This window comes from Hemicordylus capensis, chromosome 3 (genome assembly GCF_027244095.1).
Source record: "Hemicordylus capensis ecotype Gifberg chromosome 3, rHemCap1.1.pri, whole genome shotgun sequence".
NCBI classification, from domain to species: Eukaryota; Metazoa; Chordata; class Lepidosauria; order Squamata; family Cordylidae; genus Hemicordylus; species Hemicordylus capensis.
Genome location: NC_069659.1, coordinates 97,154,278 through 97,269,115, shown reverse-complemented (window position 1 = coordinate 97,269,115; position 114,838 = coordinate 97,154,278). Strand labels below are relative to the sequence as shown.

General features: G+C 44.1%; 1 protein-coding gene and 1 long non-coding RNA gene across 2 annotated transcripts; one reads left to right on the top strand and one right to left on the bottom strand.

Moving 5' to 3' along the window:
- Positions 1-11,109: 11,109 nt before the first annotated feature.
- On the bottom strand, positions 11,110-109,718 carry TRAPPC10 (trafficking protein particle complex subunit 10). The gene is made up of 23 exons (XM_053309625.1): positions 109,490-109,718; positions 75,945-76,026; positions 75,020-75,155; positions 74,466-74,662; positions 72,129-72,324; positions 70,939-71,050; positions 70,476-70,723; positions 54,929-55,075; positions 46,646-46,760; positions 43,023-43,099; positions 41,673-41,764; positions 40,983-41,123; positions 31,290-31,402; positions 29,748-30,262; positions 25,269-25,410; positions 24,461-24,619; positions 21,978-22,207; positions 20,974-21,074; positions 20,494-20,620; positions 19,455-19,625; positions 18,105-18,282; positions 15,613-15,807; positions 11,110-12,708 (listed from the first exon to the last, which is right to left on the bottom strand). The coding sequence occupies exons 1-23, from the start codon at positions 109,590-109,592 to the stop codon at positions 12,470-12,472; spliced, it is 3,816 nt and encodes a 1,271-aa protein (XP_053165600.1). The 5' UTR covers positions 109,593-109,718; the 3' UTR covers positions 11,110-12,469.
- Positions 109,152-110,908, top strand: LOC128350845 (uncharacterized). The gene is made up of 2 exons (XR_008319470.1): positions 109,152-109,945; positions 110,139-110,908. It is a non-coding gene; the product is annotated as an uncharacterized LOC128350845 (long non-coding RNA).
- The last annotated feature ends 3,930 nt before the right edge of the window (positions 110,909-114,838 follow it).

The window sequence follows — 114,838 nt, the reverse complement described above, 5'->3', positions numbered from 1 at the left end:
TGCACACGTACTCAGGAGTAAGCTCTGTTTGAGGCCCTGACGCTTACCCCCGCGTATGTGTAAGATCAGTATGTGCCAACACATGCTTACTTTTAGCTTAAGGTCATGGCAATAAACACAATACAAACTACAAAGTCAATTGACTGGACCGAACTTACTCCTCAGAAGCATGAAGGGTCGACCTTCGTTGACAAATACTTCTATAGACCTAGGAAGGGAGAGAGGTTGTTGCGAAGTTAGGAAACAACGCGCTAAGCTGCGATGGAGCACATGCCCTTCTTTGGCTCTGTCCTGGTTAAGCGTTAGGGGCAGTAGTACTGATGCCAGGTCACAAGACTCACATTTCAGTAGAACAAGACAAAATATATACTCAAACAAAAACAAAAAAGCACCCTCCTCTGTCCTGGGCAGTCAGTATACATCTTTCCATTGCATCGGCCATCGTTATTTTCACTCACTCAGATGATGCACCGCCACATGCACTTTAAGTCAGGTCATTTCCTATTAGCAAATCAAAACAGTTTGAGGCTGCATCTATTCTGTATGTGTAGTATCCCACAGAATGATGTGATAGTTCAGACCTGCACAATATAAGGGATGGGGACAGATCTGGCCCACGGGGACTTTTTTTGCTGGCCCACAAGTAGGACTATCCAAAAGCAGCACCCCAGAAAGGAGAGATCAATCTTTGGGTCATTTCCCTCTGCTCCAAGCGGGGATGGGCATCATCTGTCCTCTGAAACTGCCTTACAGCACTGTCCTAAGCTGACTGGAACTTGGGGGAGAGAGGAAAGGAAGGAGCCAGTGGCTCCCAGGCGCTGGACAGCTCCTCTTCTTTGAGCATGTCCACCCAATTAATGCTCTGCCCTGTGTAAGGAGTTTTGCGTTAAATGGAGCATGGCGTGTGGCTTTACCATCCCTATGAATTCCTGCAACTGCCCAGTGCACTTTAGATTTGACTGAAAGTATACACATCCCTTAAAAGATTTTCAACCATTTTGGGTAATTTTACTGGGGATTTTCCCTAACTCTCAGATTTCCATATCAGCCCGAAACTACATTCAGCCACATACACAGTAAACAAAAATAGTCAGAAACTTTCCACTTTTCAAGAAAATAGATGTTAGAATTAGTCTAGCAATAGTCTAGACTGAAAACATACCCCATGGGCTGATGCAATTATGACATCATATACTCGGCCCTTCAGCTGTGGCTCAAGAGATAAAAACACAAGAACAGCCCTGCTGGATCAGGCCCAAGGCCCATCTAGTCCAGCATCCTGTTTCACACAGTGGCCCACTAGAAGCCTCTGGAAGCCTACAGGCAGGAGTTGAGGGCATGCCCTCTCTCCTGCTGTTACTCCCCTGTAACTGGTACTCAGAGGCATCCTGCCTTTGAGGCTGGAGGTGGCCTATAGCTCTCCAACTAGTAGCTGTTGATAGACCTCTCCTCCATGAAGTTATCCAAACCCCTCTTAAAGCCATCCAAGTTGTTGGCCATCACCACATCTTGTGGAAGAGAATTCCACAAGTTAATTATGTGTTATATGAAAAAGTACCTCCGTTTGTTGGTCCTAAATTTCCTGGCAATCAATTTCATGGGCTGATCTGATTCTAGTGTTATGTGAGAGGGAGAAGAATTTCTCTCTATCCACTTTCTCCACACCATGCATGATTTTATAGATCTCTATCATGTCTCCCCACAGTTGTCTTTTTTCTAAACTAAATAGCCTCAGGTATTTTAGCCTTTCCTCATAAGGAAGGTGCTCTAGGCCCCTGATCATTGTGATTGCCCTCTTCTGTATGTTTTCTATTTCTATAATGTCCTTAAGATATGATGACCAGAACTATACACAGTAGTACTACAAATGTGGCTCTCACCCACATACCTCTCTGTCTCCCCGAGCTCCTCCAGGTCAGCCACCTTGACTTCAAGGGAACAAACTTGTTCCCTGAAAGTCAGGTCCTCTTTGCACTGAGCACACACCTATGACTTCTGCCCCTCGGACAGATAGCCATACATGCAATACTTGGTGCAATATACTGAGAAGCGACCCCTCCCTTGCTGGCATTCTACCTTCATAACTAGTTTCATTGGCTATTTAGAATATCTGGAGCTTGTTTACTTCCCAGCTAGGTCTTAGCTGCAGTTACAAGCTAATTAAAGGCTTTAAGCTCTTTCCTCTAAGAAAATTACAAAAGTGAGGTAGTACTCACCTTCTCCTCATGCTAGGTGTCTCCTTTTGTGATAAGCGCAGACCGCTTGTGTGTGTCTCTGCTAAAACTGCATGCCAGACTCTTTTGATAACTGTTTGAAAATCCCGTTTCTTAAACCTCTGGCCTGAGTCTCTATCTGATAGAGGCATCCCACTCCCAGGCTGACAGCTCTTCTGCTGTCAGGGAGAACGAAGGTCTCAGGAAAGAGGGACATCAGTCTGAGGAAGAGGGGAAACTCCCATAGAAGGGACCCCTTAGGTGATGCACCCATATCCTCTTGAACAGAGAATACTCCTCCCAGGGATTGGGGGGCCTCCTAGTAGTGGGTGATTCGATCATTAGGGGCATAGAGAGATGGGTTTGTGAGCTGCATTGTAGACTGCACGGCAACTTGCCTGCCTGGTGTGAAAGTTGCAGGCGTCACACAGCACCTAGATAGGCTGTTAGGCAGTGCTGGGGAGGAGACAGCTCTCATGGTGCACATCGGTGCCAACCCTGTTGGGAAATTCAGTCAGGAGGTCCTGGAAGCCCAGTTTAGAGGCTGCTAGGTAGCAGATTGAAATGCAGGACCCCCAGGGTAGCATTCTCAGAAGTGCTACCTGTTTCACATGCAGAGATAGCTGAGGGGTCTCAATGCGTGGATGAGACAGTGGTGCCAGGAGGAGGGGTTTAGATTTGTTAGGCACTGGGACACATTTTTGGGCGAGCAAAGCCTGTACAAAAAGGATGGCCTCCACCTGAACCACGATGGAACCAGGCTGCTGGCTCTTAAAATAATAATAACAACAGTCTCAGAGCAGCTTTTAAAATTGCACCTGGGGGATTGCAAGCAAGAAATGGGAGGTATCTGACTAGGCAAGCAAAATCCCTTAAGGTGCAAGGGTGCAAACTTTTCAGATAAACCAGAAGGGGACAGAGTAGAGTAGAGCAGTAGATGGAAACACATGACAGCTGCTCAAAAATGTCACACAGGGAGATAGCACACACCAACTCCAAGCAAGAAATTCCATGTACAGATGTTTATATACCAATTCCAGAAACCTCCAAGCCAAGATGGGAGTCGTGAGCCGTTGCAACAGGCGATGAGAAGGTGTGTTGGAGTTCCAGTGCATCGACCTTTTGCACCAACTATCCTGATGACCACTAGGGGCAATGGGAGTAGGGATAGTGAGTAAGGGTCTCCCTAGCTGTTCTGCCTGCCTCTATGACTCCTGATATAACTCTTCAGGTATTTCCTGTTGAGAGTCAGAATCCCTTCCTTTCCTCTTAGAGAGCAGATGGAAACATCTCCCTCCCTCCCTATTAGGGATGTGAATGAACCGGTCCGCAGGCCATGTTGGAGGCCTGCGAACCAGTTCGGAAGTGGCCCGGTCCGGCAGTACAATGCCGGGGGGGGGGTGGCTCTTTAAGGGCGGGGGGGTTGTACTTACCCCTCCGCTGCTTTTCCCCCTCCGGCGCTCCATTTTCAAGTAAAATCTTCGGGGCAGCAGCAGTCCTCCCTGCTGCCCCCTTGTTGATGGTAAACGTGGAAGTAACTTCTGTGCATGCGGCCACCGCTGACACACGCACCATGTGACGTGTGCAGCATGCGTGCGTCAGCCGCATGCATGGAAGTTCCTTCCACGTTTACCATCAACAAGGGGGCAGAGGCAGCAGGGAGGACCACTGCCGCCCCAAAGATCTTACTTGAAAATGGAGTGCCGGAGGGAGAAAAGCAGCAGGAGGGGTAAGTTCAACCCCCCCGCCCTTAAAGAGCCACCACCCCCTGGCATCGGACCACGCCTCTGCAGTCCGTGCACATCTCTACTACCTATGCATTATGTAGTTCTATAGATTAGGGTTAGGTCTTTCCTATCCAAAGTGTACTACACCAATAAATACTTAGTATTTAGTTCTACAAGTCTTCTCTTAATACTCTCTAAATTACTAATTAACTGGGGGTTAAAATTACAACTGTGCTGAGCTTCTCGGAGGAAAAGCGGGATATAAATGTGGGGGGGAAGATGGGCAAGCTAGAGTGCTTGGTTGCTAATGAAAACATAGATATAGTGGGCATAATGGCAATCTGGTAGAATGGTGAGAACCGGTGCAACACTGTTCCTGGGTACAAACTCTACAGAAAGGACAGAGAGGGGTGGTTAGGGGGTGGAGTAGCATTGTATATTCAAGAGGGGATAGAATCCAACTAGCTAGAAAACCTAGGAGGACCGAAGTCCTCCACAGAATCATTATGGGTAACAATACGAGGAATGGAAGGAAATGTGTTACTAGGGTCATGCTATTGCCTTCTGCATCAAAACTCTTGAGAGTGATCTGGAGCTGGAAAAGCAAATCAGAGAGGCGTCAAAGATAGACAGAGATGTAATAATGGGTGACTTCAATTACCCACATACAGCGAATTCACATGCTGGCATTGACAGAGGCCAAATTTCTCGACATGCTAAATGACTGTGCCTTAGAACAATTGGTCATGGAACTAACTGGAAAGAAGGCGATCTTGGACTTAATCCTGAGTGGTGCCCAGGACCTGGTGTGAGATGTCAGTTGTGGAACCATTGGGGAACAGTAACCATAATGTTAGTGGAGCATTGCCAAGGCAGTCCAACACAGATGTACTGGTCTTCAAAAGAGGACTTCTAAAAAATGAAGGAAGTGTCAAACAGCTTCTGTTTAAAAAAGAAGCTGAAAGAGAAATTCAGGAGGGTCAAATCACTAGAAGCATGGAAATTATTCAAAACTACAATAATAGAAGGAAAGGTACCACCAAGTTCAGGAGGACACCACCATGCCTAACAAATAGAGTCAGGGAAGCTATAAAAGGGAAGAAGACTTCCTTCAGAAAATGCTGCCCAAATGACGAGAACATAAAGGAACATAAACTCTGGCAGAGGAAATGCAAGGAGATAAGTGATGCAAACAGAGTTTGAGAAGCATATAGCTAGAAGTATCAAAGGGAATAACAAAAACTTCTTTAAATATATCAGAAGAAGATATATTTGTATCAGAGAACCTTGCACCCCTAGATGATGTGGGCATCAAAGATTTTTAAGGAGGATAAGGAGATTGCAGAGAAGCTGAATGAGTTCTTTGCATCTGTCTTCACAGGGGAGGTCACTGACAATATCCCTGCTCCAGAACTGAGCTTCTCAGTTTGGAGGCTGAAGAACTGGGCCAATTTGAGGTAGTGAGAGAGGATGTTCTAAAGTGTATTGGAAAACTAAAAGTGAACAAATCACCAGGGACAGATGGCATCCACCCAAGATTTCTGAAGGAACTCAAATGAGAAACTGCTGATCTCCAGCAAAATTATGTAGCTTCTCCCTTCAATAAGACTCTGTACTGTTACTAGTTGAGCTTGTTCTGCCCGGCTCTCAGAAGCTTCTCTGGTTACAGCTGCATCTCCAGGCTTAGAGATTGCACTTTTGCTATGCTCAGGAGTTGCACCGCAATGTGAGCTCCCAGTTTATGTTATACATGGGACAAGTTGGCAGTGGACTGGTCGCCCCTACATTTGGGCTGCAAGGAACACAAACGGCAAAGAGAATTAGCGTCACACACCCTCTCCCTATGTGGGGGCCCAGCTAAGCAGACTCCAGAACTAGCTATTTCGAGTTATCTAGCATCTGAGGTCATTTTGGACTTAGGATGAAAACTCCCCTCGTCGTCTCACAAGAGAGATAACACCTGATGCTAACGAAGCAGTTAAGCAAGGAAGGGAAGACAAGTGCAGCATCAGACTCCCTCACAATAGGGATGAGTCAGTGACATAACTTTGAAGAGGTGCCCATTGAAACTTTTGATAGAATTGTTGGGAGAGTCAGTCCCAACTCAGGATATTAGGAACATATTCTTTGGTGCACCTGTACACACTGATTTTTATTACAAACAGCCTTGCATACAATAGGTGATTCACATACCTTCCTACTCAGGAAGGACCATCAGACACAATGCATTCCAAAAAAGCCTGTCTCTTGACTCCCCTATTCAGCAGAGCATGACAACAGCAAAATGCCTCCAAGGCACATTTTGGGATATACGCATCCCTGACTCCATGACCCAGTGTGCTCTCCCATGTCTATGACTGGAGACACTCACCATTACATTGGAGTTACACACCAATGTAACTCGGAACATTGCAACAAGTGTGCTCCCCCCTCTATCTTCCTGGGGACCCCATCTGTGTGTGCTCTCTCAGACCTTCCTCTGGAGACTCCACTGCAACAAGAACTTCAGCAGACCATCTTGGTGTGCCCCTCTCCATTGAGGCCACGCGAGCTGAAATCACTACCTGCCTGGCCAATTCGCTGCTGTGAGGCTCAGCTCAGTGTTTGATTTAGATTGGTCGCCCTGCCGATCTATCCAACTGGCCTCTTGCTGGAACTCTCCTCATGAGGAACCCCACTAACTCCTTCAACTCTCCTGCTCCCCACTTTGCCTCCCCAGATGCTAGTCTCCAGCTGCCAGTCGGATCTTCGTGAGGACAGGTGATATAGCCTCTTGCCTGGCTCCTTGAGGGCTGAATCAAACCCTCTCTATTTCTGCCCTGTCTGAAAAGTAACTCTCTCTAGCCCACCTGGGAATTTACACATCATTTGCAACTTGAAGCTAAATGTGTCTTGCGACAGTCTGTTTTTAAAAATATGTGTATTGCTTTTACGTTAGGACCACCTAGTAACTTAGTCTTACTACTTTTATTATTTTTCTTTCAATAAACTCCATTTGTTAATTAAAACCTCTCTCCCGGGCCAGTTTTCTTCAGTTCAGACGCTTGCACAAATTAAAACTGCCTGGAACTGTCTCCCCTTTTGAGCTAAAAGGGGAGACATTCCCTTCCCCACATTTGCCCAGAATGGGGTTGTTGGCCAATCATCCCTGAGGCAGTTCCCGTCAACAGTACCAGGGGACTGGAAAGTAGCCAATGTAAGTCTGATTTTTAAAAAAAGGGGTCCGGGGGATCTGAGAAAGTACAGTCTAGTTAGCTTAACTTCTGTGCCAGGTAAACTGATGGCAAGCATACTTAAGGACAAAATTGTTTAACATATAGAACAAGCTTTGCTGAAGGAGAACCAGCATGGCTTCTGCAAGGGCAAGTCTTGCCTCACTAACCTGTTAAGAGTTCTTTGAGGGTGACGGGTGATCCATTTGACACAGTATGCTTGGACTTAGAGTCTCCCCTACTAAGGGCTCTTGGGTAAACTTAGCCATCATGGGATAAGGGGACAGGTTCATGGGTGGATCGGTAACTGGTTGGTCAGGAAACAGAGAACTATAAATGGATAGTTCTCTAAATGGAGAAAAATTAAGAAGTGAGGTCCCCCAAGGATCTGCACTGGGACTAGTGCTCTTTAACTTGTAAATGATCTAGAAGTTGGGGTAAGCAGCAAAGTGGCCAAATTTGCAGATGACAACAAACTATTTAGGGTAGTGAAATCCAAAAGAGATTGTGAGGAGCTCCCAAAGGCTCTCTCCAAACAGGGTGAGTGGGTGACAAAATGGCAAATGCCGTTCGAGCAAGTGTAAAGTGATGCATATGGGGTGGGGGAAAACCACCTCAACTTCACATATACATTGATGGGGTCTGAGTTGTCAGTTTGAGCTCCAATGTACATAAAAGGAGCTGAATCCTATATTCTGTTGTGACAAAGGGTGTGTGTGTAGCTGTGAACAGACAATCAGCTGAACTGATTGCCTGATCACAGGCATAAGCTCTACAATAAAGCAAAACAGGTCGCTTTACTTTTAAACTAACTTTTATGAACTATTGTTCATTCTCCTCATATTTCTGCCTCTTTTGGCTTTCTTGGAGGTGGGCTACTCTCAGCACTAACTTTCTTGTTCTCCATCACACAAGAAAGTGCACTGGGCATGACAAATAGCCAGACAATGACTAGGAGAAACCTACTATTCCTCCTTAGGCCATATGCAGTTCCTTCTAATCAGGCCATTCAGAATGACCAGCAAAAGGCCTATACCAAGACCCCTACCAAACCACCCATTAACAAATTCTCTGGCAGCTGCAGACAAGAGCAGACAGTAAGAAAGGCTTTAACAGGCAAGTGTCACTCTTTCTACATATCACTATAAAGCAGCAGAGCTAGTTCTTTGATGGAGTGGCATGGGCTATTGCCCAAGTCATCTCACAACTCAGGTTGTGGCATTCATCCTGTCAAGGCCGAGCAGCCCTATGGCATGTATAGAGGGGGGCGAGGAAACCCTCTCCCGATACTACTGTGTCTCACAGAAACCAAGCCAGCTTGTAAACAATGCAGCCCTCTTCCAGATTTAGCCAGGATTACATTCAGGAAACACCTCTGTCGCGCAGCAGCAATATAGGAAGATGCTGAAAGGCATCATCTCAGACTGCGCAGGAGGCGGCAATGGCAAACCCCTCCTGTATTCTACCAAAGACAACCACAGGGCTCTGTGGTTGCCATGAGTCGACACCGACTCGAGGGCACCCTTACGTTTACATTCAGGTTAGATCACTGTAAGATGCTTTCTACAGGGCTGCCTTTGAAAACCGTAACTGGTGCAAAACATGTCAGTCACATCTCTGGTATACTTCTTGGAGAAAATTATTCCTGTGGTCCACAACACGCAATGCAAGTATAGAGAAACATTATGCAGCTGCTACAAGCTAGTCCAAGGTGAATTTACACTGGCTCTTCACATCAGGTATTACTTTCAAAGCTTTGCCATGCAAACTAAAACACACACACAGGACTATCCAAGGATGGTTTCACAGCATACCAGAAAACCCAGAACATGAGTGAATTGTGCCTCCTGGTTAAGATACAAAGCTGCTGGTCTTGTGGTAGCAAGCATGACTTGTCCCCATAGCTAAGCAGGGTCTGCCCTGGTTGCATCTGAATGGGAGACTTGATGTGTGAGCACTGCAAGATATTCCCCTCAGGGGATGAAGCCGCTCTGGGAAGAGCAGAAGGTGGTTCAAGTTCCCTCCCTGGCATCTCCAAGATACGGCTGAGAGAGATTCCTGCCTGCAACCTTGGAGAAGCTGCTGCCAGTCTGTGAAGACAATACTGAGCTAGATAGACCAATGGTCTGACTCAGTATATGGCAGTTTCCTATGTTCCTAAAACAATGAGGCAGCTTCATGACTACAGTCCCACGCACCGCAGATTTAAGCTACTTAAGATGTCTTAGTACTTCTTGCAGCTCAGCCTTGAACTGTGGAAGAAGTTAACTGGAAGATGGCAGATGCTACTAATACAAGAGCTCCCTGAAATAACTGGCAATCGGCTTACAGATTTAGGACGTCATAAGTGGTGCAGTGGGAAAATGCTTGACTAACAAGCAGAAAGTTGCTGGTTCAAATCCCCGCTGGTACTGTATCGGGCAGCAGCGATATGGGAAGATGCTGAAAGGCATCATCTCATGCTGTGTGGGAGGAGGCAATGGTAAACTCCTCCCTGTATTCTACCAAAGAAAACCACAGGGCTCTGTGGATGCCAGGAGTCAACTTGATGGCACACTTTACCTTTTAACACCCAGCTATATCAAAATGAGGAGCATATACACAAAGCAAGGTTAAATGTCAGGAGAACTAAGCAATTTTTCTTTAAAATATTCAAGATTTTTATTCACTTTATCCACTAGTTTTTTCCATGACAATTTGCTAGCTTTCATGGCACCAATTTTTAAAATCAGAAATAAAATTGGGTAATGTTTTTCAATATTCTTTCCCTACTATTTTCCTTTTGTATGTTTAATTCTCTGTGAATTTTTGTTTTAACAATAGGCTCTTACAAAGCTGCAGGTAGGAAATGCTACAATGTCACATTAAGTTCAAACATCTTCATACTAGGAGTTAATTTTTCCAGTCACATATCTGTGAAATTCACAAAAACTATACTCCTTTAACCCATTTGATAGTATTTACAAGCTTGACAGATACCTATAAATAGAAATCTTAATTTTTCAGATACACATATAGCAAACCAGTCAATTATTTACATCTTTAACCAGAAACCAATCCCTTTACCCTAATATATACAAGTATTCCCTCAAGTAGTGATTAGCCTAAGCTTCTGTGGCATTTTAGTGAAGTTCATTTCAAGTTAAGCGTGCAAATTTTACACAGCTTTAAAGCCAAACTAAACCAAAACTCTTCCATGCTAGTTGTGAATAAAATCTTAGCTTTGATTTTTCACAAGCAATCAAGATGATTGTTTACTATTTTTTAAGCGTACTTTTATATTCAAATTGTTCACTAGTGTAGAAAGCAGGGCTATCTCCTGCTTATATTTTGTCACTTAGATGGAAAATTGAAATGTGTGCATATGGACATTGTGTAGCCTCATTAATTCTTATAACTGAAAGAACAAGGTAAAATCGGGTGATTTTGTTTAACAATAATGCCTGAGGTCTTGCTTCCACTGCCTCCCACCCCATTAAAGCAAGTAACTAGTAAGCAGTCACCCGATCTACAGTGATCATTCATGAGTAGGAAAATTTAATCATTAATCATTCATTCAAGAAAAAAGGATCAAAGTATGTATAAGAAAGAAAGAAAAAAGAAAGAAAAAACAGAAGTTGTTTTTTTTAAAAGCTCTTTTAACCTTAAGTTTTATGACCAAGAACATTTGGCAAATATGTTTCTCACACATCATTTTACCTTGCTCCCTCTAAAGAGGGCTCTTATGACAAGTAAAGTAATCAAGAATTAAAGGGGAACACACCACTCAAGGATACTTGTGGATTTGGATCCCTACTATCCCTTATACCCCAAGATGCTCATGCTCAAAACCTCCAGAAACTACCAAAGATTCTCATTGTTCCCATGAGACTTGTTCATCCAACAAAGGTTGCTCACCAAGAGGCCACACAGGCTGCAAGAAGAAATTGTGCAAACCAATAACTGGAGAACAGCAGCTATGATTGTAGCAGTGAATTTTAGAGAAGTTCTTATGTACAAAAATACATAGTTTGAGAGCTGGAAAAGGTTCTGCACACTAGACTTATTTACAAGCTTTGACTTACACACCAATAAAAACATTTATTTTTGACCTTGATTTCTGGTGCAATTTATACACAGACATTACATCAGTTAGGTTAGTTTAGACTTCTTAAATAATCATTTGTACAATACATTTACAACTGAAAAATAATCAGTTGGTATGGTGTGACTGCAGTTTGCTGGACCAGAAGAGGTTCAACTGTAGGACCTTCAATTTCCCCACAACCAGACTGGAAAAGCAGTCAAGTAAGGCTCTATAATCCATGCCTTTATTTGCTTTTTTTCAGATTACTCTAGAATAAGGTGCAAATATATAGATATATATGGCTCTGTAGTCCATAATAAGTTAACAGTAGTTGGGACAGGGGAAGAAACAAACTTTGGTTTTAAAAAATATGAAGTGACAAATATTTAATAAAAGCTATATAATCAGGATCAATATAATCTAGTTATTTTAAATATCAGTCTTAGGGGAAAGCTTGGTCCAGTGAACCTTCATTACTAACTTAACCACTTATGTGCCACTTAAATATTTGCATCGAGAGAGAGAGAGAGACGTGTGTGTGTGTGTGTGTGTGTGTGTGTGTGTGTGTGTGTGTAGGGAGATGGCAGTGGCTGTGGCATCCATCCCCAGTGAGTTAAAGTAATGGCTCTCTCTATGGGAAGAGTACTAGTGGACAAAAAATTTCACATATCCCAAGGCACAGAAGAAGTTAAGTAAGTCTTCAAGAAAAAAATATATACACGTTATTTAAAATCTTGTAGATAGCTATAGGATTAAGAATTGCTTACCCTATTATACAGGAATTTGGAAAGCTACTCTGGTCCAGGAAACCAGACAGTCGTGTGACTAGAAAGGCACACACTTAAATCATTAACAGCCACACTGCAAGGCTTATTGTATGTCAACCTGAAATATTCTTTGAACAGAAAACTAATTATTTTCAAAGAAACAGAAGTTCTCGAAGCTGCTTGAGTTAAAGAACCAACTGCAGTAAGCATCTTTTATTTCACCAGCAGGATGTGAGAGAGGAGAAAACCCCAAAATTCATTTTACACAAACACCCTTATGTAGCAATATAAACTAGCTGACACAAGCTTCACTGTACACTTGAACTGATACAATTGTCTGATGCTTCCATGGCCAGTAAGGGTTGAATTGCCACAGCCTTGTTAGCGTTCAAATGCTCCAGTGAAGAAAAATCAGGTTCTGATCCCTTAAAGTGCATTCATATTGAAGTCTCATGTGACATCGACCTCCAGACACACAGAGCTGTCATGTGACATTGACCTCCAGAATGTGATCATCCTTGCTGGGAATGACAAGGATCTGCATGCCAGAGCTGGAGTTGAAGACCTGTCCAGGGGAAAACGATTGTAGCCGGGGCATGGGCAAACCTTTGTGTTCTGCACTAGCTGCTGAATGTATGCTGCCCCTGCTCTTTATGCTACTGTTGTCAGCTTGATCATCCATATTCTTGTCTACCGAGAGATTATCATTTTCAATCCAGCTATCTGTTTAAACACAAAAATGCATAAAACTCATCACTGCAGGTGTACACGGGGTAATTATAACCAAGTTCACCACCCATGATACCAACTACACAAATCAGACCTTTTGGATCAGTTGTTAGAGAAGCACACAAAGCAGGCCTGAACAACACTGGCCCTCCAGCTGCTGGACTACAACTCCCACCATCCCCAGCCACAGTGGCCAGCAGTCAGGGATGATGGAGGCTGTAGTTCAACAACAGCTGGAAGGTCAAAGTTGTGCAGGCCTGACCTAAAGTATACCCAAAAGGAATGCTAAACACAGACGTGTGCACCCCCAAAAGAAGCCCAGGTAGCTTCTACCGTCAGCTTCTACTGTCACAGCCCAGCTGGGGTAGCTCCTCCCCAGGTTTCCCAGGGGCAGCTTCAAGACCTGTGTGCCCCAAAGTGGAAGCAGAAGGAAGAAAGCCCTGGCCTGGGAATGCCTGCCAAAAGCAACCAAAGAGATGACCGCAACCTTTGAGACAATTCTGCCGTTTTACATTTTGTATCTTTTTTGTTCTGCTCTAAAGTTTTGGATTGTGAACTGCCTTGAGTGCCTTGGCAGAAAGATGGCATATGAAGTATTGCAATGAATGAGGAAATCTTAATACGCAAAGGATTTGCACGTGCTTTCCGAAGTTCCCACATACGTAAGGTATGGCTAGATCACAGCTCAAGCATTTGTCAATCCTTATCAAATAAACATTGGTAATACTCATGGCAATGATTATACATAGTATCTCAGAAAAGCAGACTCCATTCTGGTCTTTATGTATGTAGCTGTTAACTACTGTGTAGTGATTACTGCTGAAAAATCTATATATTTAATTCTCTTACAGCCGACTGAGTAGGGAACTGCGTGGGGATGTGTCTGGATGCCTGCTGGAACTCTCGTGAAGTCCTGTGAGAGTTCCAACCATTCCCTTGGGAGGGAACAGCAGCCAGGGAGGCATGCGGGAGAGAGGAGGAAGAAGCAGAACTGAAGGGGAATCAGCAGAGTCAGGGGAAAAGAGGAAACCGGACCCATTGCCTTGGGAGGGAACGGCATCAAAGGTGGAGAGGCACCAGGCATCCACCCTCAAGCCGCCCGATGGGAAGTATGGTGGCGCAGGCAGGAGATAAATAATGGCGGTGGCAGTGAGAAAGCAGAGGAGAGGACCAGAAGGGGGTGCAAGGAGAGTGGGGCAGAAGGGGGTGGGGGAGTGAGGAGCGGGCGGGCAAAAAATAATGGCGGGGGGAGTGAGCAGACCGGGGCAGAAGGGGGCAGGGGAGAAAGGAGCGGGCAAAAAAAAAAAAAGGTGGCCGAGCAGGCGGGTGGGGGATAAATAATGGCGGCAGCAGCGAGCAGAGGAGACTAGGGCAGAAGGGGGTGAGGAGGAAGGAGCAGGCAGGTGAGAAATAATGGTGGGCGGGCGGGCCAGAGATAAATAATGGCGGCAGCGGGGGGAGCGGAGACTGGGGCAGAAGGGGGCAGGGGGAGGTGGGCAGAAGGTGGGGGAGTGTACTGCCACACAGATGCTCTGTGCGGGTTCAGATAGTACGTTATTAAATTACCCGAAAACGACTGTAAATCTTTAGTTCATTAAGATCAATTATAGTCTTTACTGGAGAGAGCCAGATGACACTGTTCTTTACAAGGGCTAGAAATGTTTTTAATAGAGGTAGTGAAAACTGCCTTTTCAATCCTTGGGCAGGGATTTTGAATATTTATTTATTTTAACACACTTTTATACTGCCCAAAATGCAAGTTAATACACATCTTATTACCTAGACAGTTTTGCTTATTTTTACTCAATTAATATGTAACTTAAGATGTCTTAGAGATGGACAAGATGCATGTTTGTTTTTAAATCAGCATAATGCCTTCTCTCTCTCTCTCTCGTCTTTCAATGTGGGCTCAAGCACAGCACTTCAAGGAACCACAACATATTGCTTTTGACATCATTGTGAACGTAACTGAAAACAGTTCTTCAAGCCTGAGTTTAACTTCCTTAGTAATTAGGTTTTTCAGCCATAACTTTTGAAATTTGCATTTAAGTACACACACACCCCTCTCCCTCTAGATTCTAATTACCACCAAAATACATCTATATATGAAGTAGTTTACTCTGACTGTTCTATAGTTAAAGAATGATAAAAAGGCTTCAAAGGAATATATGAAAGTTCTAGAGCAGGGCTGCTCAACTTTGGCCCTTCTGCAGATGTTGGCCTACAACTCCCATAATCCCTGACTATTGGCCACTGTAGCTGGGGATTATGGGAGTTGTGGTCCAAAAACAACTGGGGGACTAAGTTGAGCTGGCCTGCTATATAGAGAAAGAAAGAACCAACAACCTATGGCCTCTATAGGCTAATCAAGGGCCTTTTGTTAGAATCTGAGAGGATTCTCTCATGTGTTCAGCTGACAAATTCCAGCATTTTCAGAGGCTCCCACATAAACAAGTGAATTACCCAAGATATCCATGCTTACTCGGGGTCTTTAGTGAATGGAGTTACTGTTTTGAAGTGTAAAGAGCAGGTCTGCTTAACTTAGGCCCCCTAGCTGTTTTTGGACTACAACTCCCATAATCCCCAGCCAGTGGCCAATAGCCAAGGATTATGGGAGTTGTAGGCCAACATCTGCAGGAGCAGCCCTGGTATAGAGAAACGAGAGGACGTCGCGCACGCACGACGAGCGTACATGCACTTGCGACTTCTGGCCACTTCCGGCCGACGGAGGAAATGGGGCGGCAGGGAGGAACACTCAAAACGACAGCGCGCCGGCGGGGGAAATGTGGCGGGAGGGGTGAGTACAACCTCCCCCGCCCTTAAAGTGCTACCTCCCGTCGGCACGGAAGATCTTCGTGCACATCCCTACTAAACACACACACAAACACACACACTTACCAGCATCAAGCTGCATCGAGTGAGCAGAGTGATGAGGGAGGTATTTAAATAGTCTAACATCAGGAAAAGGCAGGTATCCAGCAAAGAGTGGCATCACTTCCATATGGACTCTGTGAGTTGCTCGAGCTGCTACTGGCATAGATATTACCCCTGAGCTTTTCCCACAGACTGCCCAGTTACTGCTATTGTCCACAACTGAAACAAAGAGAAAATGCTATTAAAAAGGAAGCGCAGACTGAATCTCAAGTTCATACACTCATTTGCACTGCTGCACAACCCACAGGAAGAAGAGCCCTGTACAAAATACATACATAGGACAAACATCAGTCGTGTGACTGTGGGTTATGTTGCACAAGGAAAATCTCCATACAAGTATTTGATAGTACTGTGTTTCTTCCACAACTCACTTCCTGGTTTAGGTATTTGGGCAGGAATGCTGGTGCTCCAGTGGGCAGGCTGTGCTGGTGGCCATGCTCAGCCTCGCCTGTGCATTGTTTGGGGTGCTGAAGGGGGTGGGGCAGAGCAGCCAACTCTATCACTGGCTGGGGTGACAATGCCTCCAGGACTGGGGAGCACTGGACACTGGGGAGATGGGAACTTCCTGACCCTGAGCATTCTCATGAGAGGCAGGGCTCATGAGGGAGAACTAGGCCTCAATCAGAGTATCTGCTTGGAAGGTGGGCCTCTCCAAGTAAGGAAGAAAGCCCTGAAGAATCAAATCCCTGTGGACCAATCCAGAGTGAGGGACAGTGTTTACTGTCTATAGAGAAGGAGCCTATAGAGAAGGAGGGCAGGGGTGTGTTATGAGTTCAGTTCTTCCCTGGAGGCCTTCCAAGAGGTCTGAACAGCAATCACGATAAAGAAAGGGAGACTAACAGCCTTGGGCTGGGAATCAACTGGAAGTTCCTTATCTGGACAGCAAGTAGGAAGGATAGGGACCTTCCTAGATACACTAGCTAGATACATCAGGGAATTTATTCTTGTTTAAGTGCTTGGATTTGACTGCATGGTTCTTGTAGTTCCTGGGGAAGAGTTTACTTGAAGCAGCGATTGTTGATGCCTCTATAGTTTTCCTTATCATCCAATTATTATTATATCCTTGTTATTGTTGTTATTATGAGTGTCACTCCTTATTGGGTCTTAACCTAGTCACATGCTCCTGAAGACCTAAGACTGCTCAAGCCTTTCTTGTAGGGAGGGGTTTTCCACTTTATTCTCCCAGAATATTGCCTTGGAAGGGTGAATCTGCTCATATTAAAAAGTGGATGGTGGTAGCCTACTCAGGATTCATCACAGCTAGAGAAGGGATTTTGTATCCCACCCCGATTTTGAAAGTTACACAGGCCAATGACAACTGGGGTGGGGGTAGTATGGAGGAGAGGATGCAAAGGGCTCAGATACCCCCCTGAGGCATTTAACCTCCTCCCTCAGGGGCAGTTTGAGGAGAAGGATCTGGAGCTCCTAGATGTGAGGCAGAAACAGACACATTGTAACCTCCCTGTACTCCCCCCACCAACTGCTGAGGTCATAAAAACTGAAAGGGCAGAAGCAGACTTGGGGAGATCAACAATGAGTCTCAGGCTCAAGTACTGGCACATCCTTTCTTCTCTTTCTCTGCTCAAAAGGAGACTGGAAGTTTCTATTTTCACTTCCAAACTATCCACGATAACCTATTATGCCTAGACTCCAAAAACTATGGCTTATTCAAATGACAGTTAATTAGAACCAGGATCAAAACACAATGGGGAACTATAGTTCAAAAGTGAAATCAGAAACTTTCAATCTCCTTTCATCTGCAAAAGGTGGAAGAGGGAGCAGCATACATCTTGAGGCTCACACAGAAGCATTATTGCAAAAACCCATTACTTTTTGTTATGTTTGTTTTAGCTTAAGAGTGTCTGTTTTGCACCTTAATGGGGAAAAAGCCAGGAAAGAGCAAAAGTAGGAGTGAGACTTTGGAAAACAGAGAAGATGATGACCAGAAGCTCACACACATGCAGGATAAGAACTGCAGCATAATGCTCTGGTGATGGTGCCTGGATGTATGTGAAGGCTGATATGCACATGACAGAATTTTTTTTAGCATCCCTAATTGCTATGAAGCTATTAACATGAATATAGTTATTTAGAATATTGGAAAACCTTTCTGTAAACAAACTAGGGCTACAATTCTACACACACTTTCTTAGAACTCCGTGGGATTTGTTTCTGACTAACACCACATAGGACTGTGCAATAGGACCTTTAAATAATACAGAAAAACGTTATTTAAACGTATTTAATAATCCTCAGCAGCCACCAACTATCAGAATTTCTCCGGGGAAACCACAGCTTGAAACTGCAGGACACTAGGGAGTTAAAGAAAATGCAAATGTTTGAAGGACTAGTACCAGGACTATGAATTTAAAAAGGTCAGCAGCTACTACTAAGTAATGAAAGTGGTCTAAGGTATCTTAAGATGTCATACTATAAAACCTGCTCAGCATGCCTACCTTCATACATTAGTTTTGTCGTACAGTATCCATCAGCTTCTGTTAATGCCTCATCTTTATCCACTTCCAGGAGGTCTGAAAGGCGGGTTATCAACACTTCCAATGAGCAGAGTGAGCCTGTTTTACAATATTCTGCCCCCAATGAGGGGGAAATCTCAGCTTTCACATTATATAATGTCTGGCAGAAGCACAATGATATTCAGGGTCAGTATATACAAATAAGATGCAGCCTTTTCACATAATTCAAACTGCTCTGAAAAGAATGTCTAAGTATTTCAAACAAAGATTTGGAAGACTAGGAGAGAGTCTTCCCTACCCCCACCCATACTTTTGAAGAAAAACAGCACCTGTCTATACAAAAACTAGGAAAAAGTTGCTGAAACTTCATGCTGTTGTAGAAGTGATATTTCATGGTGTTTTAAACTGCTGAATGCATTTATCTTGTTAAACGGCTTTCTGCTATAACACCATTATACACATTACACTTAGCATGTGGTGGTTGCCTGAAACAGCCTCTTTGTGATAACTGCTCAAGCCACAGCTGTAGCATCCAGAATGGCTTAGCTCATAGGTCAACACCAGCAATGACCATCAGGAAGAGCCACATGGAGACTCCACTTGAGAATCCACATTGAAGGGTTCACCTTGTGGACTCTTTCTAGACTCCACCACAGTTGCAGTTTGGGCCACCTGCCAAATGGAGACTGTGGCAACCACAAAGCACAAGCCAGTCCTTACCATCTTCCAGTGTTGCAACAACACAATACAGAGGCTGTTGTCACACACAGTCTAACTGAGGCTAGGGAAGCCCAGCCTGGGTTAGGCTGCACATGAGAACCGCCAGGATCAGGCCCAATTTCAGCAGGGCAACACCAACTAGCCTGGCTTTTTAGTCCAGCCATTAGCCAAGGTTAAGAGAGTGAGTGCTCCCTTAACCCGAGCTTGCTGCTCGTGTGAGCTGGGCTGCTTCCAGCCCAGCCACACACAGAGACAAATCCCTAGAGTAGCTGTCTCCTGGGGGAACCCCCCCAAAACAGTGCATTCAGTGCATTCCCAGAGGCCAGGATTTGTTGTCCGGGTCTCCAGAGCTCCGTGCTGCAGTCCACAGCACAGACCCCCTGGGAGTGTGGTCTGCGCTCCCAGAAACAACTAGCACTCATCTGGGGGAGTGGGGGAGGTGAGTACAACCACCCTTTCCCCACCCCTACCTGCTGCCTCACCCAGTCATGTGAATGACCTCACAGTCTCTTCTATACTGATTTTTGTGTGTGCATTTTGGTTTGCTTCCACTCTGGCAGCTCTTGCCCCTTTCTAATCCAGCTATTCTGTATTCAGGAAATACTGACTTACAAAAAAATTTTCCAACTGGAATTCATAAGTGTACGGCTTCAGAGACAGCAAGTGATCTTCAGAAGGTGCTGAACAAAAGCTCATTGAGAACTGGCACTGCAAAGATGCGGGAAGCTCTTTTGTCCACTTCAGTTCCCATACAAAAAATACTGCTTGCTTACTGTAGATATGCTGAAAGAGGGAGTTATTAAAGCAACTGAAGCAAGACAATAAATTCTATTCTATATTTTTGTTAAATTCTAGGCAGCTATCCTAGTATTAGCTGAAGTATAGAATAACAGTTTCTTTAAACAGAGCAAATATTACAAAAGCAGGTTTAATAAAGGCTTTTCAAAAATTCAAACTTCTAGTAATCTAATTACTAGGAAGCAATTAGAAACATCAGTCAAATGAATTTACAGAAATGTAAAGACCACTAGTAACATTTAACCTTCAATTGCACTATGAAATAACTTATTCATGGGATAATTTTGTACCCCACAAAGTTACTATCATGGGGTAACTGTGTATCCTACTCCCGAGGCCCAATCAGAAAACAATAATGGTATTATTGGGGGCGGGGGGCGGGCGGGAACCCCACCAGCATTTATATCCTGTTTTTCCTCTAAGGAGCCCAGAACAGTATACATGGTCATGTTTATTCTCACAACAATCCTGTGGTAGGTTAGAATGAGAGTTAAGTGACTGGCCCAGAATCACCCCATGAGTTTTATGGCTGAAGAGGGATTTGAACTCAGGTCCCCTGGATTCTAATCAAATGCTCTACCACTACACCACACTGCCTCTCAAATGTATTATTATTATTTCAGTAAACCATCACAGGTTGAAAGATCATGTATGATGCAAATTTAGGATTAGTATTCTCGAAAGAGGAAGGTCTCCAGAAGGTTATTGCTGAAAAATTGCTAAGCCATGCTGTATTTGCCATCTAAATACATCAGAAAATGTATGAATTAACTTTTCCTGATGGCAAAGGTATTGAGCTGCAGGTCATACTTTCATGTGCCTAAGAGAAATAAATGAACTTGAGATAATTTACCTGTTCAGTAATGGAGTTCAGAGATTCAAGACTTAGTTCTGTGTCACTTCCAGAACTTTTTAGATTACTGTCAGATAAGTGAAAAGATATTTCTGACATGTTCTGCACACAAACCTGTATATATTTCCTAAAAATAAAAGACACACACACATATAAATATATTAATATAGCAATGAGCTAATATGTAGCATATTTTATCCTAACTTTTTTCCAGCTAGAAAACCATCATTTTTAACTATCTGTCTCACTGCTTAATCATGATAATTTACATTAAAACAAACAATTATACTCAGATTATAGTTTTAGTCTAGACTCCCATCTCCCAAGAAATCAACTGTGTTTGAAGCACAAGAAAGAAGGTAGAATTCAGGACAGGTCTGAGCACACATCTTCAAATCTCCTTGTACATTCATATAGTACTATGCTTTAGAAGAGATAAGACATGCCTTTATGATGAATAAGAGACGTGGAGTAGGTTACCTTTTGCCTGCCGATAATAAGGAATGTTTGGCCTTAAAGGGTATACTGAATGTAAGTGCAATAATGGTGGAGTAAATTGACCATGGACAATCAATGGTTACCTGCAAGAAAACAGGATGAAAATACTCATCTGGAATATTAAAAACTCCCCCCACCCCCACCCATTTCAAACAGCTGCAACATTTCCTAGAATGTATCCATGGAACAGGGATGGGGAGATGGAGAAGAACACAGCAAGTCAAAACCAAAGCATTTTTGATATAGAATTATTTCCTTTCTGTAGTATCAGTACAACATTCACATAAGAACTGCTTTTTAATAAGTAGCTGGGGCAAGAATGAAGCTATGGGGCCTTACAAGCCCTTTGTGGAGACTTTTCTGTTTTGGGGAAGTGATATGTTTGTTTATTTCAACAAAAAAGTAAAATGGTTTTCACCCTAACATCAATGCATTGCCCAAGTAGTGCATACATACTGTACTATCATGTAAGTAATCTCTTAGAGGGGTCAAAAAGAATGCTAAGTCATTTTAAAATGCAAATACAATTTTGTCAGTATACCATCACCTCTTCAGATGTTAGAAAACTGGGGAGGAGGCCTAGCCCCAGGCCAATGTGCTCAAAGGCATGCGCGCATGCACACACGCACACACAAAAGCTGTACTTGCAGTCAGATTATTTCTGTGATGCTGAATGTTGGAGCACTTCAGCGTTCCAATAATGGGAAGAATGTGACCATGAGTACAGCTTTTGTCAAAGCAGACAAACCTTGAAACTGTGGACAGTTCTGAGCACTCTTTCAGGGATGCTGTACTCTTGTACAATATCCCGAGTTTAATAACATCTGAAGAGGGCTTAAAGCTACAGTATGAAACACAACATCCACCATCTCAAAAGTAGCCAGCATTTTTAATAGGAAAATTAAATATTACTGACAGCATTTTATTGACCATTTTTGTATTCTCTAGCCAAAACAAGTTTTCAAGTAGCCTCCATACTTGCTTACTTTTTGATCAATTGTAGCCATATAGTTGTGAGATGACTCTTTCTCTTTGCTCTTTCTCTGAAGCTCTTTACTAACTAGATTCTCATTTTCCATCATACATACTGGGGTTGACGGTAAGTACAGAACTTCAAGCTCAAAGGCAATCACATGATAAGCAGGGGCCAACGGCAAGCTGATGCTTGTTATTTTCTCAGATGACTGGATAGTTAGTGATGCTTCGGATTCTCTTTCTATAATTGTGTGAAATATAAATTGTTAGGTTCTATAATTTAGAGTCATCTTTCCACTCAAATACGTGGTATTCTACAGAGGAAGCTTCTGAAAGCTTGTGCTTCAAAATGGAAAACATGAATATTCACTATTAAAAGCATGCAGACAACAGACTAAGTAACAAAGTAACAATGGATTGAATCCAAAGAACTCTTTCCCCAGAAGAAAACCTCCAGATCCAACCGAATGTTCTTTTAGCTGTCCTAAAATGCTCACAGTATGTACTCTTTTTGAAGAAAGAGTAATTTCAAAGTTTTGACCGCAGCATAGTCTCATAAACTAAACTGGTAAATTTCCCTGAGTTTAAAGAAAATTCAGAATGGCTTGACATGAGCCCTGTCATTAATGAAAAGTCACTTGGGGTGCACGGGGAAGAGATAATACATGAGCACTTGAAGAAGTTTCCCTTTGAGGAAATTCTTGCACCAAATACACTTTTAAAATCAGCAGATATAAGTAGTAGTTAGTCACAACATAGAATATGTTAATAAAGCAGTGCTTAAAATAACTTTGTTGAACACTTCCGAATCATCCCTACAATTAGGAAAAACTGACACAATGCAAACTAACTATGGTTGGTTTTGGATTTCACTCTGCATTGGGTATTTTAACAATGTTAAGGCTTATGGGCAAATACTTATTTCTCCGATTAAGCTGGAGATGTTGACAACTCTTCCTAGGATTGCTACACCTTAAGGCAGCTTCTAAAATTAATGTGCACATTTTTAGAGTGTGTGCAGGGGAACAAACAGAAATAGTAACACATGAGAAGCAGTTCTCAGAAAGAAAAACTACTGCCCAAGACGCCACAGGCATTGGCAAGGGAGAAGGACGGCTCCATGAATCCCTCTCCAACTAGGTTACAAACTGTCATGCTGTCTCTGTGGGAAGAACTATGCAACAGCCACAGCCTCCACAGACATTGGCAAGGGAGAAGGGCAACTCCATCAAGCCCTTTCGGTGAGGATTCTCACCAACACCAAATCAGCTATATCTAGGAAGAACATGTGGCATGAGCAGCCAGGGGCACACCAAGGTAATTTGGGCGCCTGGCCCACCCAGCCACAAGCCGCCCCACCAAAGCTCTGTTTTTTAAAAAGTCTGACCATAGCCGAGGGGTGGCTTCGGGGAGCGGAGCAGCCTTTTTCCTGAGGCGCGCCTGTGCGGTTTAGAGATTGCTGCAAGCCTGTGACGTCACATCACAACTGCGCAGGCACGCCTCACAGTTGCTTCAAGACACTGGCCCGAACAGATGGGGCCAGCGTGTCTCCTGCTCCCACCCCGCCACCACCAGGGGAGTGGGGGAGAAGGGGAAAGGGCTGCTCCCCCCCCCCCGCAGCTGCCACTCAGGTGCGGTGAGACTTTTTTTTTTTTTTTTTTAAGCGGCGCTTTGGCAAAGCAGGCGTGGGGTGGCTCAGCTGCCAGAGTCTCCCGGCCCCAGCCATCTGGAGGCTCCCCCAGACCTTGGAGGAATGGACCAGGTCCCCAAGGTCTGGGGGTTAGTGTGCCTCTGGGAGCAGCCACAGTGGCCACCAACATCTCTGATGACAATTCCAGCAAGCCCCCTTCTGTGAGGAATGGCTATCCATCACACCATACTGTAACTAAGCTTGTGAATAAACCACATATTCTTCCACAATTCTTGCTTCCACTTCATTGTCTCCCCTGTGTGAGTTTTAGATTGCGAGTTCACTATGACAGGGACCTGTCTTCTCATTACTTGTAAAGTACCATGTATAAGATGGTGGACTACCACCAACCCTCACTACACCATATCAGACTTCCACAGCTATAGCTTACACTTGTAATTGGAAGCTTACGACAATTATAGGAGCCAACATGGTGTAGTGATTAGAGTGCTGGACTAGGACCGGGGAGACCCAAGTTCAGATCTCCATTCAGCCATGATACTAGCTGGGTGACTCTGGGCCAGTCATTTCTCTCTCAGCCTAACCTACTTCACAGGGTTGTGAGGAGAAACTTACGTATGTAGTATACCGCTCTGGGCTCCTTGGAGGAAGAGCAGGATATAAATGTAAAAAATAAATAAATTATAGTAAAGTAGACATAAGATGCTACTGTAAATAGGGTGCTTTGCTTTCACACCTACAATTAAGACACAGATGATCTGGCATTTCTTTTATACTCCATTTGTAGGAATTCCACTTTCCTCAAGGGCCAACTAAACTTAATGTAGCACCAAAACTGCATACCCCTGGTGTTTGAATAGATCACAGCTTTGCTCTCTGGATGGTACAAGATTGGCATGGCATCAGCATTACTGAGTTGTAGTGCATCTCCATTCTTTATGGTGTAATGGCCTGTAGTCACTGTAAATTTTACCTTCTGAGGAATTCCAGCCAAAAGGCTGTCTGGAAGAAAGAAAGAAAAATGTGGTGGTGAAGAGAAACTTTGTTAAATGGTACTGTTCCATGAAAGCTACAATGCATTGATAGGGCCAAGAAATCATTTATAGTTTAGGCTTAACTCACAAACAAACAATTGCATTCTGACCAAAGTTCATGTTAGTCAAGTTTTTGTATTTTAATTATTCAAAATTATAGTGCCAGATACACAAATGCCAAGTTGAGAAAACTTTTCCACCATCACCGTTGCCTGCCATCCGATTGTACAAATGGTTCTCAAACGATTCAATTGCGCAACAAGTTCCCTAGCAAGCACCAAACAATCCAGTGATCTCAGGGCACAATTTAAGATCCTCTGTCATGCATTGAAGCATAGTTCAAAGAACCTCCCTAAAACTGAAGAAGGGGACAGGAGAGGCAAATCATATATTCAACTATATTTTACATCCTAGGACCTGCTCAGATATTGCAGGAAGCCATCAAAGTCAGTCTGACATTCCATTTAATTGCCTCTTACAAGCAAGCTAGTTACACAGAATTTAGTTCTCTCAGTTAGTGTTCACAAATTGCCCAACGTATTTCAAACTGAGCAAAGATAGATTGAGACATCAAAAAAGAGAAATAGGTACATACAGATTCTAATGTGTTTACCTACCAGTACATGGTTCCACTTTTAGCTGTGGCTCCTGAGAGTAGACATCATACTGCACAATTGGATAAATATGAGGAAGGGCAAACTGCATTTTGCCCACTGAAATACACAACTGCCTGAGTGTATATGTCCCAGGTTCTTTGCCCTGTGAGAAATTTAAAAAAACCCACAACAAACCTCTGTGAAGGACTTAAAAGATTTCTACCAGAAGACAATTTAACAAAACATTGGTGCTGAGAAAGCATTTCTTAATAGTTACACAGTACATAATTATGCAAATCATAAGAAATTCCTAAAAAGTTCACGAATGAGTGTATGGTTGTACGATTGCAACAACATGCCCATGGAGCTGATGCAGATTCAGATATTATTTATTATTTTATTATTATTATTATTATTTATTAAAACTTTTATACCGCCCTTCCAAAAGGCTCAGGGCGGTTTAGATTAAAACACCATTAAAATCAATTAATCATTAAAACAAAATTATAAAACATAAAACAATAATTAAATATTCAGAACTATTTAAAAACAAGTTTTAAAAAGCTGAAAAAGCCTGGTTGAAGAGGTGTGTTTTCAGGTGTTTTCTGAAAATTGCGAGAGATGGGGAGAATCATATCTCAGCTGGGAGCGCATTCCACAATCTCGGGGCAGCAGCCGAGAAGGCCAGTCTCTGTGTAGCCACCAAACGAGTTGGTGACAACTCGAGACGGACCTCCTCAAGTGACCTCAACGGCCGGTGGGGCTCATAGCGAAGAAGACGCTCTCTTAGATACCTGGGGCCTAAGCCGTTTAGGGCTTTATAAGTTATAACTAGCACTTTGTATTTTGCCCGGAAACCTATTGGCAGCCAGTGTAACTCCATCAACAAAGGAGTAATGTGGTCTCTCCGAGATGACCCAGAGACCAACCTGGCTGCCGCATTCTGAACCAACTAAAGTTTCCGGACTACGTACAAAGGCAGCCCCACATAGAGCGCATTACAGAAGTCCAGTCTGGAGGTTACCAACAAATGTACCACTGTTTTGAGGTCATTGATCTCAAGAAACGGGCGCAACTGGCGTATCAGCCGGAGCTGATAGAAAGCACCCCTGGCCACCACCTCAACCTGAGAAACCAAGGAGAGACGTTGATCCAGAAGTACTCCCAGACTGCGAACCAGTTCCTTTTGGGGAAGTGTGACCCCGTCTAGAACAGGCAGATCAACATCGTCTCTAGAGTTCCGACCCCGCACAATAAGTACCTCCGTCTTATCTGGATTCAGCTTCAGTTTATTCTCCCTCATCCAGCCCATTACTGCTTCCAGGCAGGCATTTAGGGAGGATATGCCAGCTCCTGAAGAAGTTGACATGGAGAAGTAGATCTGGGTGTCATCAGCATACTGGTAACACCCAGCTCCAAATCCCCTGATGATCTCTCCCAGCGGTTTCACGTAGATGTTAAAAAGCATTGGAGAGAGTATGGAGCCTTGAGGGACACCATACTTAAGCTCAGATTTTGAAGAGCAACAATCTCCAATCGACACCATCTGGAATCTGTCCGAGAGGTAGGAGCGGAACCACTGTAGAACAGTGCCTCCCACCCCCAACCCCCTCAGACGTTCCAGAAGGATACTATGGTCGATAGTATCGAAAGCCGCCAAGAGATCCAAGAGGACCAACAGAGTCACACTTCCTCTGTCCACTGCCAATTGGAGATCATCCATCAGGCTGACCAAGGCAGTCTCCACCCCATAGCCCACCCGAAAACCAGTTTAAAATGGATCTAGATAATCAGTTTCCTCCAAGACCGCCTGGAGCTGAGAGGCCACCACCCTTTCAATTACCTTGCCCAGCCATGGGAGATTGGAAACTGGCCTATAATTGCTCAACTCTGAGGGATCTAACACAGGCTTCTTTAGAAGAGGTCTAATAATTGCCTCCTTAAGACAAGGAGGCATCCTGCCCTCCCTCAGAGAAGCATTTATGATCTCTACCAGGCCGCTTACAACAGCCTCCTTGCTAGATAGAACAAGCCATGTTGGACAAGGATCAAGAGGACAAGTGGTAGGCCTCACTGCTCCAAGCAGCTTGTCCACATCCTCAGGAGTCACAAACTGAAATTGATCCAGTCGAATCGTATAAGAGGAGTTGTCGGACACCTCCAGTTCAGACATCAAATTAATTGTGGAGTCTCCATCTAGGTTGGCCCGAATCCGAGAGATTTTGTCTCCGAAAAATTCATTAAACACACCACAGCGGGTAACTGATGCCTCCAAATTCTGGTTCAAGGGAGAGGGAGCAGATACTAGTCCCCTCACAACCCTGAACAACTCCGCTGGATGTGAACTCGCAGAGGCAATACGGGCAGAAAAGAACCGCTTCTTTGCTGCACGTATCGCCTGAGCATAGATCTTTAAATGTGCTCCATGTCGTAATCTGTCGGACTCGAGTCGAGTTTTTCTCCACTTGCGCTCCAGTCGCCTACCTTGCTGCTTCAGCCCCTGTAGATCTTCCGTATACCAAGGGGCCAATTTTGAAGCAGGTTGGAGGGGACGCTTAGGAGCAATCGTGTCTACTGCCCTGGTGAGCAAGTTGTTCCAGTTCTCAACCAGGGCATCAACAGGATCACCAGCAGAGCCAACATTAAATCCCTCCAAGGCGTCTTGGAATCCTACCGGATCCAGTAACCTCTTCGGGCGGACCATTCTAATAGGCCCCTCGCCCCGCGGAGGTGGGAAGTGGTTGTAAGTCCAACCTTAACTAGATGGTGGTCCGTCCATGACAATGGGGAAATCGTAGGAGTCCCTACCCACAGAACACCACCCTGATCAGAATAAAAGACCAAATCAAGCGTGTGACCTGCAATATGCGTCGATCCAGAGACCGCTTGGGATAGGCCCATAGTCGTCATGGCCACTATTAACTCCTGAGCTGCCCCGGACAAATTGGTCCCAAAATGAACATTGAAGTCCCCCAGCACCAAAAGTCTGGGAGACTCCAACGCAAGTTCCGCGACCAAGTCCGTGAGCTCAGTAAGGGATTCCGCTGGGCAGCGGGGCAATCGGTACACCAGCAGAAGTCCCAATCTATCCCTGGTCCCCAAACTCAAGTACACACATTTGATATGGTCCGATACCCTAACAGGGACCCTGGTAAGGAAAATGTTATCCTTATAGACCACAGCCACTCCACCTCCCTGCCCACGTCCCCTCACCTGCTCCTCTACAGAATATCCTGGCGGGAGAAGCTGGGACCAAACTGGACCACTAGCCTCCCCCAACCAAGTCTCAGTAATACACATCAGGTCGGCCCCTTCATCCATGATCAAATCATGGATGAGTTCTGATTTATTTTGGACCGACCTGGCATTGCAGAGGAGCAAGGTAAGGTTATGTGGGATGTTGGCAGTGCTCCCCGAGGTCAAAGAGCTGGCAGGGCAGCCAGAAAGGGGGACAGCTATTAGATTTCTGACCACCCTTCCCCTGGAGCAGGCTGCTGACCTGCCAGCGTTTCTTCTTCTATTCCCCACCACCACAGGAATAGCTGCCCCACCTTCAACGAAGGCAATCCCTGGCTCCCCATCTCCAGACAAACCCACACACATTACAACTTCAACCCAACCTCAGCACAACTTAAAACTGATTGAATAGAAGCCCCACTATTGAATGCCTCCCTCTATACAAATGGTTGGACAAAGTGTCCAGCCCTCGCCCTCGTTTCTCCCCTGAAGTGGCTCCCCCAAAGGGGCAACCCCCTTTGGTATCGCCCCTTCGGTGGCGACCCCCACCAGTGGCGGGCCTGCCGCCACTGGCAGCCTTCCTACATAGGCTGAGCAGTAAGCCCAGCAGGTGGAACCAGGAAAAACTGCCCAGTCACCCTTACATAGTTTTACTCACTTAAATTCTAATTTTTCCTTATGCATAGTTCACATATACTATGAACCATGAGCTCTGACATGGTAGTCACACCCTTAGAACCAGCAGGCTGCAAATTAAAGAAAGGGAGGGAGGGCTTGATTTTGGCATATCTACCCCCACCCCACCACTGCACCATATGCCATCCTGTTCTTGAGGATCACCTGCTTTTCAGGGGGCTGCAGTGGGGAAGAGAGGTTGAACTTCTCTTTTGCAAGCTTCCTTCCACTTGCACATCATTGATCTATTCCAAAAAATTTCAATGGCACCTCAGCATCTTAAAACATCTTATGACTAGTTCTGAGCAAGTTTTACCAAAATCAAACACTTACCTTTTCTGTAGAATGTTTGACAATGAAACAGCTGGATGAGAGAAATGACAAGAACTGAAAATAATGATTTAAATGAGTAATCCTAAAGTTTTATAGACCCATGTCACAGAACCCTAACCCTGACACAGCTGGCAGCCTTTCTTCAGATAGGTGACGGTCAGATGCAAGAAGGTTGAGGGAGGAAGCAGCCAAGTTGCAAAACCATGCTAGAAAGCAATATTGATTATAATGTGCCTTCTATATTAAAAAACATACCTGGATTTTGAAAGTTATTTTATTGACCCCTGGTTCCAGTATTAAATTGCTACATTTTAACATGTGGGCACCATCCTCCAGCGTCAGTCCTGGAGGTATTTCCAGAGAAGAGGTGCTCTCCTGTCTTCGCAACAGCATATGCACATTTTTGCAGATGATGCCTGTTGTATTCAGAGAATTATCCGAAGGACTCCTTTCATACATCTCGTACAACTCCAGCATTGGCAAGCTACTTCTTGAGAGAGAGATCCCCACAACTTCATTTGGAAAGTTGATAATACCATTGGAAGTCTTGTGTTTTGTGAGCCATTCAGCTGTCTTCCGGTAGCTATTCTTTTCAATGCTGAAATGGACATTGATAGCAATTTGATCCACGTTCACTGGGATGGGCATTTGGTTTGCCAACGTCAGTTCAATGGACAGTGTTCCACCCACATGGACCACAGCATTAGGAGGATCAAAATGTAGATTCTTCAACTGTGCGAAGGAATGCATGGAGAGTACAACTTTCTCACCTGGAAATAAAAATGCAATTTATATTATACGCTGTTGGCTATATCACTTCCACCAAAGCAATGTTTCTATTCATCCAATATTTAAAATTTAGTGATATTGGAAATATATCCCTTTGTCAAGATCAGTATACTTAATTATAAGAATCTAGCTGCAGCACACTTTTGTGAATCCTAAGACTCAGAGAAGGCAACATTTAAGGACCTACCTAACAAAGTATTTGGGACCACTTAACCCACACATTACATCCAAGTCAAATTATATTCCTTTTGCCTGACTAAAGAAGCATATTGAGAGCAGGGTGCAGGTAACATGAATTAAAATCAGGGTTATGTATGTTCTGCATGGGGTGGGGTGGGGGAGTTCTATCACAAAGCAATAAAATTTTTGTGCTAAACAGTAAAATCTGTATGAGAATTAAGCACAATTTATCTTCTCTTGCATAACTTATTCTGCTATTCATATTATTTTGCACAATTTATTCTGCTGATGCCTGTCATGGAGAGGGAGAAGGGGCAATTCAGGTACTTTCTCCCAACCACTGGAAATCATGTTCAACCACCTCTCCGAGTTCCAATATTTCAGCAGGCATCTCTCAAGCAACCACTGTCAAGCATTTCTCTGCAACCACAGGGCTAGGGACCTCTGTCGTGATGAAAATGACAGCTAAAAGTCTTAGGAAGTCTAACCACATTTTGCAAGCTTTCTATGCTTCCATGGATCACAGCACACACACACTCTCTGGTTCAAGCTAGCATATCCAGCTTTATAATTACTATCTGAAGTTACGTATCATCAACTGAGTTCAGACAGAAAGAGGGCAGTCAGAAAGAGGGCAGCAAATGAAGCAATTAAAAAAGGCAAACATCCACAGAAATTTGTTTCCATCAAAAGGTGAAATCTTGGTATGTGGTAGTGAAACTGCTTTGCTTCTTAAAGTAAGAAATGAACTCACTAGTTTCTTTAAAAAACAAGTTACATAATCCAACAGGCTTATTGTAAAACGTGAGCCATCTTCAGAAGCCTTACCTTCACCATCTGAGGGCTGTTTGGCAAAATTTAATATTTCTTGGCAGAAGTGTTTGCGCTCCTCTTCTGTTAAGTTACTGTCACCAGCTAAAAGGCTGCTTGTTTGCAGATAACTAGCATAGAGTTAAGGTGGTGTGGAGAAAAAAAACTATACATAAAGGTGCTCTGATACAAAAGGATAAAATTCATTCTTATTCTTTATGTATCGGAATAGTTTTTTCTACCAATAGGACTATGGAGTAGTTTTTTCTACCAATAGGTCTATGGAGTAGCTATGCAATAATTCTAACACATAAGCACCTCACACGGCATTTAAAAATTATCCTGTATAGTACTAATAGTTCTATCATATCCCCTTCTGTCAACTGGCATTAAGGATACTTTGCATGAAATGTATGCCAACATGACTTCTATCTAGTTAAAGCAATTAAACTGAGAAAAATTGAGAATGAATAGGACCACCTTGGAACCAATTTACTGAGACGGCAGTTAATTATCTGTCCTGGTCACCAACCACTCTGTGCCACCCTCTACTGCTGCCTGTTCTCTGGAAGACTTTCAAGGATCTCCCAACTGTGAGCCCAAGGAAACTGAGCAGCACCCTTAAAAAGGGGGAAATCAAGCAGGACTGCATCATGTGTGGAAGTCCAATGCAACAAGGGACACTCCCAGCTTTCTTGAGCCATATGTTCAGCCAGGATAGAGCTGCCCAGGGGTGTGAAACACAGGGCCCTAGGCATCTTGGTTCTCTCTCAGATTAAAAGGAGGAGTGCTGTACCCTCTGTAATGCCACCTGATGACTGGATAATTTGTCATTTGGATGCTGGCTGAGAGCAACTGTGACTCACCACAGGTGAATGACAGATTACAGGGCTGCAACAGGAGATCCTCCTGGTACACAAAACAAATAAAGTCTAGATTTTTCAAGGACAAGGAGACAGGACAGAGACAAATTTAGAAGACAGTTGTATGCAGAGTCGTCTGCATGGCAAAGGACTGTTTACCATTTTAAAGCATGCCAGACTGTAGGAAATGAAAGTATACACAGCAAAACAAGTAACATTCCAGAACTTTACTTAAATACTTCTATTTTACATGGTTCAATTTCTTAACCCATTATTAAGAAAACACCTAAATAGAAAATATTAAAAACATAAGGATCTGTTAGGAGTAAGCTCCTTTCCAGCCCAAACTACATGCTTATGGGTCTTCCAGGAAGTACAGGACTTTTCAGATCCAAATTGGCATCACCACAGACCAAAACATATATGTGCTTGTGTACATACACACACTTTGTAATGGAATGCGAGCAGGTTGGGCATCAACCTCCTCACATTCTGCCCCCGCCCTGCCCACGGTGACATGCTTGTCACTGAAAACAAAAGGGCTAATCGGTCTTTGATTTAAGGACTAAGACCAACCCTAGGAGGAAACTAACCACACATACATTTGGTATGCATATACTAAAATACCTTCCCCCAGGAAATTAAAGGGGATCACAAGTAAAGATATTCCTCAGCAGAACAATCTCCCCCGCCCCCCTCCCTGTCCTGAAAACTACTTCCTACTAGTGACTGAATTAGCCCCGAGGACAAGAACCTCATGATCAGATCAAATCTTAAAGGGTGAGCCCCACACCTATAGTGGCCTCTACCCCCAGGTGATTCAGCCTATCTGAATCTCCCAAAACAATAGAAGCTGTTTTGGGAGATTCAAAGTTGTTGTACACCACCCAGAGCCTTTGGATGGGGCGGTTTATAAATGTAATAAAAACAGGTTGCTCACCTGTAACAGATGATCTGGAAATGATCAATTGTATTCATAAAGAATGGGTTCTGCGCCTGCACAGGGACCTCGCAGACCAATTGACTAGCTCCTCGTGTCGCCCACAACTGCCCTGCATGTGATTGTGCTTCTGTTAAACAAGGCAGTTCGGGCGTTATCCTCTCAGTTTCTGCAGACCGCCAGCGATTGCTTTATTGACGATCTGTTCTGTATCTTTTTGTTGCATTACCGGCCTTGATTTTGCGGGGAGGTTGGGCGGGTATTATGAATACAACGGATCACCTCCAGATCATCTGTTACAGGTGAGCAACCTGTTTATCTGGATCATTATCCGTTGCATTAATAAAGAATGGGTGACTAGCCAGCTATCCCTCTTGGCGGCGGGTCATCAAGGCAGGACCCTCTTAAGAACATTCCGGCCAAACTCTGCATCTTTTGTTTGCTGAATGTCCAGTGCATAGTGCTTCAGAAATAGATGACATGATGTCCAATTAGCTGCCTTACAGATATCTGGCATTGGCATCCCATCCAGATTCGCAGCTGAGGCCACATACGCTCTCGTAGAATGGGCCTTGATGGAACTCGGGGGTTCAACCCCTTGAGAGTTATATGCCATCCTTATGGTTCGCGTTATCTACTGGGAAAGACATTGCTGTGTAACTGAAGCGCCCTTAGTCTTTCCTCTGTAAAGTACAAACAACTTGTTCGTCTTTCGTATCGGCTTGGTAGCTTGTAGATAGTGCAGCAACGCTCATCGCATATCTAAGGAGTGCATGCACCTTTCTAATTGTGAGTGAGGACTCTGGAAGAACACAGGTAGCACAATATCCTCATTTATATGAAAGTCTGTCACTATCTTTGGCCTAAAACCCGGGTCTAGGTGCATTATGACTTTTTGTGGGTATATCTGGATGTAAGGCCGATCAGCGTGCATTGCTGCCAATTCACTTACCCTCCGCGCCGACGTAAGCGCAATAAAAAATACTGTCTTCAATGTAATTATCCTCAACGTGGCCTTAGCTAGAGGCTCAAACAGTTGGTCTGTCAGGGCATTCAAAATCAATGTCAGGTCCCACTGTTGCAAGGGCCGCTGCCACGGTGGGAATAAGTTATTTAGCCCTTTCAGGAACTTTTAACATGTGGGATGTGAAAAAACTGTAGTCCTATCCCAACCTCTATGCTCCGATGAGATAGCTGCCAAATGCACTCGGAGAGAGGCATTCGCAAGCCCAGACGTCTTTAGTGTAGTCATATAGAGTAGGACTTGTTTGACCAAAGCTCTCCTAGGGAAGAACCCCCACTGCCTAGCAAAGATCTTGTACCTTTGCCACTTAGTTGCATAATTACGTCTGGTTGACAGTTTCCTATTAAGTAATATTTTGTTCAGTAACATACCCGCCAAGCTGTCAACTTTAGCGTGTCTAGCTGCGGGTGCAGTATCATTCCGTGGGCTTGACTCAACAAGTCTGGGTAATTTGGAAACCGGTGGTATTGCCCATGAGATAGCCTTAGTAGGAGTGCAAACCATGCTTGCCTGGGCCACCATGGTGACAGCAGGATCCCTCTCGTTCCATCCCTGAGTACTTGCGACAGCATCCTGGCTATCAGTGGTTGCGGAGGAAACATATAGAAGTGACCTGTGGTCCAACGATGCTGGAATGCATCGCCTGGAGAGCCCTTGCCATGTCCTGCACGCGAACAAAACCTCTGACATTTTTTGTTCGCAGCAGTCGCAAACAAGTCCATCTCCGGCCAGCCCCATTTTTGAAAAATTGGCTTGAGGTACCTCTTGTTTATCTCCCATTCATGATGTTGGTTGAGATGCAACCTCCAGCTCAGGTCGTCCGCCTGAATATTGTCCTCCCCCTTGATATATAGTGCTGCTGGCGTTACCTCTTGTGCAACACACCAGTGCCATATCCGTTGGCTCAGCTGACACAGGGAGCGGGACACCATCCCTCCTTGCTTGTTTAAATAAAGAATGGCGGTTGTATTGTCCAGATTTATTTGCACCATTTCCCTTTTTAACTGGGGTCTGAAGGCTTTCAATGCCAAACACACTGTTAGTAGCTCCAGGTAATTTATATGCTTGCGTTTCTGCTCCTGGGTCCACTGACCCTGTACTTGATGACGGCCACAGTGCAACCCCCAACCCCAAAGGGAAGCATCCGTCGTGACCCATCACGTTGGTGCCCTGAGTTGGAACGCTATCCCCGCACGTGGATTGTTGTGCTGGGTCCACCACTGGAGTGATTCTAACACATGATCTGGAATGAGCAACAACTTCTTCTGGTTGTCCAGGTTTGGGCGAAAATTCCGTAGGTACCACAACTAGAGGTCGCGCATATGAAGACGGGTATTGGCCACAGTCGTGTTGCAAGATGCCATTAACCCTAACATCCTCTGAACGGACTCCGCTGGTTGTCGTGGCACTCTTTTGAACAAGAACAACAGCTCTCTGACCTGTTGGTATCTGGATTCTGGCAAATAAGCTTTCTTTTCTTCCATATTCAGTACCGCCCCTATGTAATCCACCATTCTTTGAGGGACCAAATTTGATTTCTTCCAATTTACATTGATTCCTAAGGTGGACAGGAGCTGTAGGACAAGGTGCATCTGCAAAAGTAACTTTTCTCTGTCATTGTTTACAATGAGCCAGTCGTCCAAATAGGCATATACCACAATACCCTTTGTTCTTATGAATGTCACAACAACTGCCATCACCTTTGTAAATAAACGTGGGGCCGTAGAGAGACCAAATGGCAAAACCACATATTGGTACGCTGTATTGCCCACCATGAACCGAAGGTACTTTCGATGCTTCTCGCGAATCCCTATGTGGAAATAAGCATCCTTCAGATCCAGAGTGACAGCTCATTCTTCCTTCATCAGGAATTGTAATATTCCTTGCAGAGTAATCATCCTGAACTTCCTTGTGTCTATATAGCTATTTATATCTCTCAAGTCCATTATCGCCTGAATCCCCACATCCTTCTTGGGGATTTGGAAATATCTGGAGTAAAAACCCCTCATTCTGTCCATCCACTGCACCTGCACAATTGCGCGCTTTTCGAGTAGCACCTCCACTTCCTCCAGTAACACCTGAGTTGATTTGGTGCATTTCATACCCTGAAAAGGTGGCAAAGCTTTGAACTCTATTGCGTATCCAGAGTTTATAATTTTCAGTACCCAATTGTCTGATGTTATGTGGTGCCATGCTTGGGCTTGGTGTTACTATGTGCTCATGCTGTGGATGGACTTGAACTTCAAAGAAACTGCTTTGTCTGCTCTCTGGTTGGTTTCTGGCCCTTTGATTTCTGGTAATAGGGCTTATTTCTTTGGTAAGGTCTATTCTGCTTTCTATACTCCTTCCTATCCTACCGATAAGAATAACGGTTCTGCTGTCTCCCATAGGTGCGACGACGGGATTGCTGTCCTGTCGAAGTTGTAGCCGCCATGAAGGACTTGGCCATTAATTTCATCTTTTTCCACAACTCCATCGTGTCATCCGTAGACTCTGCAAACAACCCTTTTCCATCAAAAGGTAAGTGCTCTATTTTATCCTTCATTTCAGGTTGTAGGTTTGTTGATCTGAGCCATGCATGGCGACATAGAGATACAGCTGTGGCCATGGCCCGCGATTCTGTTTCTGCCAGGTGTTTAAAAGTACTAAGCAAGTGCCTAGTGACAACCGTTGCTTTCTCATAGGTTTGTGCCAGTGCCTTCTGGAAATCATCAGAAGACATTGTTGGCGAGTCCTGGAAGAATACAACCCAGAGGTGGTGCGCGTAATGCATCATACAGGCAAAGTAATTAGCTATTTGACAGCGAGACTAGATGTGGCATACACCATTCGCCCCAGAACATCAAGCTTTCTACCCTCTTTGTCAGCAGGGGTTGTGTGTCGCTGACCACCTTTCAAAGATGCGCACTCCACAACTATCGAGTTCGGGACTGGGTGCCTCCATCAGGTAGGTATTCTCCTCCTCCTGTATCCGATATAAACCTTCCAGTTTTCTCGAAGTATCCGTAGACGTCTGCAGCACTTCCCATGCAGACTGTGCTGCCTTTGAAATTGCCGTTAACATTGGGAGAGACACAGGGTGGGTAAGCTTTGCTTTCGCCATCATATTATAAATGGGATCCTTAAGATCCAATTCAGGCAGCTTAATCTCGAGGCCCAAAGCCTCCGCCATATCCCATATCTGAGCGTGATACGCTTTCAACTCCTCTGTTGGAGAAATGGAAGTCTTAGGTGCCACTTCTGCCGGGGGGGTCAGGCTTCCTAGGTTCAGGTATGCTGTCCCCCTCAGTGTCAGTTCGATAAGAGGTGTCTGTGTCACTACCCTCTGGCGAGGTGTTTTGAGTCGAAACAGTGCTCCCAGGGGCAACAGTATTTCTAGGGGCTAAATCGTTTGGAGCCGCGGACAATGCTCTTGACTTTCCTTGCAAAACAGTCCTTGGTGCTGGGACAGTGGACAACAAAGGTTCTGATGGAAGCTGTTGGTCTCTTGGTTGCTGTAGCAGCTACAGCTGAACTGGTTGGTGACACCGTAGTTCCTGCTGCGCCTTCCAAACTTTATACTCTGGGTAATCTGGTGGGTAAATCACTTCAGGACTATGTTGGAACCCACAAGTGTGCGTGATGTGACCACCTCCCATTGTCGCGGCTTTGGCTGAATAAATCGGGTAACTCACACTAGGGCGCGTAAAAATAGGCATTGGCCTCGTGAGACCGTGACGTTCTGCCGTCGGGGCCATCAAAAGTCTAATTGGGCTCATCGAAGCGGAGACTAAGCAGCATAATTCCTGCACCCGCGTCTGTGACTTCACAGGTGACAGAGAAGGAGTTTTCGGTACCTCAGTAGTGGCCAAGTGCTCTGCCGTCTCTGGACTAGTGAAGCCTTGGAAGGCTGAACCCGATGGCATGCCCTCACTAGATTCAAGTAGCTCCATCAGTGAAGTTCTTGCCTTAGGTAATGCTACCTCCTCATCCAATGTCCCCTCTCCAAAGTCCATAAACTCCTCTGGGCGATAAGTACTTAGAGGCGTTGCTGCTGGAGATTGAATGAGGGTCCTTGCTGGAGTCAAGTTTATCGCTGAACGATGCTGCATCGAAGGTTGCACCCCTTTCGATGTGGTAGCTGTCGATACCGACCTGTATGGTGCCTTCAATGTCGAACACGATATTGTGGATGTACCTAGTTCTTGCGGCTTTCGATTGCGTATTTGCAGAGTCCACTAACGAAGGCACCTCTTCACAAGAAATTGTCTCACTCGACACCGACCTTGGCGTCGAAGGTCTTGGTGTCGGGGGTCTGAGTGCATCTTCATAAAGTGCCGCCCGCAATCTCAGCGCCCAATTCTTTAGAGTCTGCTTTGAGAAAGAGCAGCAGATCCTGCAATTGGCTGGGTTGTGTTGTTCTCCCAGGCAAAGCAAACAGGTGTTGTGTGTATTGGTAGATGGTAATTTAGCACGGCAGTTAGTACACCTCTTAAATGTTGCCTTTGTTGCCGACTTTGACACCATAGTCCCTGATCAGCCCGAAGGCTAACAGTAAGGTAGCAAACTCTCGCAATTCAGGAGAGACTCACTGATCTCCGCGTTTATTAGGGAATATCCAAATCCATGTTCTTAAATACAGTCTGAAGTCTAGTACCAGTATGCCTTCCTAATCCGTTCCGAGTCTTTACCGTGAGTTCTTATTTTAAATATATATTTCAAGGAGCAATCTGATTTGAGGTTTAGACGCAATGGCGGTCTAAAAGAAACTGAGAGAATAACGCCCCAACTGCCTTGTTTAACGGTAGCACGATCACGTGCAGGGCAGTTGTGGGCAGCACGAGGAGCTAGTCAATCAGTCCGTGAGGTCCCTGCACAGGCGCAGAACCCATTCTTTATTAATGCAATGGATCACGATCCACATATAATAGACTCAATCAATAGTCAGATAGGAAATTTTTATTCACGCTTCCTGAATAAGCACTTTTACTCACTTACTCACCTTCCTGATTCGGAGTAAGGTGCTCAACCCTTCTGTCTAGCAGAGTATTAAAAACCCACCCCTTAGAACGAATATTTGGTACAGTTGACAGATCCAGGAGTCACCCAGCATCCACACAGCTGTTTCCCAGGGATTGCAGCCACCATGATTCTCATTTCTTGACCATCCACCTCATTGCAAAGCCCAGAGAGAGAGAGAGAGAGAGAGAGAGAGAGAGAGAGAGAGAGTGTGTGTGTGTGTGTGTGTGTATATGAGTCCTAGAGACTCCCAATCCTGGGAATCTCCAATTCAAAGAGCTGAAATAACTATTTTGGGGGGCCTCAATCCCTCACAAACTGCTAACCTAGCTGCCTGGAGTCACCAAGCGGACCACCCTCACCAAGCGGACCACCAACCCTCATCACTCCAGCCCAGACAAGCTGCAGGACAGATAGATATAGCTCCTTCTCACAATCACTCATTTTAGGACAGTAGTTCACTTTCCCCGTCCTTCCGTCTCTTTTCTGTCTTATACCAGTACAGTGGAGTCTATGGCTAGGGACTCTCTTTGTTAAGGATGTGGCAAGCTGAAGCACAGTGGAGATCTTTATTCACAAATGTTTCTCTATCTATGTCATAAGTTTGTCTAAATTCTTTGGGGGGAAATCTCCATCCCGACCTATTTCGCTAACATCCCAAATTATAGTAACTAATTCAGGAGAATTACTCTCTCACATCTGTTCTCTAACCCTGACCTCCCCAGCTTTCTTGACCTAGCATGCAGCCACTGCAGATTTAAGTCACCTGGTCTACCTCAATCGCAGCTCCATTAATTTGTTTTGCCTTTCTCTTCCTTTTCCAATCACTTTGTTCCCCCAATTCACTGTTTTTCTTGTCAATTAATTCCAAACTGTCTCAAAAACTATCCTCACTTAGTGTTGCCAAGCTAGCAGCTAGTTTTACAATAAAGACTCACTAGGAATTGCACCTCCCAAAACTCTATGATTACCCCATTCATTCCAATGGTTATTACTGAATGTATAACTTTTCTGTTAATCTCCATGCAAGTGAGTTTAGTCTATTGGATTCCCCACGATAATATTATAGTTAGAGACTTTTGACTGATTCCCCAAATAAGATTATGTATTTGATTGCTCTTAATCAATGTTGACTATTTTGCATTACAAGCTTGTCCTTGTTTGTATTGTTCTCACATCTGTGCATAGGTTAGCCCTTACTGCAAAGGTCCATTAGTACATTTGAGTCTTGTCCCATGTGTTGTAACAGGTTCTTCCCTCATTCAGTGCTTAATAGAATCTCTTATCAAATTCCTGATATACATCTCTCATAGAACATTGACAGCTGGGCTACTGGCCCATCTAAATTTTGTTTTTGTCCATTCCTGCTCCTTAAGATTATTTCAAGCACCATTATTCAACCACCTAATCTTACACCACTGCCTCTACATTTGGTCTGTCTTAGCCCTCTCACATCTTGTTTTAACTAGTCCTCTTTCCTATCGCTACCAAACAATAGCTTCTATTTGAATAAATAGAAGCCCCAATAAATAAACCCCAATAAATCTGGCCTGTCTCTTTCACTGATCTTGTGTGTAAATCTCCCTCCCTCATTCCAGCATTCTTGTACTCCACATCACTGGGCAGAAAGCAGGCAGTGTTTGTTAAGGACATATCCTGTACAGGTGCTTAAGTGCCCCTCTGACGTTCATATATATATAAAATCTGGGAGCTCAAACTGCTAACTTGAGAAAAACCATGAAATTGATTTTGAGTAAGAGCTAAGGTTTCTTAATTACTGTATGCAATCCATGGAATGTGCACTTTTGCTATGCCAAATGTACTTTAGCTTTTACCAGTCTTTAGCTTTTACCAATCTAAAGTGTTCCACTTCTTTTGAAGGATACTTTTCAATTTGTCCAAGGTGTTTCTGACATTCTGCTAGCTGCTTCCGCGTATGTGTAATAAGCAGTGCCCAGCCCTCAGCAAGATAGGTTTTTAATGCTCCTTGAAGATAAACTTCAGCCTTTTGGGGACTCATCTTCTTCCTTTAGAAGAGTAAGCAGGGAGGGGGGTGGGGAGATAGACATAAAATCAGTTCACAGTTTATCATCATATAAACCTCTTCCCCACAAAATAATCCCTGCTACAAACAAGATGTTCATAAAACAGGTAACCAGTAATTAAATTAATACTGTAATGTTCAATGTGTATTATAGTAGATTGTTCAATTTATGGCGAATGTCACTTTTCAGCTCATAAGTTTTCAAAAGCACTGTAATAGAAAATCTCATTCCACCTGAACCACAGATTCCTCCCCCACCCACAGCGAAAAACATTCCAACTATTGCCTACTGAGCATTTCTAAATTACAGAACATTTCCCACTTCAATACGGTCTCAAAATTACGGGGGTGGGGGGAAATGGGTCTATTTGGACAGCTGATAGCTATTTGGGGCAAATATCTTTGATAAAACAGTTAAATGGTTAATCTAGTGGTAATACTGTTTAGCAGTAGTTATTTTGCAAAACATGTCAAAAATGCTTAAGACTAAAATGTCCCTTTTATAACAGACAGTTTAAAAAACTTTATTTACATATAAAACTCTGCCAGATCCTTTCCAACCAGCTTTGCTGAGCGGTTTCTTCCAATGTTTTTGTACATGTCAATGGTGGCATGGGAAAGATCCTACATCAGAGAAGACAAAGTTTTTAGGGCAAACCATATTGTAACAGATCATTGCTCTAGAACATATTTATGCACTTCATGTTATACTTTGCATTGAGAAACATATTGTATTATATTTTATGCCATTCCATACATCAGTTTCTAGGTGTACAAACAATTAACACAATACAAAACATTAAAACAGTTTAATGCCCTAGACGTTTAGTTGATACAAGCACAACCAAAGACTATTATTATGGTGCTTTGCTGTAAAAGTTGTGCATTTCTGGCTACAGCTGCAAACTTCACAATGGGACTCAATATTTTAAAAAATAATGGACACAGGCTGTGCTGGCCCTTCCATGAATTATTCTTCTCTTTATAATCACACTGCCTGATCTCCAGATCACATTTGACATACTGTCAAAATACTCATGTCTGGGCTCAAATTAAAGGTTTATGGAGAACACACCATTCTCAGTATTGAATGACTAGGTACTTTGAAGGCAGGAAAAGCCAGAAATCCAGAGAAGAGGAGAGGGAATGTGCATTCATGCTTGTTTTTAAAGCAAACTAATTTTAAGTTGGTATTAGTTTGGTTCTATAGTTACATTTACAATTCAGTTATAGATCTCATACATAAAGATTGCCTTGAACAATATTTTTAACTGTAATTATCCAAGCTCCAAATGTTAGGCTCCTTATATTCAGTATATTAGAAGTGATCTGTATGTTGCATGCTATTTCTAAAATTAGCATGCAATAACATACTTATTATGCTGAAAAGAATTTTATTTATCATATATTTATGTACTGCCTGACATGTGCATCCCTAGGTGGTGCACATGAGTTAAAATACCAATATAAAACAGTCCCAAATAGTCACCAAATAAGCCAGCGGTAACCGTACTGTACTCCCCAGATGATCTTAATAGATGGGAGAGTTCACAGCAAAGAAGGCACACTCTCAAATACCCTGGATCCATGCCGTTAAGGGTCTTGTAAGTAATAATGAGCACTTTGCAGTTTCCGGTCCACGTAGACTTTGTATGTAGGAAGCCCTATGTACAAGGCAGCTCCATGCATTACAGTAGTCAAGCCTGGAGGTTACCAACATACCACTATTTTAAGGTCATTTACCTCCAGAAATTTAGTGTTTTTCAAAGGCTTCTACAGATAAACATGTAGCAAACGTATATACCTAATATAGTTTCTATTTACTTTATGCCTTTACTTTACTTTTCAGCTTGTACATGTAGCACATTTATGATATACTTACTAAGTAATGCTTTTCAAAGGCTTCTACAGATGATAAGGCCTCTTTGAGTTTCTTATATGGAGATTGTGCTGTATTGGCTACAAAAACAGAACAGGACATAATATTAGGTTCCTGCTTGAAAAGGCACAATTCATGTACATTGAGAAGATATCACAAACACTGCACTTTATTTAAAAGACCACTCAAAAATCAAACCCTCATTATGTGGGTTTGGAGATCTTCTCACATATAAATGGTGAGTGTGTTATAGCTAGCATATGACCCAGTGAAAGATTGCACAACACTAGATAAGTAAAGTTTACTTAAGCACAAAGATGAAAAAATCATCAAAGTGCCCAATAGCCAGTGACAACTTTTAAAAAAGGGTGGGGGGTGGAGAGAAAGTGTGACAGTCATTGAAGCGTGGAAGAAGTAAGTTTCTTCCCTACATGCACTGCTTTCTGTGGGATCTGACCTTTGCTTTAAAATGTACATTATTTCAAATGTAGAATTTTATCTGATTTCTGCCTATGCACTCAAAGATCATGAAAACAGAAAAATGTACTTCAACAGGAGCTCCACATTATTTTTCTTATTAAGAAGAAACAGCCAGCTAACCCCCAATACAGTCACGTTCAAGATTCAATAAATTCAAGATGCAATAAATTCACATTCCTGCTCACCAACAGCAAATGTCCTTCCTCCCCACCAGTGAGCAAGTCCATTTCATAAAAGAGAAACCACCCTCTTCACTGCCATTGAAAACAGAGGAGAGATGGTTCTTTATTCTCATCTCTGTAGGCTTTTGCAGAAGGTAGCAATAACCAAGGCACTGCTTACACCTTCTGGAAAAGCCCAGTGGTAAAGCCGCAGTTGGTAAAGCCCCATTCCTTCTCCAAGTTCTCTGAACAGCAGTGCTCAAATTATGGGGGGCGGGGGGGAAAGCAAGGGGAGTGGTGTAATTAAATCCACAAGTAACGCCCTGACCTGTACCAATTTTAGCTACTCCTACTGACCATACCCACAACTCCATTCCTAAAGGAGCTGTGCAAGTTATTAAATGTATAGAAACGTTTGATTATAGAAAAAACATAGGGAGGCATTAAGTGTGTCAAGAGCAATGACCTTCTACTTCTGTTTAACTGCACTGAAATGGCAGAACTAAGTATGTTCTCCAGAGTGCCCTTTTGTGGTGGTGGGGGGGGGCAGTCCCTTTCAGCAATAACTTCCTTCCCTTTATTCTCATTCTGTACAAAGTGGGAGCCAGAAAGGGAAATATTTCTTTCCTGGGGAATTCTTTGGATGAATTTCTTCAGTGGAATGTATCAGTGAGACACAGGGTGGAGGCACAGCATGACAGTGATGCACAGTGGGCTGCTCCTTTCACTAATCAAAACTCCCCTTAACAAAGCAAGATGGCTGCACCAGTCTGTCTCCACCACATGACAGAGATCCAATTCACCGGAATCTAATCTTGTTCTGTTCTCCTGTCCCTTCATTAATTCTACGTGGGATTTTTTTAGGCATCTCTTTGCTATTTGAGGAACCAGAATAGAAGACATGAAAACAAAGAGGCCAGCTAAACCAAAGCATTTAAAAAAAACCAACCCCAGCAGAAATGGTGCCTGTGAACCCAGCCAACCTGTTTGGTTCCGATGGTCATTTCAGTTGCTGTTGCCTCTGCCTCCCCACCCCACTCTCTCCTACTGAACCTGGGTTCTTCTGGATCTGACATTGCTCCAGGCATGAAACAAGTCTGAAACAGTTAGTGAGGCTGTTCCACGAGGTTGCAAAGTTTCCTCAGTCATTCTAGAGACTGGTGCCTTTGAGGTATGGCATGATTCCAACTGACAGAAAGGAGTTTCTGATCAAACCAAGTGCATGGAGGGAGAGGGGCAGCAAGCTATGAGAGAAGTCTTTACTGGAGAGGAGCATATAGGAGGACTTGGACAGACAGCATGAGGAAAACAGGCAGTAACTTCTCACAGTAGACGGGGTCCAGTGCCCATGTTATCTGTGCACTGCTGCACATGTCATAGGTCTTGGCCAAGGAAGGAGTTAAGGGTAACAATAAAACAGCTGAGAGCCAAGAATTTGAGATCCTTGGTTAAGTTCTTCAAAATTCACTCCCCTCTCAGGTTTTATTTTTTCTTCCTCATCTTCCACTCCCTCAGGAATGGAACTTTTTTCATCTCACACTTTGTACATCCACCCCTTCCTCGTGATACAATTGTCCTTTCATCCTTCCATTCTTTTCTAACTTTTATGTACAATTACACACACACACACCCTCCCCTATTTAGGTTTTTTCAAACTTCTCTCTTTTTGGTTATTTTACAGAGCCTTCTTAGTCCTAAACCTTCACCCCAACCTTTAATTTCCTTTTCTAATGACTATTTCCCATGCATTCTCCCTACCCAATTTTTTTTTAATTTTAATTCACTTCTCTTCTCCATTAACCCACATTGGAAGTTGTGTTTAATTTAAGCCAAAGTTTCACATGGCCTGACTTTCTATGTTGAGGCTTACTTTGTCAGCAGAGAAGTTTAGTTGCATATAGTGCTTATTTTTCAACAACTAAGTTCTCCACTGTTCCATTTTCAAATGAAATATTGATCAAGGTTTTCACTGTACAACCAGAATAGAATTGTTAGTTTTAAATAACAGCAACCTTATACAAATACCCCAAGTGATAGGGACACAGGAACATAGGAAGCTGCCATATACTGAATCAGACCATTGGTCCATCTAGTTCAGTATTATCTACACAGACTGGCAGCGGCTTCTCCAAGGTAGCAGGCAGGAATCTCTCTCAGCCCTATCTTGGAGAAGCCAGGGAGGGAATTTGAAACCTTCTGCTCTTCCCAGAGCGGCTTCATCCCCTGAGGGGAAGATCTTGCAGTGCTCACACATGAGGTCTCCCATTCAGATACAACCAGGGCAGACCCTGCTTAGCTATGGGGACAAGTCATGCTTGCTACCACAAGGCCAGCTCTACGTACGAACATACAAAACTGCCATATACTGAGTCAGACCATTGGTCTATCTAGCTCAGTATTGTCTTCACAGACTGGCAGCGGTTTCTCCAAGGTTGCAGGCAGGAATCTCTCTCAGCCCTATCTTGGAGAAGCCAGGGAGGGAACTTGAAACCTTCTGCTCTTTCCAGAGCGGCTTCATCCCCTGAGGGGAATATCTTGCAGTGCTCACACATCAAGTCTCCCATTCATATGCAACCAGGGCGGACCCTGCTTAGCTATGGGGACACGTCATGCTTGCTACCACAAGACCAGCTCTCCTCTCCTAACATTAGTACATCCAATTACATGATGAGAAATCAAAATTCCCATCATCAAGTTATGATTGTAGAGTTCCACACCTGTAAGTATGACTCACCAATTAGTCACAATAACAATTGTTTTTGCTGTGCTCACTTATAGTGAAACTGTGTGTATTAAGACAATATGACAACTCAATTACTTGCTAGTACAAAGTTTTCAATAGCAAGTTATCTCTCAACATGGATTAGCTTCAATAAGTATTGGAGCGACCTAGAAGTGTCCTTTAGTAGTAAGACTGGTCATAGAGCTCTGTTTCAATGCCAAATTTGTACTTAGAAGTATTTTCTAAATGATTTTATGAAATACCTGTTTCAGGGCGTTCAGCTCCAAGTCCTGCTAGTAGATCAACTGTTCTATTAAGATCTTCTGAATTAGGCCCCTTTTCTGACACCAGTCCACATAGGTAACCCAGAGACTTTAACTGGAGAAACCAATAAGATTGTGAAAATGTATTTCATGATAACAGCAATATAAAAAAATTGTTCTTAGAATTCTAACAGCTACCCAAGCTTCCTGAAGAAAGAGCACAGTTGGAAACCCATCTATCCAAAGAGTCTTGGGGCACCTTAAAGTCAACCACATGAACCCCACAAGGCAAAATTGTACACAACATCTATAACACCAGATTTTAACACAACTGCTGTACTGGGTTGGACCACGTTTCATGTAGCTTAGCATTTTGCTTGGCAACAAGATGCTTTAATGGCAATTTTCATTTTCTGTCCAACATGGAGGTATATACAGAATCTTTGAAAATTAATTAAGACAGAGCTGGCCAATTTTTAAGTTTTTTGTCCTGGTTGTCAAACTAGAACTTATTAATATATATGTCAGGATAAACAATGACTAAATACATAAAAATATCCAATTTGTTGGTAAAAATTTCATCTTAAAGTCACCTGAATCAAGCTCTGCATCCAGAGGTGTAGCTAGGAGAGAGGAGGCCCGTGTTCACTCCTCTCCCTGGTGGCCTCTCAGAATGAGGGAGATAATGAAGAAAATAGGGAGGAGAAGAGCTGGGGGGGCTGGGTTCTTTGAACCCATTCGCTCAATTATAGCTACAATCATCTGCATCACTTACAAGCAAGATGGCCAAAACATCAACATAGCACTTCTGTATTGTTAAGAGTTATGTAGTTGAGGAAACTTCGGCTGGTGGTGCTTGTCATGTCACAGTGCAGCACGTTTTTGATGAATGTCACTTATCCAGAATCACTCTTCTATGAAAAGTATAGGAGCCCTAATACTGAAAGGCTGATCATCCCAACACCACTATCCTTTCTCTTAACTGCAAATCCAGGTGAGGGACCCAAGTTTTATAATGTGAACTATGAAAGTTGAGTAGGAAGGGATAAGACAGCAACATGCAGATACAAAATCGGACCACAATGTAAAAGCTGAATCCAAAGATGAACCACACACTTTGAATGTACACATGTACACGAATGTACACGAAAAGCTATTACAACTCTTGTTTTCTGTGGGTCTCCCATGGACAGCACTGAACATAACTACCCTAGATGATGATACCACTGTTACCAGTATGTTGCTAGAAGTGTGAAAAAACTGACACAATAGGTTGTTATTGAAGCATTTTTCCTCAAGGAAAGAGGAACTCCCTTTTGGGGGGCGGGGGGGCGGGGGCTGTTCTATAATCTCTATGTGCTTTTGTAGGAGGCAGCTGCAAGGTACTGCTTGTACCTTCTGCAAGAGTCCAGCATGAGGGCAGACTCCACTTCCCAGAGTTTCTGAACATGCCACAACACTAAGGGAAGGGAGAGATAAGCAGCAACTAAGGGGCAGTGGACCCCTGCTGGAGACCTTGATCAGGAGGCATTAGTGCTGGTGTTGCCTAGCACTGTCAGAGCCAACCTTGCAGAACACAACAGCTGGAAGAAAAGATGAACACATTTGGAAGCTTTGACACTTGAAGGAAAAAGATCTAACAAGCTTATTTTTACTCCCAAAATATATTGAGATACAAAATATATTAACTTGCTCATAAAAAAGTGGACAACATGCAACACAGAGAGAGAGACTAACACTATTACAAATGTTTTGAAAGAAAAACAGGTTGCTCATCTGTAACTTCTGTTCTTTTGAGTGATCTGGTATCATTCACAACATGGGCTCTGCGCCTGCGCAGCAGTCCTTGAAGAAGGATTTTGAGCTCCTCATGAGCTCTGAAGCTCTGCCCTTTGCGTGCAGAGCATGCTCAGTATCCTCAGCAGCAGAGCACTTCCTAACTCAAATCCTGAATGAATGCTGTTGCACTAAGAACCTGGAGGAGTAGTCAGAGCACAGAAGGTAAGTACATCTGAAGAGTGGGGAGGCCCGATAGGTATTGTGAATGATACCAGATCAACTAAAAGATAAAAAGTTACAGGTGAGCAACCTGTTTATCTTAAAGGTGATCCGGTATCCTTCACAACGTGGACAACTAGCAAGCTCTCCTTAAGAGGAGAGGGTCTGAGGATGTGAGTTAGGGAACTTTTTAAAGTACAGCCTGCTCAAAGGTGGCCTAATGGCACAGCGAAGAAATGACTTCGCCAAAGGTTGCCAGTTCACATTTCTGCTGGTATGCTTCCCAGACTATGGGAAACATCTATATTAGCAGTAGCAATATAGGAAAGATTCTGAAAGGCATCATCTCATACTGCACAGGAGTAAACCCCTTCTTTATTCTACCAAAAGACAACCACAGGAATCTGTGATCGCTAGGAGTCGATACCGACTCGACGGCATACTTTATCTTTACACACTGGAGAGAATGTTCCAAGGGTGAAATAGGGTCCATGAAGAAAAACAGGTTGCGCACCTGTAACTGATGATCTGGTAGAGATCTGTCGACATCCATAAGAATGGGTTCTGCGCCTGCGCAGGAAATCCATGGTAGCCATGCCTCAGCTTGCCGAGGCGTCCAAGCCCTGCCCCCACGCAGAGCATGCTATTTAAGTGCGGGCTGGATGCAGCATCCCTCAGTTCTTGGACGACCACCGTGGAGAACGACCATCAGGTGAGTTCACACTTGACAATAGGATAATCCCAAGGGCAGCAGCACGCACACCAGTACACGCATAGCAGAACACCACTACTGCAGAGGAGAAAGTTGGGAGGGTCTTATGGATGTCAACGGATCTCTACCAGATCATCAGTTACAGGTAAGCAACCTGTTTATCTGGATCAAGATCCATCGACAGCCATAAGAATCGGTGTTTAGCAAGCTCCCTATGGAGAAGGGTGCAGTAGTGCTATTGTAACACTCACTTAAGCACGCTTCTTCCGAAGCTAGCCTCTGTATCATCTATGGCATAATACTTAATAAATGGGATGAAGATCAGGTTGCTGCTTTGCAGATATCCAGGAAACCAACTCCCAAAAGGTGTGCTGCTGAAGAAGCATAGGCCCAAGTAGAGTGGGCTTTGATGGCTTCTGGTGGCGTCTTTTGCTGTAGTTTGTAGGTGAGCAAGACGAGCTCAACTAGCCACCTTGACAATCTTTGTCTAGATATGGAGGAACCCTTGGCAGATCCCTTATAGGAGATGAAGAGGCATGTAGTGGATTGAAAGTCCTTCGTCCAAGCCATGTAGAACAAAAGAGCCCTACGCACATCCAACAAGTGCATGGACTTTTCCAGGGCTGACTGCGGGTTCCAAAAAAAGGTAGGTAAAAATATGTCCTGATTTAGGTGAAATTCAGAGACAAAGTTTGGTAGATATGAGGGGCCCAGACACATGCAGATCTTATCCTTGTGAAAGCTCGTGAATGGGGAATCAACCCTTAAAGCTGTAAGCTCGCTGACCCGCTGTGCTGTTATTGCAACCAGAAATGCAGTTTTCAGGGAGACCAATCTGAAAGGTGCCGTGGCCATACGCTCAAAGGGCTTTTGTGTAAGTGATGAGAGTACCAACGACAAGCTCCAAGGTTCTACTGCTGCTTTTATGGGAGGATAGACGTTGGAGAGGCCTTTTATGAAGGCTTTACTCAGTGGATGTGAGAAAAGTGTCTTCCTATCACAACCCGGGTACTTAGACAAAAGGGCTGCCAGATGGACTTTCAGAGGAACATTAGCTAAGCCTTGAGACTTTAGGGCGAATAGATAGAGAAGCACCTGTCGGACAGACACTTGTTTTGGCAAAAAGCCTCACATAGGTTTTTAAACGAAGCCACTTCTTGAAATAGTTGCACCTAGTAGAAGCTTTTCTCTGATTCAACAGGATGTTGTTCAGAAGCCTATTCGCCAAGCGGTCAGAGTGTTTGTATGTCCGGGTGAAGGGCATGACCCTTGTCCCGGGAGAAGATGTCTGGCCAGGGCGGAAACTGGTGATATCGATTTTTGGACAGTCTGTGTACCTGCGGAAACCAAGACTGCCTCGGCCAACACGGAGTCACGAGAATGCAGGCTACTGGGTTTGACAGGAGACGAGCTACTACTCTTGCAGTTATCGGCTGGGGTGGGAACATGTATGGTGTTTCCCTTGTCCAGTTCAGTTGAAAAGCATCTCCCAGTGACTTGGGGTCATGTCCCGCTCTGGAGCAGAAGCAGGCACACTTCGTGTTCTCCGAGGTTGCAAAGAGATGTACCGATGGCTGTAGCCACTGACCTGAAGAGGGAGCTGAGATACTTGGAACTGAGCTCCCATTCGTGATGTCCGTCCTGGAGAAAAACCTGACTGAGGTCATCCGCTAGGATGTTGTCCTGACCTCTGATATGTACTGTAACAGGGTAGATCCAGTGCCGAATGCACCAGTGCCACATCTGGACACAGTGCACAGAAGCTCCGGGACACTGTCCCACCCTGGCGGTTGATGTATGCTTGTGCGGTTGTGTTGTCCAGTTGGACTTGGACATAGGCGCCTTGTACGATTGGTAAGAAGGCCCGTAGAGCATGAAAGACCACAAGCAATTCCAAGAAGTTTGGCGGCCCTCGCAATGAGCCCCCCAACCCAGCAGGGAAGCATCAGTCGTCAGCCATATCGACAGTGCTGGCGTCTGGAATGGCACGTCCTCTAAGAGGTTTCTGCATTCTGTCTACCAAGATGCTGGTCGAAGAGTCTTCGGTGTCGACTGAGATTACGCAATCGGTGTCGATGCCAGAGAAAACGGACGTGCTTTCGACATCAAAGCTACTTGAATGCATGTCGGCTCCGACTGCAGAGGTCCCAGCAATATGGTGGCCATAGAAGGTGCCTCGATGTCGAGTGGTTCCATCGAGGTCGAAGGGGGCAATGGGACCGATCCCTGTATGTCTGTCAGAGACGGAGTGCAGTCTCTTGTCAGATCAATCAGGCACTGGCGTTTACTCTCAGGTGTCGAGGGGGCCGGAAAAGCCGGACGTATCTTCGATTTCAAGTGCCTATGCTGTACGTCATAGTCTTGGTCACTTTCAGAAGAGGATGAGATATGATGATCAGCCCTTGATGCTGGAGGCATGTGCCTCAACGTCAACGTCAAAGCTTTCAACTTGTGTGGTGTCGAAGTCGAACCAGGTCCTGGTGTCAATGCCGAGGTGCAGCTCGATACTGAGTGATGCTTTCCAGGCGGCTTTGGCGTCAGTGTTGAAGACAATGTTGGAGGTTTCCTCGATGTCGAAGCCAAAGGTGGGGTGTGCCCGGTATCAACGGGCTTAATGCTTCATCATAAAATGCCGCTCTGAGGAGAAGCACCCAATTTTTTTTAATTTGCTTGGGAAATGACTGGCATATCTTGCACGAGGTAACCTTGTGTTCCTCTTCCAAACAAATCAGGCACAAGTTGTGAAGATCTTCCAAGGGGAGCTTGACTTTACAGCCCTCACACCTCTTCTTCTCATCAGACATTATCACAAAGATCAGTCAAGTCCGTTCCAGTGTCAATAGCCAGTCGCAATCCATCAGCTGATCCGAGATAAGGAGAGTAGGTTGTCAGCCAGAAATGGGTCAAAATGATGTAATCAGTCCTTTTAGAAAGAAAGAAAGAAAGAAAGAAAGAAAGAAAGAAAGAAAGAAAGAAAGAAAGAAAGAAAACACTAAGGAAGAACTCACGAGGGATTTTTTCCGACAAGGAGGCAGCAGACCGAGGTCCAAACACTAAGGTGGTCATCCAAGAACTGAGGGACGTCACATCCAGCCCACCCATAAATAGCACGCTCTGTGTGGGGGTGGGGCTTGGATGGCTCAGCAAGCTGAGGCATGGCTACCCTGGGTTTCCTGTGCAGGCACAGAACCCATTCTTATGGCTGTCGATGGATCTCGATCCAGATCTTAGGATGTCTTGGTTTACATGGAAGTCCATGATTACCTTCAGGAGGGATGCAGGGTCGGTTCACACGACCAATCTATTGAGGTAAAAGTTTGTAAGAGGGCATCAGCTCTTAAAGCAGTCAATTCACTAACTGACCAATACCACCTGCAAGCTATGGTAATTGCTATCAGGACAGCTGTCTTCAGAGACAGCAGTTTCAGTGAAGTTGATAGTGGATTGAAGGGGTCTTCAGTAAGGGTGGGAGACTCAAGGGATTGACTGGCTTCTGTAGTGGTGGGAAAAGATTGTTGATGCCTTTTAGAAATATTTTGTAGTCAGGATGAGAAAACAATGTTTTAGAGTCCCAGCCTGAGTGGATTACAGAGAGGGCTGACACGTTGACTCTTACAGACTAACTGGAAAGGCCGGAGTCTTTTAGGGAGGTGATGTAAAATATGACCTGGAGTATGGAGACTGTGGTGGGTTTGAAGCCTTTAGATTCTGCATAGGTGACAAATCTTTTTCATTTGAAGGAATGGTTTTGCCTAGTAGAAGACTCTCTATCATGAAGCAAGATCTGATCTAGAAGTTCACTCTTCAGGCCGTCATGCTCTGTGTACAGAGGTTATGGTGAAAGACCTTGCTGGCATTCTGTGAGATGAGCAGGGGGCACTGAGGAAGGCAATGGTGAAGGCCCCTGGACAGGCAGAAAAGGAGGGATTGTCTCAGCCACCTAGACAGTGTGCCACCCTTGTGATTGATATAAGCGGTGGCAGTAGTGCTGTCCAGCAGAACATGGATTGGGAAATAGATGTCAATGGAGCTGAAGTTGGCTTCTGCATCATCAATGTAAACGCGGTCAGCGATGTCAGAGAGCATGGCATCAGCGTTGATGGTCGGACTTATTTGTAAAGGGCAGATTGAAGATGCAATTCTCTACTTTTTTGGTTCTGTTCTGAAAAAGAGACATAAATCTTGCATGTGTTAATGTCTTCTCTGAAGCAGAACATTGGTCATGCTTGTCTGAAGAGGGGAGGACCGTGCAACAAGTAGAGCAGAGTTTTAAAGTTTAAGAGTCCATTAGCAGCCAAGTTGAAGGAGTGAGGCAGAGAATGGTCTAAAAATGGTCCGAGGTCAAATAAATGAGTAAGCAAACCGTATTTTTCACATTCAGAAATAAGCAAGAGCAGCAAGCATCCGATTGGGAAGTGCTCTACTGCTGAGGATATCGAGTGTGTTCCACACGCAAAGGGTGGCGCTTCAGAGCACTTGAGGAGCTTGAAATCCTTCTGAAGGAATGGCTGCACAGGCCCAGAGCCACATTGTGAAGGATACTGGATCACCTTTAAGATCTAAATCATATCAGTTTAAGAGACTTTACAATATTTTTTTTACTTTCCTACAAGCAGTCAGGCATAAAAGTTATATACAAAGCCAGCAAATTAAAATGGAATGTACTGTGAAGTTATAAAACAGTTTAGCTATGTTACAACCAAGTTGTCTGGACAGTCACTCTTGGATCAGAGAGCACACCTCAATGACCATTGAGAAAGTGAGTTGCAAGAGAAAGTGCTCTGTAACAAAGCTGCCCACCTGACTGCTGTAACTTTTGAGCAGCATCAGCAGATCGAAGCAGAAACCTTTCTTCTCTGTTACTAAAAGTCCTTTTAACTGAAGACTCTAGCCCTGCATCAGAGGCCTCACAAAGTGTTTGCCCTACATCTGGGCTATAGTCTTTTCCCCACAGTGAAGGAATTGCACTGCTCTTGGGTGCCATGCAGATAATGCATCTGGATTCATAGGGGATGGACTGTGCCCCCCTGCTCCCAACATCGAAGTCTTCGAGTGTCATGTTTGCACAGGGGCATGTCACTTTGGACTCCAACATGTGTAGGACCAACTCCATCACCTGTATGTCACAATACTGTAATGTACAGATAGGTCCTACACACATCTGTATCACCATGTGAACGCTATATTCCAAAAAATGAATATGCAAAGCAGAGTGGTACACTGAAGGGCAGGGGAACTGAGCACATTGCTAACCACCTCATAACGAGCATTATATTCATGAACAAGTCAGGGTCTTGTGAAGAGAGAGCAACAAGTTGGACAGATCAAAGCAAAGAGTACAATAGTGCATTTAGCCAGCCAAAAGCATCCTGGTACAGTAGTGATTAAGCTGATTAAGAAAACAACCAAGTACACTGCCCTTCCAAACCAATTTAATCCTTCAAGAGTAAAGCTTTTGCATCTGCTGCAAAGAACTACCTCCTATTTAAGAGATGTGTTGCCTTGCTTTGTCATACAGGAACGTAACACTTTTCCCACCGACAGTCTTATAACATATCACCCCCTTCACTTACCTTCTCAGTGGCATAACTCCATAAGCCAACTGTATGGGAAACATTGGCGTCAATCTGAGAACGATCACAACAGCCTTCTATTCTCTGCAGAACCTCCAGGCAGCTCAAGAAGACCCAACAGTCCAAAGCACCAGGAGGAACAGAAACCTAAAGATCAAATGGTGAAGGCACAGTTCAGACATCAAGTTCATAGTAACAGAACATGTTTGGCAAAAAAGCCTTGATTAAATAGACTTTTAGGAGGGGTTTCATGCAACACAAAACAAGTTCTTGTTTATTATCCCAAATATAACCTAGAAGAAATTCTTGCAAATTTAAGAGAGAGAGAGAGAGAGAGTTATCATGCTATAATGACCAATTTCAGTGTAAACTGTTGGTTACAACAGATGTCACTTGTAGTTTGCTATCAGATGACTATGCAGAGTATGCATTTTTTGCATTAGCAGCAAAAAAGATTTGGGCAAAAGCTTTGAATAAAGAGGTTGTTAATTGTATAGATGATTACTTAGCCTAGTGTTTTACGGTATGATTCTTACCCACTTCCTAGCTGCATGTTTCACTGTAATGGCTTATGGTCAAACGTAATAAAAGTGACTTGACAAGCATAAGTAGAAAAGCCAGTATGAATAAATCAGTTTCAAAACATTTTAACAGAAGCTAGAAACAAACCGGAGCATTGGTCACTTACCGTGAAGGCTTCTTCTAGTTGCTGCAGTCAAGGCCATCTCCATGGGTTATCCCCCACCCGTGCTCCAAGGCAGGACTATGCTAATTAGCTGAAAGATAGAAGTCTCTAGAGCCTGGGGGGGGGATGACCCCACCCAGTTCTTACAGGCCAAAGTAGCAAATAAGGACTGACCTATATTTCCAGATTAAGCTACATGGGGTAAATCATAGTAAGCTAGAACAGACAGGTGAGTTGGATGGACATACGATACTGAAGAGCACTTGCCAGCTGGAAGAGTGATCTAATTCCAGCACTTCTACTAAACGAGTAAAACAAAAGCAGCAACACCCCACTATCAGGAGCAACCCAAGAGCGGCTAGCCAGGAGGGCCGAGATGGCCTTGACTGCAGCAACCAGAAGAAGCCTTCACGGTAAGTGACCAATGCTCCGTTCTCGGTTGCTGCAATCAAAGCCATCTCCATGGGACATACCAAAGCCTGTACGACACCAGGGAGGGATGTGCTCTTGGCTGCTCCTGAAGAAGCGCCTTTGCAGAACCCATCTACCAAAAGCCACCTAGGTGGAGGCATAATGTCCACTTTAAAATGCTGCGTGAACGTAGACGGATTATTCCAGGTTGCAGCCCTACAGATTTCTTGGACTGCTGCATTGGGTGAAAAAAGGCGGCTGAGGTTGCCACCGCCCTCGTTGAGTGGGCCATGATATATAAGGGAGGCCGAATGTTTTGTGCGCCAGAACGATACACACGGTAATCCATCTGGCAATAGTTGGAGAAGTCACTGCCTCACCTATAGATCCTGGTAGAAGGAAACGGAGACAGTCAGTTTTATGGAATAAGACTGAGCTGCTGATATAGGTCCAAGTTGTGCCAGTTACACCTGAGAGTGCTTGGTTGTGGATGGACCTTGGTCCTTAGGACGTTAGGAGAAAGTCAAAGTCGGACGAATATCCTAGGTTCCTTTATAAGGCCAACAGTGAGGGTTCCACTGTGTTAGGGAGCCTGCTAACCTCTGGTCATCTGCCTGGTAAATCTCACGCCCAAGAAAGGAATTGGACAGGTGTCCAGCTGACGTACTGAGGGAGAGGTTGGCAGGTAGCACCCCTCAGGAACGATGACACTGCCTGCCTTAGGCTAGGCTGCAAGCAGTACAACAACTCTCTAGAATTAGTTGGGTGCGGTCATCCAACTATATGGCCATGGACCTTCTATCCTAGCTGGTGGTGGTGGTGGGAGGAGAGAGTTCCACCCTGGAAGAACAGTTAGGCAAGAATGTTAAGATAGCTGGAGAGAGTCCAGAGATTATAAGCCTGTGAGAGGTTATGAGCCTGTGGTAATATATCCCATGATGGGAATAGCGGTAGTCACAAAAACAGTAATATTGATCGAGGCATTGCCCCGTACCATCATCTCATGGCTAAGATGGTTTGTATGGAGAGAACTGTCAATAGGCTAGATCGAGACTGAATGAGTCGACTGTACAGTTGGTGCTTGCCATGTCTCTACCTGTAATGGGGGACCCAGTGGAGATTAAAACAGTGAGTCATATCCTTACTGCCCGGAGGGAGTCTTGATATGTCCTATTGGGTGCTGGAGATGAGCTCCCCTAGGAACCATGGCTGTTACATGACCCTAGAGAGGGTATCTAAGATGGGAATGGGTCAATGTGGCCCTGGTTACTACTAGGCTATGCACCAGACCTGGCTGCTCGTCCCACTCTACAGAGGAGGCAGGCCTCAAAGGTCTAGGACTCGTGTTGCCGAGTGGCTGGACAATAGTTCATTTATGATAGCCCATGTGGACTATGCTGTACTGGGTAGGAGGTATGTCACTGAAGCCTAATACTACCTTCTTGGTAGTTGAGTCAGGGAGTAGAAATCTGAGGCAAAGTATATTTGTCTTAGTGGTAATACGATGTACCTTCCCTTTCACCAATTTGTGTTTGGAAATGAGGTATACTACTCTCAGGGGTGTGCCCTCATACCTGTGACCAGAGATGCTGACATGACATGAAGGGGGGACAGAAGGGAATTCAGAGGAAAGGAGAATCAAGGGCATTTGTTTGTTTGTTTGTTTTGTTTTGTTTAAACCGGCTGCATTAGGCAAACTGCTAGGCTAGCTGGGGGGACCCACCTTTGAGCTGCCCGCCCCATGGGAAGAGTTCACTGTTTTTGCTTTGTCTGGTTCCCAACTGCTGTTGATTTTGGTGGGCTTTTTCTTGCAGGCATTTTGTCTCCATGGAGTTGCTGCCGTGCAATGCCTTGCCACCTCCTTCACACCCACTTCCTTCAGGACTCCACCTGAGTTTGGGGGTGCATTAGCCAGGGGGGTTGATTCGGCTCTCCAGCAGAAAGGAAGAAGGGCTCTCCAGCCTCTGCCTGCCTCCCCCCCCCTCCAGATGTCGCCTCATGCGCAGACTCACAGACCGAGGGCGGGAGACTGGCTGCGACCTCCTTCTGAGGCCTGAATGTCGACTTATGTCGAGGCTCGGGCCCGAGGGCAGGAGACTGGCTGCGACCTCATCCTGCGTCCTGCCGGGCGGCTCTGTGGAAGCCGGCAAGGACGCAACTGGTGGTGGACCTCCGGGCCTTCTCGTGTCCCTGGGGAACACGCTCCTCACTCTCCTCGCAGGAACAGACACTGAGCGCTTCATACAGTTAGAGAAGTAGGAGGAGAGAGGAAGAGGAGAGAAGGTTGAGGGAGCAAAGCAGAGTAAAAGATAAACAGATTCAGCAAGGGAAGAGCAGATCGGGAGAGAAGAGAAAGTCTGCCTGGAGCAACGCAGGACTGTAAGAACTGGGTGGGGTCATCCCCCTCAGGCTCTAGAGACTTCTATCTTTCAGCTAATTAGCATAGTCCTGCCTTGGAGCACGGGCGGGGGATAACCCATGGAGACGGCCTTGATTGCAGCAACCGAGAATAGAGTGTTCTTTTGTTTGAGAAAGTTAGGACTTAAAAAAACACCCAAGTAAAGGCTTACAACAAACCAGCTGCTGACATGTAGCAAAAGACAAGCTAGAAAATAAAATAACTAACACAGAAAGCAGACTTTCAAAAGTGTGCTAAAGTCCCTTCACAAAAGAGAATATGGAAGCCACAAAATGAAAACAGAGATGCCTAATTAAAACAGAAAAACTACAACAAAGGGTTATTTATGAGGAACATATGTTAGACAAGTATCAAACAACTATGCAGGTTCAGAGATCCACAAATCTTGGCAGGCTTTGGCAGGGCAAGGGATTGTATTTTATGCCTGACCTCATCCTTTTCTTCAAAGAGTACTTGGAGTACCCCTCTTCAGCTCAAAGCTCAGCAGCCTCTCTGTTGTGTTGCACTCTACTTTGAAGGTACTGTTAGAAACTCAGAAGTGTAGCACAATAAAGTCCTGCCCTCCTAAGGTTTTAAAAGCACCATGAAACAACAATGCAACAGGGGCACATCCGCATGGAGTCCAACACGTGTTATCTCTTGAAGATAATCTCTGCAGCTATGCTTCTGAGGCCCTCCAAGTACTTCCAAAATACAACTCAATGGTTAGGACCGCCCCCCTGCCCCACCCCCTTTCCAGAGCCAAGCTTGACAGAGCAGTTGGGGCTTTTCTCAAGTTGTGCTTCGGAAGCATTTGGAGCACCTCCAAGGCACAGTGCAACTATTGCAACATTTCCCCAAATACTCCCTGGCTCCACACTCAGAGGACAACTGCTGCTCTTCATAGACATGAAACTCCCATGGTGACCTCATTTTGGAACCCTGCAGAGATTTGTGCATTTATCATCCCTCAGAGATGAGGGATATTCAATTAACTGAACACTACAAGAAGCTTGTGACAGATTTAAATATAAAACCATATTATAGTACAATTCAATTCAAAGAGCTTGGAATATACACTACACATACCTCATCTGCATAACAGAAATGCCCCTGTAGGTTGACAATATCATGGAAGTACTGTCTAGTACTCCTATCTGATACATATACAGTGTTATTCACAACACAAAAAGATAAATTGTACCAAGAGCACTGGAAGTAAGACGAGGGCCAGACGTAACATCACATCACATGAAACCAGAGTTAAATGGGGCAGACGTTGGAACTCCAGTGCGTCCAAATTCGGAAAATTGCAGTCTCAGGCCAAAAGTAACCTGCAGAGTGCCTCACCAAACTCCAATCTGAACCTTTGCTTTGCACAAAGGATCGCTGCTGAGACCTCTGGTTTGGCCAAAGCATTACGTCCGAACCCGGACACCACCCTAACCATGATTTCGTGCCGATTTTCAAACCACAACAGAGGCAGCGGTGCAGGCACACCTGGGATTGTGACCACTCCATGCCTGCATTGCTTCTCTCTGAGAAACAGCTCCACCCCTCCTGTCACCCTCACAGCTACAGAGTTGCCCAGCAACAGGAACAGTACCAGGCTGCATTCCTAGCTTGTCAACCTGTCGGACAGCAGTCACAGAGGGACATTCCCTCTTCCCACACCTGGCAAGCAGGAGGAAATGCAGACATGTTGACTGGACAGGCACAAAGTGCTTTGCTCCCTGGGAAGAAAGTTATGATGTATGTTCACAAGCATGAACACCCCAAGTGGCAACATAAATAGGGCACCCCAACACATCGCCGGGAATGGAACAAGTGGCTGGGAGGGTGGGGTACCCACAGCTGTGTTTAAAAGGCAGCCGAAACCAAGGATTCTCAAGCAGCCAAGTTCTATTTAAGTTCACAGAAAAGTTGGGGAAGGAGGACCCAGTCGCTGACCCTTTGGGGTTTGTGGACCCTAGGCTTACTCATGAGAAGCACCAGGTAGTAGGATTAACATTACCCACAAACCGATTCCTCATATGTGATCATGATGGATGCTGATTCTGAGTAGACCACTCACTCACCAGAGAGCCAGGCCATGGGGACACCCCCTCACAACTCATGGGAAGGACCATCAGATGGGAGAGAATTGCTGAGCAAATTCTGTAATGACGCCCAATGGCAAAACATCCCCTCTTCCATGGACCACTCTCTCACAAGAGGGACAAGACACCAGGCCTCTAAATTGAGCCAGGTTGCTCCATGGAAGAAAGCCGCAGGGACAGGTATCCCAGCAAACACTCTCCCTATCTTTGCGATTGCCGCCAATTAGTTGTCAAAGTGTGCCCCTTGCCAGCACATGACATGACAATGATTCATGTTTACAAGCACAGGCACTGCAAGTGGCAACATGAGCAGGGCACCCATCACTGCACCAGGAGGAAAACAAACAGCACTTGTGTATGTGCCCGGGGTCGGGTTTAAAAGGCAGCCCCAAGCAGGGATTCTGGAGCAGCCAAATTCTATTTATTTCACAGAAGGGTTGGGGAAAGGGGAGTTTGTGCTCCCAAGGGTTACTCATGAGCAGTGCTGGTCACCAGAGTCAGTAGGGCTCCTGTCAAAGCAGACCCTTTTGGACATGTGCACCCCTGCTGGTGCCCTGAAACATTAATCCCACTCTCCTGTGGTCACTGGAAAGAGCAGACAGAAGGCTGTGCTAGGTGGTCAAAGAGCCAAAAGAAACATTGCATATACCAGGTAAGAGATTCAGCATATAGGTGCTTATATGCCAATGCCAGAAGCCTCAGAGTCAAAATGGGTGAGCTGGAGTGCTTGGTCACTAACTAAGAAATAAATATAGTGGGCATAACAGAAACATGGTGGAACAGTGAGAACCAGTGGGACACTGTTATCCCTGGATATAAACTCTATAGAAAGGACAGGGAGGGGTGCCTTGGAGGTGGAGTATCACTGTATGTTAAAGAAAGGATAGAATCTAACAAGCTAGAAAACCTAGGAAGACCAAAGTCCTCCACAGAAACCTTATGGGTGACAATACAAGGCCTGAAAGGAAATGTGCTACTGGGGATGTGCTATAGCCCTCCAGATCAAAACGCTTACATGTCAAGGAAAGGCAGGGCAGCAATAATGGGCGACTTCAATTACCCACACATAGACTGGGTAATTTAACAGTCAGGTAGTGACAAAGAGGTCAAATTTCTAGACAAGCTGAATGACTGTGCTCTAGAACAATTGGTCATGGAACCAACCAGAGAGAAAGCAACCTTGGATTTAATCCTGAGTGGCACCCAGGACCTGGTGTATGATGTCAGTGTTATCGACCCTTTAGGGAACAGTGACCATAGTGTGATCAAATTCAGTATACATGTGGGGAGAGAATCACCAAGGAGGTCTAACACAGACACTTTGAATATCAGAAGAGGAAACTTCTCCAAAATTAGGAGTATTGTGAAAAGAAAGCTGAAAGGGAAAATCAGGAGTCACTTCACTCCAGAATGCATGGAATTTACTCCAAACTACAATACTAGAAGCCCAGTTGGAATGTATACCAAAACGGAGGAAAGGTACTACTAAGTCCAGGAGGATGCCAGCATGGCTAACAGGTAAAGTCAAGGAAGCCATAAAAGTGATGAAGACTTCCTTCTGAAACTGGAAGGCCTGCCCAAATAAGGAAAACAGAAAGGAAGAGAAAAGACATGCAAGGTGACAATAAGGGAGGCAAAAAGAGAGTTTGAGGAACATTTAGCTAAAAGCATCAAGGGGAATAACAAACTTCTTTAAATACATCAGAAGTAGGAAACCTGCCAAGGAGGCGGTTGGGTTGTTAGACAATGAGGGAGTGAAAGGAATTATTGTTCTAAACTGTCTGGGAAAACTGAAAACTAGCAAATTGCCAGGGCCAGATGGCATCCAACCAATCCTTAAATAACTCAAATGTGAAATTGCCGACCTCCTTGCAAAAATATATAGCTTATCCCTACAAACAGGCTCTGTACCAGAGGACTAGAAAGTATCAAATGTAACACCAGTTTTCAAAAAGGGATCCAGGGGTGATCCAGGAAGTTACAGGCCAGTTAGCTTAACCTCTGTTCCAGACAAATTGATGGAAAGCATTCTCAAGGATAAAATTGTTAAACACACAAAATCAGGCCGTGCTGGGGGAGAACCAGCATGGCTCCTGCTAAGGTAAATCTTGCCTTTTGTAGTTCTTTGAGAGTGTCAACAAGTGTGTGGATAAAGGTGATTCGGTTGACATAGTATACCTGGAATTCCAAAAAGCTTTTGACAAAGTTCCTCATCAAAGACTCTTGAAAACACTTAGTCATGGAATAAGGGGGAAAGTACATGTGTAAGCTGGTCTAAGGACTGTAATAAATTTACTTACTTACATGTGTGGATTGGTAACTGGTTGAAGAACAGGAAACAGAGGGTAGGTATAAATGGAGAATTCTCACAATCGAGGGAAGTAAGAAGTGGAGTCCCCCAGGGATCTGTACTGGGAACGATGCTTTTTAATTTATTAATAAATGATGTAAAAGTTGGGGTAAGCAGTGAGGTGGCCAAATTTGCAGATGATACTAAACTCTTCCGGGTAGTGAAATCCAAAACAGATTGAGAGGAGCTCCAAAAGGATCTCTCAAAACTGGGGGAGTGGGCAACAAAATGGCAAATGCAGTTCAGTGTTCTCAAGGGTAAAGTGATCTACATTGGGATGAGAAACCCCAACTTCACGTATATGCTGATGGGATCTGAGTTGTCAGTGACTGACCTGGAGTGGGATCTTGGGGTCATGGTGGACAGCTTGTTGAAAGTGTCCACTCAATGTGCGGCAGCTGTGAAAAAGGCCAATTCCATGCTAGGGATCATTAGGAAAGGGATCCTCTATAATAAAGAGCTAAAGCGTGATCCTGTGTCCCTGCCCGTGTCTTTCTCGGCCGTTCTGGGCATGAGCAGAGCGCATGCCCAGAACGTCTGAGAAAGATACAGCCGCAGGGACACAGCGGCCATGTTGAGGGAGCAGCAGGCCAAGAAGGAACTACGGGGAGGGAGAAGCTGGGATCGGGGAGGGCAGAGGCGGCGGGTACGGCCAAGCGGCCGCGAGACTGGGCCCGCTGGCAGTGGGGGAACTGAGCCCGCTGGCGGCAGTGGCCGCTGCAGGGCGAATGGGGCCAATGGCGGCGGCGGCGGGGAGTGGACTGGGCCTGGCCCGCTGGCGGCGGCGGCCACACTCGGCCCCGCCAGAGACGGAGGGAACGGGAGGCGAAGCTGGGCGGGGGAAAGAGGACCGGTGCGATGACGATGGGCGCCGGCGTGGGAGGAGGAAGTGAGTGGCGGGGAGAGAGGGAACCCACCACGGCCGGCCATGGAGGTCCCGGGAGCAGGCAACGGCCGGAGGAGCTAAAAGCGTGCCCGAAAGGAGGAAGCGCAGCAGGCAGACTGATGATGAAGCGGGCGGCCCCGAGAGAGAGCTACTCCCAGGCGGGCTCCTCCTCCTTCTAGTGCCAACCACAGAAAGGAGAAAAACGGCGGGCGCAGAACAGACTATGGAGAAGGCAGAGACGACAGCAGGGGGATCGGGAGGAAGGCAAAGACAGACAGAGAGAGAGAGAGAGAGAGAGAGAGAGAAGTGAGGGAGGGAGGGAGGGAGGGAGACAGGACAATAGAAAGACGGAAAGAAGGAAGGAGAGAAAAGAGAGAGAAGGGAGGGAAATGGACAAAAGAAACAAGGAGGAAGGGAGGAAAAGAAAGAAAGATAGAAGTAATGAAGGAAGGAAGAAGAAAGAAAAAGGAGAAATGAGTGAGGGAGAAGGACAAAAAAAAAAAAAACAGAAGGGAGGGAGGAGCAGCCAGCCCCAAAGAGCGAGCCCGTTAAAGAAAGAAAAGAGGAAAAGAGAAAGAAAACAGAAAGATGGGAGTGAGAAGAGGTGGAAGAAAGGAAGGAAAGGAGAGAGAGGGAGAGAGAAGAAAGTAAGGAAAGGAAAGAGTGGAAGAGGGAGAGAAAAGGAAGGAATGAGAGAGAGAGAGAGAGAGAGAGAGAGAGAGAGAGAGAGAAGGGAAGGGAAGGGAAGGGAAGGAGGGCGAGAGAGAGGGAGAAGGAATAAAGGAAACAAACAAAAAAGGTACTAGCGCCCGTTATTTTAATGGGCTTAAAAATACTAGTTGAAAATAAAACTGCTAATATTATAATGCCCTTATACAAATCCATGGTGCAGCCACACTTGGAGTACGGCGTACAGTTCTGGTCACCACATCTAAAAAGGACATTGTAGAACTGGAAAAGGTGCAGAAGAGGGCAACTAAGATGATCAGGGGCCTAGATCCCCTTTCTTATGAGGCAAGGCTACAACACCTGGGGCTTTTTAGTTTAGAAAAGACGATTGCAGGGAGACATGATAGAAGTCTATAAAATCATGCATGGTGTGGAGAAAGTGGATAGAGAGAAATTCTTCTCCCTCTCACATAATACTAGAACCAGGGGTCATCCCATGAAATTGATTACCAAGGAATTTAGGACCAACAGAAGTACTTTTTCACACAACACATAATCGACTTGTGGAATTCTCTATCACAAGATGTGGTGACAGCCAACAACCTGGACGGCTTTAAGAGGGGTTTGGATAACTTCATGGAGGAGAGGTCTATCATCGGCTACTAGTCTGAGGGCTATAGGCCACCTCCAGCCTCAGAGGCAGGATGCTTCTGAATACCAGTTGCAGGGGAGTAACAGCAGGAGAGAGGGCATGCCCTCAACTTTAGCTGAGTTGAGGCTTCCAGCGGCCTCTGGGGGGCCACTGTGTGAAACAGGATACTGGGCTAGATAGGCCTTGGGCCTGATCCAGCAGGGCTGTTTTTATGAAATCAGCGTTCCCCCTCCTGAGATTCTCCACGCCTGCAGATCTGTATATGGTTCAAAGCCAGACAAAATCCAGGAATTCTGGATGGTTTTACAGGTTTGTCCCAGAACCCAGTGTTTTCCCTGTCTGCGGCCAGACTATGGCACATGGAGCATCAAATGCCACTTTGAGTGCATGCAAGGATTCACGAGGGTGGGGTGGGGTTGCAGAGATTATGGTCTTTTACCAAAGAGAGTTCGGGACTCCATACACATGGGGCCCCCTTTGGTGGGCTAGTTCAACTGGTGAGCACACAGTCGAAAGGGAGACCTAGGGCTTACACCTTGTGGTCCTCCCGAGTAGACTTGCCCTTTAATAAGAGAGAAAGCTGCCAGTGGAGTTGGAATTTGATCTAGCCTGCAAGGATTGCTTTGCAGGGTGATCCCCCGCAAGAGCATCCTAGGTCGTGGCGGGACAGACCTCCCAGGATCTTTTGTCCTCTTTTATCTACATATTCCCTCCTGGGAAGTCATCATGTTCCCTTCCCCGAGTAATAGAGAAATAGTCCCACTCCATGTGCAGGGCTCTTTTGTGTGTGTGTGGGGGGGGTGCCTTCAATGTCAGAAGCAGCCCTGGCATGGCATTTAAAAGAATTTAAATGACCTTTCCATGCCTATGATGGGCGGACTGCTCCAAAAAGGTGTGATAGCGTTCGGTAAGCCCCTTCAAGATTGTGGCCAATTGCAGCTGCTCCGCTGACATGTTGATACTTTTCCCACAGTCTGGCCGTGGAGCTTGCTGGGATAGGCCTCGGCAGCCAGGCAGCAGGGAGGAGCTCCCCTCTCCTGGAACTGGAGGTTGCCAGACCGTGGTTGGATGAACATCTGCAATGAGATTTACAGTTTTAAATTGAAACTGCAGATTGGCCAACCTCCAGTTTCGTGTTACGTGTGAACCCAGCCATACAATCTTTGAATTACATCATCACCTGGAATATCCTGCTTCAGTTTTAATTATCTCCTCTAAAAGTTGGACACAGAAGAACTAGAGAATTCTAGACAAGAGCAACAAAACTTATAGGAATTTGGTGATAAAAGTTTAGTAGCTGAAGTTGTTTCCAACAAAGATGCAATGGTTTGAAGAGGGTGGTGATCATCACAAGCTTAACGGACACATGCTTTGGAATGGACTAAAGAGAAAATTTGTATTTGAAAAATAAAGTTTTCCCAAGCATACTCCAAGTCTCACCTGGGAAGGGGATTCACCCCATCACATTCCAAAAGTGTGTATTATAAAGCAATTAATTTAATTAAGATATAAATAAAATCAGAGTGCAAGGGCATATAGCACCAAATGGAAAACAGTCCTGGGAATGCCAGTATAGTCTGCACAGTGTTAAATAAATCAAGAGGTTAAGACTGAACACACACAGAAATGCTGTTAAGGTAAATATCTGATCTATTTTAGAAATTAAGGAGTCCGTGTTTGATGTAGGAGCTCATGTGCGCACAAGCGGAATATATATGTATGTGTGTGTTTTATTTTAATTTTAACATATTTTTATACCGCCCAAAACTTACGTCTCTGGGCGGTTCACAACCAGATAAAAACAGAGATAAAACGTTAGTAAAAAACAAAAACAAAACAAAACTTAACACAGCAATTTAAAAACAATATTCTAAAAACATTAAAATAATTAAAACAATATCAGTTAAAAGCCTGGTTGAACAGATGTGTCTTCAGAGACTTTTTTAAAATTGTCAAAGATGGGGAGGCTCTTATTTCACTAGGGAGCGCATTCCAAAGCCTCGGGGCAGCCACAGAGAAGGCCTGTCTCTGAGTAGCCACCAGACAAGCTGGTGGCAAAAGCAGACGGACCTCTCCTGATGATCTCAATGGGCAGTGGGGTTCATGACAAAGAAGACATTCTCTTAAATACTCAGGGCCCAAGCTGTTTAGGGCTTTATAAGTTACGACCAGCATCTTGTATTTTGCCCGGAAACATATTGGCAGCCAGTGTAACTCCTTCAATACTGGAGTAATATGGTCTCTCCTAGATGACCCAGAGACCAGCCTGGCTGCTGCATTCTGGACCAACTGTAGTTTCCGGACTACATAAAAGGGCAGCCCCACATAGAGTGCATTTCAGTAATCCAGTCTGGAGGTTACCAGCAGATGTACTACTGTTTTGAGGTCGTCAGTCTCAAGAAAAGGGCGCAGCTGGTGTATCAGACGAAACTGATAGAAGGCACCTCTGGCCACTACCTCAACCTGGGACACCAGGGAGAGACTTGTATCCAGAAGCACCCCTAGACTGTGTATCTGTTCCTTCTGGGGAAGTGTGACCCCATCCAGAACAGGCAGATCAAAATCATCTCTTGAGTTCCAACCCCACACAATGAGTACCTCCGTCTTATCTGGATTCAGTCTCAGTTTGTTATCCCTCATCCAGCCCATTATCGCCTCCAGACACGCATTTAGGGGGGTTATGCCCTCTCCCGATGATGCTGACATGGAGAAATAGATTTGGGTGTCATCAGCATACTGATAACACCCAGCACCAAATCTCCTGATGATCTCTCCCAGTGGTTTCATGTAAATGTTAAAAAACATTAGAGACAATAGGGAGCCCTGAGGGACACCATACAAAAGTTCAGATTTTGAAGAACAACAGTCTCCAAGGGACACCATCTGGAACCTACCTGAGAGGTAGGAGCAGAACCACTGCAGAGCAGTGCCTCCCACCCTCAACCCCCTCAGACGCTCCAGAAGGATACTATGGTCGATAGTATAGAAAGCCGCTGAGAGGTCCAGAAGGACCAACAGAGTCACACTTCCTCTGTCAATTCCCAGTTGGAGATCATCCATCAGGCCGACCAAGGCAGTCTCCACTCCATAGCCAGCACGGAAGCCAGTTTGAAATGGATCTAGATAATCCATTTCCTCCATGACTGTCTGGATCTGGGAGGCCACCACCCTCTCAATCACCTTGCCCAGCCATGGAAAGTTGGAGACAGGCCTGTAGTTACTCAGCTCCGAGGGATCCGAGGTAGGCTTCTTTAGAAGCGGTATAATAATTGCCTCCTTAAGACAAGGAGGCATCCTACCTTCCCTCAGAAATGCATTTATGATCTCTACCAGGCCTTCTACAACAACCTCCCTGCTAGATCGAACAAGCCATGTTGGGCAAGGGTCAAGAGGACAGGTGGTGGGCCGCACCATTCCAATCAGCTTGTCCACATCCTCAGGAGTCACAAACTGGAACTGATCCAATCTAATCACATAAGAGGAGTCGCTGGACACCTCCACATCAGACACTAAAGTAATTGTGGAGATGGAATTGGCCCGAATACGAGAGATTTTGTCCACAAAGAATTCATTAAACACATCACAGTGGGTGGTAGATGGTTCCAGATTCCGATTCAAGGGAGGAGGGGCACATACTAGCCCTCTCACAACCCTGGACAACTCCGCTGGACGTGAACTTGCGGGTGCAATATGGGCAGAAAAGAATCGCTTCTTTGCCACACGTATCGCCTGAGCATAGGTCTTCAAATGAGCTCTATGTTGCAATCTGTCGGATTCAAGCAGAGTTTTTCTCCACCTGCACTCCAGTTGTCTACCTCGCTGCTTCAGCCCCCGTAGTTCTACCGTATACCAAGGGGCCAGTTTTGAAGCGGGTCTGAGAGGATGCTTAGGAGCAATCATGTCTACCGCCCTGGTGAGTTTGTTGTTCCAATTCTCCACCAGGGCATCAACAGGATTGCCGACAGAGCCAACATTAAATCCCTCCAAGGCTTCTTGAAATCCTATAGGATCCAATAACCTTCTCGGGTGGACCATCCTAATAGGTCCCTCGCCTCTGCGAAGGTGGGGTGTGACTGAGAGTCCAACCTTAACCAGATGGTCGTCTGTCCATGACAATGGGGAAATCACAGGATTCCCCACCCACGGAATGATGTGGCTGCATCATAGATTTGTATAAGGGCATTATAATATTAGCATTTTTATTTTCAATCCCCTTCCTAATAATTCCTAGCATGAAATATGCTTTTTTTCACAGCTGCCACACACTGAGTCGACACTTTCAAGAAGCTGTCCACCAAGACCCTAAGATCTCTCCTGTTCGGTCACTGTCAACTCGTATCCTATCAGTGTATATGTGAAGTTGAGGTTTTTTAACCTCAATATGCATCACTTTACACTTGCTCAGACTGCATTTGCCATTTTGTCACCCACTCCCCCAGTTTGGAGAGAGCCTTTTGGAGCGCCTCATAATCTCTTTTGGATTTCACTACCCTAAATTGTGTAGTGTTATTTGCAAGTTTGGCCACTTCACTACTTATGACCAACTCCTACATCATTTATGAATAAGTTAAAGAGCACTGATCCCAGTACAGATCCTTGGGAGACCCCACTTCTTACTTCCCACATTCTTTAAACTATCTACAACACAAGAAATTAGTCAAAGAGTACTGGAAGTCCTTCTCAGAGGGTCAGCTGAGAGCAATTGTGGATGCATAGTTGGTGATCTCTTAGCCATGGTAACCTTTTCAGCCTTTTTCTGTTGAAATTTGTATTGTTTCACTGTAAACCACCCAGAGATGCAAGTTTTGGGCAGTATAGAAAAATGTTAAATAAATAATAAAGAGATCAGGAGTAGCCAGACTGTATGTATGATTTACAGGATCAGTGGTCAACCCCTGCTAACTGGGCAAAGAGGCACCTTTTAACGTGGTGATTCTCTTTATTTAGCAGGGGGAGAGTGACTGGCCTTATCCACCCCCAGCACAGTACCTCCAATGACTGTTGCTGGTGTCTATCTTGTGTTTCTTTTTAGATTGTGAGCCCTTTGGGGACAGGGATCCATCTTATTTATTTATTCTATCTCTGTGTAAACCGCCCTGAGTTGTTTTTTGGAAGGGCGGTATAGAAATCGAACGAACAAACAAATATTTAGCCCAGCATAACTGGTTGCTGCTCTCAAGTCTCAGGCACAGCCTTTCCCCCATCCATGACCTGAAAAAAAGGAGCAGGGAGAGAGCAAGAAGAGTTTACATGTAATAGGGGTAGAGGTGGGAGAAGAGAACACTGATGTCCTAGCTCCCACCATGAGTCACCTCCATAACCCAGAGCAAGCAATAAACAACTTGGGATGTAGCTTTAAAAATTAGTCACTTGTTCATGAAGATGACAGAGACTTACTTCAAGGAGCTTCAGCTCTTGCACACAGTTGTGGAGAAGTTCTAGCGCTCGCTGTGATACCTCCCATGGCCTCTGAAGAAAAATCAGCAATGTGCATTGGCGAGAAAAGAGGTAACTGCGCAAGTCCAACAAAGTGGCTTCCTGGTTCTGAATAAGCTCTCTTTTCTCCATGTCTATTGGTTTGCGAAGAACCAGCCCATTCCAACTTCGTACTGGCTGACAGAAAAATGTCAGCCAGTTTGCCCCATCTAAAGCAAACACAGTTGAAAGTAACTACATACGTCATATTAAAATATGGAAAGAACAGTATGCAAATGTGTTCAAAGTTTCTATTGGGCCATCCTTATTAGGGACCACAAAGTAGACTCTTTCTAGCCCTTGCTCTACTTTAATTCTGCAATGCAAAAAACCAGTGGTTTGCTCATGATGATGTACAAATGTACTTGTTGACTGAATCACTTACCCCCAGCACCAAAGTTGACAACATACTGGGAGAACAGGGCATCCAATTCATCATATTGCACCAGGGCATCTTCAAACTGCTGCAGCATTTCAAATACAAAGGCCAATTCTTCCTTTTAACAGAGACAATAGATGTTTATGTTAATCTTTGTGTTGTCAGGCTTTGAGTGCAAAGGTATCAAGCAGTTATTTAAAAGGATAAGTCACTACAGACCACTCAGAAAATCAAGAGTGGCTGATATCCTGACAAAGTATGTGCATTAGGAGGCTCTGCAGGAGTGCAACAGGGGCCCACAAACAACTTCCCCAGGTCTCCTTAGGCACCTTGCATCAGCAAGAGAAACTTCCCAGCCCTGTGACATGCTTTACCCAGGCTTTTATATGCTTGTCCCTATTGCTGCTGCTTTGTATATTTTATGGTTATATTGTGCATGTTTTTAATTTTTTAATCAGATTTGTATTAATATACAGTCAAGGGTTCTGTTCCCAGAAGACCTTGCCGTTGGCAAATTTACAGTCAATGAGTCATTGAAACCAATGGCAATCAGGGCGTTAGGGGAATCACGGTCGCGGAAAGACCAAAAGTAAGGTAAAACACAGATAGAATCGCCTCCTGACCTCTATAAGTGTCCCTAGGACCACAGGAAAATTCCCGCCCAGAAACGGCCAAATTTTTAAAAATTTGTCAGACTGCAGATACTCGGGTCATGGTTGGTGAGGGTGGTCACAGTTTCCCAGTCATGGATACTCAAGTCCATGATTGGGAAAACCACGACTGGCGAGGAACAACTGTATTCTAACTGAACATTTTAATTGTATCCAGCCCTCCCCTCCGCCCGGCCATCATGACCCTGTAGAGCTTAATGTGCACTTTGTTGATTAGGATAACAGTCAGTGTTCTCTATCTAGAAAACCTGTTCATTCTGCTGGTACAAAATGGGTATCTGCTTGTATCTTTAGATCCCATTTCTAAAAGTACTCTGTTAGACAGAAGTTTACACTTCAGCAAGTATATCTGCATATGCAAATCTAAGCACTGAGCAGAAAATTTTACTTAAAATCATGGCCAGCTGAGATCATAAGAAAAACATTCTTAAGCTAGTCCGTACAAGTAGCTTAGAAAGCAATCAAACTTTAAGACTGATGTAGAAAATATTTTTTTGTTGTTGCACATAATGCTCTCTACTATACCTGAACCATAAAATATTCACAAAAACTCCATCCTGGTTCTGTTCTTTTTTCTCTCAAAGTTCTCATATCATCCTCAAATTTGCCTAAGTTTTTGGTAAAAGACATAAGAAGCAGTGTCCTGAGTTTTGTCAGGAAGGCATTCCAGGACTCCTGAGAGCGGGAAGAGTCTTTCAAGGGGTCAGACAGTACCACACATCTGTAAAGAGAGTAATATTTTCATTAAAAATGCACACATTCAATGTTTTATAGGACTTGGGATGAAGTTCCTTTCTGCCCAGCAAGTAACAGACAGGCACCAAAGAGTTAAGTCCTCCTATGGCTGATCCAAACGCCAATATTTCATCTGGAGAGGAGAACCCTCTAAGGTTCAGGATATGGTGTCAGCAATAAAGGTTAGTTGAGGGGGAAAGCACAAGTAAAAGATAAGCTCACATGCATGATCCAATGAGGGTAAAAAAAAGTAAAAACTCAAAGCAAACTTGGAAGAGATTTCTTAGGGATCTTTAACTATCTGCAGTGAGCAGGAAGTGGTGGGTGGATCCATGCCAACATGACTTTATCCCTTTCCCATAGACTAACAGGATGGGCTAGTCTTTTCTCTGTTGCTGAACAGAATGTAACTTCATGGTAAATTCAATTTTGCATTCTCATTAAGCCAATAAGAGAGTAGCCAGCTAAAATGAGTGTTTGAGGGCACAGGTTTGGCAAGGAATGCTGTGCGGGGATGAACACGTGTTTCATTCCTTCCTTCCTCACTGCACAAGGGAGGTGGGTCAGGGAGACAGGAGACAAGTTGTGAGGCTAGCCAGAACACTACTGTAGATAGTCAAGCAGGAGTCCCACCAATTCCTCCCTTGCCTACCTAGGATCATTAATGTGAGAAAAAATGCTGCTGCTGAGGAGGAAATGTAGCAAGTTACTCCTTCTTCACCCAGAAATTAAGTTGCATCTATTTAGGCTCTTGAAGCACACTATCCAAAATAGAGCCAAAAGTGATATTAGATTTTCTGTAGCTCAGTAAGAGACATCATCAACTATTTAGAAGAACTTTTTAATGGTTTCTCGTGCATCTTCTTCTCTGTCCCCTTTCGTTAAAACATACACGGTCATGTCAATTTCAAAAATGCATTTTTAAAAAGCTTTCTTTAGAATGTACATGTAATTCAGTGAATGAAGCAGGTTAGTTCTGACAAGCAAATAACTGAATGAATCCAAACTTGGTAGGCTTAACATTAATGTTTACATGATTTTACAAGGTATTTAATAAAAATGAAAACCTGGAACTGTGAGCAGCTTTGGACATGATCACTGATGTGAAGGGGGATAGCAGCATAAAGAGCCCTGTTTCTTGCTGCACTGCATTCTATGTTGTCCGAAATACTTCCTCCCATGTCCTCCATCCAAAAAGCTGCTAGCTTCCAATGCAGAAGGAAATGTGAAAGTTGCATTTCAGACAAGACAGATATGAAGAGGAAATACAAGAAAACATCTTCAAACCCAATCTGAAGCAATTTATAGTATTTATCATTATTCAGAATCTCAATAATATAGCTTTTTCACTTGTAAAGCTGAGATCCACCAGCTAAATTGCTCGCTTACACAAACACACAGAATTCAAACATATGATCAAAGGTAATATCTCAACCAGCCTCAGTATACCACTAACGGAAGGGTGAAGATCAAAATCAGAAACACGCTTAGTACTCGTCATTATTTTTTCATTTGACAAGGTTCATACTTCAGCTTGTTAATATATTACAGGAGTTGCACTGGCTGCCAATAAGTTTCCGGGCAAAATACAAAGCACTGGTTATAACCTATAAAGCTCTAAACAGCTTAGGCCCACAGTACTTAAGAGAGCGTCTTCTTCTGCATGATCCCCATCGTCCCCTGCGTACATCAGGGGAGGTTCATCGGTGGCTACCTTCATGTCGTCTGGTGGCTACCCAGGGATGAGCCTTCTCTGTTGTTGCCCCGAGACTTTGGAACACGCTTCCTGTGGGAATAAGAGTCTCCCCATCTCTAGCAGCTTTTTAAAAGTGTCTAAAGAATTATCTTTTTACCCAGATCTTTTAGCTTTTTAACTTTGTAACTTTTTAAATTTTGGATTATATATTGATTTGTTTTAAACTGTTTTTAGTATTTAATTGATTTTAATGTTTTATTTTTGTTTGTTGTGAACCGCCCTGAGACCTTGGGTTGGGGCAGTATAAATGCGCTAAATAAATAAATAAATAAATAAATAAATGACCATCAGATGTTACTGGGCTTCTGAAGACAAAAATGGCTTATCAGAGAGCAATTAACAGCTACATTTTGCAGTACCAGAAAACTTACCTGTCACTTTGCTTGTTGCAGAAGTCATTTCTTATTTTATCCACTATAGATGTTCGGGGAAGAATATTGGTTTTATTTTTTTTCTTGGCATCACACTCCACCACCACAATTAACCAATCCATAGAGCTGTGAACTTTCAGAACATTCTGCCACTTAGTGATATCATCTTTTACTGTTGCTTTGTAGACCTCTGTATCCTAAGGGTAGAAGTTATGAATCACAAGATAAAAATTTGCCCATTGAGAGTTAGCTTGAAAAAACACTTATTCTGCTACACTAGGAGAATAAAATCCATTGAACTGACCTGATACCAATACTTATTTGGCAAATCACACTGGATTTTTTTAAAAATAGGACTGACTAGTGCATATGAAACAGGCTGTTAAAACTTATTTTGCTAATAATTTGTGGGCACAAAGTTCCCCCTACCCATGAGTTTAAGATCTTTTCCCACAATAGAAGTATGTCAGGATGCAGAATCAACTGCAAGTTATTTTCAGTGACATTCATAACTAATCATTGTGTTAGTGCTTTAAACACACATCAACACTTACACAGCATTCTGTCCAATAAATATGCAGAAAGGGAAATGTCAGGAGTGCTTTGTTCCCTTCTTTAGGTAGTAGCTCTTCTTTAAATTGTACAAAATTAGATTCTAGATGAATCATCTTAGGAGCACGGCCATAAGACCTAAAAAGTATTTGAACACTTACATTAATTGACATATACACAAAGTTGAAAGAAGAGAAAGCATGCAGGACAAATATTTATATTAAGGTATGAGCCAAGGGGAGTAATTTGAAATCCAGATGTAGTAGCACAATGTATGAAGCGCTTATACAAATTCCATTAACAAAATCAGCTTAAAAACATCTAGTTCTCTTTTTAAAAAACTAACTAGATGACTCACAGAAGTTTTAATGGAAGACTAGACATTGGGAGCCAGCGTAGTGTAGCTAGCAGTCACAATGTTGGACTAGGACTGGGGAAATTCAAGTTCAAATACTTGTTCAGCCATTAAATTCAGTGACTCTGGACCAGTCACTTCTCTCTCAGCCTAATCTACCTCACATGGATGTTGTGAGGATGAACATAATCATGTACACCATTTGGGGCTTTTTGAAGGAAGAGTGGGCTATAATTTGTTTTAAAAAATATATTTCCTACTGAATTGAGGACATTTAGAAAGCTGTATGCCTCAATTCAAGCAATATTTATTTAAATTGTTCCATTTTCGTTAACACAATCAGTTCTTACACAACAAGATGTAGATGACACAAGCAAAACATACATATCTGTTTAAAGTGATACAACTAAGGATAGGAATAGGAACTTATGAATGTTTGTAAGTTTTCAAAGCTGTGAAATGACAATGTGTATTCCTGCTTAGCTTCCAAATTAATCTCAACTCTTGGAAAGAGGTTGCTAGAACACACTGCCTCCTTGTCTGAGCCATATAATGAAGAAAAGTGATATTACCTCCTCCATTCCATGGGCTCTCTTGGGAGCTGCTGAGAAAGTGTAGGATACAGAGAACTGAAGAGATTCTGATCTCCAGCACCTAAGAGGCAAAAATATCAAAATTTCAGACATTTGTATCAAACTGTCCAGCTTTAGGGAGGAGGAATTCTCCAGATAAACTTTCCACCATCTCTCTAAATTATAGGCACGGGCATTTGCCTCAGAGTTGGGGGAGGAGGAACATATAGTCAGTCCACACCTTCCTCTATCAGCGGGAGCAAAAAGCCTGAGCTCCTCTCCGGGAGTCCATCAGACAGACAAACCTCATCCCTGCTGATCCCCTCATCTTCGACAGCCCCTGCCTTAAATAAAGCCCTACATTCAGGACAATCCTCCCCCCTCCCCACTTGCTCCTTCTTCCCTGGCCAGGCAAGAGAATTGGCCACCCAATATCTGGCTTCCAAAGGGGAGTTGTTCTCCAAATCCACCCACTTCATGAGCTTTTTTGCACCTGTTTGCAGCTGTGAAGCTGATAGCATTGCTATTCCCTCTCCACCATTTGGCTGCCTCTTGGGCTGCGCCTGCCCATCCCTCAGCAGCCGTGCTTCCTGACTCCTGAAAGGTAATTACTGGGGTTATCATGATGCCTGGAACCCCATTTCTCCCGGCATCTTGCCGTTTGACTGGGTAAACAACTCTGCCTTATGGAGGAGGGTAGGAAAACCCAACACAAACTTATGTGTTATGTAGAAATTAACTTATGAAAAATTTATTCCAATTGTAAGGTAGTGTTTGCCTGTGGCTATGCAGAAACTCTTTGGACAAGAATCTAACTATGTGCAGACACCATTATAAAAGGAAACAGCATGGAAGAGAACCTATTTACCATCAACTGGGGAAGAATGCAAACTTATTTGCCAAGACCAATACATTCTCTCTTAGACTTGATGCTCAAAGTGCTAGCCTAACCAAACAGGTGCAATTGCTAGGTATTCCCAATTTACTAGCAGCTTGGCTCCACAGTGGCTGTGAATGGCAGATATTCTACCCCCAGCCTTAGACCAAACTTCCAGTGAATGATACCTGCAGAGCAGTGTTTGCTCTAAGGAGTGCATGTGTGCTCATGCTCACATGTTTTTTTTATGTCCACTCAGTCAATTTTAGATCTGCTCAGGTTGAATCAGGAAGGCCCCACTCTTAATGCACGTGTGCACACTGCCTTGATACTGCTGCCCAGAACAAAACGCATTCCACACACAGATGAAAAAATTAGAGAGAGAACACTGCCACAGAGGCTAGAACTTCTGTTATTGAAACAGGGACAATGCTTATTTTACGTTCATAGGAAGCTGCCATATACCAAGTGAGACCATTGGTCTATCTAGCTCAGTATTGTCTTCACAGACTGGCAGCAGCTTCTCCAAGGTTGCAGGCAGGAATCTCTCTCAGCCCTATCTTGGAGATGCTGCCAGGGAGGGAACTTGAAACCTTCTGCTCTTCCCAGAGCGGCTTCATCCCCTGAGGGGAATATCTTGCAGTGCTCACACATCAAGTCTCCCATTCAGATGCAACCCAGGCAGACCCTGCTTAGCTAAGGGGACAAGTCATGCTTGCTACCACCAGACCAGCTCTCCTCGTAAGGCACAAGCCTTAGGTTTCACACACTCCCTGTGCTGTTTGCACAAAAGGGAAGAAAATCTGCCACTTCAGTTCCTGGATTAAAAATCATTTGTCACTGCATCCAAACCAAGCAGACTATAGTTTGTTCAAACCACATTTGCAAACAAGACAGGATATCAACTAGGACCACACTCTGGCTCAGGCTACTAATTCTAAACCATGGTGGGTTTTTTATTATTTAAAAAAACCCTATCATTTCAATATAAAAACAAGTACACAAAAGAGTCTTATTAAAAAATTAAGTGTCAGTTCTGTAAGATACATCTGAAAGGTGGGCAGAATGACAAAAGCTTAAAAAATACAGCCATGATCTTTCCTGCTGTACCATTGCTTAGTTATGCTTTAGCTACATAGAAACAGACCAAGTGCCTTGCCCCCAAATGACTGGCACATCTCAGTCATATTCATACATTACGTTCAGTGCTTGTTCAATCTGTGTACAATGATACAGATATAGATCTGTACACAGGTACAGTGCAGTTATTCACATGTTATGCTAAACGCAGGTACAGCGGTACACTTCATAGAAATATAGGAGGCTGCCTTATACAGAGTCAGATCATTGATCCATCTAGCTCAGCATTGTCTATACTGAGCAGCTCTCAAGGGTTCAAGCAGGAGTCTTTCCCAGTCCTACCTAAAGTTGCCAGGGACTGAACCTGGGACCTTCTGCATGCAAAGCAGATGCTCCATCACTGAGCAGCCCCATTCCTATCTGTACCATACAGCTGAGGGGCCTGTCCCTAGGTTCATTCTTAAAATAAAAACAGGTACAATGATTCACACAAACATGTACAAGTGTACAGACATCTGAATGCAGCTACAAAAATTTCTGAACTGGGCTCTTGTCTAGCTTGTGTGGTCTCTGCTGGTGGTTTCTTTATAGGCTCTATCTAGCAGAAAATGTTGCCCCAAAGACTATGTGAGTAATTTATCCTTGCAATTCTGTGGGGAAAGGTACTCTACAGCAATGATACATGAGCTATCACAAACATAGTCTTATCATTCCAATCAATCAAAGTTTATTACGGTCTATGACCAGCACAACAAGGGGGAAGAAATACAATTAAAATATAAATAACAGTTAAAAAGATAACAAATCAACAGTCTAATGCACCAACAATATTATAACTGAAAGGTTATAGAGCAGCACTAGAATTATTAATTAAAAAGTGACGCAATCTTCGAGCTGCCGCACAAAAGCCCGCCACTTTTCGAGTGATGGCAGTAATACTGTCCTCAAGCAGGAAAGCCACTTGTTGACTAGGCAAATTTCCTGGAAAACGAGCCAGCAGTGGAGATATTAATTCTAAACTTAAGTCCCTATAAAAGGAGCAATGAAGCAAAACATGTTCCATTGTTTCAACTTCCCCATCACCACAGGGGCATAGACCTCAGCATAAGGACTCCCACTGTAGTGACCTTCAAGAACAGCAGAGGGAAGGCATCTACATCTGGCCTGTATAAAAGCCAACCTATATTTGGGGATGTCTAATTGTTGCAGATAGGATAAAGGAGGATCTATCATCATTAGAACACAGCATCCATGCATAGAACAGAGATTCTATAAGTGGTATCATTTGATAACTGATGAACAAGTGGAGTTTTCCAAACCATAGCATGCTCTTTAGGTTGTACTAGATTTTACCTTAGGGGAGATCTAAGGCTTATTGTGGTTTGAAACACTGCTGGCGTAACTGCAATGTTTCATCATTAAAAAAATATGGACAAAGTAAAGCAGAAAGTTACCAGCTTTGTGATTTTCCTTCCAACTAAGATTTGCAAAGTACTTAAAGCTATTGCTATTTTAATAACTTTGATTTGGAGGGAATAAATGCTGAATAGCAAATTTGTTTCTCATCCCATGTCATTTAAGCTATCATTTCCCATCAGGCTATGGGTGCAGTGAAAATAAAAATCATAAGCAATATGGATCTCAGTATTTCTTCAAAGATATTCTGTCAACAGCAGCAACTTTCAGAATATTGCAGCCTCTGCAATTATTAAACTGAGACAGTAGCCAACATGTTACAAGTAAGCTCAAAATCTGTGTGTTCGAATTGTAGGATTCTAACTTAATATTTATTTATTAGAAACATTTAATATACCGCCCACTCCGAAAACTCTGGGTGGTGTACAAAAACATGCAAAGCAAGACAACATTAAAATTACATTCTAAATTAAAAACTAAACTAACTAACAAAAAAGAAAACACCAAATAGGTAAACTACAGGGCAAAAGCCTGGCAAAAAAGAAAAGTCTTCAATAGAGATTTAAAAATCAGTAAGGAAAGGGCTAAACGAATCTGAAGGGAAAGGGAGTTCCAGAAAGATTGGGCAGCAACCAAAAAGGCCCTTTCACAAGTCCTAGCGCCCCAAACCTCTCGGAAATCAGGGACCGAATACAATGCTTCTGCCAAGAAGACATAAACATTTTGCAGAAATAATATTCTGCTCCAGCCATCCCCTCTGACCTATTTCAACCCTGGAAGCCCATTTGCCTGCTGGAAAAAAGAATATAGAATGCTTGAGTAGTGCCAGAGCCACATCACCTAGCCTTAAATGGTCAGGAGGACTAAGTAAAACAAAGGGGCTTAAGAGGAAGCAAAGTAGTAGACACAGAAGGGTGGATTAATGCAACAGCAAATGGGACTGCAAAGTTATCTGCAAGACTGACATACCAGGCTTGTGCACTGGGTCTCATTGTAAATGCTGGTAGCAGCACTAGGTAAGGAATAACAGGAGAATTCAGATCTTCTGACAATACTGAATGAGCACAAATAGCTTTCTCCAAATTATCATGGAGATGTTCTAAACAAGAAAATAAGGAGGCTGAAAAGCAAGCAATGCTGCCCACCATTTTGCATAGATAAATTCCAGGAATGTGACCTAAAGAGGAGTCTGCATTTATATAAAGCTTATCTATGGAAAACTAACCCCCAAACTCACAAAATAAACTATGCAGCTTACAATATACAGAGATGGGCAAGACTGTTCTATTGGACCACTTGTTAGACTTTTATTATACAGTATCTTTAAAAACAGCCATTGAACAATGGGATATCCATCCAATATACTAATGTGCTTGGATTTGTCCTGCAAAAACTGGAGTTTTTCCAGCATTTTAAACACTCAATCAAATCAATAATTCCAAAACAACATAGTACCCTGTTTTCTTTTTGCTATGTTTTTCCATTCTCACCACTCTCTGTGGGCAACTGTAGGCTTTTTTCCCGGGGGGGGGAGAGATACACAAAGCATGCCATCCGAAATCAAAACAGGATGCATCCAATGTTAATCCTGCTTAGAATAGACCCATTGAAATAACTAAAAGTTAGTCATGACAAAGGCTGCAATCCTATAGCTGTGGCATAGTCAAATAGGCAGCAAGTTGTATTTATGTTGAAGCAATCATATGGCCAAATCATATGGAGAGGAGAACAATTCCTTTTAGCCCAATTAATCTGCTCCCCCCCCTTTCCCTTCTCTCTACATTAATCTGGAAGCACTGAGCAATGGGGGGGAGGTGTTTTACAGGAGCAACTCAGAAGGGTTCCCCTAAACCCCTTATTTGTATATCACCCTACAAATAAGAAAATAAAGAAGATTTTAACTGCCACATAAAAAACCAATGTGGTATAGTGATTAGGTTGTTGGAGGAAGACTGGAAGTCGCAGGTTGAAGCCCTCTCTCAGTCATGAAGCATTCACTCAGTCCGATCACTGGGTGATCTTGGCCACTTACTATCTCTCAGCCTAGTCTTCCTCAAAGCATTGATGTGAGGATAAAGGGGGGGGAGAGAGAGAGAAACTTGGGATACTGCACATGGAGTCATCTGCTCCTGTGAGGCAGACTCTCTCTCTCTCTGTCTCTCAATGTGACCAACTTTATGGGCTGTTGTGAGGAAAAATATGACTTTTAAAACTTTAGAAGTTTTTAATCCAGTCTAAGCAAGCATGGCTGCATGATTTCTTGTATTGTTCTGTGTGTCCACAGTAATACTGAGGCTGTTCTCATGACAAGCCTGGGTTAGGCTGGTCATGTGAAGCATCGGAATCCTTGAGGATCCCAGCGCTCCTGTGCAGCATGACCCCCTTATTAAACCTGGTTGCTTAAGGATACAAGCACACCCTTAAACTGGGTGCTGGGTGCTTCCTTGGGCTGTGTGTAGCCCAAGGAGACACAGATGGGGGAATCCCCCAATGCCGCACACATGGTGAATTGTGGAATATCTGGTGGCCAGAACGAGTTCCAGTCATGTATCACTCTGCACTCCCACATGAGCACTGCTTGTCTGGGCATGCAGGAGGCATGCCGAAGACCCAGGGCTAGGTCATCTGGTGGAGAAGGTGAGTTAAAAGCAGCCTTCCCTACCTGCCAGCTCTTGGCAATCATAAGAATTGCCTCAATGTGCCCCACTCCCACCACAGCCAGGTAACCTGGAAAGCCAGCTAAGCACTCTGCATGGCTTCGAGCAATCTGAACACAAAGCTCTCTCAAGGTAAACTTCAGACAGAGTGTATGCTGATGCTGTGTTTCACAGAGAGGAAAGAAATGGAGATTTGCTACCATTAGTCAGCCACAGTATACAATCGGGGACACAGACAGAGAGATATTTGTAAACAACTCTGCAAAACAACCTACCTACGCCTTAGGCAAGTTGCACATTTACACAGAGACTGGACCACAATAACTTCAGCCTCTTCAGGTCAGGTCTCTAGTCACATAAAACCAATGTGGTGTAGCATCCCTCTAGCATTGCAGATAGAGAGACAGAGAAACTTTAACGCAAGCAAGCTGTGAGGTAAGGAGTTACCTTGCATCCAAAATCCAGAGTGGGGGTGGAGCTTTCCCCTCTTGCCTCCCTCCCATGGACTCCCATACCCCTCATTTCCCATTTTACTCACAGGGCCAGTCTCTCACTCTCTTTTCCCTTTGATTTTCAAACTCAACTGGCTGACCAGTCAGCAGCAGAGTAAAGCAATTCAAACTTTAGGAGGCAGAGAGGGAGGAAAAGAGAACACACATGAAGATGCTTGGAAGCCAGTGGGCTGCAGGCTTGCAATAAAAAGGCAGCTCTTGAAGCAAGAAAGAAAAGCAATGACTGGCTGAGATGTATTTTTGTTTTGGCATGTAATTTAAAAATACAAAATACCTGAGCAAATGAATTTTAGATACAAAATACAGAAGTACTGAAAATAGGTATTTTAAATACTTATAGTTTAGATACTGCCCATCTCTGGCAATATATTGGACAGGATCGAGGCAGCAGGATGTTGTATTCTATTCAGTAATCTTTTGCAGTTTGTTTGGACATTTGTCCAAAGGAGGATCCTGTAGGGAGTGTGGGGGGAAGAGTCAGAAAGGAGAAAGAAATGGAGCTGTTGCTGAATAAATCTTTAGTGAAATCTACTTAAGATTTCCTTGTGTGTATGAGGGAAGCAGATATAAAACAGAAGCAGCAGTTGAGAGAGGACAAGGTATCAAGCCACAGGAAACTACTGAAAATACATGCAATGAACTCCAAAAGTGGTAGCAAAGGACATATTATTTAAAAATGTAAACAAGCCTAAAATGATCAGATACTTTATGGGCATCTACTGCACCTTATTTTTCTATCAAAAGACCCAGCTTACAGTGCCAAGCACACAAGATAAATATTGACTCAGTGCAAGTAACTGGCAATTTGTGGTATACATTATAAATGTAGTGGTTCATTCCTGTCTTTTCATCTAAAAGAATTCCCAAAAACGTTCTGTAACAAACTATTATGTCTCCAAACTAAATTATATGTTCAGATTTAATATTAGTCAGTTTCCCATGTTGAGCTCTTAGGACGTGAACTTGACTACTATTTCATTTCAGAACTATTTTCAATACATTCTTGAGCATGTACTTCTGCTCTTGACAGTTTCATCCTGTATACACAAATAACTGGCAACTGGAGATTTTTCAATCTTTACAAATGCCTTGTTGAATAATGCAATACTGTATTTTAAACAAATCTCCCAGATGCATAACAAAAATAAGCTGTTGCATCTCTCTAGATGTGTTAGGGGTACGTTTCTGACAATTGCTGTGAAAGGTTTTACACTTTTACACAATGGAGCCCAGTCCACTACATGTGTCCCTTGACCAGTGAGGTGGCAAGATGCTGGTCAGTAACCTATCACGTGTAACCAATGTACAGTATAATATATAGCTATTTGACCTGCCAATAGTCAGCTTGACCTTTCCTCATTCTAACACATAGATACAGCTGGTCAGCACCTTCAAGCCCAGAAGTTTGGCCATTACTACTTACTGAGGCAAGAACTACCAGATATTATCAGTTTCCCTCCACCCGCTTGGCTTAAGAAAGTCTACTACAAGAAAACCAGGAACATTTAATATACCTGTAGCCAATTTGGCCTGTAAGATTACCATTACTATTCTCACGTAGTGCCTTCTTCAGGGGGGTTGAGGGAAATGATTATGGCCCAAGTTGATTTTGTGCAAACTAAAAAGCACTTGCATCTGCACAAGGGGCAGATATTTTCGTTGATTTGCCCTGTACTCAGAAAGCCACATGCCGATCTTGCTCTGGGAGGTTCCCCATCCGCAGGAGTGAGTTTTCAGGGTAGGGCTGTGCAGAATGTTTCAGTGTCAAAATATTTCTACTCAAAATGGGCTGTTTAGAGCTCATTACAAAGACACCCTTCAAATAAAGGGCTTTTTGAGCTCAGAGCAGAACAACCCCGTTTCGATCGAAACGTTTCAAGCGCCATTTTGGAGGCCTGTTTTTTCTTTGCTGATTGGCTTTTAGGGATGTGTGGACCAGTCTGGGGGTTTGGGGGTTCGGGATTGAACCGAAACACACACACACCCCGGTTCCATCCAGACAAGAACCGAACCTCCGGACAAGTCCACAATTTTTTTTTTAAAAAAATTAAAAATAGATTTAAAATACCTCTAGCCCCTTCAGGGGGCTTCCTGTAGGCGGCGGGGGGGGGGGTCCCGCAAGGGCTCCCCCTCCCCCCACCGGCCTCTTAAATCACTGCCGCGGCCTGGAAAAATGCTTGTTTTGGGCCTGTTTGGGCCTCTAAGTGTGCGCGGTGGCCATTTTGGCCGCCACCACACATGCATAAATGGCCTCTGTGAGGCCTGGCATAGCCCAATGCCTCGCAGAGGTCATTTGCATATGCGCGGTGGCCATTTTTTAAAACTTGTGCTTCACTCACTGCTCTGGTCTGCTCTACAATCTGCATTGCAAGATGTACTCAGTCAAAATGTGGCTGAAATTGCTCTAGTTGACCTTATGGCTATGCTTGTTGCTAAGGATGATGCTGTGCAGCTGTTGCAATGCTGAAGGAAGGAGTCATAATTGTGTGAGAGCGCAAGTTCTGCCAGTGACGTTACTGCAGTGCAGACACTGTGGCTGGCAGTGAATTCTGGGTCACTGATTCTTTTTTAGCCAGTTTTTGACCGCATTTGAAATGTTTGTTCTGTGTTGGGAGGATGTGACTCACTTTTACTGTGAACTTCTGCAGTGTTTTTCCAGGCAGGATTGCAAAATGCACTGAAAATTGAAATGCAAAACCTGCGTGTGTACTCTATGAGTTCAGCTTGTTCTGGCCATAGGGAACAATGGGGAAACTTGAAACACCCCATTGGTCCCCATGGGTAGCTCCTAGGGACACCAAGGTGGGTTGGGTAGTAAGGCATGATGGGTGCTACCTACCACCCAACCCACAAAAGAAATGAGCAAGCAGGCAGTTTTAACCAATTTTTAACCTTTTCCTCAAACTCCCATAGGATCCTACGAGCTCCCCATTGGGAACAATGGGATGTTTCAAGTTTCCCCATTGTCCCCTGTGACCAAAACACTTGAAACATTTTAAGTTTGTTCTGTCAGAACAGCTGGGGTCAGCCGCTCTTTCAACAAAACATTTCAGCCATCTGCATTCTGAGTTCAAAACAGAATGCAAAATCCATTTCATGCACATCCCTATTTCAGAGGCCACAGGAAGAACAAGAAGCAGAAAGTTCTTTCTATGATCCACTGAGGAGCTCTGCTAGGCTGCGACCAAATGAAACATCCTTGCTAACTGGCAAAGAGGCACCTTTCAAAGAGGTGCTTCTTATATTAAGTGGGTGAGAGCAACTGCCCGTATTCAACCTCAGCACAGAACCTCTCCAATGGCTGTTGCTGCTGTATATCTTATGTTTCTTTTTAGAAATATATGTTTCTTTTTAGAAATATAAGGGACAAGGGACCCTATTAATATTTTTCTATGTAAACAGCTTTGTGAATGTTTTGTTTGTTTGTTTGATTGATTGATTTCTATACCGCCCTTCCAAAAATGGCTCAGGGCGGTTTACACAGAGAAATAATAAATAAATACAATGGATCCCTGTGCCCAAAGGGCTCACAATCTAAAAAGTAACACAAGACAGACACCAGCAACAGTCACTGGAGGTACTGTGCTGGGGGTGGATAGGGCCAGTTACTCTCCCCCTGCTAAATAAAGAGAATCACCATGTTAAAAGGTGCCTCTTTGCCAAGTTAGCAGGGGTTGACCAGTGATCCTGTAAGTCATACATACAGTCTGGCTACTCCTGATCTCTTTTTATTTATTTAACATTTATTTGTTGAAAAGCAGTATATAAATATCCATCTATCTATCTATACCACCTAGTACAGAAATTTCTAGGCAGTGTACAGATTAAAACATAATATAAAACAAAACATTCAAAATTCATAAAAACAGATAAAAATCCCAATAGATAAAAACACATTAAAATTTAAATTTCAGTTAAAAGCCTGGGAAAACAGGTACATCTTCAAGGTCCTTCTAAAAGCAAACAGCGAAGGAGATGCTCTTATTTAATCAGGGAGCACATTCGAAAGCCCTGGAGCAGTCACAGAGAAGGCCCGGTCCAAGTTGCCACCAAATGAGTAGTAGATACTAGTAGTAGATACTCATGATACTTGAATATCTTGCTACCCTTGAGTAGAAAGAATTATGTTGCCAGGAGCAGATAACTAAGAGAACCTCAGCATATATGTTTCAGTGGTGTCTTGGACTGAATTATTGGACTGGCTCAAATTTTACCTCCTGACCTGACCAGGCAGTTCAGACCACCAAAGGTTGGATACACCAGTGGTATGCAATCATTTATAACACCATACATTACTTATTTAAGTATCAAATTAATCAGGAAATGTAGTTCTTTTCAGAGCAAGTATCTTAACTATAAAAACCATTCCTTCTGCTGCTGCTCACATGTTCCCTTAAAAGCAGTACACTGGTACCTCAATTTGCATTCAGGATGCAAGATGTTTGTTCCAATCAAATGCCTTGCCCCAAATTGATGCAATGGCTTTTGTTCTCAGTACTAAGTATCTCACAGATAGAAAATGAATGCTGCTTAGAAGAAACACAGCAGGATCCACAAAGAAAATGTTTGGGTAACAGTGTTTAGGTAGTACACAAGTTATTAGTTCCAATTCAGGCAGAATTCATCTCCTACCAATTCCTAGTAAGATTAAGAACTTGATGCTACATAATGAGATCCAATCCTGGATTTCTGAATAACCAGGAAAATTAACAACTCTCTCAAGCTTTCACATTCAGTACGTGGAAGTGTTCTGTATATATATAGAAGTAATTCCAGCTTCACTGATATAACAGCACATATATAAAGATCAGATTTCTTTCTATTAATTAGGAGTTAAAATAAGATAATTAAAAAAACCTCTAAGTACCTGAAAACAGCAGATTCAGTTGTGTTCATGTTGAGAGCATGTTTTTTCAATGGGAGCAGCACCTTCTGTGTCCCATCTGCCTAAGTGAGACTACTATGAATAAAAGTGGACTAAGAAGCCAGAATGAACATAGGTTGAAAAAGATTATGATGTAACTGAATACAGAGCTCAGTTAAGTAGTTACTGAGGCTATTCTCACAACTGTGGAAAACCGGGCTAAGGGAGGCCAGCCCAGTTTTCCACAGTCTGGTGCAGCACCGGGAGCCATGTGGCTCCTGGTTGCTACCCCGCCTAATTCCCCCACCCCTAAAATGAGGTTAGCAGAGCTAGCACTCTGCTAACCCCATTTCCCTGATCATGAGTCACCTCGCCACAGTGAATCATGAGACCACCAATGACCAGGAGGCTACAACAAGCCTCTCGGCGCCGGGGGGGGGGGGGGGCCAGAATGCCCAGCACACGGGCGGCATTCTGGGACTTCTGGGGGCCAGGTGGCCCCCAATTCTCACCGCCCCAACTGGCTCCGTGATGGAGCTGGTAATCGTGTGGGCAGCTGATCTGATCTGGCCGCCAAGGGAGGAGGCAGCAATTGTCTGCGGGGAGGTAAACACTTTCGTGTCAGCACTGTGTCAATTTACTCCTTTGACTTGGCTCCCACACACACCCCTATTCATGCAAGCAATACAAGGACCTAGGGCTTACAGATGTCACTCAACTTCTACAACAGACCAGTTCAGATGCGACTGAATCTCGGGTTCAGATCTTGGTTTGTTTCAGCTCTGGTTAGAATAAGCCCTAGAATCACTCATTTCATAAATAATGAGTGATCCTGGCTTGTTCTAATTGAATCAAAAGTAAAATTCTTCTGACTTCCATGTGAGCATGGGAAAAGAGTACAGACCTCCATGGCTCAAGGATGTCACACAAAGCCTTATTTTGTTGGGTCCAAGTTACCACTTTCTTCAGAAAGAATTAAACATGTAGAAATAGAGTCACACTGATGAAATTCAATTCAACTTGACTGCAAGAATTTCACTGCTGCAGAAATATAACAAGCTGCCGGGGGTGCTATTGTGCCATTATTGGAAGCAGTAGCACAGTTTAGGAAGAATCTAATCCATTATAAAATGATACAACAGAAGAGTTTAAAAAGCTCTTGCCAAAATAATGGTTTTACAATTAAAAATTTATAGCATACACTTGTTAAAAATCAAATACAGTCAGTTAAATGAAGCCAAATTACATAGCTCCCTGTATTAGTAAACAGAGTGTGCCATGTGCATTTTAAGGGAGTGTGGGTGGGTGCAACTGAGTGCACCTGCAGAAGCTGTGCAAGGGGTGAGTCACCAGAGGCCCTATTACAGGCTTGTGGAAGAGTGTATCTGGGAGAAAGGAACATTTACAGCACACACAGGAAAACCAAAGAGGGCAGGTGTAGGTATTTAACGACAGTAGAGACTCCCTAGATATACAGGTAAATACTGCAGTTGAAACAATCCTCTAGTCCCTGTAAGCAACTGGGATTGAGGGCTGCACATGCATGCAATTTTCAGAGAGCAAGGAGTAGGCACAAACCTTTAGCCCCATAAGTTGGGAGTTTGGGGCATGTGCTTTAGCTGAAGATGCTTTCAGGTGAACAGGGGAGGAGCAAGTTTCCCCCTTTGGTCCTGAAGCTATCATGGAGGCTTCTCTGTTCAAGCTAAGCACTTCCTTGCTGGAGGAAAGTGGCTACAGAGATGGGAACTGTCCCTAGAGATGGTTCAACTGAGCCAAGACTGTGGAGACCCCTTTCAGCTGCTCCCCTAAAGCTTGATTTCTTTCATTTGGACCAAAGAGATTGCCAGCAGCTGATTCTGAGCAGTTTCATGGAGCCACAAAGCATGGGAGAATAGAAGTAGAGGGGGAAAAGAACACATCTTCTCTGTTGTCACTCATCTCTCCCCCTATTTGATGACCATTTCATGCCCCCCAACTTGCAAGTACAATTTGAGAACACATTCAGACATGTTTATGCCCATGGCTGTCATGTACTGTTCAAACTTTCGTTTGAACTAATACTGGATTGTATCCAAGGAGAGTTAGGTAGCTCTGACTAAGCACAACTTAAACCAGTGAGTTGCAACCAAATTAAGTCCCAGTAGTTTCAATGGGATTTAGTTGTGACTAGCTTCCTTTGGATAAACCCATTATTATTGTGTTACTTTTTTTTTTTTTTTAATACTGAACGAGCTCTTTAAGAAGCTACAGAAAACAGAACATGCTACTGTAGCAGATAAAAGCCTTTGTCTCTGAGCAAGCCCACATGAGGGGAAGAAAAATGCTGAATCATCCCCTCTATGCTTTCCAAGCAAGGCTTTCCCTTACTTTCCTGTATTGCTAGTAAGGTTAAATAATGGCTGCCACCATCACTCCTCTATTACAGAGCTTGACCCTCCCTGGGCTTGGGGTAGAAATCCCAGGGAAAAGTTCCCTTTATGCTGCTTTAAGCTAAATGCAAAAATCTTCCACATGCAAGACTACACGTGATGAGAAAACTGATCCAAGTGGACCAAGACTGAGGTGTGTTTGCACCAGAATAAAAACAAACAACCCTTTCTCCTGAGCCAAAAATCCACCCAGAGAGGCTTGTAAAATGCAAACAAAAAGAAAATAGATGTATTCAAAGGCTACAGACCACTGCCATCTGAGGCTCTCTCAGCTTTTTGTTACAGTTACATTGTAACTCAATGGTTACAAGAATACTTCAGAAAGCACCCCAGCTGCAAGGAATAGGGATGTAGGAAGATACAAAAGCACCTTTAAAAAGCTTACAGAGTCTTTTACAATGCCCTGGCTGGCTGGGCGAAGGCTACTGTTTCTTAGTTTAGTTACAGGTAAAAATCCTAGAACAGTTTCAGGAATCTAACAAAGCACACCCCAAAGAAAGAGAAGGTCTAATGCAAAATCTGACTAAACTTTCCCTACTCTGAACTTCCTAAAGCCAAAGCCCTGAACTTCCCAAAGCCAAAGTGCACAGAACTGGGGAGCTGCAGTCCAACACCATGGGAGGTGGCTCTTTAACGGTAACTCTTTTTAAAGAGTTACCTCTTTAATGGTAAGGTGCACTTACCCCTCCCGCCGCGCTGTTATTTTCCAAAATCCATGGGGCGACAGTGTACCTCCCTGCTGCCCCTTCCCCCATTGTTGGTCGGAAATGAGGATGTATAGTCTGCATGTGCGCCTGCCACACACGTTGCATGGGCATTTTAAAAAATCTACTTACTGTTATGTTTTTATATTGTCTTTCATTGAAACAATCTGAAGGCAGTTTACAAAAACAGTTTACAGTTGTATTAAAAAACCCTATTAAACAATTAACACAAATATTAAATTGGAATATAATTAAAAGTTTAACCATCATATGCAATAAGAACAAATGACAAAGTTGCATTCTTGCACATTTGTGAAACTTCATGTAGTAAAAACAAAGATGTGTTATGAAAATGAAATACCATATGCAAAATATCTATATACCTTAGAATAAAGTAAAACCTCTTTTAAAAGAAGAGACAGCAATTTCCCATATGAGAACAGAAAATGAACAGTTGTACCAAATCATGCTCCAAAACAGAAATGAAACACCGGAGCTCTAACAAATAGTTGTTTTCTGCTGCAACTGTGAATTGGCATTCTTGACCACCATAGGCTATCGCAGCAGGTTAAATATGTTTGACTACAGCTTCTCCCAACCAAAAGAACTCACAGCTCAATAATATAAATATATTGCTGCTTGGCACATGGCGGGGGGGGGGGACAGTTTGCAGCCATGATTCTGCCACTTTTGCTGCCTTCCTGTATTGTCCCTTCCTTTCCACCCCATATGTTTAAGTGTTCTATATGTTTCAAGCATTTGTTTCTGGTTCCTGGATGAAACGCTTGTGGTACTGCAGTTTAATTATTCCTTATCTCATTTCTGAATGAACAGTTCATTTGCTAAAATACAGGTTTGTGGAGAACATGGTTAATAGGAGTGCTAAAAAAACTACTCAATTTTTTGCAAACCCAGGAGTTAAGCAGCAGCAGGAGGAGAAAAAACCCTACATGTAGGATGCTCACATGATCTTTATTCCTGCCCCGTGCACATTTCACCTAAAAGCAACTTGTTGAAAAGCTGGTATATAAATAATGAAAAAGACCACCAACCGTGGCATCTGTTAGCAGGGCAATGTGGAAAAATAGGTCCCACAGGGAGCATATCTGATAGCCACTCTCTTCTCCATCCACAATGTGTATGGCACAGTCAGAGCAAACAGCACTGATCTTCTGTTCGGTGCATCATCCTGGCTCTGGATTCTTCCCTGCCTCTGCCCACCCCCTACCTCCACTGCATTCTTTTGCAGTGGTGGAAGACATCAGCAATAGGAAATCATTTTAGGCTTAAGCTTTACACTCTCGCTGAACTGAGAGCCAGCGTGGTGTAGTGGTTAGAGTGCCGGACTCTGACCAGGGGGACCCGAATTCAAATCCCCATTCAGCCATGATCCTAGCTAGGTGACTCTGGGCCAGTCACTTCTCTCTCAGCCTAACTTACTTCACAGGGTTGTTGTGAGGAGAAACCTAAGTATGTAGTACTAGAGTGGGATATAAATGTTGTAACAACAACATCATCATCAACAGGGACACCTCCCTCTTTAAATACAAGGTTGACCTCAATATGGTATCAGCTTTTCTGTCCTGTTGTAGGTCAAGGGGATCAAAATTCTCTCTTTTAAAAGGTGGAAAGCAAGGAGAGGCTAAAGTATAACATTCCAGTCTCCTCACAAGACAGGTCTGGCATGCAGTCAACATTTGTCGGTTGGAAATCTAAAAGCCTTATAAAAAGAGCATACTGTTTCACACTTGTTTACCCAAGTGCTGAAAGTTCCAGGGAATCAATACAGGATCAGTTTCTTTTCGAGGAGTACTGGAAACCCAGGGTCCTTTGTTGAGCAGGTATCACAGAGGTAAAGAAATAAGCACACAGCAGGGAGAATGTGTCTGAGCACACACACCCTGAAATTCAAGAGGCTGCTTCTGTCCATCAGAAATCCCTTCTCTGCTTTTCAGTCTGTTCCAAAATGTCTGAGTTGTCCACCCTCCCCAGATGTCTTGGTCTACATGACCCCACTCAGATTGGGTCACCAATTTGACAGCCTACCACTAAAGAGGTGGGTGTGAATTGACTAGCTAAATGCCCAAAACAGTTTACTGAATTGACTAGAAATTAGCATTCGTGGATAGTGGTGAAGCCATGTCAAAGCTAAAAAAAGGCTTTGAAAAAGCATGGCTTATAATTCAATTACAACTAAGCACCACATTCCATTACTGAGGAAGTGCATAAAATAACTGATTTCTTGCTCTTGAGACCATGAGTTTACAAGAGAGTAACATCAACTATGAGATACCAGAGTCTTACGGCACCTCAAAAACTATACTTTTATTGTAGAATAAGCTCTTGTGGACTAGTTCTCTATCAGATGCATGAAAGATCATCTTCAGTTGGCAGGTGTGTGCACACACCCACAGAGGGGGGGAAATTGTAAACCAAGGTCAAATGGCCACAATACACAAGAGTCAATCTTTGGGACAACTCAATATAGAGCTTTAAAGGTATACAAGAGAAACCGAGTGAGCATTCACAACAGCAGTAACAGTGACAACATATTTCTAGCTTTAAGTTAGTTAGCCCTACAAAAGAACAAGAAAACATTGTCTCAATTCACACCTGAATAAAAGCCTCTTAACAAATAATTATGTTTCATGCAAATTCTCCCTTTGAAACTATTTGGGTGACTTGGGTCAGCAGCAGAGTGTCCTGGGAGGATGAAATCTTCTTCCATTGGTTTCTGAAAGCTGCTGTTTTGAGGTGCAAGATTTGTGACAAAAAAATATGTTACCTTTCATACCAGGTTGCCTTAGGAAAAATGCATTTCCTAATGCATAGAAAGGCTTAAGAGTAAAGCTTATAGCTAGCCAATATCCTTGACTTTAAGAAGTAGTTGGTATGTTTCACTCTCTGTGCATCATACACATACTAAAAACAAAGGGTAAAGTAACAGATGGATATGTTTCCTTTCCTAGGACAATGCAAGGTTAGCAAGACAAACTTTCTATATGTGCTGGATGTGTGAGTCAACATCCTGGGGCTCTCAAAAGCAATCCACTCCCTGATCCCGAATTTATGTAACCAAAAATCAATTTTTTCTATCTGCAGTTTCACAACATCTAATTTTTAAACAGACCTGACAAAGAATCCACTGTCATGAGCACAAACCTCTACCTGTGTTTGAGTGCCTTGCTGAACATCTTGTTTTCACACTTTCAACACAGAAAGCTTCCAGCGGTAACGTTTTCCTTCACATAAGTGCTTTTGGAAGGATTTGTGTGAAGAAACACACAGGGAACTGAAAGGCTACATGGATTTCTCAAGACCCATGTGCAGGAACCATAATTCCAAATCAACTTATATGGAGAAATAGATTATGCAGTATTCAGACCAAAATGAAGTATTCAAATGGACTGTAAAAATGCTTGAGCTTTAAACATTTGATGGCAGCACTTAGGAACTAGAAATATTTTTCCATCCTTGCATTAGATGGAACCCCACCCTTGTACAGTGGGGTTCACAAACTACCATGAGAGCCATAATCTCTCCTTTCTGGCGGTCATCGCTTTCCTTCAGTTTGTTTTAATACTGCCACATTTAAGTTTCAACAGCAACTCCTCTGGTTCTGTATTAGAACCAATGCTTAACTGAAATATTGATAATCTCACTCACTCTCATTTAGCCCCCTTGACTGAAATTTCAACACAGCCTCAACCATTTCTATTTTACCTTTAACCCAAAGCTGAGCTCAAACAAATTAACTTTATATAGTGAATAGCAGAGGAGTTTGAAAATAATGAAGAATTACACATTGGTACAAGCCCCTAACTCCTTTTAATTCCCTGGTAAATTTATCTTACATAAGAACCTTATGGGCCTTGCGCCTGCTGGATCAGGCACAAAGCCCATATAGTCCAGCATCCTGTTTCACACAGTTGCCCAACAGATGCCTCTGGGGAGCCCACAGGCAAGAGGTATGTGCATGCCCTCTCTCCTGCTGTTGCTCTCCTGCAACTGGTACTGAGATCATCGTGCCTCTGAGGCTGGAGGTGGCCCACAGCCACCAGATTAGTAGCCATTGATAGACCTGACCACAATGAATTTGTTTAAGCCCACCTTCTGCTGCCAGTTAGAGCCTGCTGTACAAGCAGTTTTCTAGTCCAGTGGTTTTTATGCTTTCTTCCTTCAGGGCACCCTTTCCACACACACTCATCTGTCATAGAACCTCTAAATGTGGAAGAGAACTCTGGGATGTATCCTTGGGTACACACAATCGACAGAATGCTGTCCAGGGTCACTGGTCTCACCACTCTTCTCCATGAACTGAGAGTACACCAGTTGCACATTTCAGAGGAAGACTGACATTGGTGGGACTAAGCTGCATTTTAGGAGCTTGTCTGCCATTTTAATGGCTCGTCTGCCATTATTTACTCAGTGAGAAATCCTCAACTTTCAAGCAACACAGTTCAGCAACCAGTGGTCTAGCCCTAATATTTGCTCCAATCCCTCAGGAAAAAAATCAAACACACTTGAAAGATTTGCAGTGCTGCAAATCCGACCCAGTGAACAGAATAAGTGATTTTGCAACAAAATATACTATATTTACTTGAATAGAAGGCTCTGAATTTAAGACAACCCATTAAAAACAAAGGTTAAATACATGTTATACCTATATTTACCCCAAAGGAACAGGACTCTGAATTTAAGACAACATCCCACCCCACCCAATTTCTAACCTCAAAGAACTTGGGGGGAAACCTAGTCTGGATTCTGGTAAATATGGTAACTGCTCCTCATATGATGCTATAGGAGCACAATTATTTGATAGGATGCTGCTGTAGATTATATTTGGTTATTGTGTTTCACACTTCAAGTAGCAGAATGCATTCTTTGCATTCCCATTTAGATCATCTATAGCCTTGTTAATTTGGTTCCATTTGTGTGTATCTCCTACCTTCTCAATTCACTTTATCTGTTGATAATTTCTCTGGGCTCTTGACATGAAAGCTCAATGCATGTCTTCAATACCTTTTTTTTTTTTGCAACACACTAACATGGTTAAATGTGTTAAATAAATAAATGGTTATTATTTTGGAATGTGTCCCACATAAGCTGTATTTTACAATTCAGAAATATCAATTGCAACTATCAGAGTGCACCAGAACAAATCATATTGTATCAAATATTTAATTTGATAACATTCTCAGGATCAGGAAGAACAAGATTTACAAAATAGCTGCTTGACATAGGAACGTCTATTGTTGTACAGTATATCCTCTTATTTTGCTGGAGAATAAGGTCTGTATTCTTCACTGTTCATTTGGAGTTCATATAATGCACAAAGAGGGCCCAAACCTGGCTGAAGGTTACTGAATGAGTAATAGCATTGTGAGTAGACAAGACATGGTGTTAATTTAACTATCAAAGCAAAAAGGCAGAATTTAAATTGAAGAGTCTGGATTATACCAGCCCTTGACAAATTTTCCTTGGATCTAGAAGTTAGCCTCAAAACTTGAGCATCCAACATTGGACACTTGAGAATATCCTCATCCAGGCACCACAATTTCCTAATGCCTGGGATTTGTCACTATTGAGACAATCACAATTTTGATGTCACTTAAAAACTTTCTTTCAAGGTCACCATATTACAGACCTCCATGGTTTTTTAACACATTAAGATCTTTAATGGGACTACTTGTAGCCAACCATCTAACTTGTTCTATCAACACTATCATATTTCCATAAACACTGAAAAACTTCTTTTCAGTTCAAAAATTGTATTACTAAATATGATTTTTATCAAGCTATCCTGAAGAAAATTGCAGCAGCTTTCACTTGCATTTCTCAGTTTAAACAATGGGACAGAATGGATCTACTATAGTTGTGGGACCAAATATATAGCAGTTAAGACAAGCTCAGTTCAATTATACTAATTATTTAAAAATCATAGGTCATCATCAGTTTTTCCTCTAATGTGTGTGCTCACTCATTTTTTTGATGTCCACTCAGTTAATTTTAGATCCCGCTCAGGTTGAATCAGGAAGGCTCCACTTTGAATATTTTAATTTATTAATGTAAATAATTCCCATGCAAGTTTCCCCCTCATCTGCATTCATTTTTTCTTAGAAAAATGACTATACAAGTTTCCCTTGTGCCCTAAAGATTGTGTCCCAATGTGTTGGCATGTTATCTGACCCATTTACAACCCCTTCATCATATTAATTTCCCCCACTGTATCTCAAAAGTTTTTCAAGTAGCCAAATGGTTGAACTGAAATTATTGATACAGGGAGGGGGAGAAATCAATAAACACACTTCATGTGCTTTTAACTCAAAGTTTTATGTGGAAAGAATTTTTTTAAATGGATAACTCAACACATATGATCCCTCATGCTCTGTTCCTAGGAATAATCGCCTGAAAAACATTAGCTTGACATACTGCACAGCATCCCACAGGCACCATCAGTACCACAGGAACTGCTGCATGCTTGTAACAATAGTATTCATTCAAACGACAGAACTACACATATGCAATTGGGCAATGTACAGCCATTATTTCCAATTGTATAGGTACATCATGCAGCTATGTTTGCACAGTTCCAGTGCTTCCACAACAGTGCCCTTGTACAACTGCATGGATGCTAATGTTACAAGCATGCAGCAGCACCTGCAATGCAGACAACACCTGTGGGATGCTGCATAGTATGTCAGCATTAATTATAACTTTGAAATCGCTGAACCTGCCTAATGTTAAATTGGCATCCAATCACTGTTACTAATGATTACTTTATGAAACAAAGCTGGACATCCAGACTAGCACTGTGCACATGTAGCAAAGGGAGTTCTAGACTTCCGCAGCACTGTTGCTTGAGTGGGGAAGGGGCAATCTTCTCCCACAGCCATACAGCCTACAAGCAAGATCCACAGCAGCAACGACCAGTGGGCCCATCTAGGGTTACCACCTTTTCCCTCCCAGGGCTTCTGTGCCTTTGAAAACTGCATGTCAGAAATTACAAGTGTGCTTCCCTCAGTAGTCCTGGGTTATGAGGGATCTACTGACAGCTGAAGGTGAAGCATGTAGGTAGTCCCATCTCCCCTTGAAGCAGGGTTAGGGTTAACCTGCACTCTTCAGTCTACTTTCTTCTTGCCTGACCAGTGGAGACTGAAGGAATAGCCAACTGCAGCCAATCCTTTTGTCCAGGTTGTGAACTAGCATCTGTTCACAGCAGAGAAACTGGCTCAGAGATGTGGCTCCTCCTAGGCCATATCCAAGCAAGAATCTGCCTTTCAGCAGATGAACTAGAGAGCACCCAGAGTACTGGACCAAAGGAGGGCTACAAGTTGCGAAACTGTAATAACCGTACCTTTCCTAGCACTAACGTACAGCGATGGGGAACTATTAATGCTCTGTCACATACAGTTCAAAGACACAGGGGCTATATGAGAACAAGGCGGCAACCCATTTCTATGTGATGCTGTCAAAATGCAATCTACCACAGATACATCAATAAAAGGTGGAACTCGTTCAGCTGCATGTATGTTCCATGACGGTTAGCGGATGGGGACCAGAACACAGAATGGGAGGAGGGCAGTGAGCTCTCCAGCACAAGCTCTCACCAGGACTTTCTTGTCCATAGCCTTGTCTTGTTGCTATCAAGGGAGATGGGGAATGGACCCAACAGCTCACTGTCCTCCTGCCACCCTAATGGTTACTATTGGTGTGATAAACCAAGCAGAGGCACTGTCATTAAATGAAGGAAGCTGGATCTGCAACAAGGTGCACTGAGAAAATAAGTAGCACATATTGGCAAGCAGCTGAATTAATGTGGGAGAGAGTATGGGGTGAAAAAACTTAAGAGGATTGGGCAAGATGAAAGGCATCCTAGAAAACAGAAGAGTCTACCTGAATGAGACTATGGGTCCTACAGCCAGCCTACAGCAATAACTGTCTACACCACCACCAACTGTGGTCCATTCCCACCACCTTGGTCTTCTCCATCCAAATGCTGTCAGTACAACATCCCAAAAGATAGACTCTGCTTTCCAGAAATCACTTCAGCATTATCCAAAATTTGGGAACAACTCCTGCTATCTCCCATTAAAGCCCTCTTTCCAGCCAGGATACCAGTCAGGTCATAAGTTGCCTATCACAATCCTATTCCAATCCTTCTATTGTAGCATCCACTCTTTCCTGTCAATGTGGTCACCCTGTCCTTGAACCCTGCAGAACTGTTGCTCCCATCACAAGTCACCAAACAAAACATGTTGTGTGTAGTGTTAAAAATCCTGGCTGTGTGACAACACTCATTCCACAACAGTGCTCAAAGCTTTATCCTGGGAAGTCAGTCACTTACAGTGTCTATGAACAAGCTTAGCCTTTACCGTTGGGCTGTGGAAGCCTGTGATGGCAGAATTGCTACGGGCTTTTCCTAACAGTCTGCTTGGGCAAGGCGAATGCAGGGACAGTATGGTTCAATGACATTTTGGCATTCCTGCTTTAGCTGTGTGCGCCTTCCATGCATGGCTAGCACTGCAGTGGAGCACTGCAGTCAACAAGTGATATCATGATTGGTGGATGGCAAGTAATTGTTTGGAACTCTGTGGGAGTGCCTGTCACGGTTGGCTCTTTCTACTGCAAGCACAATTTTCTCTGTGCTGCTTGAGAAGCATGAGAGCAGCAGCCACCTTAACTGGATGACAAAATGAGCTGCCCCACAAGTAACCAGTTAGCACACACTACTGCACAGCATTTGGGTATTTTTGCCTGGTGTAAGTCATCTTAAGTGGCGCAGCGGGGAAATGCTTGACTAACAAGCAGAAGGTTGCCAGTTCGAATCCCCACTGGTACTACATCGGGCAGCAGTGATATAGGAAGATGCTGAAAGGCATCTCATTCTGCGCGGGAGGAGGCAATGGTAAACCCCTCCTGTATTCTACCAAAAGAAAACCACAGGGGCACCAAGAGTCAAAATTGACTTGACAGAACACTTTACCTTTAACTCCAAGTTCGAAGAGTTTCATCAAGACAACATTCAGTAGGAACCTGTCCTTAAGGAAGCACAATAAAATCCAAACCATTGCCCCATTCTTCAGATAACTACTAATTTGTTAAGTTTCAGTTACATCCCATTAGTTTTGAGCCTTCCTTTTTCTTCAATCACTCAGATTTGCTCTGCTCAATTGCAAATGCCTCCAGTGTTGTTTTTTACAATGCCTTTCCCAATTAACAGACCAAAGAAAAACATACTTTTAAAAAGTGAGATAAGGGGAGGAGTGTTTGGTACTAAGGGCATACATAAATATTTTACAACATGCTTATAAAATCTGTTAGCTGAAATGCTGGAAATAAGAACTATAGCAGGACTTAAACGCTACTATTTTAAGAAACAGGTTCAAAAGTTTATTTTTCCATTCTTCACCAATCTTATTTGAATATAATGACTACAGCAATTTAATGACTAGAACAATTTAGAATGATGAAAACTTTGGATGGGATTAGGGCCATATTTGAGTAGCCCCTTCTTGCCAACAACTGATGTTCTTTTTAAATGAATCACAAATCCTGCTGCCAAGAACTAAAACATGGTAAGGTTTGAGTAGTCACCTGCTGTTCCAGAAAGTCAAGTAAGTTCTAGTTATGTTTCATATACTTAACTATTTTCTTTTATTTTAAAAATGTATATCCCTCTTGCTTTTTATAAAATAAGCTCACTCCAAGCATCCAAACAAAATCATATGATCACTAAAACATCAAAATATACGAATTCAAGCAAAGCAAAAGAGAGTGTGTGTGCACAAAAAATTCACAAAACAGCAAGAGATAAGCAAAGGATAAGATCTTACTAAACCATTGCAATCAGCAAAACAGGAAGTAGCCCAAACAGCAGCAACTAACCCTGGAGATCTTAGAGAAGGGCGGGGGGGGGGACACACCTCAAATGCCCCAATACGCTAGAAACAACTATGACTTGGTATATCAGTACATTAATTATTACATTGAAATTAATTAGCAATATTAATGAAAACAATTATTAGCTACTTATGGATATTTCCTTGTCAAGGGACCCACAATTTTAACCAAGGACAGTGGCCAGAAAATAGGCCCTGTCCCTGCTCTGTCAGTGGGGCACCTGTAGTCCATGCCAGCCCGAAAACTAATGCCAAGTTACTGTTGTTTTCAGGCTGCAATCCTAGGCATGCTTATTTGGGAGTAAGCCTTATAGGGTACACCGTGCAGTGTATTTCTAAGTTAATATGAACAGGATGGCATTGTAAGGCCATTTCCTGAAAGAATGCCCCCCCCCCCCTTGTAGAAGAGCAAACTAACTAAAAGAGTCACCCTCTGTCTTTCTGGGGTGCACCTTAACTGTGCCTGCTAGTTGCTGCCACTGTTCCAGTCCACTCTATCCATCGCTGCTGTTGCTCAAGCAACAGCAACTAGCTCACTCACTCATTGGTCCATCACCTGCACACACATCTCATCTGGTTTCGAATGAACAACTGCATTTGATCCACGTCTGCTCATCAGTAGGACAGGCCAAGAGCTCTTCATGGCTTCTACTGTTGTTGCAGAATATTCCTACCTGGGGGCCAGCAAAACATTATCTGTGGGTCAGATCTGGCCCTCAGGCCTTAGGTTGCAGAAGCCTGTCTTTTTGCAAGGTTTTTGCCTGGCACCTGAAGATACACAGTGCTAAAGATAGGCAGATTCCCCTGGAGAGAACATTCCATAATTGGTACCACCAAGAAGGGTATCCATTAAAAGCAGGCCTGCAAAGCTTAAGTTGGCAAGGCCATGTGGAGCAGTACCTTAGATGTTGAACAGAAAGCACATTTAGGAGAAAGTAATCATTCTGTTATCAAACTATTGAGGGCTTTAGAGGTAAAAATCAACAACTTGAATTGAGTGTAGGAACAAACAGGCTACCAGTGCAGATTAAACAACATTAAAGTACTATAATAGATTTCAATTGGCCAGTTCTAGCCAACAACCTGGCAGTAGCATTTTGCACCACTTGATGTCTCTAGGCGCTTTCTAGTGTATTACAGTGAGCAAATCTAGAGGTAACTACAGCACAGATTACTGACTGTGGCCAGGCCTGAGGCATTTGATCCCAGGGCCCTTCCAGCTCACTACACCAGCTCTCCTGTATCCTCATTCTTGATCTTAAAGTTGCAGATTGAGTTGTAGAACACTGTGTCTTCCATTCAGCACAATCCTATGAACACTAACCTGGGAATAAGGAGCTCAATGAGACTTACTTCTGAGTAAGCAAACCTTATCTGATACTTTTATCGAAAAGAAAGCAATTAATGTATTTCCCTGAAAGCAGGCATCGTTGCTAAGTTCACACTACAGCATCAAACTATAAGTGAAGTTTTGGGTGAACAAACAAGTTCAGCTTTATGGATCTTCATTACAACACACAAAATGCAAGAAAGCTCTTTTTCAGCTGTTAAAATGGGAGGTCACAGGTGGACAAGCCCTTTAAGAAACATACCACAAGGATTGTCCCAAAAATATTCATGAGAAATTTTACGAGGTGGGGACAAACCAGGGCAATTTCAAGGGGTGGCTCTTGAATTCTTTTAAAGTTTCAGCATAGGCAGCTTACTACATTTGGCAGCAGGGAGTCTCTTCTTAAAAAACTTACAAAATTTATATTATTTTTATTTTATTTTATTTTATTTATTTGATTTCTAGACTGCCCTTACGGAACAACTCAGGGCGGTTCACAAATATCATAAAACAGTTAAAATCAATCAATGATCGGAAATGATAATTTAAATTTACAATAAAGGAGCTAAAAATTAAAACAATTCAAAACCTTATTAAAACCCAATACATTAAAAACTCTTTAAAACAATTTAAAAACCCTGGAAGGCCAGGCCAAACAGGTAGGTCTTTAGGGCTCTCCTAAATCCCCAAAAGGAATTCAAATTACAGATTTCTTCAGGGAGTGCATTCCACAATCTAGGAGCAGCTACGGAGAAGGCCCGCCTCTGGGTCACCACCAGACGAGCCAGTGGCACATGGAGCTGGACCTCCTCAGATGATCTTAGTGTGTGGTGGGGATAAGACCGAAGAAGGCGCTCTCTAAGGTAACCTGGACCTAAGCCGTTCAGGGCTTTAAAGGTAATAACCAGCACTTTGTATTTTCCCCAGAAACACATCAGCAGCCAGTGCAGCTGTTTCAAAACAGGCATAATATGGTCTCTCCGAGTTGCCCTGGAGACCAGCCTGGCTGCCGCATTCCGAACTAATTGAAGTTTCCAAACTACGTACAAAGGCAGCCCCACATAGAGCGCATTACAGTATTCAAGCCTGGAGGTTACCAGCTGGTACACCACTGTTCTAAGGTCATCCTTTCCAAGGAATGGGCAAAGCTTTCGAATCAGCCGAAGCTGATAAAAAGCACTCCTGGCCACAGCCTCCACCTGAGATACCAGGGTGAGGCCTGGATCCAGGAGTACCCCCAAGCTGCACACCTGCTCCTTCCAGTGGAGTGTACCCCCATCCAGCACAGGGAGATCTAACTCATCCCTTAGATTCTGAGCCCCTACAATGAGCACCTCCATCTTGCTTGGATTCAGCTTCAATTTGTTATCCCTCATCCAGCCCATTACTGCTGGTAGGCAGGCATTTAGGGAATGAATGTCATTTCCTGATGAAGCAGATGAAAGAAAGAAGTAGATTTGGGCATCATCAGCATACTGATAATACCCAGCACCAAATCTCCTGATGACCTCACCCAGAGGTTTCATGTCGAATTTGGAAAGCATTGGTGACAGAATGGAGCCCTGAGGGACTCCATATAACAGCTCTCATTTAGAAGAGCAACTGTCATCAAGCTCCACCATCTGGGATCTGCCCAAGAGATAGGAACAGAACCACTGCAGAGCAGTGCCTCCTATCTCCAACTCCTCCAGGCGACCCAGAAGGATACCATGGTCGATGGTACTGAACGCCGCAGAGAGATCCAAGAGAACCAACAGAGTCACACTCCCTCTGTCGATTCCCCAGTATAGGTCATCCATCAGGCCGACCAAGGCTGATTCAACCCCATAGCCCGCTCTAAAGCCAGTTTGAAATGGGTCTAGATAATCAGTTTCCTCCAAAACTGCCAGGAGCTGGCTGGCCACCACTAGGGATGTGCATGGCTCCGAACTGGTCCGGTTTGGCACGGGGGGGGGGGGTTGTACCTTTAAGGGCGGGGGGGTAGTACTCCCCCCCCCCCGCCGCTCTTCCCCTTCTGGCGCTGTAGTTTTTGTTAAAGTTTCTGGGGCGGCAGCATTCCTCCCTGCCGCCCCTGCCCCTATCGTTAGCCTTCCAGAGTCTAAGTCAGTAACACGCATGTGCCTGTTCCGGCGCGTGTGTGCCCCCGCCCCTGCCGCGTGTGCGCTCCGTAGATGTCATACGTTGACGTGTGACGTCTACAGAGCACGCGCGCGGCGGCGACTGCGCACGCGCACTGGAACAGGCGCATGCATGTTACTGACTTAGACTCTGGAAGGCTAACGACGGGGGCAGGGGCGGCAGGGAGGAATGCTGCCGCCCCAGAAACTTTAACAAAAACTACAGCGCCAGATGTGGAAGAGCGGTGGCGGGAGGGGGGGGAAGTACTACCCCCACCGCTCTTAAAGGTACAACCCCCCTCCGTGCCGAGCCGCTGGACCAGCTCGGATCCGAACCGGTTCAGAGGCCTCCAGCATGGCCTCCGAACTGGTTTGGGCACATCCCTAGCCACCACCGTCTCAATCACCTTGCCCAACCAAAGGAGATTAAGAGATTGGCCTATAACTATCCATCGCCGAGGGATCCAGGGAAGGCTTCTTAAGAAAAGGTCTAATTATTGCCTCCAAGCATGGAGGCACCTTACCCTCCCTCAGCATTGCATTTATTATATTCACCAGGCCTCCTCGAATAATCTCCCTGCTAGATTGAAGCAGCCAAGTCAGGCAACGGTCCAGAGAACAAGTGGTGAACCGCACTGCTCCAAGCAGCTTGTCCACATCCTCAGGAATCACAGATTGAAACTGATCCAACCTAACACTGCAAGAAGGATTGCTGGACACCTTCTCAGTAGACCCTGCAGGAAAAGTGGAATCCAAGTCAGCCCGAATACAGGAGATTTTATCCGCAAAGAACCCACTGAGGGCATCACAGCAGAGCACCTCCGGGAGCCGATTAGAAACAGGAGTAGAAATTAGACTCCTCACTACTCGGGATAACTCTTCTGAACATGAACCCGCGGAAGCAATACAAGCCGACCAGAACTTCTTTTTTGCCATACGCACTGCCTCCACATAAGCCCTCAAGTGGATCACATGCTGCATCCTATGAAATTCGAGCAGAGTTCTCCTCCACCTGCACTCCAGTTGTCTACCCAGTCGCTTCAACCCTCGCAGCTCCTCAGTATACCAGGGAGATGACTTTGAAGCAGGTCTGGAGGGATGCTTAGGAGCAATCATGTCTACTGCTCTGGCAAGTTCCTTATTCCAGGTTCTCACCAGGGCATTGACAGAATCACCTGCAGCACCAACTTCAAAACCCTCCAAGGCCTTTGGGAACCCTACTGGGTCCAGCAGACATTTTGGGCAGACCATCCTAATTGGTCCATCACCCCTGCAGGACTGGATTGTGGCCGTGATACCAACATTAACCAGATAGTGGTTCATCCATGACAATGGAGAAACCACCGGATCCCCCACCCAAGGAACACCCACCTGATCCGAACAGAAGACCAAATTGAGCACGTGGCTGGCAACATGAGTTGGTTCAGATACCAGTTGGGATAGGCCCATAGTGTCATGGCCACTATGAACTCCTGAGCCACACCAGACAAGGCAGCCCCAAAGTGGATATTGAAGTCCCCCTGGACCAAAAGCCTGGGACACTCCAACACCAACTCTGCAACCAGCTCGGACAGCTCAGTTATGGAGTCAGTTGGGCAGCAGGGTGATCAGTACACCAACAGAATCCTCAATCTATCCCTAGTTGCCAGCTGCAAAAATACACACTTGATATAAGTCAGCTGCCTCACAAGGGCCCTGGTAAGGGAAATGGTATTCTTATGGACCACAGCCACTCCCCACACACACACCTTGCCCACTTCCCCTAACCTGCTCCACAACAGAATAACCTGGAAGGAGAAGCTGAGCTCACACTGGACCACTCACCTCCCCCACCCAGGTCTCAGTTATACATGCCAGGTCAGCTCCCTCGTCCATGATCAAGTCATGGACAATTTCGATCTTATTCTGAACTGACCTGGCATTGCAGAGGAGCAAGGCCAGGCTCTGTGGTAAAATTGGAGCTGCTCCCCAAGGCCTGAGAGTTGACAGGAAATATGTTATTTTTCTTATTATTTGATATATTTATATACCGCCCAAAACTCTGGGCAGTTTACAATTCAGGCTGCATGTCTGTGGGTGGCAGGGTGGCAACAGCACTTAGTCTTCCAACAGTCCAGATCTAGCTAGCTGCCATTTCCCCCTGAAATGCCTCTTTGAAAGATGCAATGCTAGGACATAGTATCTTTCCAAGGGGCATTTCGGGAGCAGTGGTGGGGAGAATGGTGTCTGGAAAGAACCAGTCACCAGGAACGCTTCCTGCAGTGTGGCTGCCAATACCCACAGGGGCAGCAGTCTTGGCAAGAAACCAGTCTTGTCTTTAAACATTTACCAAGTCACCATGGGCGATCCAGAACTTACAGTAAGTCTGGACAAGTGGCAGTGGAGGTGGTGTTTTACCTTTGTCCACAACATTTCTGTGGATAGTGGTAGCATCAGCTGTGCTGATAACGTTCTCAGGAACCAGATTATGCCAGTCATCCTTTTTCTTTGCTCTAGAATGCACCAGGAAATTACCTCATTTCCTGGTGCAACCAAGAGCACACAAAAACAAAAGATGACCAGCATGAGACAGCTGCCAGGAATATTAACAGTGCTACAAGCACAACTGAAGCTACTGCTTTTTGCAGAGATGCAGGGGGTTGGGGTGGGGAATCCTCACACACACCCTGAAGCAGATTAGGACAAAAATGAGTGGACAGGTAATCTTTTGCAGCTAAAATACACAGCTGATGTAGCCTTCCCCCCGCCCTTTTTTAAAGGATACCTCCAAAAGCAGAAAGCCACTTTCTGCATGGGGACTTCTGAAGAAAAGAGGACCCCCAACAAAAATGCCACCTCATTTTCCCTACCTGTGAATAAGGCAATGAAATTACGGAGTTCAGATTAGCCCTCATTCAACATTTTGAACTTTATACTCACAGCCAAACATGCTTGTATTGCCACTCAAAGGGAGCTCAATCCAAAACTTCTAAGCTAAATAAGAAGGATCTATAAGGTCTGATACAGTGAGCTAGTAAGCCCTTTCATTCAAATGCCTCAGTCATGCACCCTTTGGATGGCCTTAGATGAGCCACTCTCTGTTTTGGCACACACACTATCTGTAATATAGGGAAACTAACATAATAATCTACCTTGCAGGGTCATTTTAAGGACTGCTGAGCTAATGAATGTGAAGCACTCTGACACCCTGAAATGCTTTACAAAAACCAAGTATTACTCTCAGCCGATATTAACTCAATTGTATCAGCAGAACCAAGTCAGCTTTAAGTCGTCTACTTTTATATTAATAATCTGGTTGGAGAATTAGTTCAGAATTTATTTACAGAACTAAAGGTAAAGTGTGCCGTCGAATCAGTGTCGACTCCTGACAACCACAGAGCCCTGTGGTTGTCTTTGGTAAAATACAGGAGGAGTTTACCATTGCCTCCTCCCACGCAGTATGAGATGATGCCTTTCAGCATCTTCCTATAGTGCTGCTCTGCCCCATACAGGTGTTTCCCATAGTCTGGGAAACATGCCAGTGGGGATTTGAACCGGCAACCTCTGGCTTGCTAGTCAAGTCATTTCCCCACTGTGAACTAGCTTAGGGATAAGAGTTGTCCAAGAACTAGTGTGGAGATAATAGCTGTCCAATCACATGGAATGGGACTATATGAAAACCAGTATTTTTAGCACCACAAAAATATCAGAACTGAAGAAGACACATCAGTGTGCTACAAAACTTCTGTGAGATCTTAAATGTATCTCCCAGACACTCTAGTCTTACTTGGATATTATGTTGTACTTGCATACAGACACATGTATTCATTTTAAAAGCAAACAAGTATACCCCTGAAATGCAGGGCACATACACTGAACATAATATGGGAATAATTGTATGTACATAAACACAGATTGTACACACACTGAAGATATGAACAGCACTTCAGTCATGTACTAATTGTACATGTATCTATTTATTGTATTTATTGTATGTGTGGCTATCTTATTGTTGTGAGCCGCCCTGAGCAGTAGTGCACTGGAAACTGCAGGATATACATATTTTACATAATAATAATAATAATAATAATAATAATAATATCCCACATGCTAATGGAGCTGTACTTCTCCTAATGCACTATATCTACCTTATATTGTACAAGCATCAGTACGCCAACTACATAAATTCTGCACAAGCATCAGCATGCTGACTGCATAAATTATCATGGTCACTGTGCAAGGTATCTTCACTTTACAAATGGAACATGGGAAGAGAGCTAAGTCTTGTGGTAGCAAGCATGACTTGTCTCCTTAGCTAAGCAGGGACTGCATGTGAATGAGAGTCTACATTCACGAGCACTGGGATGGAGTCGCTCTGGGAAGAGCATCTGCATGATTGCACACAGAAGGTCTCAAGTTCCCTCCCTGGCATCTCCAAGATAGGGCTGAAAGAGATTCCTGCTTGCAAGCTTGGAGAAGCCGCTGTCAGTCTGTGTAGCCAATACTGAACTAGATGGGCCAATTGTCCAACTCAGTATATGGCAGCTTCCTATGTTCCTAACACTACCAAGACTGAAGAACAGTGATTTTGTTCAAAGCCACACAACAGGTTCACATAATCATGCTTTCATTATTATTGTTTACTTTGTTCACATCCCCTATTTCTAAGAATGTATAACACCTTATTTACTTTTTTTCACCCCCCATTTTTACATTTATGTTTATTTCTATCCCCGCCCCCATTAAGTCTCAGTACTATCCAGTGAGTTAAGCAGTTATGACAGCTTTATACATTCTACAGGTGAACGGGGCTTTCCAGTCCTCTCTCATCTAGTTATTTGGAAGAGTAGGAGAAACTATGCTAGTGGCTGGTATGTAATGCTCACCTGGCCACCGCAAAGTATATAGCAAGGGGACTTTCAAATCACATAACTAAGGTGCATCTGGAACCAGTGGGCTGCTGACTTGCACCCAAAGTTACAGGTTTGAAATCCCTGCTCTGACACAGGTGCAGCAGGATGGTCTCAGGCCAGGCACTTTCCGTTAGCGACAGGCACGCACGCACACACTTTGACAGAGAGAGACACACACACACACACATACATACATATGGAAAGAAGTAGAGAGAAATTCTGCGCTGGACAAAGAAGATTGAAACCAAGGACAGATGGCTGACACACGGGCGCCTACTGAATGGCCTACGCGAGAAGTGAAACAGATACATGTGCAACCACCACCACATTTCACCATCCACGTGTGGGGAGAAGGGTTGCCCGGCCTGCACAGACGCGTTTCCCGAATCGAAAACTCGCGCCGTTTGCAGCAGCAGCAGCAGCGGCGGCGCTTTACAGGTCCCACTCCCATCCCAGACAGACAAGAGGAGCGGAGCTGGGAGTCTGGCACTTGCTCGAGGCCAACCCGGCGGCGCTGGGGGACAGCCAGACCCCGGACGCCTCGCTGCTGCCGCCACGGAGGAGGCCCCTCGCGGCGAGGCGACCCCCGACCACGAAGAACCCTCCCCCGCCCGAGCGGGAGGGGGGACACCCGACGTGGCTCCGCTCGGCTGTCGGCGAGGAGGGGGCGCCGAGGACACCACCAGGCGACCGCCGGCCGGCCGGCCCGCCCGCCTCCCTTCCTCCCTGCCTGGCCCGCTCCTTCTCCACTCTCAGGTCACTCACAGGTGACGATGGGCTTGTTCTCCATGGTGTAGATAACCGGGGGCGTCTCCTCGTCCTCCCCTAACACCTCTTCAGTGGCCGCCGCCGCCGGGGCGGGTTCCATGGGCGGGCAGGGCGCTCAGCCCCGGCTCCCGCTCCGCGCCATGAGCCCGCCGCCGCCACACCTTCCCTCTGCGCTCCCAAGCACGCCCCCCCCTTTTCGACTTCAAGATGGGAAAGCCCCTCCTTTCCCCCTCCCCCCTCCCAAACCCCAACTGGCCCCCCTCGCGCACTGGCCCCACAAATAGAAGAGAGTTCCCGGCTCATCCGCTTCCTGGATCACTGGACCAGCATTACCGCTTCCGGCAAAGGAAGGAGCAGGCGTTAAAGGGGAGGGAACGTTTGCTGTGCCCGCCGATTAAAAATCTTTAAAGGGGAATGCAGACTGGGAAGAGTTGGTCCGTAGAGAAAAAACAGGTGAGTATCATCCTCCTCTCCCTACACGGGACTGCTGCTGAAGAGGAGGGTGGTGTAGGTACAGTTTTCTCTCAGCGTAGGAGAGCAACGCGGGGCGAATTCTTATCCCAAGAATAAAAGTTATCATGACTGATGATTTCTGCAGTACTTCTTGCTGCGCAAAATGCTTTATATTTTTTTGTTTCTACTGCAGGGACCAACTAACCTACCACTATGGATTGCCCACCCCTATACATACCGCTTCTGACAAGAAAGGGGCTGGGCTTGTGAACAAGAGGCTTGACTTGTGGTCCACTGCTGTCTCTTAAGGGAGACACGGTTTTTCATTCTATTACTCTTGCTAATCTCTCTTGAACCATTTTAAAATCACTTTTACAGAGCATAGAACGGCAAGTATTTCTGACCCTGTACTCTGTCCACACTTTTAAGTGTGGAATCCTGAAGTTACACTTGACAAAGCTTGTGTCTCCATAATTATGATGTCCAGGATGACTCAAAGAGGGAACTCCTCCGGATACTGGAACCTCCATACAGTGGTATTTGGTCTGTAAGTGAGGGCTGGAATTCCGTCTGCACACCAACATCAGCAGGCTGGTGGTCCTCCTTCAGACTTGTTACTATAGGAGCCCTAAATTTATCATTTAAAACAGACTTAGATACTTTCTTCAATTTCAAAGCCAGCTGGTCCATCTGTTCTGAGACTTTAGGAAAGCACTGGAAAAGGCCTATGGCTGTAATAAATTGATTGATTGAGTGTCTCCAGGAATTTGACATGCATAACAGATAGAGAGCTGTTTAAGGCTTCTAATGCATGTTTTCTTTTTAAAAAGCTGTTCTCAGATCTCTTGGGAATTGTTGGGTAGTTGGGTTCCAAAACTAAGAAAATAAGGAACATTGCTGTCATGTGCTTTAGGCATTTGTTCTGCCTTCATTTGGTTAGGTTAATAAAACAGGTTGAAACTATTTTATTTATTTCATTTCATTTACCATGCTTCTAGCTGTTGGAAATTCTCTGTGGTGAGAGAATCCCTTTCTCATTATAGCAAGAGTGCACAGAGGCACAACACAGTGGAATTTAGTTAGGCATGCGTGTATGCTGAGAGTAAAGTAACTTGGAGCCAATTCATAGTTTCAAATCAATATATAAGGCATTTATTAAGGAACTCCATTCTAGATAGGAAAGTGAGGAGTTGGGATCTCTAATCTATCTATCTAGCTGGATGCAGATGGAGTCTGCATCTTCTCTGCACACATGGTGCAGGGAGAGGAGCTTGCCATGTTGCAAGGTAGAAGGACAGGTAGGAAAGAGAGAGAGGAAGGAAGTTAATCCCTAAGAGTACCAATTTACATTTCAAAGGGATAGTGTCAGAACAGTGGAGAAGGGATGACCAATGTCTTGACCCTCTAGCCCTCTGACTCACTAGTCTGTCCTCCACTGTCTGAGACAAGAAACAGCACAAAGTCCTTTAACTTCCAACACTAGCAACCCTTTTTATTATTATTATTTTGAGGCCAATCTCCCAGATTAGCACAGAGGAAAATAGAGGTTACTTTTCACATATTTCTTTCCTAAGTATTTGCTACATACAGAACACTAGGCAACTGTAATAGACACCATTATCTTTTTTTTTTTTAAATTATCTCAATAAAAGTTTTGGATAATAAAGGGGTTTCTAGAACTATTAAAGATGAGAGAGGCAACATTTGACTAAGCAGTTCAACAGTCAGATTTATTGGCATTTTCCCCACATTGATTGTGTTTGTTCTGAATTCATTGCTTATTGTCAGTAAAATACTGTAGTCTGCTGTGCACTGTAAAAAATAGATAGGGGCATGTTGCCAGACAGCCCAGTTTCAGGGTAGCCCAGAGAACACCACTCTTTCTATATTACTTTGGATGGCTATACAGCCTGGGACTACAGATCGTAGTCCCCTATGGTGAACTTTTCACCTATCTGGATTTGGCAAGACAAGACCTACAGCTGGTCACTTAGCATGAGCAAAGTGTGGAGCACAGGTGTATAGCTATGGGAGAGGGGGCCATGTTCACCCCTCAGAGTGACAGAGATAATGAAGAAAATCAGGGGCGTAACAAGGCTGGAATGGGCCCAGAGACAAAATTTTAAAATGGGCCCCTCACTGATACACACACACACACACTTCACAATATATAGTCATGTGACTTGCCTCGGGGGGGGCTTGAGGCATGGGGGCCCCCAGGCAGCCGCCTCCCCTTGCCTAATAGTAGTTGCGCCCCTGAAGAAAATAGGGAGAGGTGGAGCTGGGGACGCCTCAGGAACTGGAGAGCCTGGGTTCTTTGAATTCCACTCAATTATAGTTACACCACTGGTGGAGCAACCTGCCCCAAGATAAGAATAGCAAAGACTGAATGGGATGCCCCCACCCCACCCCTCTTTCACAAGAGAAGGCAGTAGCCCCCTGAGCAGACCACATTTCAGAAGGAATCCTCCCTTTCACAAGAGATAAGAGTGGAGCACTCCTCTGGAGTAGGGTTACCAAGTCCAGGTGGTGAAAATAGTTGAAATCTGTCACACACACACACACAAAATAGTTGATAGGGTTCATCAGAAAGTATCTTAAAAGTCTCCACTTTGCATTTTAAAAAATTGCATAAAACTTACATATGCTAATTGGTGTAATATAGGTATGCTTTGCTAAAAACAGGATAATTTGAGAGTAAATACAACTCACATACCCCTTTTTCCATACAGTTCAAATACCAGCCTTATTCTGACTGGATCATAGAATCATATGAGACAAGTGGTGCATTTTCTTTTCATTTCCATGGCAAAATAAGACCGCCACAGAACCCTTTCCACACAATTCAAACACCAGTAACCTCTGGATCACAGACTCTCGTGGGACATTTTGGGTGGATGCGTAGGTGGGAACTGTACCCCTTCTCCACAGTTCAACAGTAGCCTCCCCTCCATGGTGGGGCAAGCATAAGTTTCCTGACCTGGAGGGAGCTTGCTGGCTGCTGCAGAGCAGCAGAGTCAGAAGAAGTTCCTCATTGGGCAGCGGGCACACTGCGCCAGTCACAGTGAGTCACTGAGGAAAAATGAGGAGGCAGGCCGCTGTAAAAAGCATGTGGCTGGGGAAATGGGATGGGAATTGCCAGCACAGCAACAACGTTCAAATGAGCTCCTCCTGCTGCACAGCACATGTTACACATGAGTAAGCCCATTGTTTACAATGGGCCTACTCATGGGAAACAGCCATTAATTGTTTTGAGCCATTGGTGCTTGTAGCAGGATTGCTGGAACTCTGGGGAACCCCTCCAACACAGAAATAGTTGCAGGGTGTTTAAGGACTCAGGGAAATGAGCACATCAAAACTGGAGATGTGTAGTGTATTATACACCTGGAACAGGCATCCCGTTCTTCAGATAGTCAGTCCAACAGAGCTCTGTTCCACATGAGCAACACATCTGCATAACTTTACTTGAGGGCAATTTACACTCAAAGTGACTAATGCCATGCACCAAAGAACAACTTTGTTGTGCATGGAATCCGCTACCTTCAGGGTAAGTAGGATGGCTTGGAAACTGCCTCAGAGCACGTTTCAGGGTATATATACCTCTAGCCAAAGCACATGGTCTCTGAATCTGTTTGGATCACTATCCTGTGGACTCTCATACTGGCGAGTTGTAGCCTTCGCTCCCCGCTGTTCCTCACAAGGAGACTTCTGCCAACGTGCAACAAATGCACCAACTGAACTAGGAAGGATAGGACAACTAAGCTCTTGCCCTTCTAAGCCTCCTCGCCCCGCCCCTCTTTTCAGCCTCCCCACTTTCAAGCACTTTCCACAGCAAGCCTTAAGCCAGGCTCTGGTCAAGTACCTTAGCCAAGCCAATCAATCCATAATTCGGACTTCAAGCTAAATTACTGCTAGTCATACTCTTGCCTAGAATATCAACTAAGATTTGACATGTTGCCCAACTAAACCTTTGCCTTCTGTACCCTCATTTTTACCCTTAATAAAACCTTTAAACTGTATTTCTGCCTCTTCATTTTTTTCCACAACACCAGAGTTGCTCAAATTTTATACTGGAACTGCACTGCTCCTCCTAGCCAAGCTAATTCCCCACATGAAGCCAAAAGTACATTTGGAGCGTCTGGGCAGTTCATGTAACATCCATGTAACATTACCAGCTGTTGTATTGCACCAATGCAACCTGTTGTGCTGGTAGAGTAACTGAGGACAGTGCTGCATTTTGCACGGACTGTATAAATTAGATGTGGACAAAGAGTGAGAACAACAGGCACAGGATGTGGGGCAACACTTGGCTCAATTGAGCAACACATGGGCAATCATGTTTAAGGTTCAGAGAAAGAACCACACTGCAAAGAATGGTGTACATGTTGATTGAATAGGATGACTGACAGCAGAACCATATGATGCAGGCACAGCCATGCATCTTTGTAACAGTGACAGGTAGTTTCTAGACAAAGCTTCAGTATAAACACCATTCAGTGCAATAGGAGCCTTTTGCTAGTTACTTGCCTTTATTATTTAGCTGCTTGTCTGTGTTAAAAGATACAACTACAGCTGAAATCTGCACATCAGTGAAAATGGAGTACCTGGATTTAAACCGGTTTTATTATCTCAGTTGCCAACATGATGCACAGTTTCTGTGAACTGTGAACCACTCTGAGGCGGCTGCAGACTTGTAAGACAACCCCAACGCTGTTGAGTTTGAGTGATTGTGCAATCAGCGCTGCCACCGTCACTCCCATTCACCACTGTGGGACCAGCTGCAGTGGGACCAATGCTGCTTGTGTAACTGCTGCTCTTCCCCAACAGTGCTGGGGCTGCCTTATATGTACTGAGCAGCCCTGATGCAGTTCCTGATGTGAGACACTGCACATC

What these genes read in the sequence shown, in the direction of transcription:
- TRAPPC10 (XM_053309625.1), bottom strand. Translation starts at nt 109,592, where the DNA reads ATGGAACCCGCCCCGGCGGCGGCGGCCACTGAAGAGGTGTTAGGGGAG. An exon ending in TTTATTGGACAGAATGCTGT is followed by an intron (nt 74,663 to 75,019) that starts GTAAGTGTTGAT and finishes TTCTACCCTTAG; the next exon opens with GATACAGAGGTCTACAAAGC. An exon ending in TGTCAACTTTGGTGCTGGGG is followed by an intron (nt 70,724 to 70,938) that starts GTAAGTGATTCA and finishes TGTTTGCTTTAG; the next exon opens with ATGGGGCAAACTGGCTGACA.